This window comes from Strigops habroptila, chromosome 8 (assembly GCF_004027225.2).
Source record: "Strigops habroptila isolate Jane chromosome 8, bStrHab1.2.pri, whole genome shotgun sequence".
NCBI lineage: Eukaryota > Metazoa > Chordata > Aves > Psittaciformes > Psittacidae > Strigops > Strigops habroptila.
In genome coordinates this window covers 25,786,556-25,918,260 of record NC_044284.2, presented here as the reverse complement: position 1 = coordinate 25,918,260, position 131,705 = coordinate 25,786,556, and the positions used below count along the sequence as shown (strand labels likewise).

Sequence of the window (131,705 nt, the reverse complement as noted above, 5' to 3'; positions counted from 1 at the left end):
AAAGCAGCTCAGGGGAGACCTTATCACCATGTTCCAGTATTGAAAGGGTGGCTACGAGGAAGACAGAGACTCCCTTTTTACAAGGAGTCACATAGAAAAGATGAGGGGTAATGGGCACAAGTTAATCCTGGGAAGATTCCAGTTGGACTCAAGAGGAAAATTTTTTAACAATGAGAACAATCAGCCATTGGAATAATGTCCCCAGGGACATGGTGGAGTCCCCATCACTAGACACATCTAAGATTTGGCTGGACAGGGTGCTGGGACATGTAGTCTAGGTCATGCGTTGCCTAGGAGGATTGGACCAGATGATCCTTACGGTCCATTCCAACCTGAATTCTATGATTCTATGACTTACTGACATCCACTTGGGTTCACGGCAAAGCAATAAAAATAAACCAGGAAAAGATGTGAGAATCGGGAGTTTTCAGTATAACCCTGTTTCAATGGAATTCGTTTCACATTCTACCCTTCCCTCCTTTTCATCGCTGATTATTTTACATACAGCCCCTTCAACGCAGGCCAAAAAATCGAGTCACTGTTGAGACTCAGGCTTTCTTGCATCCCACCAGCAGTACATCAGCAGTGCTTCAGCAGCCATCTGCTCCATCCCCACACTCACCAGCACACTTGGGTCTCTCCATCTGAACCTGACACAGACTTTTGATGCTGTGGATGAGAGGCCATGAGCACAGTTGGGCTGCTCACCTCCCAGAGCCGATTTCCTGTATGCCCAAAGCATTTCCGATGTATGCAAAGCATTTTCCGTACGCCAAACCAATTCCAACATGCCCACAGCATTCCTTACAAGCCTTATACAGAAAGGTAGCACCCTCCAAAGAAAATAATTTAGCGACAGCCACTAAAAACTGTAAAGAGGCCACCATGAAAAATGAGGCGACCTTTCACCAGCCTTGCTAACCTGATTTAATTTATGCACAGCTCGCTCTTTGCTGCAAAGGTTCAGTCTCGGGGGCGGCATCAATAATGTTTTTCGGAGCAGTGCTGCGCAGCTGAGCAGTGGGGGAGGAGGTCTTGCTATTGGAGAAGATAGTGAATTTTATTGGAAAAGAAAGAAAAATGGGGGTGTGGGTTGACAAGAAGCTCAACATGACCTGGCAGAGTGCGCTTGCAGCCCAGAAAGCCAACTGTGTGCTGGGCTGCATCACCAGCGGCAGGACCGGCAGGTCGGGGGAGGTTATTCTCCCCCTCTACTCCACTCTCATGAGACCTCACCTGGAGTACCGCTATCAGCTCTGGGGCACCCAACAATGACATGGACCTGTAGGAGTGAGTCCAGAGGAGGCCATGAAAATTCGCAGAGGGCTGAAGCACTCACTCTCCTTTGGAGACACGCTGAAAGAGCTGGGGTTGTTCATCCTGGAGAAGAGAAAGCTCTGGGGAGACCTTAGAGCAGCCTCCCAGTGCCTAAAGGGGCCAACAAGAAAAATGGAGAGGGACTTTTTAGAAGGGCATGCAGGGACAGGACAAGGGGGAACGGCTTTAAACTGACAGAGGGGAGACTGAGATTAGACATAAGGAAGAAACTCTTCTCTGTGAGGGTGGTGAGGCTCTGGCACAGGTTGCCCAGAGAAGCTGTGGCTGCCCCATCCCTGGCAGTGTTCAAGGCCAGGTTGGACAGGGCTTGGAGCAACCTGGTCTAGTGGAAGGTGTCCCTTCCCCTGCCAGACGGTTGGAACCAGATGATGTTTAAGGTCCTTTCCAAACCAAACCGTTCTGTGGTTCTATGAAAACTGCATGAGTAAGAGCCGGGGGGTGCGGGGTGCGGGCAAGGGAGGGCACCAGGCACCCGGTGCTCTCCGTCGCCCCCGTCCCTGGAGCACGGTCCCACGCGAGGCTGCGCCTCCCCCCTCCCGCCCTCGCGTGTGTTGCCGTCGTGACCCGCTCCACCTTGCGTGCCGGCCTCCGTGCTGCGCTGCATCGTTAATCCCCGGGTTGGCAGCAACCGGAGCCGCATGCCCCAGCTTCCCCCGCTCCTCCATTTAACCTTTTCGTGATCCCACGCGTGTGAAGGGCCGCTCGCCCCCCGCGGAGGCATTTAATTAAGAGCGACATTAACAGCGAGACGGGGAAGGCAGAGGCTTTGATCGGCGGGAGAGCGGGGCGGGGGGGCGCCCGGCCGCGCCTTGCCGGCATATGTTCCCCCTGCGTGATGGCGGCGGCGCGGGGGGGCGGCGGGCCGGGCGCCCAGCGCCTCTCACGCGATGGCCGCCTATCGTGCCGGGGAAGGGTGTCGTGCGGCGCGGCGGTGAGATCAGCGCGGATCACCGCGGCGGGGGCGGGGGGAGGCGGCAGTCACGCAGCGGCAGGGAGAGGCAGGAGGGCGGGGGAGCGGTGACTGCTCGGTGACTGCTCCCTCCCTGCCCCCGGCGGCGCCCGCTAGGGGATCCGGTCTGGCGCGGGGCACTGAGGAGACCATGTCCAGGGGGGCTACGGGGAGCCTGTCCTGGGGGGACTTTTATTTGTCCTTTTTATGCAAGCATAAAAACCATGGGGATTGGAACTAGATGAGCTTTGAAGTCCCTTCCAACCCAAACCGTTCTGCGATTCTGTGACTGAGGAGAGCCTGTGCTGGGGGTGCTGAGGGGTGCCTGTGCCCTGGGGGGAAGCATGGCGCGGGAGAGGTTGCTCCGACCACATTCTGCTCCGAAGCAGCTATTTCCCCCCCCTGCCGGAAGCCCACGCAGGCTCCCCACTCTTTCATGGCCCCTATGCCTCAGTGCCTGCAATCGGGGTGACTCAGGACTCCAGTGCGCCGAGGGGGGATCTGCCTGCCCCTGCCCGGGGGGCAGGGAGGCCGGCGGGGGTCCAGCCGTGCCTCACGGTGCGGCGTGGCGGCAGGCCTGCGTGCGTGCTAGCCTCAGTGACCGGCTCTGCTGGAGATCAGGTTCCAGGCGGCGTGAGCAGCTCCAAGGACAAATGAACAGGCAAGGAATGAGTGCGTGACACGCAGCAGTCATGAGCCAGCTATTTCCATTGTTTTCTGGCAGGCTTTGTACCTTCTCAAACACACGTGGGAAGCCTCCTGCTGCTTAGAAATCCCAACCCGGGGGAGCGAAGTCCATGCCCAGTGGGCAGCTATGGAAAAAGGCTAATAAACACGAACACTCTCTTCACACAAAGCAGGAGCACCCGGGGGGTGTGTGTGAGGGTGAATAGGTGTGCCTGCACCTGCAGTCTTCCCTGGGTAAAAGAAATCTTGGTCTAGGCTGTCCTTCTATTTGTTCAGTACAAAGACCATCGCAGGGAAGTGGTTTTGCAGCGTTGTCTGTAAACAACTCCTCTGGGAGGCTGCTGGCGGTTCCAGTTGTTTTGCTAGGGAGGAGCAGAGCTCAAACGCTTATCGCTCAGACTTGCGGTGCCATAGGTACGTGGGGGGTTGCGGAGGAGCAGGAGGAGTCCCTGTGCTGGGGCCTGCAGGAGAGGCTGACACGAGGAGGAGAGATGGCAGGAGACGTGCAGAGGGAGGGGTCAAGGGAAGGACAGGGCTTGCATGGCGTACAGCAGCGAGGTTATTTCTGGTGCTGCATGCACATCGTGTTTGTTCCCGTTTTCAGGCTGTATTGTTTGCTAGATTTGTTTGGTTTGCTCTGCTCCCCCGTCTTTGCAAATGTCACAAGGACGAGATCATGGTGGGAGAGCAGCCTCCGTGTAAGGATGCTTGGAGGAGGAATCTGAACATGAGGGTGACTTGGGAGTCAAGGTCAGGCAGGTCATTCTGTGCAAAGGGACAGCAGTAGAAACTCTCCAAGGCAGTGTGAAAATGGTAAAATCAGGAAAAGCATCAAGGAGCAGGGTACTGGTGGTACATGCAGAAAGGTGGAGGTAAAGTGATGGTACTGAACTCTGAAGGCACCATGACACTGGCTGAAATAGAATGAAACAGCAGTGTGCTAATGGCAGTGGAGCACGCGAGGCAGAGATCTGATCCTGAGGGAGGAGATCCCAGTACTCACTCTGGACACTGCCAAATTAAAGTCAAGCTTTTGGCTGCAAGAGCACATGAGGTGAATCAGAGGAGGAATCTGTATGATTAAGCAGCAGCTGAGTGCCAGAAGTGAAAAGCTGTCAAGCATAATATCAGAAGTGTATGTGAGGAAGACAGCGTATTTATTTGCCATGGTAGAAAAGGATCTGAAAGGGAATACAAGAACCTTGTACTGAATCTGAGTTGGCAGCAAGAGAACTTGGGAAGGGTGCCAGGAAAAGTGTCACAGATACAAGGCTTCTGAAGTGAGAAAGGAACACAGAGCACACAGGCAGCTTCAGCAGTCAGGCGGTTAGGAATGGGCATGAAGGGCAGGAGGGCACGGACAGCCAGCTAGCAGGAAGTTATTTGGGGAGGGAATGACCAAAAAAAAGCCCTGGGAGGTTGGTGCAGAAGGTTCAAAGTTTTGTTCTTTATCTTTAAGGCATTCAAGGGCCTGGGCTCAGCATATCTAAAAGATCACCGAAAGCTCCGAGACAATGATAATGGTGGCACTTCTGATGGCTCCTTGGGCAAAACAGAACTTTTACTGTAAGGGTGAGGTTCATCTGTGCTGGCCAGACTCAGCAGTTTCCCAGGGGCCTGCTAGGAAACATCCACAGGAGCTCAGAAACACCATCAATCTTTCCCTTTCCCCGTTTCCCATCCAGGAGCAGAGTGATATGCTTTTTCCTAGTTTAAAGACACAAATCTGTAGGGAGGAAAACATTTATACTGTTGGCTTTAAAAAAAAAAACCCAAACCCAACAAACCTGAAAATCTTGCTGAAATAGATAGTGCACACAAAGCCCTCCCCACTGAGAGGGTGAGAATGGATGAAACGAGATGGATGTTACTTATGGTCTTAGCTACCGGAAGAAATATCAGGCAATGATGAAGGAACTATGGAGACATTGTGAAACAGGAAAAGATAAAGAGAAAAAACAAATTAAGGAAGCCTGCATGTTTAGAGGACAGAGCATACCAAAGAGGATGGTGAGGCTGACTTGAATCAAGGAGGCAAGATCAGTACATATACATCATTCGGAGATCCAGCATGCAAAAGCAATGCATTGGTCTCCCAGCCAAAGGGAATGGGATTATCCATATGTAAAAGGAACATGGAGAGTCTGGGTTTGAAAGCCCTGAAGTTGTTAGAACTACTGCTGACATAGTTCTGGAGCTTTACTTGGTCTCCACTCCACCACAACATAAATAAATAGCATGTATAACAGCATATAATACTTTGCAGTAGATTGGGCTACTCCTTCCTCCACTTCACTTTACTACCTCATGATTTGCAATTGCAGTAATGTCCTGGCACATCCCGATAGGAAAATGCAAATGTTGCATTTCTGTGGCATGGCCTGACAGTTTAGATTTATCTCCCACAAACAGATAACACTATGCGTATGTTGGTGGAATGTGGTTGCTACAAACTTGTTAAAATACAGACATATCCTTATACCTTGGCATGTGAAACTCGGATGAAAATGAGTTTTTTATTGCTCCATTGCTGTTACGACCAGCTGCACTGCCTTCAGCAAATGCACTAAGCAAGAGAGGGCTCAGCAGTCATGGGTTGTGGCCACTGAGTAACCAGAATTGGCGTTGCTGCTCTGATGCTGGCTAAGTGTCAGCTCATGAGAGCTCATGTGGTTAAATGAATTGCAGCAGGCTTCACCACCATCATGCAAGAGAGGCCTGGAACAGAAACCAGTGGAAGAAGTTACAAGGTGGTCGCTTCAGGTCTCTTGTCACATAAGAGTGTGATAACCTGCTCAGCACCCCAGTTCATTGCATTGATTTAGCTTTCATTCCGGTGAATTGCGCATCAGGAAGTCATGGTTTACATGATCTGTTTGCTACTTGTAATTACCCTAAATGGTTAAGAAAGGACATTTTAGACAAAATACTTGCTTTAAAAGCTCTAGGTTTCTTTGCCATTCATCCTGAGAAAAACTATTGACAAATTTGGCCCATTTGTCAGCAGAAGGCCCAGAACTGCTGAGATATTTGAGGGCACGAGGGAAGTCTACACTATGTTACCAGAGGTGCACACACAAAGGAGTGTTCATAGTCCCTGCTAAAAGCACACGTAGTGCCAGCCAAGCTTGGGCTGCAGCCTTTCACTGGCAGCGTGTTCCTTGTGAGGCTCCAGGAGAGGTTCAGCACATGGAGTGACCTTAGTTCTGCTGTCTGATTTCTGCACTGCTTCACCCTGAGGTAAGGTTCATGACAGGTTAATGTCCAGCTGTTTACCAGAGCTTGGTGCCTGCGGTGTGTTTGAGCTGCCTAGCAGCTTGTCTCTAGGGAGAAGTGGGAGGTCAGCAGTTCAGAGGCAGAGACGTGTCCTGATGTGCAAAGTACTGCTGAGGACTGAGTCCAGCCTGTCTTCCTCGGCTGACAGCAGTAGGCCTAATCAGGAGAGGTGGTGAACTTGACCCATACTGAAAAGAGATGATTGTGAAATTGGAAGGCATTTCCCTGTCACTATGGAGTCACTAAGGGAACAGCTATATTTTCTTCCTGTTTACGTAAGATTTCACCAGTAGCTTTGCACCCATCTCTAGTGAAACTGCAGCAACAATTTTGAAGCCATGTTGACAAGCCATGGTGATAAAATTTGCTGGAGCTTTTTTATGGTCTGAAATAAAGAGGCTCCCCAGCAGGCCTGGGGCTGGCTGTGCTGAGCCTGGGCTCACTGCAGGATCCTGTGGTGCCAGAGGCTGCTTTGGGCTGGGCTGAGAAAAGACTTAGCCATGGCCTCCTCTTTGCTGAAAGCCCACTGAGGCCGCAGCCACAGAGCTACAAGTGAGGGCACACCGGAAGGTTGCCCAGGTATGTCATGGGGATGAAATTGCTCGCCAGAGAATCTGGAACAGCAGAGTACAACCTTCATTTCATCAGTACATGTGCAAGACTGAACCTTGCTGGGAAGTCAGGCTTGAACTGGGGTTTCATCGGAGTGACTAAGAGGGTGCTGCCACACTCGCTGGGTCCATCCTGAAGTACAGTAGCTCATGGCTTAAAACCAAACGTATTCACATTTCACTCAGTAGTATGCACACCCACATCACACCACACAGGGGACATACATAATTCTCCAATTATTTGTAATACTGCAAATAAAATTAAAGTGAATTTATTCCCAGTGGTTGTGGCAAGAGCTTTAGTGATCCTCCATTTCACTGCAGAAACAATTTCATTGCAGAAGAGTTTTCATTTCGAGTTGTGATGGTGAAAAGTGACAGAGTCCCCAGCTGCACCAGTAAGAGCAGCAGGCTCCAAGCATGGGGCTGTCACACAGGATTAGTCATGTCCTTAGCCACAGGAAAGCCGAGAAGAACAAATCTTGTATCCTACGGTTAGCAGGTTCCTTTCACAGTCAGTGTTTTTCTGCCCTGCAGAATACAAGATTACACAAAAATGTAAGCTTCCTGACCTTTACCTGATGGGCTTTCTTTCCAAATGTGGGAGAAAATGCTGAATTTTTGTTCGGCAAGGTGTGCAGAAAGCCTCTAGCCAAACCAAGCAGCTACTGGCTAAGGGGTGAAGTCACTTCCCGCTTCCCCCATTAGGGTCTGAGGTGCCTGGCAGCCTGGCGGGCCGGGCTGGGAACAGGTCACCAGGATAGAATCCGTCCCACTGTCCTCACACTCTTCTCGCTATCCCTTAGCAGGAGGGCACCACGCTGAACAGCAGAACCCCCCTTTCTAGGGTCCAAGTCGGATAGGAATCAAAGACTGTGATTTAGGAGTTCTGCAGTGTTTTACTTGCCGAGCCGTACTTTACAAGCTGAGTGCTTGCAGAATAAAAGCACTCCCATGCTGCTGTTTGCTCTTTGTGCAATATCCCTTTGAGTACACTTTACAGTATCTTAGTTGATACTATAGTAGATACTCAGCATAGTAACTTTAAGTACAACAATGACACAGTCACATAAACGGAGGATCAGCACTTCCTACTGGAGGTACAAGTCACATTCCCCACCCCAAGATTAAAGGCACATTAAATATTTATATAGCTGTCACGCCTAGAGGCCCTGTCAGGATTAAGGTCCACAGTACTTGTGCTCTAAAAACTGAGGATAAGAACCAGTCCCTGCGCCAAAAGAATGCAGCCCCAGCTCAGGCTTACCTGCTGCCTGGGTGGTGGTTTGCCTGAACTGTCGTCCCTGTTTCACCTTGTGCTTGTGGAAAGTCCAGTTATCAGTGGTACTAAAGGGGTGGAGGTTTTGTTTTAATGCTGAGTTCTGGCTCCCATTTATTTTACAGATGAGGACCCTTCACCAAAAATGCCTGACTTCTGTAAGATGCACCATTCCTGAAGTGGGAAGGATGGGAGCTGGGAAAAAAAAAAAGCACACAGCACAGAGGATGCTTTCTGCATTGAGAAGTACCTCTTCTCATGGAACAACCTTTTCGTCATTATAAGAAGAGGATTTATGGTAGGTAAAAGCACAGTCCTTGACCGTGGGAGGTCTGCATTCAATTTCTGTTCCTCAGACATCCTAGGCAAGTGACTGCTGCTTTCTTGTGCAACTCTTCAGCTATCAAATATTGCTGCTTCTCCCAGGCATGTTGCAGGCATTAGCAGAGCCAGGCCTGCCTCAGGCGGGCAGCCTGTGTGTGGCAGTGGGATGGGCAGGCTTGCTCACTGCTGGTCACGAAGTTAACCGCTGGTTTCACAATTGGAAGAGGCCTCAGCAGCAGCAGGGCAGGAAGCAGAACCGGTGGCTGGAAGTGACTAAGCTCGGGACTGGGGGTGGGGTGAGAGAAGCAGTTGCTGATCAGGAGAGCCTGGCACTGCCTGAACAGGAAATCCTGGAAGCGTGTGACCTTGAAGGGAAATGCAGGGGTGGGATTTGGACCTCTCACCGTCTGGGACAGCAGTGGCATCAACAGGACGTGTCTCCTAATACAAGCCTGCCTGTGGGAATACAGCCTTGCAAGTAAATACAGTCTAGTACTCAGCAATCCAGGAATGAGTATAACGTGCCCCTAACCATAATCTTTATCCACATCTGGAAGGTTATCAAATGTCTTCCTCTAGCAACTCAAAGCTCTTGCTCCCCGTGGTGCCTGATGTGCCTGAAGTGGTCAGCTTTAGCCCAACAAAGCAAGTGAGGCCAAGCTCACCATTACCTCCAGCCTGACTTGTTGCTCGTAGCACGCCAAGGGAAAATCCTTATGTAAGGCACTGAGCATAGCTCGAAGGTACAGAGCCAAGTGCAGCACATCACTGCAGGCCAAACTGCAGAGGAGTAAACCAAGCACAATACCTGGTGCTATTGCTGCATTTGTGCCTTTCTTTCTGTTGCTGCTTCCCATGACCTGCTTATTTATGTGCACATTCCTGTACATTATCATGCTGCAGCACAGTGCAGTAAGGAGTGCTTCGTCATTTGTGCCAGCGTATTGGCTGGGACTTCATTAGCCTCCAGGGATCTGCATGTGAGATGAATTTAGGTCTCTAATAATCTGTTCATAGGCTGCTGCCTCACACTCTGCGTGCATTTTCAGTGGTACGCAAATCACCTGGCTTGATTTGCTTTGATTAACAGGTTACCCCAGAGATCCCAGCATGGTGAGCTCTTCCTCCTGAGCACAGAGCAGAGGGCTGCTTTGATCAGCTCTGCTGAACTTTGTCCCCCTAAGAATGGTGTTCATCCCAGTGAGATAATGGCAGCCCTTTTGACCGCTGGTCCAGTAACTGGCTGTCACAGTCCTTGCTGGACCACATCTGCATGAGCTATGTTTTTGAGAGGCAGTCTGAGGGCACTGTGCCAGGGAGCTGGTATGATGCACCAAGAACCTTTCCCTGGCTGAAAGCAAGCTGTACAGAGTGATGCCATGCCATGCATGCTGCTGCTCTGCATTCCCAGCACTGCCTGTGTTCCCTGCTAACCATGAATGTCAAAGTGCCTGGAGCTGCCATTTTATTTATTTAAGGATGGCAATGACTAGCATTTAGGTGTTGCCTTTCAGAGCTCTTAAAAATAGAAGTTAAAAAATGGCTTCATGTAATCCTTACCACCTTCCTGGATCAGAGGAAGAGACCAGCCACATTAGCAATTAGAGTGTTTTGGAAGTTAACTCCGGTCCAGAGAGAAGCATAATTACAAGTTTTTTACCTTTTTCCTTCACAGGCTGCACAGAAGGTGGATCAACAGAACGATTCCCATTTCACAGCAAAACAGAGATGGGTTGCTCAGACGGTGGCAGACCTGGAAGAGGATCTGGATCTCTGGAGCCTTCAGTTCATTTCAGCCTACTTGGTTACAGGTTCCTTGCCTTGCAATAAATATATGATCAATAAAAGATAATTCTGTCAAGGTGTTAAAGGCAATTAGACATACAAGATTCATCTTGTATGTTTTCAAAGATTTAAAGCTCCCTGTAGAATGACTGTCTTCTGCCAGTTGTTCTTTATAGGAATCAGAAAATATTCCTGTGATTTCTTCAAAACCAGCATTTCCCAACTGTATGTATCATCAGTGAATCAAATAGAGACAAATCTTGTCTCTCATTTCCAGTTAAGCCTGTCATGTTATATGGCACTACATAATATATCAAGAAACAAATGCAGCTGATCTGGCATGTCATTGCTGCAAAAGGAAATGAAACAAATGCAGATTTATGAAAGAAGGCCCATTTTTGGCACCAGTCATGGACTTCCTGGCTGACTGCTAATACCAAAGTGCAGATTGTCTATTTTATGTTAGCAAGGGGAAATCCCAGTAATTCATACCACAGCATTAAAACACAGGAATCTAAAAATAGCATGAAAGAGCTGGACTGGAAACAACAATAAAAATGAAAACTAAAACCTTGTCTTTTTGCTTGCTTACTTTTTTGAAAGTAAGAATGTTAAATTCAACCCCAAGAGCTAATTTCAAAATGATAAGGCCTGAAAGGCAAGATGAGAATATAGAATAGCCAGATGGCCCATGTGGGACGGCTGCAGGAGCCTCTTCTCCCTGCTTGGCATGGTTTCTGCTGCGGTCCTGTCCTTGATAAATGGCAAGGTAGATGAGGTCAATGAGGCTGCTCTCCACTGATTTGGGAAGTGAGGACAAGCAGGGAGAGGACTGATGGGCCACAGACAGTTTGAGGATAAAGATGACAGCCCCAGGACCCTTTCTCCCTGGGTTTTCTCATGGATCTCCCTGTCCTCCCACTCAGTTTCCTCCAGAGATCTAACTCTCCCCTCCCTCTATACCCAAACGTATTCCGAAGCTTCACTGTCTCCCACCATTTTTGGCATCCCTATGCTCAGCCCTTACTTTGCACTAGCTGACACACTAATTGGAGCTTTTACCAAGCTAAATCACTGTACTACAGATGAGAATGCAAGTAAGCCCCAGCCAGGGCATGGCACAATTTAAGGTAACTGGGTTTCAAAAGCGAATTAGAGATACCAGTGCAGTTCCTCCAGAGCCAGTGTTTAGTTTGTGCGCTATTTGGAGGAAGCACAATGAGCTGGGTCTTGTCCTGTGTTGGGCCTAGGTCAGTGAGACCTGTCTGGTGCAGAGCAGAGATGCTGGCAGAGAGAAGTGGACTCTCAGGGTGAAAAGTCAGGATAAAATCACGGCATTTCAGAGATACGTAATCCAGGCTTTGTGGCTTTCAGAATTCAGGTTCTTATTTGTTTCCTCCTCATTGGAGAACATATAAATCCTCACACAGAAACATCGCAAAGGACAAATCATCAATTTAAGAATGAAAAAATATTCCACAGAGTAGCAGAAGAGAACAGAAATACTTTCAAAGATGACTGCAGGAAAAGACAGAGAGTAGCGGGATAGTTCTGAGACTTTCCAGGCCTCTGAGAACTCCCTGCAAATGCAGCTTTCTTTCATTTAAAAAAAGTAATGAGTTGAATTTAGCAGGGTTATATACTGCCTCATGTTCCCCTTCTGCAACTGGGTGTTCTGCAAGGGGACAGTGGGAAGGCATCACATAGCAGAAGATAACACATTACGTGCTGGCGAACAGCAATGGGAGGCAGAGTTTGTGGTGGGATTCCAGCTGGATGAAATGATTGCTACTGCACAGGGATATTTTTCTATTTAAATCTTGCATTTGCTTAATATTTTCAAAACTTACTTGTTTAAAAAGGAGGGTGACTTCCCAACCTCCATGTGCTTTATTGCAGTTTCATCATTCCTTTTCAACTGTGTTCATTTTTCCCACGATCCCGATAATTAATCCACATTGATACACATCGAATTCAGATGCTTCACTTTTTGACTTGCAAATTCATAGTGTTTGTTCCAATACAACCCAGGTCCCTCACTCCAGGGTGCTGGGGTGTATGGTAAGACAGGGCTGAGGAACAGCTTCACTGCTGAACCTGCCTCCTCTTACAGTTACATTCCCTCAAATCCACAGGGAGAAAAAGAAACAGGGAAGAATCTTTCCATGCTGAGGGCCCTTCAGATACCACTGGGAGACCACACATAAAAACACATCTAATGTTATCCCTCTATTAACGTGGGAAAAATCAAGCATCTCTTGGCCAGAGAAATGATGTCAGGGGCTGCAGGTTTCTCATAGTTGTCTTAAATATGCAGCGTCTTTAAAAATACCAGCTCAGTTTGCTCGAGGGTGGTTGGAACTCACAGCATTATCCCAGGAGATGAGCAATCCTTGCAGCATTATTGTCCCAAGGACATCCTCTGGGCGTTCTCCTGTGCGTGACTCCCTTTACAAACGCCTCTTCTTTGACAGGTTGAGAAATAAAAGTTTATGAGAATTTCTAGTGTTTTTCCCTTGGAAACAGTTTCTCAGGGAATTATACTGAGTGTAAGAGGTCAGGACCATGCAGTGGGATATTTATACAGCTGGATGATCAGATTGCCTTTGTATAGTTTTTCCAGAGGTCTAGTTATATATGGACCTACAAATTCATTCTCAAACCTGACTCATTAAAATTCATTAAGTAAGCACTTTGGTATGGCAATATCCGGATTACTTTTCCATATTTTTAGCATTCTTGCTAATCCATAAAATTTAGCAACTCAGAACGAAAGCTGCAGAAAGAGCGAGCTAATGAGGTCCTCCTGTAAGGGTCTGTTCTCTGCTGGGTGTGTGTAGACAACTCCCATTAATGTTAATTGGCCTTATAGAGGCACAGCAAAACCAAAACATATACTGGAAGACAGAAGAAACTACATAATTTGTCCAGACACGTACTGATCCCCTGTTCCACAGTTGGGGTTGGTGACAGCCTTATTTAATACAATAGCTATAGATATTTTTGCTTTATCTGCCCTCGAAAGCCACGAGATAGGTTACAGATGAAAAGATGGCCAAATAAATTCAGTCACAATTTAATATAAGAAGAAAAATAAAACCCAAACCCACTACTAGCACTCTGTATCAGGGGAGTGCTTAGCATCTTCTTAACTTTCAGCATGTATCAGAACTGTGAATAAGATTTAAATACATTTCTGACTCAGACCTACACGACTGATGAAATCAGAAACAAATCTCAGCCGCTGATGCAGAATGCTGGACGGCATTGGAGTCCTGCGCTCTTTGTACCCGCTGGGTTGCATGCAGGCCAAGATGGACAGCTACAGCCAGGCTGCTCCAGGGCAAGAGAGGAGGGAGCACAGTGTCAAAAGCTATGAGAAAGGTTCATCGTGGATATGGCACTACCCCGTCACTGCCCCCATGGCCTTGTGCTGCCAGTGTGGCTAATCTGTGCAATCTGTTGCCGTGACCCAGCTAATCCTCCTTCTGTGCTCACACATCCATTGAGGCTCTTCCCTCTGCACTGGCTGCCCTCAGTTGGACTCTGAGCCTCTTAGGGAAATGATGATCGTAGCGGTTTGCTCACTGCCTTCCGCTGCAGGCTTGCTGTCCTCTGGCTGTCACCATAATACCACTCTCTTCAGTTGCGATTCTGAAAATCGCAAGACAACCTTCCTAGGCTTTCCTGTCCTCCCTCCTCAAGAACTGCTGCCGTGCTGTTATTATAGTCCCTTCACCATAAATGTGACAGCAGTGACTTGGTGTGCATGGCTGTAGGACAGAACAGCAGCTGAGACCTTACTGCTGGATGAACATGGAGCCTTCACAGGACCTTGCAGACTCCCCATCCCTCTACTCAAAAGGGCCAGATCCCAGAAAGTTGTTGATTTTCACCTTTTACCTCAGCACTGGAGGAGATCTAACTAGGGCCTCCAGATCCAGCCAGAACAGCGTCAGTGCTGCTAGGAGGTGATTGGAGCTGAACCAAGCTGTAGCTTTCATTAGCTGGCATCTGTCCATGTGGGAAGCAGCTGGAAGAGACAATGTTCTGCTCTGTGCTGTCAGAGGAGCATGAGAAATCATAGAATCATGGAATAGTTTGGGTTGGAAGGGACCTTACAGACCATCTAGTTCCAACCCCCCCGCCACAGGCAGGGACACCTTCCACTAGACCAGGTTGCTCCAAGCCCCATCCAACCTGGCCAGGGAAAGGATTAACACTTCTACATCTGGAAGGGACAAGACAACACAGTGTTTCATCAGAAACGTCATGTGCAAGCAGTGCCATTTAATAGAACAGGATTCAGATGCTACCTATTGAACGGAAAGTGGACGGGCTATAATCCAGCACTCTGTGTGAAGTTGGACTCAGCATGTGCTGTGAACTCTCCCAGTTAGAGCACACAGGTGCAGCACAGTGAGGTCCACCCACATTGGAGCTACCTGCTAAAGCAGTTCATGCTCAAGCAGACCAGTACTCATGATACATGCAAAACTTGAGCCATTAAAAGCTATTTACATGAAATCCACATCAAAATTTCATTCTTAGATAAGGCACATTTAAAATCAATCAACTGGGTTTTTTTTGGTGGTGTGGGGGGTGTGTTACTATTGAAACTACACAGCAACAAGAGGCAATTCCCTGCAACTAATGTATTATTTTCCTCTGCCCTCTAATCCCACCAGCTCCTACTGAAGGATGTCAGCAGTGAACATGGCGCTGAATTACCCTGCATCACAATCATAAAGGAAATCGTTAAAATTCACTGTCGTTAAAAGGTCAAGTAGTGTGGAGGTGTCCTGACCAGCTAAGCAAGGCGTTCTGAGCGCTGGAGAGGAGCTGGGGCTGGCCCGGGAGCTGTCATGCCACCAGCCTCCCGCACACACATCTTGCTGACCCAGCCAATTGCATCACTCAGTCTCCTGAGGCAGAATCTGCATTTTTCCATACGAGTCCATATGGTACATTAAATTGAATAATGAATTCGTATTTCCGGAGGAGAGTTCTCCAGCTAAGTGATGATTCTGGGAATTTTGGAGGAGAACACCAGCTGGGGCTAGGGAAGAAAGCCTGTGACAAGCAGAGGGAAAGACCAAAGGCTTTAGTTCTCACCCCTGCTAGAAGGGTGCCAGGCTCATATATATACATCTGTGTTCCTGGGTGTTTTCCAGCTGCTTTTTGGAGAATGCTAGGCAGGAAATTGATGCCACAGGGCAAATATTCATTCTTCCTGACTTCCCTCCCAAAGCAAGCACAGATCTGCCCTGGCTAGACTCACTTCCTGCAGAGCACCATGGCTTCCCCCAGCCACATCCACAACAGCACATTAGAGCATGGCAGAAATTTCTAAAATGTATGCAAGTGTGGAAAAACAAATAAACAAAAGCCTGCCAGATGTTTGCAACACAAACCTGAGGAACACAGGGCTCACAGGAGAACCTGATGCTCGTGTTGGATTTCCAAGCCAGCCTAGAGAAGCTGCCAAGCTTGTAGCTGAAGCAGGAGTGGGGTATTTTGATGCTCCATCTCTTGGAGTCAGGTAGATGTACTACTGTGCTTTCTGTATTTGTGTCCTGGAGTTGCCCATTGCAGGCAGAGGTTGGAGGTGATGATAATTTCAGTTGTTGGAGGCATCAGGGTCTTTTGTAGCTGCAGCTGTGCTCCTCTGTGCCTCACCACACTCCCTGCCCCTCGGCTGAGATCACACAGCAAGCTCAGGCTGAATCTTGTGCTCCTGGGCTGTGGGGCTCGCCAGCTCTGCAAGGGAGGTTGGCTTTGCTGGCCCCTGCTCGTACCTTATTACTGTTCTCCCCAGGGTTTGCTTGTAATCCTGTCCAAGTCCATTGCCCTGCTTAGGCTCTGGCCAGCAGGCAACCTCTCCTGTGAAGCGGAGTTAATGGGTAAGAACAACCTATTGCACATTTAGTCATGCTTACTTCAGCTGTTACTGCACTTTTGAAGTGTTATCAGTGGAAAAGCATTTATTGAGGGCTCTCGCAGCTTTTGGTACAGCCCCTCGTGAGAAGCTCTTAGCAAAGCAAGCAGGCTGTAGGGGAGAGGTAAAGTCTGGCTGCCAAATAAGTGCTGCATGCGTGAGAGAGAGGGAAAGAAAAAGAGAAACAGCTATGTACCACCCTGGAAAGAGCAGCCAGCCTGACGACAGAATTTCCTCACATTTCTGTGTGGCTCAACCTAGGAGATGAAGTGACGAGCAAGGCAACAAATTCTGCCTTTACTGCAAGCAATTCAGCAAGAGCTTGGCAGGATTGCAGCAGGGTAGCTCACTGAGCAATACGCCAGCGCGTGAAGTGCAGGGAAGACACAGGCAAGACCCTGCATATCAGAAGAAACAATCTGAACAACTCACACGCCGAGTGCTCATGTGGTAACAACCTCCACAAGCAGAAATAGGGACATCTGGGGAGGGCAGATGAACTCCACGTGGTGTCAAGTGAGCCTGAAGTGAGAGCCGTGGCTCTGGCTCTTGCAGCCCCTTGCTGCCGCCAGCGATTATTTGCATTCTGGCTCCTGGTGAGAAGGCTTGTGGGCACATTCCTCCTTGAGGTAGCTCCATTCAACGCACACACAAGATGGACGCACTGGATGTTAAAGCAGAATTAGCAGCAAGTCCGTAACAGCACTGGGATTATAGCAAACCCTTGCCTGGACACAGCCAGCAAGCTTTACTTTTCCCTCAGGACAGATTTTTAGCACCAGCTCAAGAGAAAGGTTTGAGCATCTGTTCCTCAGAAGCAGGGGAGGCAAATAGGAGGACGGGAGCATTAAGGAGCAATTTTGGTGCTTCTGTTTTCAGTTAGAACTGTTGCTGGTTCTTCATTCTCCCTTGGTGAGCATCTGCCCCATCAAACCATCTCCCCACACTGCTCTTGGCAGGCAGCTTCTCCCTGTGAGATGTGGAGGTGCCCAAGTCCCTGGGCTGGGGCGGCCACCACCACGTGCAACCCACACCCCAGTGTCACCAGCAGCCTGGGCAGGGAGCACCGGACCACGTGCCATCTGACAGTGGTGTGCAGGTAGCTTCAGCCTCTTCTCCCAGGGCAGGCAAAACCAAAAGATGTTCAAACGAGGGCAGTGACAGCAGTGAGGGGTTTGGGAGGCTGTGTGTGCAAGGGGAAAAGAGGGCAATCTCCTTTACGCACACAATGAGGTGGCCAGGCTCACCTAAGACAGCCCCAGCACCTAGGGTGCAGCAGCGCTACATTGGTACAGGTTTTATTTATGTAAAGCCACTGTGACAGCTGAGGAGAGTTTCCACTGGCTGTATCTCAGGCCTAGATTCATCTCCCTTTTATTAAAAAGAGGCACATAAATCACTGGTGAGCTCTGGCAGGACAGCAGCCCCTTGCAGACCCCTGCTCTGCTGAGCATGGGGAAAGGACATGGCCATGTCCCCATGGCTTATGAAAGAGCAATATCAACCACCTGCCTTTGGATGTCTTTTCCTTTCAATCAGCTATCCGGGTGCTGGCAGAGGACCTGACAACACTGCTAATTAACACCTGCCCCCATGCAACACTCCGTGTCCCAGCACGCACATCCTGCATGCTCCAGAAATTTTATCAAGTTCCATATGTATTGCTTGGCCTTGGCAATAGAACAAGAAATCTCTAATACTTCTAAAGATTTCACAAGTGAAGCAGTAAATGAAACCTGGCCCCAGCAGCTCGTTCACAAGGAAGTCCCATACGAGAGCGGGGCGATAGGAAAAATCTGCCCTCTGGAGCACCTCCAGCACAGAGGTCAGGCGTGGCGGTGAGCGACCAAGGGAGGTTAAGTGGAGTTCACTCCATGGCTCGCTGCGTATTTGGCTGTCTCAGCATTTTAGGGCTTATGCGGAAGATCTGAGGTGATGAAAAGCGAGCAGCAACATTCGGTAGGTGCAGCTGGTCACCACTGGGGAAGCACATTGCCAACAGTGCCACTCTTCTGACTGTTGCAAGCATTGAATGCCTTGTCATGGCCAACTGATGCTAGGAACCAGCCAGCAAGCCAGGCTAGGACGCACGGTGTGATTTAATGGAAGACAATATTAATCATTTAAGTGGTATGCTCCTTGCAATAATTACTCAGTTTTGTGCATTGTACAGGCTCCAGAATGTTGTAAAAAAATGTAGATGCCTGTAAACACTTCTGCGGTTTTATCAAACATTTCTAAAATCTGCTTCACATGCGTAATGCTCTAGAAAATGTGCAGGAATGAGAGAAAAAGCACCTGAAATGCCTCCATTAGCAGGAGCCTTCTGACTTCAGCAGATCACAGCTAGAGATTATCTTGGAAAGGCGTCAGTTGACGTGTTGGCCTCATCATTACATCTGAGTGAAAATTAAAGCTATTTGGTCTGACTATGCAAACACTAGGTTCGTGGGAAATAAACAGGAATTCAATTCCATAGTGGTATTTACTGCAAAATTTCCTTACCCAGTCTTTCATGCAACCTGGCATGACAGGTGTTTTGTAATGATTTTCTCCATAAAAACCTGTCCTGGTGGGCAACAGTATGAACTCTTGCATAAAATCAGTTGTTTAGGACTTTTCTGAAGAAGATTCTGGTTCTTGCACATCTGTACATGGTTTGTCTTGGCATCCAAACCAAAAGTAATCCTATAAGCCTATAGTACTGAAACATCATTGCATTTAAATATCAGGCTTTATGTTTGCCATGAAGGGAAGAACATAAAATGCCTCACAAACCTAGGCCTGATCCACACCATTATCACAGCTGTTTAAATTTTTACCCTGCATCCCAGCTCCTAAAACACAACAATGTAAGGTAACCCAGCCTGTCCCCATACAAAGTAGTTCTAGAACTGAAAATCCCAAATCTGTTGAATGCTTTAGGTTTTGAGGCTATATCTGGGTTTCTAAGGGTATGTGGTCCCTTAGAGATACCCTTTCTTAGTGCCGATAAAATTGCTGCTGCTGCTTCTTTATGGCTATGAGAGGATCAGTTGTAACCAAAGCTGTGGCTAACAAGCACTGAAGAATGGTATTGTGCAACAGTCTGTCCAAGAGCTCTTCCCCTGTTTATTGCAAAGCCTCGTTCCCAGCGGCCAGCTATTCATATGGGTGAGCACACAAGGTCTATGAAGGGTTGCAATTATCTGTGCTAATTTTACAGTGACTTTAGCTTTCTGAAGTTTTTTTTGGCGGGTGTGAATCCATCTTGCTATCAATCAGTAGTGTCCGTACATCCTATTTTCTGACATGAGGCTGATACCATGCTCTCCTATTTAGTTACCACAAGCCCACTCTTCTAGGCTGCTTTCCTGTGAAATTTTACTACACATACAAGTTCAAGCAAGTGGACAGCAGCTCCAGACTCCCTGAAGCACTGGAGTTCAGGGAGGGTTTTTTATCATTTGAATCAAGGCAACTAAATATTGTCCAACAGGAAATATATTTCTGGTGCTTCTTGGGCATCTGTGCAGCCGGACAGTACGACTACTCCTTCTGAAAGGAAAGAGGCAAGAATTTCACCGATGGGCAACGAGCTGGCTTTCAAATGAAACGGGTGATGAGTATCTGTAAGCCTTGTTCCAGGCACATCCGACCTGCCCGGTCAGAGCCAAAGCAATTGTAACTGGGAGACTCCCCCTCCACAGTGCCCACATGGGCAAAGCTATGCTGGGAGGGATGCAGTGTCTGCAAAAGCTGGGCATTGGGAATATGAAGAACAATTTTTGGAGCAAAAAGAGCTGATGATAAAAGACATTTGCAGAGCACATCCCAGCTGCCCAGGAGAGCCCTGGGGAACCTATGTCCTACCCTGCATGCTGAGCTCGCTTTGCTCTCAGCTCCTTTTACAGCTGTCTCTTCGCTCGCTCTGGCTCTTCCTGGCAGGAACAAGGAGGACCAGTAAAGCCGCATCAAGAGAAGCCCCGTGTGCCGGGTAGTGCAGCCAAAGCCACACAGTCCCAGGAACTCAGGCTTCTCAGAGAGGAAAAACCACGCGTCAGCAGCAACACACCCATCATGCAGGGAACAGCCAGCACCCTGCGGAGCCGTGCTTGTCGGGTAAAACCTCCCAGCCCAGCTTCGACATGGGCATTTCCGCAGAGAGCTCAGGCTCTGCTGAAGCAGCCAGACCCTTTGCACAGGTGACAAATGGACTGCTTGTCTGTCCTGGAGAGAGAGCCATTGCTCTTGTTCTCCTGGCCCTTGCCACCACAGGGCATGTCAGCTCTGCTGCTCTCTGGCAAAGGGCATCAGGAGACGCGCTCCCTGTTCTCTGGCCTGAGTTCACGTTTCTTACCTCTCCAGTCATGAGAACTGGTGCTTAAGATTGTTTCTGCGCTTCGGAATGGCTGCTGAGCCTAATCACAGCTCTGGTAACGAGTCGTGGGGAGCCACAAGGGATCCTGTAAACCTACCACATGGTTTTCAAGGTTTTGTGTGGCTGCTCAGCTGCAGCATTTAGGACTCTCTAAGCTCCCACCTTGCCCAGCCCAGCCTCAAAATGCACAGTGGCTTTGGAGCAGACCGTATAGCATTGCTGGATTGTAATGTTTTTATCAAAGCCAGTTTAGGCCCTGTTAGCTTTAAATATTGCATATCAATATCCACCCCACCTAATCCAAAACCATCGATCAGTCGCACATACCACAACACTCTGATTTCACTGCAGCTACTCACAGGAACACAGCAAGCAAAATCTGGCCCTGTCACTCCTAGTTCAAAATCTCCCCTTTTTTTCCTGCACGTTTTCCTTTGAATGAGGAGAGTTGCGCTTAGGAGGGTGCTGCAGATCCCCTGGGCCACTCAACCCTTTTGATTAAGCTGATCCACAGGCAAGTCACTGTGAAAAGTTTGTGCATGACTGAATTAGTGGCTGGTAGGGGAGAGGAAGGAACTGTCACAGGTTCTGGGTATTCGGGATCTGAAAAATCCAGAATCAGTTTTTTCAATCGAATATGACTTTCAGCCTTTTATTTCCCATAGCTGAGATACTGCAAAAGTTGGGAAACTGTGAAGGCAGAGGAGAGAGGTGGAAACATGCGAAGAGCATATAGACCAGCATATCTGACATGGAACAAAGAGGGAAAATCCCTGCAGAGAGGGTTTGACAAGATTCTGGAGGAAATCGATGGAGCCTGCCTGCTGGCATGCGGCTTCCCATGGCTTTCCGTGTGGAAACTCCAGAAAAGACTGTATCATTCGAAAACAGAACAGCACAGGAGAATCGAGGTGTCCAGAGTCAAAGCCTGCTGTACTTTGGCCACCTACATGGATAGGAGATACTAGAAGGCCGGTGGGACCCTTCCCTACCCTGCTGTCTGTCATCAGCAAAGGCACGCAGCCCGCATGGCTGCTGTGAAGGCCAGGGAGGGTGAGCCATAAAAGGCTACGGAAGACACAGAGATCCTTCCCTAGACACAATCTGTTTCAAGGTGGTTTTGTGCTCTTCTGCCCTGCTCTGAACATCTCCTGGTGAGGGCAGAGAACAGCATCATCCGGACAGCTGCCACGATCCAGCTCAGCTGTTTGTATGAGGCATTGGGTGCTGAGACCAGGGATTGCTTTCATGGAGTACTTTGGACGTACAAACCAAGATGAGAACAAGATGTCTGTACACAGTGCGAGGGCAGGTTTTGCTGCTTTAACACCCAGTTGTAAAGAAATGCATTAGAATATTTACCAAAAAATGGCAGGTGTGGGAGCTGTAATTTAAGGGGACTGGCAGCAGAACTACTTCATATACATTTATTTCAATTTGAGAACTGTTTTGACAGCTCTTTGGTAATACCCCATTTGGGTTTTGCTCTGTGAGCAGTGTTCGACAGGAGCTATTTATAGATTAAACAAGGCACCGGGTGCAATCTGTAGGAGAGCAATTATGGCACAGGGTGCTTCGCTGGAGCTCTCATCCAGCTGCACTGGGGTAAATCAGTGCCAGTCTATGGGAGAGCTGATTTGGAGATGGGGTGTGAATGCAGACCTGGATTGGTGGTGGCGGGGAAGGGCTGCCGGGTGTCTGTGTCCTGGATGGGAGGTGTGGGCTGTGGGTCCCCTCCTTACCTGCCAAACTGACTGCCTGCTCAAGCGGCTGCCCAGCTGTATGAGTAAGGGCCCAGAAGCAGGGCCCTTGCTACCAAGCACCATCCAGCTTTCGCAGAGCTGCCCATGGAAGGAGGCAAGCCTCAGGGTCCAGTTTGGTGCCATTTGTGCACACTGCACCAGACCCTGGGTGGGGTGGGGACAGATGGAGGGGGACACAGGGAGGGTGTGCATGTGGCTAGCAGCACCCTCAGCACATCATCTCCAGCCTGTTCTTGGATATTCAGGTTTAACTGGAGAGTGATGGATTGGATGCAAACTGCCCAGTGCTCAAGGACACATGCATGAACAGGGCAAAGGGCTGGGTGAGACATGCTGTCCTTCCCTGCCACACTCTGCTGCCCTCAGTGACACCACAGGGGCAAACAACAAAAAGGCGAAGCCACAAGGTCTTTAGCAGAGCCTGTATGGGCCAAACAAGTGGTTTTCACATGCTCTCCAAGCTTAACAAGAAAACAACCCCCAAACCTCACAACCCAAGTAGCTCCAGCTTATTTAAATGGGGATGTCACTCTTCCTTATTACTGATCTTCACTAAAGCGGGTTTTAATAATCTGTTGGTGTTTAATTAATAAGGATGCTTATTAAATTTAAATTCAGTATGCATTTCAAGCGCAGCTCTGGATGAGCGCATGCGCTCCTGAGGTGCGGTGCCTGCGTGTGTGAGCCCACCTCAGCCCCGAGCACCAGCAGAGATCAGCACATGGGGTGCTGAGGAGCCTGCTGCTCCCTGAGGAAGTGGTTCCTGTGCAATCAACTCAATAATGGCAGCTCTTGCAAAAGAGAAAAACACCACACCCCAAAAAGGCAAACCAAAAAAAGCAAATATCAGCTTTGTTTTGCATAAGCATTGCTGAAGGACGTGTGCAATAACCCTGCTGTGCGCTCAGCCCTGCGGGATCCTGCTCCAGGGCACTGGCTGTGACCAAAGGCACAGCCTGGTTTGGGGCAAGCTCAAGGAAGGCAGGAGGAGTGACGGGAGGTTGGGGAGCACAGCCTGGGGGAACCCCCAGCGCCCCAGGGTTGTTTAGGCTGTGGCAGATAAGCCAGAGGCATGGCATGACAGCACCAAGTATGTAAGAAGCTGCAAAGGGAAGAGTACAAACTGCCTGTGACCGCTGTGGGAAGGACGTGTAATAACAGCTTTACCTTTCAGCAAAGGAAGGTTAGGCTCATTGTCAGGCATTCAGGAGGCGTCTGCATTTCCCAGCTCTGAAGGATTTCAGAAACATGTAGGACTGACTTTAATCAGGGTATATCCAAAAGTGAATCCTGCCTCAGGACAGGCAAGAGGTCTTTTTATGATATATGAAGCATTCTCTTACTTCTGAGCAGGAAGAGCTGTGACCCAGACAGTACACTACCAAGTGATCTAGGTGAAGGCTTGGTACATGCCTGAAGCCATCTTCTGGATAAGGAAGGAGAGAGAATAATCATAACTTAATGAGACTGCTCAAGGCTGTGCTCGACAGGCACTGGGTATCAGCTGAGCAGCGCTCCCGGTCATCAAACCAGCATCGCAGCTGACCCCAGCACTACTGCAAGCAATTGCCCCTGCAAGTGTTCACGGTTAAAGAGTGCCCAGCCCAGCCCAGCCCTTTCCTCATTTTACTGCTCTGCTGAGCAAGAGACACCTTTCTTAGCAGAGCACCAATGAAATTCTGTGGTTTTGTGCATCGTTAATAACTGGAACCCTGTCAGCTCTTTACTGCTATGCAAGGAGGAATAAACATCAGCTCATCCTTAGCAATGCTCTTGTTTTTGTTCCCTAGCAAGGATCCTGTTATTACGATGAGGTGTATTTGCAGAACAGAAATACTCCAACAAAGCACCCTATATTTTTCTAAAAAGTAATTTCCAGTTTCACTCTGTGGAAAAGTATTGGCAGGAACCACTCTGGGCAGCGGCTTCACTGTTTCCATTTCCTCTTGCAGAAGGCCTGGCCTTCCAGAAAAGAGAAAATAAAAAAGGCAGGAACAGAGATATCTGCATCTCCTGTGCCAGCCAGATAAGAGAGCTCCTTTCTGTCTGCACAGTGTCCTCCCCTCCCAGGGCAGTTGAACCCAAGCACAGGTCTATAGCCTCTGCCAGGTCAGGAGCAACCAGCACAGTCAATGTGTAGAGGTTCCCAGCTTTGCCCAAACACAGTGGGGCAGCCGGAGCCACCTCCCCGCTGCAGCCCTTGGTGGGAACCAGGGAATTGAACTGTTCCTTCATTCCACTGCTTTTGCCAACCTGGTGTTTGTTTTAATGTGGTTTTAGATGCATCTCAGCATATCCCTTTTGACACGTAAAGGTGGGCTGATCTTTTGCACCAAGCTGGTGTTGTAAAAGCAGCAGAGGATGTGCAGAATTAACTCACAATCACCAAGTCTTGCCCAGTCTTTCCAAACACGCAGTTCTCCCTTCATTGGGGCACCATGAAAGCCAGCGGTCACATCACAAACTGTGTGTGAACAGTTCCAACAGCTGCATCTGTGCTCAGGGGCTGACAGTGCATTTGCGTCCTCCAGTAAGTTAAGTGATGTCCTTGCAAGAGCATTAAGGGCATCCAGGCCCCATGAGACCCCTGCATGCCAAACTGCGGCTACCCACCCCCCCTGACATTGGCCTGCTGGCAGGCAGCAGAGGGGAGAAACCCCAAAGCAGAGGAGTACATGTAAAGCAGCACCTGATTACACAGAGGCATCCGCTTGTGATAAAGCACATGTAACCATGCCTGGGGGATGATTTCTGCAGGTTTTGCATACTCTTGTTTTTCTGACTGTCAGCGATTTCCTGCCATTGGCACCTCCATTTCCATTTCTTTGTTTCTCGCTTTCTATTTGTGTTTTTTTATTGCTGGACGTTTCCTCGAGTGCTTCTTGTGATCCCTTCCCCTGTTTCTGTTCCCATTCCTTTCACCCTCCCTTCCTTCTTCTCCTCCTCCTCACGAGAAACCAATTCTCACTTTTCTTAAATGACTTCCTCCTCTCCTTCTTATTCATCTCCTCCTTTGCTTTGCTCCCTGTTAGCACTGGCTCTGTGTTGGGCTCTGTTGGCTGCACCTTTTTATTTTCATTCACTAAGATTTATTCACCCAGGTAATGCCAAGAGGGCATTTCTGTGCAAGCAGAGACAGCATCTTCCCCTCTCATATCCAGAGGGCCCTGGGTATGTTTTCCATTCAGACCTGCCTTGCTCTCTCGTAAGCCCCTCACCTCATCTGGGACCAGGATGCAGTTACTGAAGAGGCCCTGTATTTAACTGCATGGTGGAAGGAGCCCAAAGGGCATGTCTGCACCGCAGTCATGAGCTGAGCCTGCTTTGGTACCCCATGTCTGCTTGGGCAGACGAAAATGGCTTTCCCATCCATGCACCTGGGCAGCAGCAGGGGAACCCAGTCAAGGGTCCCTCAAGAAGCCACCACAGCACAGAGATACAGCTAGGCACGGCTCCGAGATGCTGCACGTGGATAACAGAAGTGAAAATGGTTCGGAAACTCCCTACCGTTGACTGGGATGGTCAAAAAGAGAAGTTCACTCCCAAAACTGATCCATGATCTGGTCTCAGAGCAGGCCAACAGGTCCATCCCCTGTCTGTGTGGACAAGGCATCATCTCCACTAATATGAACCCTTATCCCACCATGAGCGCACCCAAGAGTGGCTGGAGACCCAGGCACCTGTGATATTTGGTTGTATGATTGATTCCTCTTCAAAACACTGCTGGGGGAGGGACTGCAGATTCATTCTGGATGAGGTTTGGTAACAATTTGGTCAGCTACAGAGGTATGAGGGTTGCACAAAGTCTGACATACAAAGCAAAACCCGAGTGTGTATCAATGCATGAGAATGTGTCCCCTGTGGAAGGGGGAGAGGGGGAAAAGTGCAGATGATGATTTATAATAGTCTAATTACACTTGAAACAGCTTGTACCCAGCTAGTTAGAGGAAAGGGAGCCCAAAGGAAATAGAGGAAAGAACAACCCTTAGGTCAAACTGACATTAGTTGTCCAGTCTGTGGGAAAATAGTCTCATAAAAACAGATTTTGTAGCCATAAGACAAGAAAAAAACAAACTGGAGTAGGTGTTTTCAGTTGCCATGATGTTAGTGTGGGGATGACACCATGTCCTGCCAGCGATGGAGAACCCCAGCAGCAGTGAGAGATGCTCTCGACTTCTGTAACCCAGTTCCCAGTTATCGCCACTGTGCGAGAAGCACAGATTTCCACGTGGGAAAAAAATTAATCTTCAACCTCAAGTTGTGTGTGCTTCCAAGGGGTTTGGTACCAGGAAGCAAGAAGACCCATCGTGAGGCCTCATGACTCAAAGCCTGGTTATCAGTAGCTCATCACAAGAGGTCCCATGCCTCAAGAGTGTTGAATTCCCCGCCAGCAGAAGGAAACCCTGGGGCAGATCATGACCACCCTGCTGTGACAGAGGGCAAAATACTCTTCCAGCCTTGTCTTGCTTTGCCTTTTCCAGCAAAGTGGAGAGGAAAGAGTTGTTTTCCAGGAGTGAGAAAAGAAAGGCTTTAGCAAGCCATCAGAGAGCTGCAGGAGTCCTGTGGAAATCCCTGGGAGAGCCATCCAGCATGAGTTCCTGCAGCCTGCTGCCAGGACGTGCCTCACTGCATTGATTTATGGTCTTGCTTATCATGGAACAGGTTGCCCAGAGCAGCTGTGGCTGCCCCATCCCTGGCAGTGTTCAAGGCCAGGTTGGACGGGGCTTGGAGCAACCTGGTCTACTGGAAGGTGTCCCTGCCCGTGGCAGGGGGTTGGAACTGGGTGAGCTTTAAGGTCCCTTCCAACCTAAACCATTCTATGATTTTATGATCCAAACCCCCCTGCACTGAGTTTGCAAGTTACATAAACTGGTTGCAACACACGGACACTGGAAGCTTGTAACCATGGGGCATAATCCTGGATACGAGAGGATTTTTCTTTACCCCACGACAAGGACATTGGGGGTGGTGGAGCAGGTTGCCCAGGAAGCTGTGCAGCCTCCACCCTGCCAGGTTTTCAGGAGCAGCCTCGATGATGCCCTGAACTACCTAGTCTGACCTCGGAGCTGACCCAGCTTTGAGCAGGAGGTTGGTTTAGACACCTCCCAAGGTTCCTTCCTACTTGAGGGATACATCCTGAGGAACCTTCCCCCTACGATCACCCACTGCTACATTTCTTCAAGCTACTACCCCAAACACCTCCTACAGAGCCATCCCACCAGCTACTATGCTGAGGTTCAAGGTTGGCACAGCAGCCTCAAACACCTGTAAAGAGGGGACAGGGAGCATCTCCCGCTCCAAGATTACTCTTCTTTGAAGAAATCTAGAAGCTTGACAGCCCCAAACATCACCTGGACAAGATACAGGCCAAACAGGCACACAGTTGGTGTCTCTGCCAGAGTGTTTTGTGGTGTGGTGAGCCCAACCAGACTCAAGCCTCCATTAAGAGTGTGGTTGCCTCCAGTGAGCAGCATACACAGGGAGAGTGGATGGGAATCACAGCGGTCTGGCAGTTCCCACACAACCTCATGGGCAGCTGGCACTTAAACATCTTGAGGAGCAGCCTCCTCCTGACCTTCTGCCCAGCTTCCAAGTCAGCACATGCTCGAGCTGTTCCTTCCTCCCGGACACCGAGGTGCCTTTATCCTGCTGTCCAGAACTGTCTGCTTCATGCCAGAGCCCTCTGCCATCGCTCGCCATGCCCAGGTACCACCAGCGACCGAAGCAGATGTGACCCCACCTCTCACTGTCACCCAAGTCAGCATTTGAGCTGCTGCCCCCAGCACATGTGTAGATTAGTGGAGGCCCCCCAGATGCCCAGGGCACACACCACATCTTACAGCCCATGCTGGTTTCCCATGGGTCTGGAAATGGCGAGCACAGCACAGCCAGCCCAGGAGGTCCCTCTTGGCACGTGCAACCACCAGTGCCACTCCCACACCAGCCACAAGTCGCGCTGATTGGCATTTCATAATGACATGGCTTTGCCCAAAGCATGTGTCATCCCTACAATTTCAATAATGACACAGCGAGATCTTTATCACAAATACTCGTTTTTCACCTAGTTTCATCCTCGAATTCCTGACGAGTGACACCACCAAAAAGAGGGCAAGGAAACACTATTATTTATTCATACGAAGGCAAACCCAGGTCCTGTTGGGCAACCACAGCACAGTCCTGCACAGGGTGCTGCGGATCCATGGACAGGGACACGTCCTGCCCCAGAAACCTTGGGTGTGGATACAGGCAAAAGCCAAGTTAAACAACAGACAGTAAGGGGGAAGTGGGAGGGGTGGGAAATCTGATGACAGGCATTTAAACAGAGCAGCTGTGATGGCTGTGAGGGTTTCACTGCAGTTATGTTTATGTATAGTTTTCATAAACATACACACACACACAGAGGAAGAGTTGTAGCAGCCCCCCTAAGTGAGCAGCAACATTCCCATTAGCAAGGTTGGGATGAGGCCTGTTCTCTCCTGATGCTCCCCTTCAGAGCTCTGGAACAGGATTTAGAGCTAGCCAGTTTCTCAGAGTGCTCTGCTGAGACACCCCTTGAGCAACCGGTGTTGTAGAGGGAGCTGCGATGATGCACGTAGGAGGCAATTAACAGCCAGGTCAGTGATTAGGGGCACGCTCTGTTCCTGCTGGGCTCTGCTGCGACACCCTCACGGCGCTGTCACTCCTACCCAGGTCCTGTCCCACAGGGAGGCTGGAAGCTAAGGGTGATCCGCCACTAGCCCTGAATGGACACTGATGTTCACCTTGCCATGCATTGGCACCACATGGTGACACTGCACGCCCTTGCTTATCCTGCACCGCTGCAGACCAGCTGTTCAGAGTTTTGGCCAGCACATCCCCACTGCTGGCCAGGCTCCCAGCGGCAGCAGCAACACAAGCTACGGGGCCAGACTTACATGGGCACAAAAGGGGAAATGGAGTCCTGTGCCCTCCACACAGGACCACGTTGCTACACGCCACGTGCTGAGGAGCTAATTTGCTAAGCTTTTGCAGGAACAGGTTGGCATGGAAGCAACATAAATATTTTCAATGTATTGTCAGCAGCGTGTCCTTATCTTCAAACCCCGCAGCTTTTCAATGTGCTCACAAGAAAAGTCTAAAAAGGTGAAGGTTCAGGAAAACCATGCCAGGAGCATCAGTGGGCAGAGAGAATGGGGCTGCGGGAGCACCTACCAACTGGAGCAAACGACTGTCAGCAAACCAGAAGTGTGGAAGGGAAGGACCCAAAAGACCGAAAATCTATTAAAACATCTAAGGAAAAATACATCCTATTTCCCTGGCAATGGCACGAGAATGGAGGGAAGCCTCCAAACCCCAACATGAGGATTTGTAGCCCCTAACACACCCTCCCCAACAGATGCGTGTCCCAGCTCTCAGCAGTGGTCCCACATCTCACATTGATCCCGTTCATCTGAGTCTCAAACTGACAAGAGACCTTTGATGGGAGAACTACTGAACACAAAAGCCACACGAGAACATCAACCCTTATCCAAAGCCTTTACCTCTTAAGTAAATCTTAAACCACAGCTCTGAATCAACTTCAGATCCCAACATAGACAGTTCTAAAATACACATACATGGATACAGCTCCGAGTGTAACGTAACCAGACATCTCAATCAGCTCGTGCTGCAAGAGCAGCTCCTGGCCCCAGTCATCCCCAAGATGCTGCCCGTGCTCCCAGGGATGGCAGGGACAGGCACCAAGCATCACCCTTGGTGCAGGCAGCAGCTGCCCTCGCTGCAAGGCACAGCAGCAGTACCATAAGCTGTTGCTTCAGGCACTGCAGGAAAGCCTGCAGTGAACCATCAGAAAGAAGGGAAGGCAAGCCAGAAGATTTAGCAGCTTTCAGAAGGGAGACAGCCTTGGCTTTACTTCAGCAGCAGCCACAATCCGTTCCTCCACACACCACCTTACCTTTGCAAAGCCATCTCTTGGGGAGACAAGCTACATCCAGGACCAACTCCTCTGTGTTGCACATCCCATTGGCAGCTCCCATCCCACCATGCCACTATCTCCTCCTCCAGGACAAACCCCCTCAAATTTGAGCCCTCCCCTGCACTGCCAAGAGCCTCGGAAGAGACTGGGAGTTAATGGGAACCAGCTGCTTGGATCTGCCCCCTCTTCTCACCTACCAGCTGGTTTGATCTACTACAGGTAACAATGAGCAATCCAGTGGGACAGAAACAAGCAGGAGTGCCGGTGGGAGTGAATAATTCTCTCCTGTGGCAAAACACATTTTTACCAGGCCTCAGAGAGAAAGTGGATTCCAAGCAGGTCATCACAGAAGCGCAGCTCTGGGCTCAGCTGAAGGTTTGCTGCTGAGCAGCACGAAGTCCGAAGCTTCGTTCCTCTGCCAGAGCCTCACCAGACCTGCTTCTCAGGCTGGCAGAGCTACAGCACCCACCCGAGCTTCCTCAGCATCCAGTGAGTGCTCCTAGACCACACTTGCCCTAATATGCCTTGTGGAGCTTTTGTAATGAGATAGTAACTTTGTGAAGATCCTAATGAGGACAGGGCATCTCAGGTATGTCTGTCTCAGGTTGCTTGAGGTGAAAAATTACAAGGCATCAGAGTTAATCTCACTGAGCTATAAACTATGTCACTTGGCATATAACTTAAAATTTCATAATGCTAGCCCGCCTGTTACGGCTATATCAAGGTATCAGGGACCTGAGTGTGCCTGTGACGAGCTTCTAAAGACTTTGGTGGAACAATCTGAGGCGACAGCCTGTAGATGAGCCAGCTTCCACAGCAGCCCAGGGGCTGGTGAGCATGCGGCATGTGCTCCGTGGTGCTTCAGAGGTGACTCAGAGAAAACCAACTGAGCTGAGAGCACAGCATGTGCCTAGGTTTGGAAAGGAGGTAGTTATTATTTACTTAGCTTTTCCTGACTTTTAAGTCACAGTTCTGACATGATTTCTGGTCCCACTTTAGACTGTTCCACAGCTAGAGAAGACCCCTCGTGTGGTGGTTTCAGCTGTCCCTCTGAAGTGTGCAGTGTGGCCGGTGGGCCCCTCCAGACCGCCACCAGTGCCAGTGCTGGTTTGCTGCGCTGCAAGCCCATGGCATCTCTACTGGGGTTGTTCCCGCCAGCTGCCAGGTCATTCCATACAACATCACCTGGGTCTGAGCTCCTGCTCTGAAATGCCACGACACACTGTCCCCTTTTCACCCTGCGAGATACCAGTATGTTAAAACTTGCCCCAGCGCGTGTTCACGCACGCGCTGGTTGCAAGAGCTCGTCTTCCCAAGCAACATGGGAGCTGGGAATGAGTGACCCGCCTGTTCCACCACTCACCACAGCTGGCTTGGGCCAGCTGCAAACATCAGTCACTAGTTTCTCTGTGTTTTCCATCCCACTGAAGAGCGCTGAGCTGAGAGTAGCTGCCTGGAAAACACAAAACATACCCTGATTAAATGAGGATTATGTGCTGACAATTATTTTAATGCAGCAGTCATTCTTAAATTCATTTAATATCAGCCTCATTAAGTGACCTTAACACAAATTTCCATCCTTGATCCCATTTAAAACCTCATCAAAACTAGACTTTGTTTGGGGTCTCTTTCCCAAGAAACCCATTCCCCAGAGCTACCCTCTGTGAACTGGGGATGTCTGACAGCAATGGGGACCGGCAGCACGTGCCCGGTTATGTGTGGGTTCAACAGTGCAGACCTGCTGGCTTTTGGCAGCTGCCCAGGCGCCCTTCCCCTCCCCGTGATAAACCGTGCATCCCAGCAGCTGCCAGGAAGCCGTCGGGCTCCAAACTCTCCTCATGGACAGCATGCCATTTATCGGAGGGCTGATTTTAGAGAATGATGCATTTATTTGTGCTGTCCTGTTTAATAATCCAAAGTATGAGCAGGATATTACTTTTGTAATCTCTCCCAATCTTTCTGAAATACAGTAATAAAAAATAGCAGTTGGGAGAATCTCTTGTTTAATATACTTGGGATGAAAATTATCTGGTTCTGATATCGTAAAATGGCCATCCTTAAGATTTTGAGATCAGGGCACATGCTAGGATAGCTGCTCTAATATGCACATAACACAACTGAAATTGTGTACACACACACACACACACACACAGTTTTTAACATGAATATTTACTAACATAAATAAACAGTGTTTTATAACAAAAGGCACAGATTTTCAACTATAAACAATGGAAAAATATTTACAATTCGCACATACATAATCAAACAGCAAGTGCACAATTGGTCACTTCTGATCTCCTTTTCCGTATTTTGAGATTTAGTTCCTTCCAAGCAAGTAATTTAATCAGTTCTGCAATGTCCACATTTTTTTCCCCGACAAAAACTGCTACCAATGCCAGATAAGAGAGTTTATTAAAACGAGTACTTCAGCAGCACAAGTTTTCAAATGGAGACAGTGTTGCTAACTTCTTCATATTGGATAATAAAATAAGGGTAGCTCTGATCATCATTAAAAATGACAAAAATCTGAGGCTCAAAGAAATTGTCCACACAAGAGTCATAGAGGTCACTGGTAATGCTGCCGGGGTTCACTGGTGGAGGTCTCCTCATGGTGTGATTACCCACCGTGTACCTTCCCGTCAGTACTTTCGCCAAGAACATGTAATGAACTCCTCTGGGTGACCTTTTGGAAAAGTTATGGGAGTAGCTTGCCTTTCTGGCAAAGTAACTGCCTTGTCCAAACATGGTGGCATGCTTCCCGCAGACGCGCGGGTCGAAGTTGTGCTTGCAGATTCCATCCACCACATCCTGGGAGGTGCCATGGAACAAATGCCTTTCGTTCATTATCCTGTCAAGCCCAGTCATTTTTTTTGACATATATTCCTTTTTCCTGGAATAGAAAATGGAAAGTGAAGATTAGTATTCACTGCAGATCTGCAAGGGAAAAGCAGTTTCCACTCCAGCTCTTGAAGTATCAGTATTATCCTCTGCAATAGTAGAGCTGCAAGAGGAGATATGAAAACATCTCCGTATGGCTAGCAGAGCAGGTCTTCCACTTTCAAATAAAGCTTTTGTGTGAAATAGGTATATTTTAAAGGACCTGAGCTGATACTGCAGGAGCCAGAGGTCTCCCACCTGCACAGCAGCAAAGGCTTGAGAAAGCTTGAGAAGTGCCTCCTTATCTTTGCCTGTATTTCACCTCAGATGCAGAAGGAAATCTTCCTCCAAGTGAAAACAAGGGCTGTGCAAGAATTAAATCCCACTACAGCTTCAGAAGAGGCCACAGTGAGGAATTACTGAGAGACAGGCTGGGTGAAGATGCTCTAGAGCAGCAGGAACACTGTAAGAGTCAGTCCTTGCTCACCCAGCCCGGCCCTCAACTTCTCCTGAGATTCTGCCTTCCTTGAGAAGTGACAGAGAATACCTAAATCTAATTTCCCATCGGTTATGAAGTGGTCAATAGATGGTAACTTTCAGACACAGTATCTTTGGTTTGAATGGAACTGACAGACATAGGATTTCATCTTTCAAGGCCACTGCAAGGCCCTGTGTCACCATGATCTGGGGAGCCATGACACTAATGGATATCTTCAATGTAGAGATGATTTGATGAAGACAATGCCTCTTGGCTTGAAAATGAACCTACAGATTTTTCAGCTAGATATCCTAGACTTATTTTGAAGTTTCTGTGAAGATACATTTTACAGAGGTTATCAGTAGATAGTATATTAAACCTCTTATGCAGGAAACCTCAGGATATTTTTCAGTATTTTTCAGATAAAGTTGTTCAACTGAAGATGCTCCTTTTCTTCAGCAAATCTGGAGTTTATGTATTCTACTTAGTGATCAATGTCTATTTTTCAGCCCAAATTACATATTTTAAGGTATTTTTCCACTACGGTAAAAGAATGGTATTTGCATTATCTTACCTTTTATATTTTTCCCAAAGAAACTGATTCTGCACTCTCAGTATTTTCAAAATTTTATATTTGGTCTCTGGCACAGTCTTGTGAAATAGGTTATAAATGGTTCTATAGCTCTTATCTTCCTTCAGAACAGGCACTTGGATGAAGTCCTGAGATGGATCCATACTAATCCAGGTTTCAGGATAGAAGTTTGGAGAGGTAACAGCAGTTGGAGACAAGACATGTGACAAAGCTGGTTCAGCTGATGGAGAGGGTACTGGAGAGTTGCCACTCAACGTCCTAGTTGGGGAAGGAGAAAAGGTTTGTGGTTAAAACATCACAGAGGAGCTGCTAATCACATTATTTCATCACCAACATATTTTAAGCAATTGTTGCTTGTCAGTTCTGTAACAATTTACACATTTTAACCGCAGACTCATAGAATAGTTGGGCTGGAAGGGACCAAGTTTATTTATTTAATGCTTGCTGTTTTAAACATGCCAGCTATTTCTGCTATTTTAATAACTCCTCTATCCACACAAACAACAAAATCTTGACTTTCAGGGATGCTCTTCTATGTAGGGAAATCTTACTGCTTGGTGGTGTTTAAAAGCCTACTATCATCATTATTTACGTTCTGGGATGGGGTTACAAACTATAGACAGGCAGAACACTACCAAATACGATTATTCTGTATGTTAGCTATAAAGTATTCATTATTTTAATATAGCAAATAGGACTTACAGAATAAGAAAAGATTAATAATGTGGCAACATTTAACCTAATTCCCTCAAAATACAATACAAGGAGTAGAAACATACATTTTCTTGTACAGTATGAATAATGAATAACCCCAACTAAAATCATTTTGTAGGCAAAACTTGCCGATTATGTAGGAGATGCTATGTTTTCAGTACTACCCAGTATCATGCTGAGGAAGGCTCTCATTTTCATTTGTGCAGGCCAGATGTAGATTTGCATTTGCAGTTGCTTATTTTCATGCAACAGACCAGCCCCTGCTCTCGGGAATGCTGCCAGGTAAGAAGTCAGGAAGTGGTGAAGGAGAAAAGCAGCAGCACGGATGCCAGAAAAAGAACAGACACTAGTAAAATCCACTTAAGGACATCAACTGTGGTAGGGCAAGACTTTGTTCTTAACAAATATGTGCACCTCTGTGGAGCTTTCTCATACTCTTGAAGCTGCTAAATTTAGATAAAGAGTGTGATATTTGTGGCTTATGTTCACCTGACTATAATCTGAACAAACAAGCCTTACTCATCTGAATAATCCTTACTTATTGGAGTTCTCCCACTTGCGTCAATGCAAATACTTTGAACATGTAAAGCTTGCATGTTCAGACTCTGGTTTTCACACTTCAAGTGCACAGCTCTTCAGCTCCTGCAAGCTGGTGAGGATCCCTTTCAGTTGCAAGAATATATGCAACTATCCAAATTTCACCAGATGAGTATTTTATCAAAGTATTTTAATAGGTAAAGTTTCCATGACCCCAGGCCCAACCCACAATGAACGCAAATGGGTATGGTGCACTTGGAAGAAGGCAGCTCTTGTTAGGACAGCCTATGAAGTCACAGGTACCCACCATCTGACTGGAAAGACACAAGGTATATCTTGTCTGTAAATCCCACAGATGACCTTAAATTAGAATTCATTAAATTAAAGTTTAATGAACAATAAAGTTCATGAAATTTCTAGGTCACTTGTGTTCTGATAACATAACACTACCAAAACATAAGATGAAACGTGCTCTGACTAGGAGGAAATGGGGAAAGTGAATCCTTTGCATATTCGTCTCAGGGAAGCTGAGGTTTGACAACATCCAAGGACAAATCCTGCCTTCCTGCATATATGCAACTGGATTTTGCACACAGGAACAATAGGCAAACTCAATTCCCTGTGCCATCTTTGTAAAAAGAAAGTTTCCTGGAGAACAAACAAACTCTCAAAGCTTTGCTAAAGTCAAAGCCATTTTCTCCAGAGTTATTCTTCAGGAATCAATCTTCTTTTGTTCAGGCATGATGCTGCCTGAAAAGCCACAGAACCGTGACTTCTGCACCCAGCCAACCTGTTCTCGAGGTACCCCGAAACACAATCACAGAGCAGTTTCTGATTGTCCCTGCTCATTAGCCTGCTTTTCTCTGCAGAGCCAACACAATTATAAGAATTCGACTGCTATTAACATCTTACCTACAGAAATGTCAATTAAGGTTGCCTTTCAGAACATTTAAAGCTAGTGCTATATGAGCATTAAAGAACTGTATGTGATTTTTTTGTAGGACCCATAAACAATTTAATGTGATTTTCTGATTGCAGGTTGAGCTCTTCGAATCCAGAAAAAATGTTTGGAGAAAAAAAGTCTATTTTTAAATTGATACATTTGATTTGGATCACACAGACAGTAAACTGTAATAGCACTCACACTTTTCAAAGCAGACATACTTTTTAAGGAAGTGTTCATGTGGCTTTCACCTGCTGTTCAAAGCTAAAAAGATTTGCATGGATTTGACTTGACTCAGAATTCTTCTGTTTATTAATAGTTTAACAGAAACTCAAAAGATGGATTTTTCTAAGAATGATTATTAAGAAAGAAGTCTGCAATATTACAGTGTGCATTTAATTTCTTTTTCTTTTTTTCCTCCTAAAGTCAGTGGGTAAAAAAATATTACTGTAGAACCTCATTCACTCACACATGGACTGGAAGACCAGTCACAGAAAACAGTAGATTATGGATTAATGAGTAAGATATCAAGCACAACAAAAATACTGCAATCTTTGGTGGACTTTGTTAATTTCTTCTGACTAGTGTAAACTATTTATAAACATTTATCACACAAGGGAAGCCATTAAAAAGTCAATGTTTGTCCACCAGTACCACCCAATTCACACAGTTTATATTCAATAATTCTTTCCCAATTTTGTAACAGATTTAAGCAGGTTGGAGGGGAGGGAAATAAAAAAAATCTTTGTGGTAAGTGGAGGCAAATACTGACTTCTTACGGATAGCTCTCATAAATAGTTAAAATACTCTTCTGTTCCTTGCTAAGAATTGGTAGATTTTCAATGAAGCATTACAAGGTCTTTAAATAAAGAAAATAAAAATGAGGTTTACTGCAGAACAACAGAAATTTCAGGGCTTATTTTATAGATTGGGTAGCTGGCATGAATAGTTATAGTCAAGCCCTTGTGAGTGTAAAACACTCAAGGGTCCACTAAGATTTTTTATAATTTTATAAATATTTTTTTTTATAATTCTAGCATATCCCAAAATTATAAAGTTACACTGTAGTAAAATAGTCACTGCTAGCAAAACATCAGGAGAATACCTGAAATCCTTATTTTTCATTATGATGATAATCTGAATTGCTGTAACTGGAAAGTCCACACAGTCTTTTTACCTGCATCCTCCCAGTATCTTTTTAATTATTTTGGGTTTCCTTCCTGTAAAACTGTATCTAAAAATGTTTCTAACAACAACCACATGTTTTGAGGCTCTGACCAAATTCTCTTCACCTCGCAATCAGATGCAGTAACGACTCTGGATGCTAATGAGCATTCTAGCCCTACTGCAGCAGTTAAAGCATCTTTGATTGGCCCAGCATGCTAAACTGCCATTCAGATTAATGAGTTCCATCCCTTTGCTAACAGGGCAATATGTTGCTAACTACTGAACTCCGACAATAATGTTTCCAACTGTGATGGTGAGATCACAAAAATGGCATTTTTATGAGTTGTAATCAAAAATGACTACAGTGCAACACTTCCCTCATTCTGCCTTTCATGGGCGAGTACGTTAACCCCCAGTTGAGATGACAATAAAAACAAGGCATGTTTTAATTGTGCTTGAAATTTATAAAATGCTTTTGAATGCTCATCTTTATGGGACCTATAACTGTTAGTTCACTATAGCCAGCGAGATGCCGAAAGCTGGACAGTCCTTTGGCAAAGTTTAAGTACATCTGTGCTTCTGATGTTCTGAGATCCACAAGGTACATTATAACCTTTAAATAACAAATACAGCCTAGCAGTAAGGAGTTCCTTGGGTAGTATTTATCTTGAGAAGCGGCAAGTGAGAGCTGCTAATATGACTGAGAATTTTTATTATTGCTTCTGATTTTTCTACCCAATGATGCCTATTTCCTCATCACGTCTTAAGGAATACAGTTCTCATGGACAGACCAACATGGAGAACAAATGCAAAGTTTCCATTTTGCTGGGATACGTACTGTAAAAACGGCATCAGCACAATGCATGAGCGAAGAAGGGGTCTCCTCTTGATTTCTCTTCTGAAACATGCATTTTGCTGGAATCCATCTTTGATGTTTAAGATATACTGATTATGCCAAGTAACAAACCGAACCTCTTTCAGACCACGGCAGCTGGCTTCTTCTATCAATCTTACAACAGGCTGTTTAAAAAAAATTAAGAAAACAAAAACATACACATGATAAATTACATGTTCAAAATGTAATATTCTTGCCAGAGACCTCAACGAATCCCTCTGTCTACTCCCTTCATCTCTCCTCTCTCTCCCCTTGTGCTCTGAGGCACAAGTACATTCAGACTGCTAAAAAATGTTCTATTACCTGTTTGCAAGATGTGCCAATAAGGCAGGTTTCACAACTTTTCTATGTAGTTGGTACTGGTGCTGTCGTATTTTTACATGTCAAATGTTATTCCCAATATCTAATCTGAAACTCCCTTGCCACAAACTACCTACTTTTTGTCTTTGCCCATTGAGTGCGAAAAGCAGAAGTCTGCTGTAGAATGGTCTTTTATATACTAATATATTCTCTTTCTTCTTTCTTTCTTTTCTATGCTGGAGAAACCCAGTTAACTTCTCCTCACAGGTCAAACATCCTAAACTTCTTGTTATTTTTGGTGCTTTCTTCCAGGCTCTCTCCAGTGTTTTTTTTCATTTGCAAAGCCCTAAATTGCATATAGTGCTCTGCCTCAAGCTTATAAAGTCAGCATGATGCATGAAACAGGTGAATGTGATCTAGTTTACACTGCCAAAATTATGAGACACTGATAAGGTTTTATTCAAAATATTATGCACAACTCTGGCCAGCCAAAGATGAGCTCTTAACTACAACAAGTATTTAAAAGTCTTACTGGAGATCTTACTTGAATGAAGTGAATAGAAGTATTCTGGGCTTGGTTTGATTAGGTTTTGGCTAGCACAATACTGTTTGACAGTGGATGTGATTTCTGTGTCCATAATTGGGGTTAATGAGTTGGAAGAGAGAGGGCCTACTTACAACCTGATATGGAAAAACTGTGGCTGTTAAAATCCAATGGGCAATGGTGACACTAGAATGAGTGCCCATAAACCATCAGCGAATAGATTCCAACTAGACATGTATGAAAAGGTCCCTAAGGAGCAGGGGCATTTGTGGCCCATCCAGCTGCAGCAGTGTACAGCGCAGCCAATGAGACAGCAGGGGGCTGGATCCAGTGATTCTGGAGGCCCATGTCCTGCATTGCAGTATCTTTGGGGACAGGTAAATAAATTAAAAACTGCATAGCTAAACGACAGTAGAGTTAAAAAGGCTGCAGAGAGCCGTCCCCCCGTCTTAAAACCAGATTTCTAGGGATTAGAAAGGACATTCTTGGTACTGACATGTCCAGTTTGCTCTCAAATTTGGCAATTTGGTCAGCCTCTGTGTCTCCGATGTTTTCAGGGATAATTCAAGCTGCAGTCCAGCAGAGCAGAATTCTCCTTTTATTGCTTTTTCAGTTCAATACTGACCTTCTTGATTTTGTTCCTCAACAATAGCTCTTAGGTAACTTTCCTGAATGTTTGAAGAGGAAACAGACTAAAAATGTACATATATAGTGTATACTGTACATAAGAGTTTTGGTTACAACCCAAAAGCAGGATTCTCAAATATGTTAAATACCTCAGAGTATTCTCTCCAGCCAAAGTGGTCCCTGCAGAAGTATTTCCAGACTGTGTAGTAGTTGGAGCTGGAGCTGGGGCAGGAAGGTGTGGACAGCCGCCGCATTTGATCAAACTCAACAGTTTCGTATAATTTCATAGCATTCAAATCCACCCAAAACTCATGTCCCCTGGAAAGAACAAGAAAAACAGAATTCTCACTTTCTGTAATCCATTAAAAAGATATTTCAGAGGTAGTAAAAGAGCCAGTCAGAACTATAATTGGCACAGCCCTCTTCAGAGATGCCCTGGATCTGGCTGTGCTCGGGTCACATGAGGCTGTGAACATGAGGATGTCCCACAAGCTTGAAGTGGGCACAACACAGAGACAAGCTAATTAAGGACATTGAAGAGCTGTGAGGGCAAAGTAACTCTTCAAATGTCTCCAGGGGCAATGGTAGAAAAACCATGGCTTTCAGCACAGGAAGACATAAAACCAAACCCAGCAGTCTTCCTAGACCAGTGGTATTTATTCAGTATGCATGAACAGTACAAAAATCAATATACATATCCTTGACATTTTGAGCATAGCTAAGTAAATACATCACACAACCGTATTTGACGAAGCAGCCACAAACTATTCAAAAGGTTATTCTTGTGAAAGTTAGTGCTTCAGGGAAGAAAAGAAAATGTAAATGGCTCCAGATGAGGAGCATCTGCTGCCAATCCACCAGAGAGTTTTAGTATCTTTCATCACGTGCCGCAGAAGAGAACTACCATAATATGAAAAGGAAACATGATTTCACAATTATGGAGCCTACACTGAGGAATACTGGCTTTTTTTTTTTTTTTTTTTTGTAGCTATATTGCAGCTATGAAAATCAACAGCAGTGTGCAACTTCACTGACTGGCGCTTCCAAAAGGACCTAACAACTACAAGGATGCTACAAATTAAAAACCAGAGTATACCCATAAAGGGTAAAATTTTAGATAAACTAAAGGCAAAAATATAAAGGGCACTTCCTCTGCAGTTCAGAGTCATGTTTACCAGTGAGTGCAGAATGCCTCAGCAAACAGTTTCTAAAGCTGTTTCGTTAGTGTTAAGAGAAAGACATCAAATAAAAGAACATTCTCAAGTAAAACATGGAGTTCTAAAGCCCTGCTGATCGTTAGACAATCATTAGTTTATTAGCCATCAAGAACTGAAGAAATTCATAGAAATTGGAAGAAATGACACTAATATTCATTCCCTACAGAAATCGGGGTTTTTTTGAACTTGGATTAACGTATTTCCAAAATAATGCTGTTTACATAATTAGTTTTCTACTTTTATAATCTCTTTACAAGTTGTCATCTTACTGGTATTCATTAACAGTTACTAATCTTTGGCAACTGGAAATGCAGCTTTTGGGACTATATAAAATATTTTCTTTGAATTCTTAATAGTAAACATAAACCAAGCTGATACTTGAAATCTACAGTTTATTTTTAAAACATTGGCACATTAATACCTTAGAGATCAAAGTACTGTGTATGAAATTTGCCACATCAAGTGACAGCTATTCTCAACATCTACAGGATTTGATGAAAGCAGATTTGCTTGAGAATGGCTGCAATTTTGCTAGCTATTTCACACTCTTACTGGTACAGTTGCTGAAGAGTTTTATTACGCTACTTCCACAGAAAACTACTGAAGAGTTCCCACTTTAAAAAATTATGATCAGCTGGAAGGATCCTTCAGTCCTCAACAGGAGGTACAGGTGCATAGCTGTTCTTGGTGTTTATCATCATTAATTAATTGCATTTGGGTCTGTGAAGTGCTAAGCACAGTTTGAAGTATTAAGCGCTTTCCTGACACAGACAAAAGGACAACGTGTCTCTTCCTATGAGCTCACAATCAGGCAATCTGATCCACTGCTGTTTGGGTAAATTTAGATTGCTCTGTTTTCAATAAGCATTCATGTAAGACTTAAAGATATAGAATAGTCCCAAAAGTCAAATCAGATGTCTTAAAAATGCAAGTCCATGAGCTACCTTTAAAATTCTTTGGACACAGAAGTCATTCTTTTTGCAGCTCCCCCAGCACCCCAGATCAAGGCCCCCCAGCACAGGTTTTGTCTGACTCATTTCAGTGACGATTCACCCTGCGGTTGGCTGTCCCCTCCACAGCAGACCTGCCTGCAGGAGCAATGGCTCCAGCCAGCCTTCTTCCCCTTTACACTGAGAACTTACTACCTAAAAGGAACACCTTCCTGGGTCCCTGTACGTGATTCTCTAAAAACTGTCACAGCACCACACTAATTAAGATGAAAATTTTGTCAAGATGACACTATCACACCAAATCCGTTCAAGATTTAACAGTGTGTTCCCTACTTGCGTCAATGACATACAAAATCATTACACTTAGACTATGGGTACAGGAGGAAACCAGCTATTCTGCATAGGTGTATTCTAATAACCTTCCCATCCAAGCTGCATCCCACTGCAAGACGTTTGATACACTAATTAAAACTGACGTTCCACAGCCCACTGCATCAGAAGCTACTGCACGGGCACCCACACGACTCAAGAAAATGCATATAACAACAGCATGACAAGACAAACGTCGGATACAAATGATACAGCACAGATGTAGTCAGAAGGAAAAGTAGCATGAAGCAAAATAAATGACCAGTACAAAGGGACTGAAAGTAAACACAGGGCTTTAAAAAAAAACCAAACCCCCACACATTTTCTGGAGTGAAAAAATCTAGTAACAGATCACCCCACCTTCCTCGCATGCAGTCATTTTGTTCCACAACAGCTACAATCTACTTTATTTGAAAACGCTGTGTGAAATCATGAGGAAATCATCTCTCTGAAATATCAAGTGGTGTTATTATTTATAGTATTTGCAGGCAGCACCACAAGCATGATTTTTTGATTGAATTTCATCATGAATATATTTTTAATGCTCCTTTAGGGCCATTTGCTTTTTCTTCTCAAAACATTGTCTTACAGTTCTGAATGCCAGTGCCTAATAAAGCTGCCATTTTTGAGAAAAGCACGTTTAGCAATTGATATTATTTATATTATCTTTTCAGAGTGAGGACTTTGACTCACTGTTTTGGGGTTATGTTGCACCGACAAATCCAAGCCCTGAATCAAGACCCGCAGATACTGTGCTGCACATTGTATGAAACAAATACCCACAAAGCTATTTCTCAGGACAGAACCTCACAATTTGAGCGTTCATTCTCACTTCCATCTCTTTTCAGGTCAAATACCATAACACAGTTCTCCCTGCTCCAGAGATCTGTGACCTCCAAGAAAGTGCAACAAAATAGAAAATCTTTTCTTTGTGAGTAAATTATCTTCTTTTAAAGGTGGTAAACCCCAGAGGATTATTTAATTTTATTATAACTCTGCATGTTGCATGTGGTAGTGTGAAAATTGGTAATGAAAAAATGTTTGCAGTAGTTCCATGCCAATGCAGTGCAAAGCAAAGAGAATCTGAAAATCAACCTACGCTATAACCGTGATAAAGATTATCCACTAGCATGCTGAACTCTTTTAAAAGTAATAACATACTGGTTAATATCCTAAAAAGTTAAAGGTTAAATTTTGAAGACTGGAAAGCAAATTCCACAGGCACTTGAAACATGGCTGGCTTCCAGTAACATGACTTGGATATTTCTAATATGGGTTTAACTGTGCTAAAATATGGTCTCCAACAGACACACAACTCTGCAGCAAAGCAAGGAGAATCAAAGTAACGCAATGGGAGGGACCCCGTATAAGGAAAAACTCTTTCTGAGATGAACACAGTATGAGTCTGCTTTTCCACATGCTTTTAATGTAGAGCAAGCAGATCTTCAGGATGACCTCTTAAAATTCTGGATTCAGAGTGCATATGCAAAAAAGGGCATTTGCATGCAGACATGTTCTAACTGTGGAGCAGGTAGGGAACTGATATGGCCTTCTTCTAATAGTGCTGTAACAACATGAAAACTTAACATACAATTTCAGTACAACAAATTGCAATTTTTTTCCTACAACAAACAAAATCTGTGCACAGCTAGTGTGCACCTACGTATCTGGTAAGACTCTGTTCAAGATTTATAAGGCTGGCAGCTAAGAACAGCTTACCGTGAAAATAGTTTCTCTGAAGGCTAAATATTTTTCTGCAAAAGCTGTACAGAATGTGCCAAATTATTTCTGAGTACTGAAAAATGTAATGATTGTAATGTCTGCTGTTTGGAATTTTTTACATTTTTGTAGCTCAATGGTTCTACCTCTTCTTTATCAGATTCCCCTCCCTTGTAAGCAAACTGAGGAAGACAGGATGGTCATCGCTCTGTGATTTATGCTGACAATTCACTGAAAGAACAACCCAGGCACCAAGACCTGAAACAGGTGATTACTGCCCCTTCAAACATTCTTCTTGAAAGCCACATTAAATACCACACATTAAATGTTCTTGTCTTCCCATTCTTAAATAGAACTGCTCAGTCTGTCTGTGAAGGTCACAGCGTTTCTCAGCGACCCACCTTTTGGAGAGTGCCTGTGACACAGAGAGCAGAGCATAGCTTCCAAAGCTCCCACACACCTAGTGCTGGCTTTCAGCTTGGTTAATACAAATCCATTGCTCTTCAATTAAAGATGGGGACACTGTCTCTGTGCAGTTGCTATCTGGGTTTACTCAAAGTTTCTCTCAGAACAAGAGCTGCAGATCAGAACCCAAAAAATCAATCTCTACTTCTTGAAGAAAAAAATGTGGTCAAGGTATTTCTTGGTATAGTATCCTCTATCCATCCCCTTTAGCTGTCAACAGGGAAAGGTTCAGCTGTTTAACGATGAATAGTAGAATTTTCCTGAAACTCAAACTTCTGTTGAATTAGGGATGCTTTAAAAATGGTATTTCTATTTTTCAAGTTGGTAGCGTGTTTAGAACACTACTTCCCATTAACAGAAGATTAAGTGTCCAAAATATCTACACAACAGGTTTTTATTTCTTTCCCTGAATAGAATCATAGAATCACAGAATGGTTTGGGTTGGAAGGGACCTTAAGGATCATCCAGTTCCAACCCCCTGCCATGGGCAGGGACACCTTCCACTAGACCAGGTTGCTCCAAGCCCTGTCCAACCTGGCCTTGAACACTGCCAGGGATGGGGCAGCCACAGCTTCTCTGGGCAACCTGTGCCAGGGCCTCACCACCCTCACAGGGAAGAACTTCTTCCTAATGGTATTTTAACTAAAAACGTTCAAACTCCACATTTTCTACCTAACAGTAAATTATTTGGAATAACACTCCATTATTTTATACAGCTGAAAATTTTAGACAAATGCATTTAAGTGACTGCATCTGAAAAACACACTATGTACCCAAAAACCTACTTCATTCTCCCTCCCCCCCCCATTATAACACCGTGAATAAGGAAAGATACTCTTTCACAAAAACCCTTGATTCACATAAAATATATATTACTCCAATGCTCATTTACATTCTTTAACAGTGTATTTCTCTATTCAGAATTATTAACTTTTTAAAATTGTAACATTCACTAGCTTTTAAGCTCTGAAATCCTAAAGCAAAGTTGTTTAATAATAGCTCTTCAGTTAAAGCACTTCCTCTGTATATGAAAAAGCCTATTACCATCTTACATAATGCAAAGCCGTAACAAAAAATTGTGATTGCAGCAAGTGGTTGTGTGATTACATTCCTGGCTTCAGCTTTAAGACACCAGTGATGAAAGCAAATGTGACAACTGTACCTCTCAGCTGTCTGAGACCTTAATATAAGTGAAAGACCCCAAATTTAGAGTTCAAGAACAGTAAGAATGTAAGATGCTCAACGTTATGTCTGATATGTTCTTTAGCATAACATAATTTTATCTTCACACAGTATAATGATTTACTACTTCTGAGATACAGTGTACACTGTCTAAAGCAAAGGGTATCCTCTATAATGTATAGACTATTGATAACATATAGATTAGGAGAGGGGAAAACCAACAACAAACCAGGCACACATCACCTTGTTTTGTGCCCTGAAGGGAGCATGAAAGAACACGCAGCACATCACACACACGTGATTGCACAACTATCTGCACCTTCGGGAGATGCTCCCATGCAATGGCGATGAAATATTCAGGTACTGTGATGATGACAGTGGCAGAACAAATATACATGAACCCAACAATTAAACCCCTTTCTTGTGCGCAGAGGTGAAACAGACCCCTCCCAACACTTCCTCTCCACCATCTCCAAAAGATGAGCTCCATGAAAGGGGGACATCGCTTTTTATGCTTTCCTTGGGCAGTTTACGTTAAGGAAAAGGAGAGTTTTGTAGCTAACATGATAAAAGAAAAAAAAAAACCCTAGTGTTTTTTACTAGTGGACTTTGAAGTCTCTATCTGAAATATCAGTCTAGAGAAGGTGGGAAGGAGATTAGAAAGGCTGAATGTTTGTCAGACATTTGGGAAAGCAGGAAATGTATTTCAAATACCTTGGTGGGGCAACGTGTTACTCCCAGTGCCTCTTTGCATAATGCAACAGCCTTCTGTACAGCTTGAAACCAGTAATAAAAATAATGCTGTTTTTTTCTACAGAAAAAAAAAGAAATATTAAGCCCCTCTGCAAACACCACAATTTTGCCTCATCTCGCTTCTGAGGTAGAAAATCACTATCCCCATTTTGACCAGGGAAAGACAGATACACAGAGAGACTAAAATAGCTTCCCCCAAGTCCCACAGAGAATCTGCAACAGAGGTGGGAACAAAGATTTCTTAAGAACTTCACTGACTAACCAAATAAAGGTCTATAAAATATCTGCACTGAAAGAATAAACATATTGAAAACTCTTAAGAACACGTCACACAAACCCAAATCTGGTGTTGTACAACAGTGCAGATAAAAATAAAATTCCACATGTGTTTTCAAAGCAGAACCTGGTTCCGCAACATTTTCTCTGTACCTTAACTATAACGAGTAACACAAAGACATAATCTCTTCAGGACACTGAACTGAGTAGGTACATCGACTAGAAAGTTACAACATAGAACTCTTTTTTCTGATGAATGTAGCCTGTTAAAATAAGGATATTTGGGCTTGCTCTTCCTTGCATCCTTCTGAGGAACTTCAGCCTAATGTGTGCATCGTCTGTGCTCTTTCCATTCAATGTGACACATGTTCACTAGATGTTATGTACGAATAGATGACAAGGAGAAATATTTTTGTAAGTGCTATGAAAATGCATGTGGTTTCAAACTCTTCTCCTAAGTTCAGTTACATGTCATGAGTCTTACCACAAACAGGGTTCAGAAAAAACAGAAACCTAGTGATCAACAAAGGTCTGTACAGGAAATGAAACTCAGTTCCCATCAGAACAGCTGTGACACGAAGCAAGACTGAGAGTTAAACACCACTCAGATGATGAAACTGTTGATTTTCTCTCTATGACTAAACCAGTTCCTCTATGCAATAGCAACAAGCTGAAAACCACTCAGGGGAACAAACTAACTTAAAAGATTTAAACAGGTACAAAAACCTTCTGTACATACGTTGGAAAGACAAATTGAACTCAGTTGCTGTAGTAGATATGTCTGGCATCTACACTTTCTGGTGACCCAAAATTAGCAATGTTTAATCTTATTTGTAGCAAACAGTTGTGTGAAGTTGCAGGCTGTAGTCCAGTTTTGGGTGAGGGATCTTCAAGTATATTGTCTTTATGAGGTCTTTCTTTTTAAGCAAAGTACTGAAATAGGAACATCAGGTCTTAGACAACAGCAGCCAAAATTTGCTCCCATCAAAACCAATACTGATTCCATAGGAAGTAACAGTAAGCAAGAGCTCAGGTAACACTCATGAAGGGACATTCATAAAATAGCTCTTCACAATGTAGGAATAAAAATGCAGCCAAATCCTAGTTATTGCCATAGGGAGCATGAAAGGAAACTAGGAACCTTCCCTCACAGAAGCAATACTTTACATGAGGGCAAGAACAGAAACAAGCTAGTAAACATGATCCTGCGGTCTTGATCTTATCAGTATCTCATCATTCTTAAACTGAACAGAGGGGCAGCAGGTGACAGGGCAGGAAATTAGTTTCATATTCTACTTAATTTACTCCCTCATCATGTCACACAGCTTCTCTCTGTTGTGACCGTAAGCCATGCAGGTGATGTTCAACAAGACAGACTCAGAAAAGAGAAAGGTGCTACAGAAAGATCTACCTTTACACTTAAAAGACTCCATCATCAGAGAAAAGAAAAAAAATCTACCAATATAGTAGTAGCTTTACTGCTTTTCCTATATTTTTTTAAAAGCTGGAAAGGCAGACTTTCCCTGCCTTACTATTGGTGACTGGGGGTGCCTGAAAATCTTCTGTAATTTTCACAGTGAGAGGGTCTCGCCTGACTTGCGTGTTTGTAAATCTGAAACTTCTACTGGCATATTGGTCCAGATATATATACAGCTTAAATGAAAGCCTAGCTCCAGATCTTTCCTGGTGGGGGGAAGGGACAGGGAGGGCGAGGAATCAAGCTCTCACACACCAAGATACCATCTCTAGATCGGGAAGACATTGAGGCATGACTGCTGGAAGATAACACTGTGCTAAGAAGTATGTTTGTCCTGCTAAGAAACTCATTATTGGCCACTTTTGAGCAGGAGGTACTGGGTTAAAGTGGTCCTTTGGTGTCAAGTGCTGCTAAGTTCTAAAAATCTGTAGCAAAGAGGATGTCAAACACATTCAAATCTTCCAACTATTACTGCATGCACCATATTTCATAATTCAAATCCAAGTGACATCTTCCATTTGCAGTAGAGGATAAACATGGATGTCTTTGAGAGAGATTGCTGGTTTCAAAGGTCTCCTACCTACACCTGATGAGGATACATTTTGCAGTTTTGTTAACTTAAATTTCTATATCAGTCGATGTTTTAGAGACAGCACAAGCACAGCTCTGAGTGGCAATAGAGCTGATAGAAGAAAGGGTTTTCAGCTCACGGGAAAGACATTCGCTTTCACGAAGCTGTAATATGAACACTTTCTACAGCACTTAGATGGAACCTCATTTTCAAAGCCCCATTTTTCACAAATGTTCTGCACAGACAGGTCTGGGTATTTTTTGGTCATGTTTTGTTTGTGGATTGTTTTCTTCTTGTTGGGGGGCAATCTGCGTGGTTTGTTTCTTTTTTATTTTTTTAGAATTCTATCCAATCTCAGGGCTTAAAATACCTATGAAATTTACAATAAATAATGAAACTGCATCAGTTTCATCAATGCATTACAAAAGATGATCATACACAAGTCTAACATTGACTAGTGATCAAGTCTAGTTGTTTTGGTTTTGAATATTCCATCTTACATTCCATGTCAACATCCTCCACATCCAGCTTCCTAAAACTGGACTCCTATATACATTTGACTACAAGTATCAAATTTTGCAATTACTACTCAGCTCACATCCCTACTGATTTCAGCAAATACACGTACCAACCAGGAAGGAACTTCACGATCACTGCTCCTACTAAGCAAATAGCTTTAACAGACTCTTTCTGTTCCTCATCCTTACCGAATGGACAGGCAGACAATGTGACAACCGTGTGCCTGCTGGATTACCTGTAAGCAACTCTTCTGAGCAATCTGTTTCATCAAGTGTAAATCTTTGTTTCAGAAAGGACTGTTTTATTACTATAAGTACACAGGGAACAGACTGACCTCAACCTGAAGCCAGGTGACAGCTGTTTCCAAAACTGTAATCTGTTTATTGACATGAAACAAGAAAAGGGATACAGGAGCAACTGCTGATTCCCACGGCAGCTCAACATAACGCTTCTAACTTCCCTACATTTGTATAGCTAGAAGCCAATTAGTTTTATTTCATATGTAAATGATATTATAAAGTGGAGCCAAGAGGAATTCATTGAACCATACTATTAAAAAGCACAAGGCAAACACTTCTAAAATCACTTTACATGCTTTTTTTATTTAGAGTCTTTGTCTTGCATTTAATTCCTTGCTAGAAGCAAAGAAGCTCAAAACCATTCAGCTGTGTATATTCAAGAAACACCACACACAAAATCAGCAGACACAGTGAATTTCAGCTGTTTTCTCATCTCCGGTGTTACCAATAACACACAAGTTATCTTGTACACTGTGGCAACTGCGCAGATCAGAAAGATAACTTCCTAGATTTAACTACTCAATCGGTCAGATAACCTGCAGAAGTCCCTGAATAGTTGAAATGCTTCCACTATGCTTTTTACAATTTTAAAATCATAGAAGCATATTTGAACCACATCAGAGAATCGAGCTATTCCATGAACACAAGAATGAAGGAATACTACTTCCCTGTACATTTATTTTTGTCCTTACTGTTCCTTTCCAAGTCCCATTGATAACCCTACTGGGGAACACACAATATTTTCTCTGACTTCATCCAAGAACCATGCATGTACATTGAGTAATTAGTCAACTGCTCCCAGGCAGAATATGCACCACCTGCTTTTCCCTGACTGGAGCCATTTCATTTTGGCCTTTCTCTTCCAGTAGCTAGAAGGAGCCATTTCATAAAACTTACAGAAATAATAATAATAATAATAATAACAACAACCACCAACAACAAAGAAATCAAAGCAACTATGAGAAACTGTTGTCTCATTGAGTTGGGATACGCTGGCCTACGCGTAGCCGAACAGACGCTGCAGTTCCCATGGCACACAGGGATGTCTCTTTGCCAAGAGAAGGGGTGGAATTTTCAGCCAAAGCAGGGGAACTGATGGGTCAGGAACTGCAGAGATGTTTTAAACAAATCCTTGTATAATCAGTAATGATGTTGCTTATTTTGAAAAGCAACACATGCATGAACAGATAGGTGCGTGTGGGGAAAACCTGCTTAGTTCTGCAGCCAAGTATTTCCCCTTACTAAAGAGCATCTTAAAATATCCCAGCCTGTGTACTCTCATGCTGCAAAGCAGTACTTGGCATTGTTCTCTCCAATACTTAACTGCAAGCTGGAACTTTTCCAGGGCCTCTCCTCACGTGTATGAGGAAAACTGAGAGCTTCTAAGTACTTTAACCTGTTTAAATTCACAACCCCCACTTGTTTAGATAGTTTGGTATTTGGCTCTAAGTACTTGATAGACTTCAGAAAGCAAAAATATAAACAATTTATGATAAAGCTTTATATTCAGTTTGAAGCCAAACTGCAACAAGGATCTCAGGCAGTCATATTACAAAGTAAGTAGACACGATTTACTACTTCTTGTACTTTAAGATCATGTTCCTTAGGTGAAAGGCAACAACTTAATGTTTTAATGTTGTTTTCTTACATTACTCACCTCAATAACATTAAGATGAAGAAAGATTTTTATAAATAGCTACTTGAAGAACATCATATTTGAATTTAGAGCTTATTCTCTAATTGAGCCAATAAGCCCAACACTTTCTTGAACAGCCCAACTTTCTTGGAGCAGCACACAATGGCAATGCTATGCATGCAGTCTGTAAGCATTACTTACTGTGCCATACAAACTATGTTTAAAGCAAACGAGAATAAACAACTACCACCCACTGGTTGTCAGGCTGGCTTCCGCACGGCCTTTCTTGGACATGCAAACTGCTGAACAGACATTTCCTTGTTGTATGCAATCTGTATAGATAGGCCTGTAAAGCTTGTCTGACCACAAGAGATTAATAGCTTTAGCCAAATAATGCGGTAACCATGTGAACGATGAGCTGTTCTAGCATGTTTGCAGCCTCTCAGCAAGGTTCAACACGCTTCTATCTGCATCTTGTTGCCAGGAAACACAACATCGCCCAGGAACATAAGGGAAGCCAGGTTGCAGTGACCACCCGTGAACTCCAGGAAGTCACACCAAGTCCAAGCAGTCCACACATAAAGGTTTAGCAGGTTCTTCTGACACAAGATGATGTTGCGTTAGAAGAAACTGGCAGGGATACATAGTAAAATATTTGCCCCCCACTTCAAAATGTAGCTTAAAACCATGTTAAAACTAGGTTTTAAGGCCCATTATATTCAGTGTTTGAAATCAGAAGCTCTAGTCTTAAGAGGAAGTTTCACTCCTTATTTCTCACCGATACTTACCACCAAACATGAAGCTCTTCCAAGGGATGAAATACATGGAAGAGCTACAGAAACTGTCAATTTATCATTCCATGGTAAGTAGATATCATAAATTTACAACAGGTACCCAACCTTGCACTGGGGCATGATTTTGCAGCAGTGACTGGAGCAAAGACCTTCACAACATCTTTTAAGAGAAGGAAGAGTACAGGCTATAAAATTAGCAGCTCAAAGCAGAAAATTAAAAAATACTGATGTTTAAAGTAATTATTAGTCTCGGTAGACTGTTTTTACTTGAAAAAAATGGTTAGACAGACACTAACTGGGTAGCCAGTTCAACTCAACAAGATGAAGTCTAGTTTGTATTCAAAGAATCTGCATTCACTTTGACAGCGGAGTTTCACACCAACTGCAGCACACCTGGGTTTTCTGAGATCATTCTGTTTCTCTGACTTCATGCACAGCAACAGAATGTCATGTGTCTGGCAACACACCCACTAAGTTTATTCCCAAATGGGTCGGTCAGACAGAAACTGTGTGTACCAAGAGACCGAAATACCCACCAGACTGGAAACCTGCAAAGTAAGTGTAAAGGCAGAAAACGCTGTTCAGCCAATTTTACAGGCCGGAGATGATTAAGCAATTATGAAGCTTTTTTTTTTTTTAATTAATCTTTCTTAACACCGTCATTTAGAACACGTAGCTCATGTGTAGCGATGGATTCTGTGATACAGGCTTCAAAAAGAAAACTTTTTGCTCATTTGCAGAGAACTCAAATTTAAATTATTTGTACGGGCTTATCTTATTTCTGCATTTGCTGTTTTGTTTTCAGAAATGATTTTAAATACTTGGAAAAAATGAAAGTTTCTCTGTTTTAAAATACAGCAAATTTTATCTGCTATGCAGTTACAAGTTTGTCTGGTTTTGGGGGGGGGTGTTTGGGTTTTTGTGGGTTTGTTTTTTTTTTTTTATTAAAGAGGCCAACATTTCTTCAAGACAATTCTGTTCTTATTTACTACTTCACTTTCATTTTCAGTGAACGTGGTATTGCCTTCAGGAAAAAGGATGAATCCATAGGCTAATGGAGCCCGAGTTTTAGTGCCTAATCCAACATCCAGTTAGGTGAAAGTAATGACTCACATTTATTTTAAGCATTAGACTGAGTCTCTGGTGCCTAATGAGAAATCTCAGCCTAGTAGATGAAAATTTAAACACTTAGGAAGAAGTGCTGTACTTCCTCAGGAAGTGGAAGGAAGTAGAGGCAGTGAGAACAAATCAACAAGGACTCAGATGGCAAATGCAATTTGAAGTTTTTACTACACAACTACAGAAGCATCACTTTGAACTGCCTATGGCTGGAATGAGTTGCACCAGGTTTATAAGTTATGGCAGGGCAGACAAGATATGCCTCCTCCGGGGTGGGGGGGGGGGGTGCGGGGTGGGGGTGAGGGAAGCAGTCCACTTTCACACGAACATGGACTATATAGATCTGATGAACTTGTAAGCATCAGCACTCCCACTACTCAAAATGGAATGTGCATTACAAAAGTTGAAGTTTTGGGTTAGATTTCTGGATGCAGGATTAAGCCTAAATTGATAACATAACCATGGAAACTTAAAAGCTGTTTTCTAATTTCAGAAAATGAGTAGATAAACACTACTATGTATAGAGGAAACAATAACTTCTAATAAATGGTTTAACAATTTTAGATGACAAAAAAGATCAGCTTTTCTGAAGGTATTGCTCAGGTTGTTCACAGTGAATTAGCAGAAACATCACCACATATTACCAACGATATGAAATTTCCAGTCAAATGACTTAACAGAGCACCTGTCTGATTTTAGTTGCTTAGAATGTAATAATGAAACCTATGCTTGGAGTGCACACAGCCAATCTATATTCACAGTGACAGAAAACAATTGCTGTATCATTCCTGTTTCAATCGCTGCAAAGGTTCATTCACGCTGCCACTTTTCCTAATACAGAGAAACCACTCTTTAGGAACGTTAAGAACAAGTACGATATTACACAACAGTCTCCATCAACTCCATTTATACAGAGCTGGAATTTCCTTATTTCACACACTTCAAGTCTTCCAGCTTCAAAGAATACTTTCCAGATGCTAAACAGTAATTTTAATAGGCGTGCAAGACTCTTCTGTTGTGGCAAACTTGTTAGTTATTATTCAGGTAACATCATCACAGGGCTTATAAAACACTTGTAGACAAAACATCAGGAAAAAAAGAATGCACATTCTGTTATACTTCTGCACCACAGCTCGGTTAAGCACCCTCGCTAGTAAGGGAGTAAATTTAGTTACCTACCGATACTTCACTTTGATCCTGTCATTGTCAGGGTTGCAGTAGAGCCTTTCCAGATGCTCCTGGGAATCATTGGTCACACTTTGCCAACTCTGGGTTGCTGTCCTCCTCACTTGCCAATGGTACGGCAAGACTGTGTGATGTTTGGGACAATCATTGCCATAAACACAAGTGCCCTGGAGAAAATCCACGCAAATTTCTATTCCATCTTCCTGATGGGTGTGATATTGCAGCTGGTTCAAAAGCTCAAATACCAGATCAAGAGAAGCTTCTTCACTTTTGTCCTGGAATATCCCAGCACTGAATTTATTGCTTAGATTCAAATTGTATTGCATTGGACAGCTAGTCTCTTGGAATAAGCCAGATGAGCAGCTTTCCAGAATCTTGTCTGGGAACAAAGGACAAGCTGCACCATCACTAGCAGCTGGGTGCAAAGGATGGTCCTGGAATGATTCATTACTATTATCAGCAGCAGTTCCAGGAGTAGTTTCTGGTGAGAGGTCTTGCTCTCCCGATTGGACATCCTGCTCAGGATGCCCAGAAGGACGAGCTACTGGCAACTGACTCTGCACATTTGGAGCTGTTGGCATCAGCACAGTCACATTATTATCAGACTGGGGACAAGAACTACCGAGGTCCAGAGTCTTTTTCACAGCAGGCTCACATAAATCACTATGACCACCACTTTGGCCTCGGGGCACAAAGACCCTATCCAAGGTCCCAGCTCCCAGCAAACTGGTAAAGATTGGCCGCAAAGCCCGGAGAGTTTCTGTGTCCAGTCTCTTCTGCACTTGCTGCTTCTTCTTGAAGCAAGGCTTCACTGGTGGTATTTTTTCTGACAGTCTTATCTGAGGAGGAAAGTCCTCTGAAGGAGGGCACTTCATTCCTGGGCAGTGAGCCTGCTGCACAACACACGATGGCTTTGGTTCCGTGTCCATCAGACACGGACTTTGCTCTCTCCAAATCACTTTCAAATGTCCCAGAGCCTTGCAAGAATCAATCTAGGGCAGAAAGGAAAACAAGACAGTTAATCTCTCTAATTGCTCATGGTTGACACGAACAAGATCACCCCTGGAGAGGATTTCAAGCCAGCAACAGCAAACTCCTCCCCTCTCTGTGACTGTGGGTAGCCCCTAGGCACGTAAAGCATGAAACCAGCTAAACTCAGGCTAATTAATCCCAAACACACACTCATCGTCTTCTCTCACATGAAGTCTCAGAGACACTCAGGCACGCACACAGAGTCCCTGGGGGGAAGGAGGGGAAGCAGGAAAGGGGAATCGGCTTATGCCCTCCTCCTCATGATGATGTTTAATAATAAACAGCGCTTTAGTTCATTATATTCTCAAAAGTGAACATTGCATTGTTAATTTTTATGCTTCCCTCACACACAGACCTGGGAATAGAGGCATTAGCAGACATACAGCCCTGAATGTTCCCATCACACTTTAAACATTCACACACCATTTCTTCTCCCACCAGATAAGCAGGCGGATGTACACATTCCCATTCCATTCACATATATCTTCCCTCATACAACCTCACGCATCCACCCAGCAGCAGCAGCAAACTGCTGGCTTCACTTAAAGAACAGCAAACTTCATACCAGCGCCAGTAGGGGCCAGGATTTAATCCTTGTTTTTTTAGACACAGGAATTCAAGTGCTTACACCCTGTTCCTCCTGCTATGCATCTGACACTGACAGTCTCATACACGTCCAGACACTCCCACGTCATCCCACAGCCGCTCTCACATGCCCACACTCTCTCGCACTGACTCAGATGCACAGGCTGCACTCCGTCACCCTGCTGTGACACACCGAGCTCATTTGCCTCTTGCTAGGCTGGTCAACAAGAATTAAAATTGGGCAGTGAAGAAAACAAAAGGGTGCTAGTTTGCTAGTTACTCAGGAACAGAGGAAAAAAATTATTTCTAAGATGAAAAACTCTTTTTTTTTTTCTGAAGTACAAATAAATAGTATGTCTCATACGTCACCAGAAAGCAAGCTCTATGGCTTTTAATCAGGAATCTTGTAATATTTGATTACATTTAATTAAACCCTCTTCAATCTCCTCACACGTAGCCCCAAAGCTTAGAGTGGAGCACATTAAGGATTACTTCCTGGATAAATGCATTCCAAACAAAGTAATTCTCATTTCAAAACAAAATCCCAGAAAAGGGATAAAATTTAGCAATAATTTCTTACTACTGACAATTTGCTCTGCAAAATTTCTCATTGAGTCTTCCTTATTTTGGAACATGCGTTTAGAAGGCTTCTGCATTAATCTGGGAAACAGCACATCAGGACTGCCAGGAAAAAGGAAAAAAAGTTGTACTTTTACAGTTTCCCATTTTTAGATTAAATTTAAAGCAACCACTAGATTTGTTTGCCAGTTAAAATAAAGTTCAAATTTACTGGTACGTGTTATTTTTCCACAGACAAACCAGGCGTTTCTCCTTCTAAACCACCAAGAGTACCTTAAACTTTCAAATAACTTCCAAGATTTAAAAATCCTCAACTCTGAAACGAATGAGATACTTCACTTCATCGCACCCAGGTTTAACAGCCCTGGTGAGGCGACATGCAAGAGGCTCTCCCAGGGTCCGAGGAGTCCTGCTGGGCCAAGTTGCTAAGTAACTTCTGGTCACTTTCAGCAGTATCTTTAATGTTAACTCAATATTGTTATCACTCACTTGATTATCGCTTAAGTTTTGCTGTGATTTTTAAAGAACTGCCTTATTACTGTGTACAGCTGAATCCCCCAGTAACTCTAAAAATAGAAAACGGTGAGAATCAGAGTATCAGATTTTGTTGGCATTTCTATTTTTTAACACCCCAAATCACTCGGTATTGTTTAGAAACAACGTTAACAGTCACCAAGAGCAATGCTGATTTGCACAATAGATTTCAACAGAGGAGAATCTGCTGCGAGATTTCAGTCCCCAAGTACTCGCCATCTCATGCGAACCACACCTCCTTTCCCTCTGCTTGCAGAAAGCAAGTCTAGTGGTCCTAACATAAATTTTTTAAAATAAGGAATATAAGCAACAGCCCAGACACAAAACCTAACAAGAGCAAAGAGCAAGCAAACCCTGACGGACAGACCGCCCCACAACTTTCTGCAGGGTTGAAGCCACTGCGAGCGGCAGGTCCCCCCGCAGCAACCTACCGGCTTTTGCTCTCTCCGAGCGAGAGTCCTGCGATTCTGGCCCAATTTAAGGATAGCTTCGAAACGAGATTAGTCTTCTGGTGGAGGAAAAGAAAATAACAGACGAACCGACTGCGACAGCCGGGTGTTCGCACGCCAGTATTTCCACCTTAAACACGCAGAAACGCCTGTGTCCCAGCTCTCAACTCCCAGGCTGTTTCTCGAGTTGCTCTCGGGGTTACCAAGAGACGGCGGCGCAGGGAGGAAAGGAAGAGGGGAGGGAGGGAGCAGCCGGAGCCGAGCCCCAGCGCTGCGGGGAACGGCAGCCCGGGTTCACGGACGCCCTGCCCGCCCAGCGGTAGGTGTCCCACGGCTCACACCGGCCCGCCCGGCAGCTCCCTCTACTCCTCACATATTCTCCTCGCTGTTTTAAATATCACTTCCCGAGAGCGCTCTGCAGGCGGCTGCGCGGCTGCTCCCCGCCGCCTGTGCCGGGAAGGCGGCCCGCCCCCTCCGCCGCTCCGCCCCGCCCCAGCCACCTCCCCCGGCGCCGGCGCCAGCGGCGGGCCGGCTGAGGAACGCATCGTTCCAGGGTCGCGGCCGCCGTTCGTGTCCTTCCGTGTCTTAAGCCTCGTGTGGAACCCGCAGCCAACCAGCGACACCAGAGAAAACGGCGCGGCGACCGGGTCGTTCCCAGCAATAAAGGTGTAATAAATCCCTCTGCATTTGATTTATCACGCATTAAGCACATGGTCTCACTTCTGCAAACCTTGAGAGCCCCAGTGCCTTACCGAAGAGGATTTCCTCAGGCAAAAAACAAGCAGCGATAGGCCAACGAGTGCGCCCAGGCATGCGTGCGTGTGCGCTTGCACGCGAGCAGGGACCTGCTTCCGAGAACTTGTGAGTTTAACACCATGTCAGCCCTTACAGCTTGGAAGTCATGCAGCACGCTGGAATAAAGCGCTCACGAAAGCCAAAGTCGGTACTCTCAACTTCCAAACGTTACTGAATTTCACAGTGTTAAGTTATTCACTGAACACTAACTAATGACTAAGCAGCAAAGCAGAAGCCCATCCCGCTTTAAAGTCACCGTGACTCATTTTCTGTACCAACATAGAGTGAGCTTAGTGCCCTCCTTGCATGGGGCTGCCAGGATTTGGGCCTGCACTTCACTGCCTGTGACACGGTCTGAAAAAGCATGCAGTGCACCAAGTACAAGGAGTTACAGTACGTTACTATTTATTTACATGCCGTATTTTCGAGGTGAAATTTGTTAAAAGCATAGTTAACTTTCTTTTGTCCAAAAGCCATTAGCATGCTGTCATCTTTTGGCTGCACGCTGTGCGTGTGTGAGAGCACGATGGGCTCGTTCAGCTGCTGGTGCAATGGCCTGGCATGCTTCCTTGGTGAATCATGCTCTTGTAGTGCCGTAGGAAACTTCCAACAGGACATGGCCATCAACTCACACAGGCTCCACACACCCCCCCCCCCCCCCCCCGAATTAAGCACATCTGCATCGCTAATGTGGCCAGGTAAAATAACTTATAAAGAGGTAGATAACTTCAGAAGGTGAAATTCATGTTGATGGAACACCTATTATATTATTTGTGTTATTGTTTTCTTTTTAAATAAAACTGGTCTTTCATTCCTTGCGCTCAGGGATTTTATGAAATTACGTATATAGAAAATCCATGCACCTGGAAAGATACTGTCATTTTAAGGTGGCACAAGCGCTACAGTGTGCTTTGAAAATGCTGCACAGCTGTGTTTATAATGCAGGGAGAATATGTCATTTCCACAAACCTATTACAAAAATTGAGCTTCATGCAGTTGGAGCTGACTTCTTTTAGAATGACACAAGAGAGGCAAAGTAAAGGAGGCATCGCTATCTATAGGCACTGAAAACAAATTATCATCTGTAAATTAATTGAACTCTTGATCGTCTGAAACATCAGACAGGCACAACCTCAGTCTGTGTGGACATGACAAAACAAGAGCTTTACCAAGTACGGTGACTGGCCATGTGTCATACCCTCATTTAGCAAGAAAGAACTGCATACACACTTGCATTTATCTTCTATTACCAGAACAGAAATTATGTGTTTGGAAGAGCTTATTTCATGCATGAGATATAAATAAGTAGCACATATGGCTGAACTGCACACAAAGGTACGCACAACTCCCACTGCAGTGAGATTGTAGGGACATAACTGAGGGAAGACAGAGGCCTGGAATAACCATCTTTCTCAAAACAAATGTATAATTAAAGGAAATACATCACAGCACACCAGCACATTGTACATCCATTTCTGAGGCTACCCCACACAAATATATAAAGCAATTATGACCACCATGAAAGTATGATCTCATTTTTAAATGCACAGTTAGATCTTAAGCAAGAGAAAGAAAGCTTTAATTATTTCTTTCAAATGGTAAACTGCATCAGAGCGAATGCAGCCATTTACAGTTCTGACTTACAAATAATGGAATAATCAGTATGCACAGTTCACTTATTTGCTGATGAAAGAAGGGAAATGTCTTTGACTTAAATGTTCATGCTAAAAAAGAACAACAAATCAAACACAAAAAACAGTGTTCTTGGGCTCCAATGCATTTTTTTTCTAGCGACAGAAACATGACCTCCTTTCTACCTCAATACTTGCACAATTAACACTTTTAACTTAAGCTACATCCCATCACAGGAAGGTTAACTGTCTTTTTCTGATGTTTCATATGCAGCAAAGTCAGCAAATGCTGGTGGGAACTGGAAGGACACTCTGGACCAAGGCAGCACACAAAAGGTGTACTGCACCTTCTCAGTTTCTCTGAAGCCATTGTGTCCCAGGTCTGTCTTGCACACTCTTGCTCTCAGCATTTTCAGCGAGAAGGAAAAGGGAGAGGAACAGTCACTGCCACATGCTCTCATTTTAGCTCAATGTATTTCTGCCAGCCAACCCAGCAGAAAAGCAGGTGGTCTTCACTGATTTCAAGGGATTAAAAAATTTCCTCTTATGAGGAATCTCAGTGCTACTGTTCCCAATGTGCTTATACTCTGTATGTCTAAAACAGTCTACTTCACTGTATGCAGCAAATCAAGAAGAGAATGAAGTTGACTTCAGTAGTACAAGTTTTCTCCAAGAACTTGTCTACCATTTCTCCAATTTAATCAGTCACTACATAACATTTTACTTTTTCCTTTTTTTTTTTTTTAATCGCTTTCTAGCACTGGAGTTTACTCACAAGTAAAGAAATCAGTACTGATTATTACTACATAAAATACTGAAATCTACAGTTCAAGCTTTTTTTTCTTAATATCATTATTATGTAATACAATTATACCAAGATCGTCTTACTCTTAATTGTCTGCTTTAACAATTAAACAAAAATACAAAATGAGACATTGCCAAGGTTAAGTAACAAGTCACTGGCAACGGGAAGAGGACACAGGTCCCTTGACTCACACAACAGCATTTCACAGGTTGGATCAATTATTTAGCACACCAAAGTCCAAGAGAACATACAAATGTCTATGACTCCTTCTTTGCTATGTAGCAGCAGACATGGATGCCAAAAACTAGAAAAAGGAATGACAGTTGTTATTCTTAAACTAGTGAACCATTACTTGCAGTGGGAAACAAACTACAAAGTTATGCCAGCTCTATTTTAGCAAAAATACAAAACTTCTGACTTTGATTTAACAGTGAAAAAACAATCAATCCATTGATGTTTTACAGTACTGAACAAAGGATGTGCATTTTTTATAGAAATCAATATGAAAGGAATTTATCCATGTAGCTAAATTTACTGTAATGCTTTGAAATTAACCAAAGAGTTCTTTTCTGTACCAATGCTTGATGATAAATGCTGATCACTTTCAAGTAACATTTCAAGCCCTGCCCTTGTTCTGACAGGGACATATGCCAGCAAGTCAGGTTAGGTAAGTACCAAGGGAAAAGAAAGGTCAATGGTGTAGACATTTTTGAGAAGTTCACAGATGGGAAAAGAGAATCTCTGATCAGCTCACCCTGTTATCAGGATGTGCTGATTCTTCTATACTTACTAGACTTTTGCAATAGTCCATTTTTCATAATATATGTCAACCTATTTTTTTTCTCTGACAAGTTGCATAACTAGAATTTTTATTTTCTGTGCATGTTTCTGTCCTCCCTCTTAATACTAAGGCTTACAATTTAATTTTTTTTTAGTTTTTTTCGTTTTGTTTTTTTTTTTAATGAAAGTGCTTGCTGTGTTTATATGAAGGTAAAAAAGTGCAAGCCAGTTTTCACTGATGAAGAGAGAGGAGGGCAGCAAAGGTTTATTCAGCACCTGTACTGGGGTGGCCTTTGCTGGAGTGACACCTAGTGGGATACATCTCTCTTCGTCTGTCCTGACGATCAGGAGGGCAGAAATTTCAAGGTCCAAACATGCTGAGATGAAGCTTGCTTATCATTAATGTTTCCCTCCACTGGAAATGCTCAACATTGACCGAACTTTGGCCAGGCTGGTGCATACAGCTTGAGGACAGGAGGAAGACCCCTGGGGACAGGTAAACACTTGATGCCTAGTCTAGAGAAGAAACTGGGATCATACTTTGGTGGGGGGCACAGAAGGGGCATCTGTGTTGTGTATCTGTGTCTGACTTCCACACACTGTCAGAATGAAGAATTGCTTCTGCAAATGCCATTATATTTAGAGCAATATGATCTACAGTAACTACAGGAATTACTGTTCCTCCTTGTGCCCTATTGCTATCAGATATAGCCAGAAGTCTTAGATAACTAAGCAGTGTTGCATATCTGACTGGTAGATGCATTTGGCTCTTTGGAGGGCAGCAATGACCCATACCTACAGTGTTTTTAAGAAAAAATATAAACAAAGATTATTTTTCTGGTACTATCCACAAGCAAGTTAAAGAAAAAAAAAACAACTCAACCATCATCTGCTTACACATGATAATCTAGACTGGTGTAAATAGAAGGAGGTTACAGTCTTTAAAATAGAAATCTTGCTAGATAAATGACATATTCACTGTGTGGCGGTAACTTTTTAGTAAAACCTCACATTCTTCTCTTTTACACTGCTCAAAAGTATCAAAGCTAGAACAGTTGCAATCCATCAATATTAGTAAATGAAACCTTTTGAGTCCAGACCTAACTTTTACATTTGCAGCTAGCAGTAACAAAAAATAGTAATTTCCTTGGTCTCAAATTCATCTTGTTTTAATATCTTGTACTAGTAATTACAAGCTTTAAAAGCAGACTTGAAAGTTCGGCAAGAACAGCATTTCTCAGAAAAAAGCGCATATATGACACATATGAATAGCACCATTCTTCTAGTTATTTTGCTGACCATCAGATAATCTTATCTCTGTAGGTGATTTATGATACATGTATTTTGACAGGGAATGCATCATGCAAAAAGCAGACCCTTTGCCTGGAAAATTTGTTAATCATTTCTGCAGAGATATCTTACTATTCTAGGGCTGCAGTCTTAGGGAAACGGACCTAGAACTTTGGCCTACACATGCAGCAGCACACTTCAATGCTTTTAGCGTATCAGTACAGTAACATTATACAACTTAAGATTAAGTGTTTACTAAGAGTTCCCATCTATCTTATGAAACAGGAAATAATTTTATCACAAAATCAAAACAGAAAAAACCCTGTATCAGTCATACTCAAGTCAGCAGTCTCTCAAGAAGTAATCTTTATACATGGAGCTTCCTTCTGCAGTTGTACTATCCGGTGTTGTAGCAGTCTGAGGGAAAAGTTAATGATGCTTCAAAACTAACTAAACAAAATCCAAAAACTTCATTCTTAAGATGCATGTAGTGTGCATTTGCAGGGCATTAAGCATAACTTAGAAACAGGTAACAAATTTCAGTACACTAGAAACCCTCAAATGTTTAAATATCATTTTGTGACTAGAGTCTGAAGACAGCTTTTCATCCGTATGAACAGGACTTCTGGACACAGTGTCTCTTGTTCAAAAGTAAACTTACTGACTTGCTTACCCACAAATTATTATGTATTTAATCATGTATCTGTTACACACCAGTGAGATCCTCTGGGACATTCAACAGATTAAAGCATCCATCCCATTTTGAAGTTGATTTAGATCCATGAGTTAATACATAAAATGATTGATAGAAAATAATGCCCACAATGGAGACACACTCGTTTGATTTATATGGGATTTTGTTGAACGGGTGCACCCTCTTGTGGAAGTCTCTTAAATCAGTACAAGCCATGTACTGATTTAACTGCCAAGTTAAGACCAAGGCAGCACTTCATGCAAATGTACCTAATATGAGAAATACAAACTAGTTCATATAATACCATGTAACTTTTGAGATTTTTTTTGAAGGTTAATTCTAAACCGCTGATGATTCTGGCATACATGGATCCTGCCCCACGGTAGGTAGTAATGTATAGATGGTAGTGCTTTGTTCCTTCTCCTTTAGGCTGACTCCCATTTAAACGAATAGGAAGGGAATGTTCCTTTATAATGCAGTGTTGGCCAACTCAAATTTAAACAGTTCTAAAATTAACAGTTCTGTCTAACAGACAGGTAGTATACTATTCTATATGCAAATAATGCCCATTCTTAAACCAAAAATCCCAACAAATTATAAAGGTATGCCTTGAAGGTAGCAGCATTTTACATTTGAAAAAACAGCTAAGAGCTGCTCACTTTAGCAAAACTTAATTAGAGCTTTAGTTACCCAGTGAAATACCGATTCCACAAAGGCCTGCAACACCCTTGAAAAGTTCAAGGTGTGAATGAAGATCTCTGCAGACATCCCTTGAAAAGGTCAATTCTTACAATATAAAAGGGAGCGGTATTATAAATTTGACTGCCCTTTCTCCCAAGCCCTGCATGATTCACACAGCGAGGAGGAAAATTCACATATTAGGTTAAAAATAAAATGAATGGAAGAAATTAACATCAAATTCAACAAAACATTTTTTTTTTCCCTAACGTTCAGGAGATGAAGAACAAAAATCTGAAGCTCCAGAAATATTGTTAATGTTCAAATCCTCAAACTTAATTGTGCTTTCTGAAAACAGCAATAATAATGGAAAATATTCACAAACATATCACGTGCATCCAATGGGCTAGGCATAGTTCCAGCTCAGCTGTAGCAACACAATTCTAACCCTGAGTAATGATACAAACCCAACTGGAAGAAAATGGGGCGAGTCCTTCATTTTGCCTAATGCATATGTAAGTAACCAACAAGAAGAGAGACACACATTGCTTTAGGGATCCTGCATGTCCTCCTTCAGTACGGCACGGCACACAGTTTGTCCTAGTGTTGACTCCCAAAGCCTCCCTGCTGTGGATACTGTGAGCAGCTGGATGGATACAGTCTGCAGAACACATAAATAAAACCACAGTGTTAGACAGCATCATGCAGAAAACAGCAAAATGATTGCTATATTCAGCAGATGTTCTTTGTCTGAAACAGCCTTAAGTGACTATGAGCTGGAGAGATGCTCCGCTCTACATTTTGCAGTAAGAATATGCTTTTGAACGATTATTTCTTTATGGAAGAATTACTGTGTGGGAGTACGCTATAAATTCTTTATTTCTAGAGTTCAGGAATCTGTGGGTTGCTGAAATCAGGATTCCAGAAGGGTACAGCATACTGCCTTGCTATATTAATTCTGTTTGTGAAGATTTTTTTCTTTTACACTTCCTAAGAGTTTTTAAATTTAGAAAAAACGTAACTTGGAAGAATTTCCTCTAACATATAGGTCCAGGTTGAGTTTACCAATGATTGGCTAGCTAGAAAAAACAAAACTAATTCTGTTTTCTGTGGATAGATTAATCTCCAATCTATACCAATAGATTGATATTAATGAACCTGAATAATTCTATCCAGAGCCAGCTCAAATCTGCACCACACTCAAGCTCACTAGAGGCACGTAGCTATACTGCTGCAAAGAGCAGTTCTATACAGCTGTGACACAGAAGTTTTGAACTGCTTTCCCATGAGCTTTACATTACGCTCAGTAGACCCAACCTGGAGAAGAACTAGACCACTGCAGACACCTGAGTGGCTGTCTGTCATGGTTTAAGCCCTGTCATCAGCCTAGCTCCTGTGCTATTCATTATGTCTAGCTCCACACCAGGCTTCCTGAATCCAAAACAGCTACTGCTGCAGAGCATGCCTACACATACCTGGACCTTGCTTACTTGCAACAGATTATCCTGTGAGAGCTTTCTGTCCCAGCCAGGAAGTCATGCCCTAGCATGTGCTTGCACTGCTACATTCACCCTGACTCCTACAGAATCCTGAGTATAAGTATTAATCAGATTTCATATATCCATTTTATTCACTATAGCTGGGCTCAACCATTACCTAAAGCCTAAAGCTGGCTGGATATGATTTCTATATACTTCGTTCTGTACAGACTATTAGAGTGAAATGGGCATTACCATGATGAGTTCACATGTTCGCGATGGTTAGTCCGTGTTACATATGGTTACAAATAGTCATTCAGAAGATGAAGGAGTCAGAAATACCCCCTTTTATTCATTCATCCAAACATTCTTCACATGATACTTCAGTTTCTAGTTCATCCTTCTTACTTTACATATTAGCATTTTAGGAACCATCAGCACAGGGATGGCCAACTCTTCTGACTACACATTAGAGGCTAAAATTTTCTATGGCTAAGATCCAGAACATGTCTGCTGAACTCGAGGGTGCAGGAATCGGAAACCCCAGAGCTAACTCACAGGTGTAAACTGACGCCAACCACCATGAGATCCTCCTACACTGCTAAAGGATGGAGCAGTAGTGGGTGGGTGCCTGCATGATACATTTTAGACTCAGAAATCCCATCTGCCTGACTTGCTCCCACTAACAGGGATTCAGACTGTAGAATTGGACTGGCATAATCCCACTGCAGATCACCTTATTATTCCTGGTGTGGGAACTACACGTGAACTGCTTATAGTCTGCATGCTATTAAAGAGACAGGCTGACTATCCCACATTTAAACAATTGTTTGGTTGCCTGGCATCCTTTATACCTAAATACATAATCACAGGCAGCAACTAAATATACGGTTCCAGACTTTGCTATGTAGCCAGTAACAAACCTTGGCCGTACACCAGTGCTTCAACCGTCTCAGGTCACGCCCTTCCCTCATTTTGCCATTCTGCTGCCTACCAATTGTCTTCCACACACACAAAACACATAGGTCTGCTTATAGTAAAGGCTTATTAATTCAACTTCCTCAGCCTCTGCTAGTACAGCAGAATTAATGACACAGCTCCCTTACTTTCACCCTGTATTTCTCCACCACATCATAAAAGGAAAGCATAAAGCACCTCCACATTAGGTGGCACACCCAGAGCTGCATGTCTAGAAGAGTTCTCCTGAGCAGGTGACAGAGTTCCCCAATGGCCTCCATAGAAGAAATGGCTTGTCTGCCACCCTTGGATCACATTTGGCTGTAAAGCGTACATGTGCAGAGTCAGTCTGCACAAACCCCCACAGGACCCAAACCAGGAGATTTTAGGCTTGACCAGAATAAAAAGTGATATGCAAAAGGATGACGTAGACTACCGTAATTCTTTATTTCCTGCTTTTAGAAGCTTTTATTTGTATTATCTGCAAGATATGCCTGAAGATCTCAAAGCAACATGGGAACCAGACCTCAATGTTTGAGAAACAGATGCTCCAAATCTTGAATATTAGGTTTACTCTTATTTGTAGAGTTTAGCTATTTTCCAAATATTGCATTTGATATTGCTTTTCAAAAGTGTGGTCAGTTCCATGCTGCTTCTGGGATAAATGCTCAGCAAGGCAGCCCCCTGAGAATCTACTAATAGACAATATTTAGTTCGCTTGGTCTACATGCAGAAGAACCTACCAACCAAAATGTTAAAAATGCCAAAGGAGGAAACTAGAGCAGATGAGACCATTTCAAAACACCAAAAATGGGTCACATATGCTACACTGAGCTCCCTTCAGATACAGCAAGTCTCACAGAAATCCAGCAATTTCCAGCTTTTAGAAATTAAAGGTGAGCATAGCAATCCATTATTTCAGTGCAGCATCCTCAGAAAGTGAAACAGAACAGCTCATGAAGCCACAGCACTGGATAATGTACTCTACTTTGTTCATTTGATCATTGCAACACCGTCCCATTTCCTAACACAGAGAAGGACAACTGTCCTGGTTTCAGCTGTAAGAGTTATTTTTCTCCTTCCTAGTAACTGGTGCGGTGCAGTGCTGTGTTTCAGCTTTAGTCTGAGAACAATGCTGAAGACACACTGATGTTTTAGTTGTCGCTAAATAGCGCTTACTCTAACTCAAAGACTTTTCAGTCTCTTATGTTCTCCAGTCAGGAGGGGCACAAAGAGCTGGGGGGAAGCAGAGACAGGACACCTGACCCAGACTAGCCAAAGGGGTATTCCATACCACAGCACGTCATGCCCAGTATATAAACTGGGGAGAGCTACCCAGAAGGGCAGATCACTGCTCAGGTTGGGCTGGGTGAGCGAGTGGTGAGCAACTGTATTGTGCATCACATGTGTTTATTGTTTTTTTCCTTTCCCCTTTCAGTTTTATATTCTTTCCCCTTGTTATTTCCCTTACCATTATTATTATTAGTAGTAGTAGTTTTATATTATACTTTAGTTACTGGACTGTTCTTACTCAACCCATGGGGTTTACATTCTTCCAGTTCTCCTCCCCATCCCGCCCGGAGGAGGAAGGGGAATGACTGCATGGTGCTGAGTTACTGGCTGGGCTTAAACCACAACAGCAACTCAGACATTCTCTTCCCCTTACAGAGTCATAGATTCTTTGCAAACCCACACCCAGATAAGAAAGCTATCCTCGCAAAACGGTGTCTGGAAGCAAAATTGTATTAAGCCAGTGCCATTCCTTACCAGCCCCAGACTGCCCCTCAAGCTGTGACAGCTGCGCTCTTTTAGGGCTACATTCTAAATCACATAGAGGAACTGGTTTGGCTGAAAAAGAATACAGCCAGATTGTGTCTCCACTTTTAAACCTCAGACACCACAGAATGCTTAAAAAAAAAAAAAAAAAAAGCACAGCACACAGAATTGGAAAGCTTCTCATCCAACTAGTTCACACAAAGAGCCAGAGCTGCTCAGTTTGAGTGTCACGCATGTTTATTCAAAGAAGGTTTTTCTTTTGTATTTCAATAATCCCCAATCTGTTGATCCAAAACTCAGAACACTAATCCCTTACCACATGATAAATTTCAATACATCCAAGTAAACACAGGGATTTCAGAATATTAGAAGAGTTCAATTTTGAACAAAGAGGGGGTTTTCAATCTTAACTATAGTGAAGCTTTTGCTCTGCTCTAATTTCATTCCTGGACATAGTTTAGTCCATTGGCTCTAGAACGAATGCCATTGAGAAAGTTAATCTGAATTTAGATTCAGATGTGAATGTGAAAACCTAGCAGTTTTCAAAACTATGGAATTTCTTTCCTAACTAACAAGCGTGTGTGTTAGAGGAAATGTTAGAGGCAACACAGAAGAAAATCTGTCCAGATTTCTTATAGCGCGAATGAGAACACACAATTTCCCCCAAGAATTGTAATAGACAGCTTCAAGATTAAGTCTTAGTCACAAAATTTTTAGGCTGTATCTACATTACTAGGACGAGTTTTCAATTTCAGTGAATTACTTAGGTTAAAGCAACAAAGTAGACAGAGGTCTTCCACTTATGTGAAGTGAAATGGTTCAGCTAGAACAATTAAATAAGGATAAAAGGAAGTGATCACCCCCAGGGGACTTGACAGTGAAATGGTTACCAAAAGTAAATGATATTGTTTTGTGCTTAACAATACCCCTTTCAGAAAAGCAAACAAAACCACAATGGTTGGTAAGTAGGCAGCAAAATTAATGGCTGCAAGGGTCAGCCAAGTCAATGCTTTAGCTTTAGATGTAGGTTTACAATGTAGTTGCATAAAAAGGTATTTTCATATGAGTGGGATCATTCCTCTGGCTGTTGTATGATTTAAACTAAAATGCATACAGTACTATGGCATGTAGATAATGAACTGAAAAAGAAGCAAGAGACTGCACAGATGCTTCAACTCCATAGTAAAACATCACATCCAGGGTAAACATTGACATGAGGCTGAAGGCACAATATCCTCTTCAGACTAACTTAAAAAGAGGAGAACATTCACACCCCCAAGTACAACAGAGTATACACCACTGGCACTATTGAAAAAAACATGTGCAAGCATGTGGAGACAACACCAGAGAAGTGAGACTCTTATTTCCGGAAAGACAGCTGAACTTACTGCTGCCTTACTGTCCTGGGTTCAGCCACAACACTTACTTTCACTTACTTTCTATAACCGTCTGAAATAAACAATTTTAAAGTATCATGTATCTGTTAAGTGTAACTCTGAAGATTTACTCTGACAAACTAATGTTATAAAAGCAAAGTACAGAGAGGGTGTGTCGAAGTCCACGTTGAGAACATTTGTTTTGTTACAGAGGTAATTCCACACAGCACATCATGTTCTTTGTTACTTTTACAAACATAAACTGTACAACAACACAGAGATGAGCTATAATCACTACTGCACTGACATGTATTTTAATCACAAATATTATTTTCTGTGGGACTCAGTATTCTTCCCAGTCAGTATCTCTTCTTGATAACAACTAACAACTGTTACTGTTGGAATATGATAGCGATCACTACACTGAAAAAGACACATTTCTGTCTGAGAGTTTTTAAGAATTCTTTTGTTAAACAAGATGTCAGCTAACTAACAAGTGAACAATTCACTTAGCCATAAGAAATACTGGGACATCCTAATATCAACTCTTGGTGACAGCAAAAATGGTCCTATTTGGTCTGTTCACACATAATGTATTGATGTCAGGAGAGTTTTTTCTACAGGTTTTGCAAGCTAAAAACCAGTTATCAAGTCTCTTTGAACTAGATTAGAAGGACTATATAAACCATCAAGCTGTAAGTGCCTGTAATCTTTACAGCAGAGCTATGCTAAGAAAGAACCACAACTCAAAATGATACAGAATTTTCAATGCTGTGGAGAAGTCTTACTTGCAGAAACAATTTCTGTGGGTGGGTTCCCAAGGGTTTAGGTAGGCGTAGCTGGGCAAGCCTGAGCAGAGTCTGACAGAAAGGTCACTTTATGCAACGTGAAGAAATGCAGCAAATGTAGCTTGAAAGAACTGCTACACAAGATTCTGTAATATAGTTATTTGATGGAACATATCAATAAAAAGAGGGGGAGAAAGAAATAAAGAGATGTTCAGAAAGTTTCTAAGCAATGACCAATAATAACCAAGATGCTCAAGACTATTGCTAGATGAGTACAGCTACACAACCTCAGGCATCCACTGCCGAAACGCCCAACTCCTCCCACCTCACACGCAGTCCAGACACCAGTTTCATCCCAGGTATTCCCACACTGACCCACTGGAGACACGCATGAGAAAAGGAACCATTATCTGATCAGAACAACTCTGTATCATGCTATTGCTTTTGCTACTGGAGCAATAAAGGCTCATAGCTCATCTGCCCTAGGGCACCTATTCCTGGTGCTGTTGTGGTAATGGAAAGAGCCACCACAACAGCTTTCTTCTTGTGCCCTTGACCCACCTGAGGTTGCTTCTTGTCCGGACTGTCTTGCAGAAACTTCCCCTTCTGCACACTGGGGATTCTTTTAGGATTTTGACACCTAGAGGAAGAGATGGCACAAATTAACCAACTGAAAAAAACCCCTAGTAATAAGTTATGGACTCACGGGGCGGGGACGGGACTGTCTTTTTTTTTTTTTTTTTTTTGTAAGATAGTCATATTTATGAAAACCATTCTTAGACGTTGGGACATTAAGGCTCATATTGGCACAAAAAATGACAAATAAAACTCTGCTAAAGAGCAGACTTATTTACTGTTAATCACCTGCCTAGGAGAGTCTACGTTCCAATCCAATGCTTTGGAGTCTATACGTCACACTAATAAGTGGCAACAATAAAACAGACAAAACAAATCCTGCTGGGAAATGTCACTGCCCTCATTTTAAGATTTGGTCCAGCTTAGAGATTTAGAGAAAAAGTGAGAGCAGTAAAGATAATCCATATATTTACAGAGTATTTATTACTGCTTCTGTGTTTTAGAAAAAAATTTGGTAAGAAACACACTTCGTAAGTTACAAAGATAATGGCATTAGTATTTCTATTATCAGAACTTTTGCTTTTGGGTCATTGAGCCGTTGTTCCTCTGATTTTGATGCCTTATGTTCCCAGCAGTTTCTGAATGAGGATTCAGATAGGACAATGCAAATTTAGGCACTTAAACAAAAACCTGAATTATTCTGACAGGAATTGGTTGTCCAATTTACTGTTAGGGAAGCCACAAGGACATACATAGAGTGAGTATGAAGCTCCAGTGACAGGTTTGTTGTATGCAGAGTTCTGCTTAAAGATACAGTTTGCCAGCGCCAGGATTTTTTAAAAAAGCAAAGTGTCCATTTGTTTTTTTCAATAAAATCTTTCATCATTCCACTGCCTAAAACAATGTCATACTTCATCTTAATGGAGAGGCAGATGGTCACCAGGCAGATTTTGTTCCAAACCAAGAACAGAAAGTTAGACTTCATTACATTCCACAACAGAAAACAAATTCACCCAGATAAGCGGAAGGAAGAAATCTGTGCAAGAACAGAGTCAATGATTACATCTGAATCTTGAAACAATCTTCATCTTTCCCACAGTTTCCAACTACTTTATATGACTCTTAACAATGTTCTTTAATAAGAAAACTCATATGATTGGTAACATTGAGCAGTGATGTTACCTACCATGTGTTTAGTTTTAATGTGTTTTACAAAGAAACCAAGACTGGTTTCCACTCTTTCTGGAGCATCATCCTCAGCACAGATTTCAGAATGCCATCTAATGGGCAAACAGCATTCCCCACCAGTGGAAGCCAGGAACTGCTGAAGCCATTTCAGAACAGATTACTATAACCCAGACATGCAGGGCATAAGGAACAGAGGCATGAGAAGGAAAAGTATCCATGTGTTTCACATAACAGATACTCATAAAAAACAAACCAGTGAAAGTCATGGACATTTGCAAATCCAGCAAAGCACACACGTTATATCTGCTGATACTCAGAAATTCTGCAGTTCATCTGATCAGTTAATGTGCCGCTAACCCAGCTTGGGAATATAGAGCTATTTCCAAGCCAAGAAGGAAGGTCTTGCAGCAGAAGGGTACCTCCCATAGTTGTCTGTAGATAATACATTAGCAATACCATTCTGCTAGCACACAACATTCAGTTCACTTTGAATCCTGAAAATCCACTCCCAGTTTGGCCTTGGAGATTTGTTCAGAGGTTAAAAGGCAGAGTCGTACTGCATTTAAGTGTTTTATAGAACTCCATCATAATGAATTATGATTTTTCATTATATAAATTTCACTTCATTTCCAGCTGGCATTTCCTCATTGTGTGCACCTCATATCTTTTCTTGCAAGCAAACATTAGCAACTGGGGGGAAATAAGTGGAAGAATTTCTTTAATTTTAAAGATACATGCTTTGGTAAATAAAGCCTTCTCACAAACGCTCCGAATATTAAGGGAAAAGTGCTATTCCAGGAGACAAGGAGTACTACAGTCACCCCAGGCCATCAGAGCCACATCCCAAAAGCTGTATCACATTGGCAAGCCCTTTCAAGCAAGGCTTTGTATCACATCGGCCAGCCCTTCACAGCAAGGCGCTGCTATTAATCCCTGAAATTCCTGTGGGTTCCCACAGGCTTTTATCACTGACTGTAGATGGACCGTTTAGAACAGACCCCCTTCTGTGGCTTCCCAAACTGGTGTGTGCGAGGGAGATTAGGGAACACTTCAAGGAGTTAAAACGACAAAGAAATGCTTTGCGTAAGTACGACTAGACTTGAATGTGTTGAAAAAGAACCAGATAAACACACGCCAACAACGGCACCAATTCTGTGGGAGCTGAAGTTGAGTTTTTTACGAATAACAACATAAAGGGGACGCGCCGATTCCTGGCAGGGCTTTCGCTCCTTCCCTGGGGCAAACCGCTACAGCTACAGCCGCAGCCCCGCAGGGAGCACGTCCTCCGGCGTCCCCGGTACTCACTTGCCTCAACCGCCGAGACCCGCGCTCCCACAGGCCGGCGGCCTCCCTCGCGCTGCGCCGTGCCGCGGGGCGGGCCGGCCTCCCGGGGAGCCCCGCCGCGGGGAGCGGGCGGGCGCCGCATCGGGGCTGGCAGCGTCGGGACCCGCCACGCACGCAGCGGGCGGGCGAGTAACCATCATAACGGCCTTAACGGCCGCGGCAGCCCCACGCCCGAAAGGGGCGGTGCCCGCCCAGCCCACGCCTCCCGCCCGCGCCCCCAGCCCCGGAAGTGCTGTGGGACGGGCCCGCCCCCGCCCCGCTGGCGGCCTGACCCGGACGCGATCGCCGAGCGCTGACTGTGCCGGAGCCGCGGCCTGCCATGGCTCCCAAGGGCGGCCCTGGCGGGCGGCAGCAGTCTGAGGAGGACCTGCTCCTGCAGGACTTCAGCCGCAACCTCTCCGCTAAGTCCTCCGCGCTCTTCTTCGGCAACGCCTTCATCGTGTCCGCCATCCCCATCTGTGAGTGGCGGGGGGGCCATGACGGGGTGGGGGGTGGGGGGCGGCGGGCCCGGAGCGGGAGCAGGGCTCCCCCGCAGCCTGCCTCGGGTTCCCGGCCCGCCGCCGGCTGCGGGCTGGGGTCTCCGGGCTGCTGAGACTCGCCGCTTTGAGCCGGCCCATCTAGCATTATCTTGGGTGTCTCCGTGCTGTGTTAGATCCAGTTTGGAAGCCGGTCCCGTTTGGAACAGCGGGCAGGGTGGTGGTTCTGTGGCGGGTAAAGATGGACGAGCTGCCAGTCGAACACTGACGTGTCAGTCTGGCTGTGCTGGGCTGCTTCTCCGCCGCGTTTCATGTGGTCTCATAAGGCCCCTTCCAGCCACAAGCAAAGTAGATTTATTTGTTCTGAAGTATTTCTAATGCAGTGCGAAAGCCCCCCGGGTGATTTTGCAAAGCTAGTGCCGAATTACAGAGCTCATAACCTGTGTAGGACTCGTGACATTTCTCTTGGAGAGGCAAACCACTCAGAATATCTTTTCTTCTGTTTTTTTAAGGGCTTTATTGGAGGATATGGCATATGGATCTTGTTCAGTCTGCAGTCCTGTATAGTGTAATGACCCTCATCAGTACCTATCTGGTAGCTTTTGCATACAAGAATGTCAAGTTTGTTCTCAAACACAAGTAAGTTTGGTGGCTATTTGAAGTAGAATTTATTATTAACTAATTTAACAAAACCAGCATTTGCAACATTTTCTTTCATGAGTCAGAATATCTGAAATGTTACTCTAGAAACTATTTTACACAGAAGTCTCTCCTAATTGGTCTCTGTTATCTCTCTCATAATTGTGAAATAGACTAGTCTTCTCAGTTAAGAGTACAATGAAACAGCAAAGCTACCTTCCTTCTCAGGAAAAACTGATCAGTGTCTTGGCTAAGTTTTATTCTTCACTGTAAATACAACTTCCTGTAATCCCAGAGTTGTTTTATTGGGATTTTTGTTGGTTGGGTTTGTATTTTATTCCAACTTTAACATAAATTATGTTGCTTACAGAGTGGCACAGAAAAGAGAAGATGCCGTTTCCAAAGAAGTTACTCGCAAGCTGTCTGAGGCGGACAATAGGAAGATGTCTCGTAAGGAGAAGGATGAAAGGTAATCCTCTTTGTTCTGAATAAACCAGAGTAATCCTGTTTGTTCCTCTCCCTTGTTGTAATACTGCCTACAGTCTTTAAGGCAACGAGAGGTATTGGGCCATGGGTTTTTTTTTTCCTGTATTCTGATAAGTAGAAGCTGTACTGTCAGCTCTTTGTTCATCTGTAAAGCCTTTTCAAGGCGAGTTACCAATGAAAGGTCTCACACATTGAAACCTTTATCATTAAGGTCCTATAGGGCAACCTCTCAGTTCTTGAGCTGCAAAGCAAAACACCTTATTGTACATGCCTTCTGATAACTCTCTGAAGAGTAAGCATTACCACTGTCTTCAGAAATAAGAAAAGCTCCTTTTCTTGAGAACGGGCTGGTGTGATGTGTTTTGCACAGTGGCATGCAAGTTCCTTCAGACTAACGCTTCCATATACTGCTAGACTGCACCACTAATCACTGGTTGTATTTGTTACTCTCATGGTTATAACTGGCATGTGTTGGTGTGTGAATTCCCAGTTGAATAGTTCATACCAATGGAAATACACACACATGCCTGATGAGTGCATCGGGAAGCACGTGCTATTAGCATAGATGCCCATTAGAACTGTACAAGATGTGAGGTAATGAACTATCAGGTCTTTGGAGCAAAAAGCCTTATCTTCCCTACTCATTGCCAGGCACGTTGGTAGCATCTTAACAGGTACAGGCTCACAAGAAATATTATTTATGAAGGGCTAGGTTTGATGTCCCTGATTGATGGGAAAACAAGCGTAAGTCATTCGAGTGTACAAGTGCGTGCTATATGCAGGGTTTTGTCTCATGAGTTGACTGGTATTTCTTGCTGTGCTCTGTCTTCAAGAAGCTGGCTATGACAAAAGCAGCAGCATGTGGTTTACTTTCCTCTGGGTGTTAATTGCTTCATAATGGCGGGTGTGCCAGGATATGCATTGATTTAAATATGCTTGAAATAATGTCTCTATTTCTTCCTAGAATTCTGTGGAAGAAAAATGAAGTTGCGGACTACGAAGCAACAACTTTTTCCATCTTTTACAACAATACTCTCTTTCTGGTCTTGGTCATCATTGCTTCATTTTTTGTGCTGAAGAACTTCAACCCCACTGTGTATCCTTTATTACTGTACTTCAAACAACTGGAGTCCTACTCATATTTGTTGTCATTATCAGCTACATTTGTGATGTGGGTTGTGAGATTGCTCTGTTGATACGTGCAGTTCATTTCAATTGCTTGTTTTTCATAAAGCTTCTAAATGTTCTGTATGAAATAAGTGGTATCTTTACAAGTATATATCCTTAACCTTTTCTCTACAGAAACTATATTCTTTCTATAAGTGCTTCTTCTGGACTGATTGCTCTGCTCTCTACAGGATCCAAGTAGTGAAAAAAAGCTACAGCAATTTACTTCTGTGAGAGGGTTCAACTGCCATACAAAAGTTTAAGGGTGGAATAGGAATACATTTTTTTAATAGTGTGACTGCTTGAGGGCATGGGGGGGAGAGTTTGAATCCAAAATGATTATATTTACTCTTGGTATCTTTACATGGTATTATTCAATAACCAAATGAATTTAGTTTTTTTTTTACTTAATGAAAGGAAGTGGTGTGCAAGCAGTTACCGCAGTGAACCTTTCTGAAGCACTGCATAGGCGTGAAGGTACTATAGAGTGTTAAAGTACGCTGTAGCAGGCTGCTACACAGCAGCACAAACAGTTGTACTTCAAACCTGTAACGCAATTCCCTGTAAGCTTGGTGAGTGGTGTAAGAGCCAAACTCACTGATCATAAAAAGTGACAATCCACCATTTATCATTGTAACTTGAAAAGTTTTAATAAAGGCTTTTTTTGTCATTTAATTCCTTGTATTTTTTTTTTTTTTAATGGATATTTTCAGGGGCAAGCAGTGTGTGTAGGTTTGTCAGCTCTTTCTGCTTCCAGGAAAGAGGAGTCTTCTACAAGTTAGCATATGTACTGCATTCACTGGAAATACTCCTCATTTTTGAGTAACTTGGAGTCAGAACAAACCCTAAACCTTCTAGAAGAATGTTTTTGAAGTGGGTTTTTCTTTTTATCTTTAAAATAGTAAATAAATTGAAAAACCTGCCAGTTTTCCTGGCACAGCTTAACAAAAATGCTTTAGCTGGCTTTTTACAATGGGTTTGTTAGACAATCCTCTTCCTTTTTTTCATGCTATTAGTGAAGCAGCTGTAAGTTAAATGCTAAACTCTACTCCTATTAATGGAATTCTATTGTAGAAGTTACATATATTGCCATTAGAGACTTGGAATCCTAAACAGGGAAGAAAGCAAGCTTATAATCAGGTTTAATGTAACAATTACTTTGCTAATCTTTACTTCAGTAAGATTTGTACTTACGTGAAACAGAGTAAAATGAAGATTCTGAAGTGCAGGAGACGGTGTATCTGGCTTGCCTTAGAGTATGGTGGGTTTGTAGTGTCACTATTTCTGACAAATGCAACCAGGACAGTCTCACAAAACTGTTGCCAGATGATCCAGTACGTGCTGACAATTCCAGTACTTCTCAGCATCATTTCAGGGGCAGGGTTAGATGGGGGGTCTTCAATCTTAACTTTCCCCTGCTTTTACTTTTCTTCCCAGTAAAGACAGTACTATTCATGCGTTCACATGAAAATTCCAGTGGCTTTGGTGCACGTTAGAGATGCCATTTAAATTACTTTTCTGGCTGGTCATTTAACACTCTTCAAATGAATTGGACTGTTTTCCCTGAAAATATGTGGATTTTTCTTTACCATTCCTGCCTGCTTATTTGCAACTGAAAGGAGATTTTCCATATCACTGGAGCCTGCCTTGCTTTTACTTTCCTTGTCCTGTCACTTATCATAAAGGATATAATTTATATGTATTTTAGTCTTATGTGTTTAGCACATATAAAACAAATTTCAGCATTGACAGCCTGAAACAAATGCAGGTATGTAGGTTGGTTGGGTGGTTTTCTACAACAAGCCTGGTCTTTTCTGTGGACTTCACAGAAAAGTTTTGGGGTTTTTTGGTTACGTGGATTTTTGTTTGCGTTTAGGGTTTTTTGGGGTGGTGACAGTGATGGCTTTTTCCTCTTGCAGTCCCCGCTAGCAGCTGCACCTAGGTTCTTCAGTATAATGCTGAATGTTAGCCTAAAGGCAGGCCGTTGCTTGGCATCCCATTGCCCTCAGAGCATTGGGCAAGCTGACTTAAGCTTTTGCTCTAAGTAAGGGACAACAGCATCTCCTTTTCAATTAAAAAAAAAAAGCTTGGAATTAGTATTTTTAATATGTTCTTGGATTCCCATGTATCTGAGAAGAGGAAGAGAGAACATTAAATGGTACCTTGAGAAGTAAGAAAGGGAACTAGTCTGCTACTGGCAAAATAATTATACTGTAAGTATAATGAAGCTGTTAACTATATAATGGTCAAAGCCTTTGTTCTGCCCATGAAGCAGATTTAAAAATATTTTAATAGCTAATTTTCACAGCTAATACTGCAGCATTAGGGGATATGGCTCAGGGCAGTGAAAGTAAATCATACTCGAGGGGTGAGAAGTCGTTTGGTAGGAGCCTTCACCTCAGTCAGTGTTATTTTGGAGAGGCTGGTGACTGAACCATAGTGGGCTTTCGGTGAACTGTTAGGAGGGTGTTCACATTGTGCTTATTTCAGGCTAAAATGTTACAACTGTTACCTGCCTTAGGAGACTTAACTTCTGTAAGTACCTTCTCCGAGGTGCATGGCCAGCCCAGCCCTTCACTCCTCAGCTATACCCATTTCTCTGGCCAAAGGTCGTTGTTCCTTGCCTGACCTGGGTAGAGCTGAATATCAGCATTTTCCTCTGGAACGATATGTATCCATTTTCAACATAAACCACTACTGTTTCGAAATCAGTCTCGGTATTAGTAACAGGTCTCTAAGTATAGAATTAGATGCAGAAAATGTTTTTATTGTGTCCAAGCAGAAGTCAAAGTCAGACTGCATTTCTGGATATAGAGCAGCTAAGTTCATTTACACATACCATAGCTCATTGGATTAAATACAGGAGAAGACAACTTAAGTATTAGTCTGTTCACGTGGCCCACCTGAACACTGCACACACTCTGCAGATACCCTGGAGTTCAGGGGACAAGAGTATAAGGGTCCTACAAATACTGTACATAGCTGTAACCCCTAGGAGGTATGCACCCAAAGTACACAGTTCAATACGAGTGAGAAATACTTACTGAAATAATCAGTGCATTTTACAAAGCAAACTCATGGTAAAAGATGACATGGTTCTTAAGATGGGCAAATTAAAATATAAAAGCTTTCAACTCCTGTAGAAGGATGAAATGCTCACAAAAAAACTACCTGTTTATAACATGACTTAAAAAGACTATGCATTTACTTATGCCCGATTCCAGAACAAGTTAAAGCAAATATAGCCTTCCACCAGAGTATGTACCAGATTTTTTTCTGGTATTTTTCAGCAGCTATATATTACATGTATTTATAAGTATCTATATCTATAAAAGGTCATGAATATTGAAATTTGCAATAGCTCTGTCTACAAGCAGGCAGAAGTAGAGGCAGGTTTCTACAGATGCAAACCCCAATATTTTATCATGGCTTTCTTAGTTTAAGGTTCATGTAGAATTAGAATTTTGCAAACAGACATTGTTTTTATTAACCTGGCACGCGTGTTTGGGTTTTCTAACTGTGCTCTTCTGGCTTGTACTCAAATACTTCCCAGGAGCACTCCACAGCTGAAATAATTGTAGAGTTAGGAGTTGAGCTATCTAATTTCTAACTAATTCTTACATCCTTTATTCAACTACAAATGAAATCTAAAGTATATATTCAGCATAAAAAAAGAAAACTGAAAATTTGAACTTGCCCCTTCTGTCTGCATAAAAAAAGAAAACTGAAAATTTGAACTTGCCCCTTCTGTCTGTTAACCTGAAGAAACTTTATAGTTGAGATATCCCAAATGTGGTTTTATTAAAACCTTAAGTTGTATCTGGCTTTTCTTCATTGAAAAATAGATCTGTACATCCTTCGTTAATTACCAAGTACCTGAAGGTTATAAATTATTTTTTGCTTTACAAGTGTTTTTCACAGCACAAGCGTGAGGCGCTAAGAGTAAAGTAAAAATTAATGAATTCAGTCGAAGGTAAGAAAATACAGTATTATTCTTGGTTAGAAGAGAGATCAACTGTGCTTTGAAATTTCACTGCAGATTAGTAGCAAGAGCACACATCTCGAAGGATCCAGTGACAGTAGACACTGAGCAGCAAGCTGCTGAATGATTCTCATGACTGGATATTAATTCGGGGCTGTACTTCCGTACAGAGCACTTCTAAAACCATGCAGTCCAGGTAATTCATGCATTGCATTATGATCTGTAGTCCTTCTTGCTGTAGGGCTTATTTCCCAGGATATTATCTATTTCATTTACAATATGGGATGTCATTTTTGGAAGGACCTAGGGGTAGAAGAAAACCCATGTTTAATCAAGCTTCCATTAAAGGCTTTTCCAAATTTAAATCTAGATTTTATCACATAACATTTCCTCTGGGGTTTTGTGTGACAGATATTTAAACATTCATCTAATACTGTTCTCCCTTAGAGGAAAAATGACTGTAGTGTCTTTGCCCAGTGAGAGAATCACAGAAGTGCTCCTAAACTTCATATACAGAATATTGCACAGCTGCAGCAGAAAGCAAGCTGGTAGCAGGAACATCAGAGGACGCTTTTATTGCTAAAAGCAACAGAGAATAATTAAGGTAGGTGCAAGTGACATGTGCCCTGTGGAAGACTTAGTGCAGAATATATCACAGTGTGTCCCGGTTTTTCAGATACGTTAGACCAGCTGATGCCACCTTTTTGTTGCTGGATAGGGCTATGACTACCACAAGTGGTGGTAAGTCATGGTGATGCACCACAGGTCTGCCTAATTAATGTGCATGATTAGAACTGGAAGATGCCTGAAACAAACTACAAAGTATTGAAACTACCTAATCTTGAGGTACACTGTTTACCCCACATGGAGCTGAACAGCAGCTAACCCCCTGCCTCCGCTGAGGTCGCACCACCACCTGCACTTGCCTGTATGGCTCCAAGGTTCTCTATCAGCTGCTCTGGGTTGGAAGATCCTAGAAGGACGGAGCTCACACCCTCGTTTCTCAGGCACCATGCTGGGAATAAAGTCACAAGATTGTCAGGAACATAGGCTTCACAACATGGCATTACTCCAGATGCTAATGTTTGTCAGAGCTTCTATCTCTATTTGAAAAATAATGACAATACTATTTGACTCAACCTTCACTTTACTCCTCCGGCACTACCAGGAAGACACACAGATCATACAGCAAACGACATAGCAGATCTTCCAGCAGCCCACCTGACCCTGGTCCATGGGCCAGCAGTTGTCTTAATTGTAGGGTTTGGTTTTTCCCTGTCACAAATTACAAGGATTCAGCTCTTGGCTGTTTGAACCAGGGATCATTTCTCTAACACATGTGGTATTTTTCAGCTGAACAACTGATAGCTTCCATGTGGGGAGGGACTGTTCAGAGAAACAGGCAGGTCAGGGTTGAACCCCAGAGGATGGCCCAAGGTACACTAGCCTTCTTGTCAAACAAAGCCTGGTGATGATGCTGGAAACAATCTTATTTTAAGTAATTTTTAACTTTACTGCTCAAAACTCAACCAAACAAAAAAGAATGTTATTTTTGTGTGAGGCTAATGGACAAGAGGTTACTTCAAAAGCAATATGTGGCATTTTAGTAGCCTACAGCCTGTTTTGTTTTCTTCTTTTCCTGTGTTCCTTGAAATGCATTAGCCTTTTCCCAAGGAGGTGTTGCATTGCCCATCTGGCATTTTGTTCCATAACCCCTGACAGCAAATAATGATTGAAGTGTTTTAAATAATAAACAGATCTATAGATGCAGGCAGACACAACACCATCTATTGTTCAATTTGAAAGACAACACATCTGTTTCTTTGTTACCATTTACCTAACTATCACTGATACTTAAACAAATGATGGGAGCACTAACAGAATACCAGTAGCTTTAGGACTTTATGCAAGTTTTCAACTCGTCTCTCAACAACTCATAAGGCACAAGCTTTCTGTCCATGATGCAGAGTATTTCCCTTTGCACTATGAGGATGTGAGCTAGGTCCTGCATTTATGACAACCATGAAGGTGCAAGAATAGTGTCCCCCCCATCACCTACCGACAGCCAGCTGAGGCAGCGTGCACCCGAGGCGCACGGCAATGGGTGACAGGTCTTTCAGCTTCACCTGCTGCTTTCTGCCTTCCTCGCTTATGATTTTCTCTTTCAGCCACTGGTAGCACTGGAGATCAATGACATTGCAATTGACTGTTAACTTTAATCTTCCAAAATAGAAAGTTTAAGGCAATTACAAGCAGCTCTTAAAAAGCCATATCCAACCCAGAAGGCTGAATGGCACAATGATTTGCTACCCAAAGCAATTATGACAGGGCCAGGATGTCTCCTGTGGGAGCCTGTGTCTCTATCTCTCTGTCTTTATGCAACCAACGGACTCAGCCCAGAACCTGGAGCCTCCACAGTTTTATTTTTGGACCACTGGATCCCATTGCAGAGTGGAAAAAAATGAAATATTAGTCAACTTGAGAAGATTTTTACATTCCCCGCCCCCCCCCAAAAAAATTGTGAGAGAACATCTGATCTTGTTCAAAAATCTATTACCATTCATGATTTAAAAATTGATTAAACAAAGCTGAGATTTTAGTTCTCCAATCTCCAGACTTGAAACTTGATTCTGCTTCACTCACATCAATTTAATTTGGATCCCTCTCTGCAATGCTTATCTGGCTTTTACCAAATGTTAATAATGTATTTTGTTTTGGAAAAAAATCCCAAATGCAATTAAATACCACATTTGAAAATGCTGCCTTTTGTGAACAAGTCAGTGTAGACTGTATCTTTCCTTTTAAAAGCACAAAGCTGAGCCAAAACCAGCACAGAGACGTATGTCAGACTGCTGGCACTTGTCAGGCAGCATTGGCTTTTGCCCATCAGCTGATAGAGAGGCTCAAATACCATTTTGGTTGGTTTTTTTCCCAAATCTGTGACATTTTAGTGCTCTGCCATTTTCCAAACCATTTAAACAATATGCCTGCCACAGGTATGGTATGGGAGAAGACCCTGTAACCCCCAATAAGAATGAAGGCAGGATAATGATGGGAGAAACCAAGCACTGTGGTGATACCAAAATGCTAAAACATGTCAGAGAGAGCTGCTGCTCTGCCCAGCAAAGGGCAGGATCACTGAGGACCCATAGGTTTCATGGGATGCTGGGGTCTGCCCTGCCTGTGGGGCTTCCGGGAGGGATGCTGGGGGGATGAGCTCCCAGCACTGCTCACCCACACTCGCTGCCTGGGCTGGTGCCCAGGGAACGGTGGGCAGAAAAATATTGTCCAAGTCTGGTTTGCCCTTTCCATGGGGTTAAGAGGGTCTGAAGTCACAGCAGCTGCATGAATTAACATCAGCCAGGAGCATTAAGCACAACAAAAACCTTGGGCTTGTGCCTTTTCATTGATGATGTCAGGTCAGTGTTAAGGGTCATGACAGCATCCTTCTGCAGACACACACCCCATCCCCCCGAATCTGACTCCAGTCGTGTGCTGCCCCAGAACCAGCTCGCAGCCATCAGCTCACTGCCACAGGGAACACGAGCGTCTTTATAACCCAGATTCTCCCGCACTTTGGAGTATGGTTGCCAGAGAAACCGAGCTGATCTATCAATACAGAAGCACACAGGCCAGCCTTTTCACAAGGGATCTGTTTTCCCCTTGTTATTTTCCTGCCCTCACAAAAGCAGCACATCTACTTTTCTCGAACACGCAATTAAAAAAAGTACCTTTAATGCAGCCCTTGAGCTTTCAGGGACCCCATTGCCGTATTTCCCTGAGATGATCCCACAGGCTAGTGGGGACCATGTCATTGCTCCGACCCCTGCAGAGAAAATGGAGAAGGTGATTTTAGAGGACAGGGAGAAATCAGAGTTGTATCAAAAATAGGATTTTCAGTTAAAAAAAACAAAAACCAACCAACCAAACAAAAAAAAACCCAAAGAAAGAAACCCAAACAAAAACAAACAAACAAAAAACCCCCAAAAAATAATTACTGCTTGTTTCTGCAGCCACTGGCAGTGACATTGAGTTGCCATCTTCCAGGAAGATGCTCCTGATGCTCTTAAGGGACATCAGCAGCATCTTCTTTGAAAACATTGAGTAGCTTATCCAACCAAAACCCTACTGTGAGAGCCTCCAGCTCCATCCTGGAGCTGCTGCAGCAAAGTATGTGAACTCCTGACCAGGTGTCTCCTGTGCCCACCCCACCTTACACCATTACATCCCTCCTGTGTTGGCCCTGCTTGGCAGGGGCACCACCTCCCACCCCTTCACTCTCAGACTGGTCCTCAGCACAGCCGCTCCAGACACCATGGCACGAGGTGTGCAAAAAGGCATCATTGTCTTCTGATGCATGGGAGAGGTGGCACCTGCACTGTCCACATGGGTCTCAAAGAATAAGCAACAGACATGGCAATTAGCACCTATTTCCATTGGAGGCAAAATAAGCCAGTTTTTCTTTTAGGTCACTAGATAGAAACTCATCTGTCCCCTTCCGATCCAGGGAAGGAGAGCACTGTTCCCACCTAGAGCCCCAGGCCATACTCTGTATTTCTTTCTACAGATGAAATAGCTGAAAGGCACAGCAATCTCAGACTCACCAATTTTGTGATACAATTCCGGCAGCTGAACCTCCACTTTCTCCCTTTGGAAAAGATGGTACTCAGCTTGTTCACACACGGGCGGTATCATATTAAACTGCCTGGCTACAGAATAGGCTTCCTGGAGAAAAAAAACCAGAAAAAAATTCATTAAGTAAAAGCAAATTGCAGGACATAACCTCTGAGCCAACACTCCTTGAGCGTACAGGAGACTACAAACTCAAGTTTCACTATCTCTTATCAAGGCCACGCACATCCCTGTGAGCGCTGCCATGCCGAAGCAGAAGCACAGCCCCGTCCATGGTTGCACAGCTTCCCTGCTGCTTCCCACAGCAGCAGAGCACATGCCCACCTTCTGTATCCCCCAGCCCAATGCTGTGTCAGCACCAGCTCAGCAACAAGCCAAACAGCTTCCCAGCTGAGGTGGTTGGTGCTGAGCTTCTTTATTGTATTTTGACCCCACCACAAGAAGCAGGGACCAGCAGGGTGCTCTTGGCATCTCCCAGAATCATAGAACAGTCTGGGTTAGAAGGGACCTTTAAAGGCTATTTAGTCCAATCCCCTGCAATGAACAAGAACACTTCAACTAGATCAGGTTACTCAGAGCCCCCTCCAGCCTGACATTGAATGTTTCCAGGGATGGGGCATCTGCTACTCTGGGCTTATCTCTCAAATGCTTCTAGCACAGCATTAAAGATGAGCTGTCAGGATGCTGGCTCCCCCAGGCTAGGGTTTTTCAGATAAAGCCAATTAGGAGGTCCCTATGGCCGAGCAGGGATATTGCCCATCTGCACACTGGGCATGACACGGTCAGAGCAGTGCTGCCCGTGGGGACTTCTCACTCGAATGGGGACCATTCCCACTGCAGCAGCTCTGATGGTCCTGTGGGTCACAGAGCTGCTGCTTGGAGCCACATCTTGAGCAGGGCATCAGTGGCCATGGGCACAGACGTCAAACAGGAGCTTTACCAAAAGTCTTGAAGCCAGACAAATAAAACCAAAATGAAACAAACCCCAATTAAATGAGCCAAGACACCCAAACCCCCAAACCACTAGATCAGCCCATAGTCTTCTAATTAATATTGGGCTCATTCTGGAACAAGTTTTAAAATTATTTTAGGTGAAGAGATGCTGGATGGAGTAAGACTCAAACATCCTGAGCTGAGACACACACTTGTGTGTCAGTTCCCAGCGTAGCCTTCAGCAGACTCTGTGGCCTGGATGGGGAATTACCAAGTGTCAACACTTTCCTAAAAACTGACTTTACCATGATCTCCATAGCGCTCCAGCGCGACGTTCCCCAGTACATCGCCATGCCTTGATTTATTACATGTGTCATCGCTCGGACAATTTCTAAAGGAAAGGGGAAAAAAAGTAGCATGAGAACTGCACAGAAGCCAATTTTTCAGCACCAAATCCTTCCAAAGCCACTTATAATTGCCAAGTACGCAGACAAGCCTGAGCAGCTTTGCATTAAACACTACTACTGTGTTTTCTTGCTCAAGCATGGATGAAAAAGCATTGGCAGTTCAAATGTAAATATATTTACCTTCCAGTTGTTTAAAAACTGCTTTTACCAACTATTGCCAACCACCACCTTATGATAATACTTCTTTTAAAATTTAACACAAGAGGGCAGCACAGTTGAAAAATATACTAAAAGATAAATTTATTTTAAAATTTGTTTACTAAAAGCATATATCTGGTCCTGCTTCTTTCTACTAGGAATATTAGGATGCCGGGGATAAAGTTGCAAAACTGGATATGATTCGACCCTGCTCCGCTGAGGGCACCTCTGCAAAACCTGGCACAGCTCCTTAGCGCAGCAGTCCCACGGTCTTTGGTTTTCCTTGGGAAGATGGAAGCCTGCAAGCCTACACACACCAGGACAGGATCTTTAATTTCCACCCATCAGACCTCTGCTGAGCAGCCCTGCCTTCTTTTGGGGGTTAAAAACCCATCATAAACTTTAGTTTGCAAGAAAAGGAAAAAAACTTGTCTGTCCCTCATGGTTACCCAGGAGGTGACAGCCCGTTAAGATGCCTCACTGGGCTATGAAGGAAATAGCCCATGCTTACTGTTTGCAACTCATTTTTAAGCCAAATTTCTCCCTGGGAGCAGCCTGCTGGGTATGTGGCATTGCAGGGGGCCAGGCAGTGCCCATCACATCGCTGCTGCAGAGGAGCTGGGGACTGAGCAGGGTCCTCAGGACAGGAGGGTCTGGGGAGTAACAGGGTCTGCAGCACCAGGCTCTGCAGCACCAGGGACATGGTCTTCAAAAGCAGCCAAGGGAGCATGAATAACTGCCCTGGCTGCAGTAATAAACTGGTATTTCCTACTGAGCTTCGGCACTCCCTGCCCTTTGGAGCTGAGCCACGGCTGCCAGGGCACCCTCAGTACACTGACTGCTAACATGTTGCACATCACTCAAAGGGACAAAAATGGGATAAACTCACTCCGAAAAGCAAAAGAAAACAGTACGTCATCACTGCTCCCAGTGCTGCACAAGGCACCTTGCAGTCAGCAGGCACTGCCACATCTCGGTGCACTTTTCCCTTGGGAAGCGGGAAGGAAACTACAATCTACACCTACACTGTTAATTCTGACCCATCAAACTATGGTGAAATGACTCTGCTCAGATGCAGGGCTGCACAGAGAAGCCCTATGTGTCTATTAAATCCCTTGGCACGTCTGATGTTAGTTGGACAATGACTCCAGGCGCTGCTGTCTCAAGATCAAGATGAGCTGCCTTTTACATCATGAGGGTTCTCGTCCCACTTATGGAAAGAAAAAAGGAAAAGAAAAAAAAAAAAGAAAGGAGCTTGGCAGAGGGGAGATTACACTGCCAATCTTCACGTTATTGTGAGATTTCCTCTGCAGGCAGCGACAGGCAGCTAGAGATGATGAAGTCTCCATTTATAACCTCGGAGGGCTGTACAAGAGACATCATGCCTCTTGCGCCAGGCTGCTGCCTTCCCACTGAAAAGGGAGATTTCCTCTCAAATGAAACATTGGCTTGAGGAGTTTTTTTCCCCCGATAAAGAGCAGAGTTTAAATGACAGATATTGTTTTCTCTTTTTTTCCCCCCCCCCTCTCACCTTGTTTTGGGCAAAACCTCACTTTCTCTGTTTCTAAGCATTTTATCCTCAGGCACATACTAGTCCAACAAAATGCCCCATTACCAAAGCAGCTGCCCTGCTACCTGCAGGCTATGTGTGACAGGCAGCTGTATGACAATCCTTCCTTCCTTGCTGGCTTCTCACTGGGTTTAGTTTTCTATTTTTGCTGCACTACCATTTAGAAATTTTGATAAGCATTTCATCATATGCCTCTTACACATCCCAGTCCATGGTTGTTTTCATTTCTCCCACCTCTACTCCTTTCAAGAAAAACTGAAGTTAAATCAGAAAAAGTGTATATATATATATATATCTTCTTGTTTACCAGAGACTGCTCCTCTGGGTATGGTGATGGGAATGGCTTGTGAAGAGCACATGCCCGGATCATTTGGTTTGCCAGCTGGGTGGCTCAAATGGCACCAACTAAGAAGGGGAGATTTTTTTTAAATATAAGTAAATGGTTCGAAACCCAGGAAACAGCCTCCAGCAGCATAACAGAATCTTGAGGTAGTTTAAAATTTAAAGCCTTGCTTGCCAAGGCAGGGCATGCAGTGGGCACCCATTTCCCCAGCACCCTGACAATAAGGGATATTACCAGGAGACCCCAGAGACCCTCCTTTCCTGTAGCCAGAGCTGCCCTGCTCATCTGCTGGAAAGGCCACTCAGGATGTAAAAAAAAAAAGCATCTGCTAGCACATTTGGGGGATCAAATCTCATGCCTGACTAATGAGGCATGAAGCTCACGGAAATTCAGGAGAGAAGCACAGGTCCTTCCATCACCCACCTCCCTAGGTCTCCATCTGGGGGAGATGTGCAACGGCAGAGCCACCCAGACACCAAGGGATAGCCCCACAAATGGCCAACCCAGCGTGGACAGCCCCTCGTCTTGCCTGCCCCAGCAGAGCCAAGACCAGCTCCAGGGTGAGGAGGGACACGGCTGTCCTGGCCAGGGACCTGAATCCAGGGTTATGCAAAGAGCTCTGTGAGAAGTACTTGTCTCCAGACATTCCTTGAAGCTAATATTCTATTGCTTTTACAGTGAAAAGCTTTTTTAATTTGCTCTGAGATTTTTAAGAAAGGTAAATACATTTGTGATTTTTAGATTAAGCAAGCTTTGCCTGCTGCTTTGGGGATTAGAGTCATCTACAATAAAGAAATCTGTATTATATTCTCATCTTCTTGTATTAGCTCTCTGTTACCCATGCCTCCTATGGCAGCCTGAGCTGCGCCGTGACCAGCCTGGGGGAGCAGGAAGCAATTCTGCTCTGGATGGGGTGGACCACATGAGTATTTCCAAATGGCTGATCCATTGCCTGCTGATACCCACAGACATCACAGCACACACAGGACCCTGAGCGTGAGCAGAGAAACCTCACCTGCTTGCACGCAGCAAGTGAAGAAAACAAAATGAACATGTGAAATCTGTGTTTTGATTTATTTGGTTGTACCTTACACAGCTACACAGTTTGCTCTAGCAAGACCCTCACAAATTGCCATGAGTAGCATAACCTGGGAACATTTGAAGTTTACCTACAAATCATTCTCCATCAAAAGCAGTTCTTTGGCTCATGGGAAAAGCATAGACATGTAAGGAGATGGAGCGGGGATTGTATGTCTTGTGAAGGTATCTCAGCGCTTATTGTGCATGCCAGATAGTGCAGAACCGACAGATGGTTCAACAGATGCTCTGGGATAGAAGTGGCTTAGTAGGTGAACCATAAAAAAAGCATGAAGTACATAGAAAGAATCAGCACCACACCATTCATAATAAAAATGTCCCTTTTTTCACCCTGCTCAAAGTCTCACCAAGCACCACAGTTTATACCTATTGCCGAGCTCCAGCACTGCTAGCAGTATCTGTAGCATCTTAAAAGCTGTAAACTCCTGAGACCAGCTGTGCGGGCATGGGAAATAATATTCAGCACTGCCTCATTAGATGACAACTGACTGAGCAGAGAGGTCATTTTTCCCTCCAAGATACAACGTGTCATCTTCCTTGACCTCATCAGCTACTGCAAAATCTGCAATGGTCTTAAAATCCCAAGCCAGTTTCCCAAACCCATAGCTGCTGGCATTGTTTGGCTGGGGCCACGGTACTGCCATTCATCCAAGGTTCGTGCCACAGTTAAGAAAATAGGTGTCAGACCACCGAAAGCCAAGCCAAGCACTTCAAAGGGGCCTGTCAAGCTCCAGATTTATTTGATTTACATGTACTTCTCTATGGCAGATTCCGCAGCCTACAAGTGTTTCTTCTTGCTACTTTTTATTTAGCTGTGAAGCTAATCTTTTGCCACAGTGTGAATGGGTGTGTTAACTCCAATGGGAAAAGAGAAGGAATGGGAAATGGTGCCCATTAAATAGAGCACTAACCCCAAAATATATTGAGGGAGGCTCCTGGACAACTGGGCTATATGGCCATGTACCAGACACACATACATGATTATCAGCAACTATGAAGCATAATTAAAGCACACAGATAGTCACAGATCTTGCAGGTTCCTAAATCCATTCCCTTAGTTTAGCAGCCTAAATTTAACAGGAACCGTTCCCCAGCAGGACTGAGGGGTGGGTGTCTGCAGTGCAGAGGCTGAGGCCATCACTGCCCTCCATGCCCAGGGGGACCCTGCCATGCCCCCGCAGGCCACATTCTCACACAGCACCTCAGCTGAGCCCACCAGAGACTAGACTTATGCTGCTCAGGTGCTTCGGGCAGTGAACTGTAATGCTTGCCAACTGGTTCTTGTTTCTGGCCATCACACCCCCAGTTTCAGCACTGGGAGAAGTATGTGCTATCTGGGCAGCCCAGGGGACAGGGACAAGGATGGGGATGGCAGCACTGGCATGCTCCATCTCTAGAGCTAGGCGCACCAGGGGTAAGGATATACAGGTTTCATTTGGCACAGAGACCTGCCTTAAATACCAACACAAATTCACTTTATCTAAAGGAATCAGGAAAAGGAAATAAAAAACTCAAATAATGTTAAAGCCACCACTAGGACACAAAGGAAACTTCAATTTCCTTCCAAGAGATACAAATTCATTTCATTGCAATGTAAATATGTAGGGCTCCAGGATATCATGAATGAGGTATTTCATATTTGAGCTGCTCCACCTGAATATTTAATAAAAAATTGGTTTTCACTTCCCACCATCATCAGTGTAAGCCTGTAAGCCAGGTTCAGCCACACTAAAACCTCTAATTCAAGCTTTCACTAACCTTCCATGGGGGTATTATTGTCTGGCCGGTTGGCAAAGACGACATCCACGTATTCCAGCTGCAATCTCTGGAGAGAAGCCTTTAGCCCTAGAAGCACCAAAGCAGAGACAAGAATCTGCATGGTCAGTGTGAGGCAGGAGTATGGCGGCAGAGAGCCACCAGGTACAAAACAGCACCACATTAGGACTAAAATAGGACTCATTGCATTCATATACATGCCTATTACATACGCACACACACCACCATATAGCATATAAGAAGGATGCTGCACAATGTTGTCCCATATTTATGCAGGCATATTAAGAAGAAAGCACCAGCTTGTCCACATGCAGAGTCCCACCCCTTCCGCAAGAATGTGTCTTTTTTTTTTTTTCCCCCCAACGACACTGAGATTTGGACTGGTTACCAAGGGTGCCCATGGCCAGCCCATCAGAAGGCAGCTGCCAGGGACCAATTCCAGTGCTCTGCTTCTGTTCAAAGTTAATTTAATCTAAATCATATCACAGAGCCTTTCTGTGCAAGCCCAGGGTTCATCGCCTCCATCCTGTCCCACTAAACAAAGCCCTGCCCCAGGGGACCTTCCAGAAATGCAAGCCCAGATGGGAGGTTGGTGGCACTTGGTTAGATACATTATGGTGGGCAGATAAAGAACCATGGAGGGTTTTACCCTCTCTGCGGGGTAAGCAAACTGTGCCCAGCAATGCATTGCATAGGGCAGAAATTGTTTTGCAGGGCAAGACAAGGCACTGTTTTGCAGCTACAGTCCAGGACTGCCCAGGCTTCAACGTCTTCTCTACAAGGACTGGATGGGAGATGATATCAAAAGCCTACATATGTACATATGCGTGCGTGTGTGTGTGTGTGTGTGTGTGTGTGTGTAAGGGAGAGAGAGAAGAGGATTTCTAACACTTATTTTCTATAAATCTTCCCAGGAACAAAATGTTTTTATGAGTGTTCATGAAGAATGAGCCAAAATAGAGCAGTCTTAAAATGTTCACTGAATTTTGAGATGAAAAAAGATGGCCATTTTTGCCAAATGTATTTATAGAAAATAGCTAACATTGACCTTAACATTATATGCTATGCGTTCTGTGAAGTTATTTCAACTGCTGCCAGTATTTTTCTATCATTTCATGAAGTAGCTCCACAAGAAACAGAAAATGGATGGGTTTGGACCACCTATGACATGGCTGCAACTTCCCTGAGCACCTCTGGGTCTAGGGCCAGAGTGACTGGGACACCACCTCATGGCAGGGTTATTCAAATGAAAGGTCAATAAAATGTTGCTAAAAAACTTGATTGAGAGTTATCTTAATATGGAAGTCATATCCTAATGTAGCTGAATTCTGCAAATACAAAAACTTTCCAGGACAATCTCAGATGTACGAGCTGGGTACTAAGAGGCAAAACCAAATGTGCTCTGGTGATGTTCCTCATCACTGAGAAATAGCATCTTTGAGATGGAAGATGTCCAAATCTGCACCCCACGGAGGGGGCTGCTCTGCTCACCGTGTCTGCCAGTGACCATGTTCATCCCACCTCACCCGCTCAAGAGTATGATGCAGGTGACAGTGACATCCCAGGTGAAGGGTGGATAATATAAATATAGTAATAATATTTTCCATATAATCTATGTTTTAACATACACAGAACAAATTCTGGTTGTTGAAAGTTGTGGCAAATGGGCCATTGCAGATCATGATGATGAAACATGCAAATGGCCAAACGCAAGTTACAGCTGCCATTTCTGGCAGGCAAACTGGATTTTGCGCAGTCGGATGCTACATTCTGATAAGCAAGGACCAAAGCATACCTCCTGCCTATTCTGTGGTGTGAACAGCCTGGTCCCCCCGTATCATCAAACTACAACACCACAGCACACTAGTAATGTAGATGAGCCCGAATTTTCTTTTCTGATTTGTCTTGGCAGCACACACTAGCTTAACCAGCCACCACAGTAAACAATTAGAGTTTATCTCATAAATCAGAGAGGAGACTAATTACCCGAGCATACACAGCGCAACAAAAAGAATCAGTTTTCATTGCTGCAGTCATTATGGCATGTTGGTTTAAGGAGGGTGCTGCTCCCCTAGGGCTTCAGCCCTGAGTTATCCAGGCTGGCATTGCCTAGCAAGGAGAAGCTGCTCCCTGAGGAGCAGCACAGTCTGCAGCCCTGCTCTCCCCAAGGACTTTGGTGTGGAGCATATAATTTCCTAGTAACCCAAAGAACATGTTTTGCACATCCCTCTGTGGCAGCAGACAGAAGTGGGTCAAACCACAACAAGAGGCAGGAGATGCAAATCCCTCTGCAGAGATCCGAAGCACAGGTACCAAGCCTGATGCTGCCCTTCTGCCCTGAAGGCTGCCCATTCCCTGAGGAGCCAGACACCCCCAGCAACTCCCCTTCCATGGCTTTATGCAGCTTTTCTCCTAACTCATGCTATTTTTACTCAGAAATTAGGTAGAAGACAGACCCAGACCCTTGCGCTGCTGGCTGCTTTTCTGAGTGTGGAACCTGCTTACAATCTGCATGGGGGGAAAGTTATCGGCCCCTGGGTCCTCCCTGGGGGTTTTGGGAGTCTGCCCCAGTCTCATTCAGGAACCAACCCAGGCTGGCACTGTGATGCTTAATATGATAGAAATGTGACTTTTATGGGTGCATTTGTGTCCTGCATGTAAAATCCTTTGCGAGTTATAATTGTGCCCATGGTCACTGTTCCTGGGTTCCTGACCCAACATCCAACAGCCCGCAGAAAGAGCCATATCGAGTGAAACGCACTTATCCATACCGAAACACATACATGCTCTCACTCTCTCTCCAACAATAATGCATCCAAACAAACAAAAAAGCAATTGGAAGGAAGATGAGGAGCATCTGTTAGACCCAGCAGAGACTTGGGTGAATAAATCCTGGTGGATGAGCAAGGTAGCGCACAGCACCTCTCAGTGAGATGCAGGACTGGATGCAAGGAGCCATGTGAGCGAGTGTACAAGAAGATAAAACAGCACTGAGAGCAAACTACAGCCCTCCCCAGCCGGCTGCTCGGCAGATGGGACCTGGCACCCCTCCAGAGGCTATTTCTGCAGGCTGACATCATGCCCCGCATCCTCATCCCTTCCTGCTCCACTGAGGGAGCCCACAGCCACGTCTGCAGACCACATACTGCTGCTGACTGCCTCATTCCTGCTGTGAAAGGGCTGGGGGATATCAGCAGAGCAGCTCCAGACCCACCAAGCCTTCCTGCCTCCTGTGATCTCGCAGCAGCTGGGATCAGGGCTGTTCTTGAGGACAACCGTGCAAAGCTGCCAGGAACCCGCACGAGGCAGTAAGGTTTTGCAGCGTGGCAAATCCTAATTGCACCAGATAAGCAATAAATCTACAAGCAACACACACAGCCAGCCAAGGACAACACACTTGCTTATTATAGCAAAAAACCGAAAGGTTATTGCTTCGCAGGGGTGTGATAGAGAAGGCTTTTTTTGTGCAATGTGTTTGCTCACACTTTTTGAGAAAAGCCAGAATAATCCTTTGGTGCACTTTGGGCAGCTCACAGCCAAGCCTGAGAACTGGCCTGCGCAGAGCTGGCATGGGGGAGCAGTGAGCACCAGGATCAAGTAGACGCGGCTCACAGGAGAGCAATTGCTCTGGGGTCCAGGTGATCCTGTACCAGGGCACCCAGGCACAGCCAAACCCCTGTCCCATGCAACACGTACCTTCAATTATGTGTTTTCTTGAAAGCCCTCTTTCAGTTTCAGCTCTACAAAGGAAAAAAAGGTACACAAATGTTAGAGATCTGAGGTGCTAACAATTGGGGAGTGCTAATTTTGTATTCTGGTTTAAACCTCCCAAAAATGAAGTTACAACTTATGCAACAGAGAGACCCTGAACTTTTTTTGGGTTCCCAGTCTCAAAGACAACAGCATCTTTGATATGTAATACCACTGCTAACTTAACATGGTAACAGCCCTACTATGGATATTACCAAGCTACTGGTTGACACTTATAAGCAGAGGGGTAAAGATGCTGGCAGGGCAGTGGGGGCTTCTGGGGCCAGGCAGCTGGCCAGGGGATGAGGTTGTGCCCTGGCCGACCCCAACACTGAAGCTTCATTGACATCATCTGCAATTCTAAAGCAAGGCCTCCCCTTCACCCTGCACCTCCCGGAGCTCAGAGATGCTCGGGGCACAGTACACCCAGCACGGCACCCCAGCCTCTGCTGGCAACTGCCACCTCTGCCAAGCTCCAACTCCCTAAATGACTTGGCAAAATGAGAAAGAAAACAGCAGCAACAAGCCACCCCTCCGGAGTGCCACTGATCTCCATCAGGTTGTACAGCTGTAAAAGGGAAAAGCACGAAACAGCAGCAAACACCATTATGAGTAACTGCAACACTTACTTTCCACCCCAGTACAGTTTTGTTGTTATGACCAGACTGGACCGTCTGCAAGAAGAACAGAAATACTATTATTGTTAAAAACAATTACAAGTAACCTAGCAGGATGCTGCCCATCAAGTGGGTGTCCACACATCACTAGAATCCTTTTTACAACAGGTCACTTCTACGCTCAGGTCCAGGGCAGGCAGGGAGTGACCACAGACTGGTGTCCAGAAACCAAAGCTAATGCAAGTGAAATTACCAAAAAAAAAAAAAAAAAGTACATTTTTAATTATGGAGTAAGCAATCTCCAGAGCCCTTAACCAAGGGTATCCAAGTCCAGTGCCTCTCATTATCATGCAGTATTCCCAGAGCTATTAAAACTCTGAGTGTTAAATTCTCTGAATTAATCTATAAATTCCCATGTGATATCAAACCAAAGATTCATCCTTTGCAGACTACCTTACTGTGTAACTCTACAACACACAATTTCTCCAGCTTTTGCTAGACTGTTTGGTTTTTTTTTTCCCCTTCCACAGTATCCAGAATATTTCTTAGTGACTGATCATCCCCCTAACACAGGGGATACTGATTTTGGAGAAAGCACCACTAGAGCTCATTCTTCGGTTGAAGGCTGAACATGACACACACAGGAGGTCTTGAAAGATTATGTAAATGCTCTTAAAACTACACAACATATGGTAATGTGCATCATTTAAATTAAGTACCATCTCCTACCAGGCTACCCAAGATGAAGGCCCATCACAGCTTTGCATTCTTAATACACAATCTTATATACACAGAATAAGGATGCCAATGTGCAACTGTCTGTCTTGATGCACCATGCAAGGCAGTGACGGTGGATATGCTCAGAAGTTGTCTTAACTGCACCATGCACAGAGACAGTGGTCAAGGCAGCACAGCAGGCTGATGACTGCAGCCTTGTGAAGCTGGTCTGTGCTCCCCAAAAGTCAGGAGAGCATTTTTATGTGGCACTTGAAAGGTCTGGTTGCTACAGAATTCCTGTCTGGCTGCACTGCATGTGACCATTGCACAGGCAAGCTCCTAGCACTGCCTGGAAGAAGCAGCAGCACCTGCTCTTGGGCCAACATCACCTAACATGCATCGTTTTTTAAAACCCAGAAGGATTCTCATATGGCCATCCATTTGCAGGTGTCTGGCAGTACATTACCTCCAGCCCTTCTTCTTTAGGATGTTCCCCAGGATGACCTCAGCCCTGTGCAAGAGAGAGAGTCCAGTGTGAGGGGAGACAGGAGGATGCTTAGTGCCAGGTAGACCACCATGGCTGCTGTCTACCCCAGTCCCCCAAATGTCCCCCCAGACATCAGCCCACAGCTCTGCTATGGGCTGTGCAGCCCTCCCCTCCCCAGGTTATCGTGACCCAGCAGTGGCTGGGATAGGTCCCCTCCATCACTGCCAAGATCTTGTCACCCACTCCCGCAGGTACAGACCTGCACCCCCATGCGCTACATCTGCTCAAACCTGCTCTGGGAAAGCAAAGCCGTTTTGTTTCCACACCAGGGATGTGATGTCCCAGTCCACCTTTTACACTAAATACAAAGCCGTATAAATCAGCCAAAGTCAGATAAATTATGGATGGATATTTCCCACTCCAGTTCCACAGTGACATTAAGAGCATTAGCTTGGCTGCAGCCACAGTGGTTCCTGTGCTGGGATCTGTGCCTGGGAGCTGTCACTGGCACAGACCATTTATCACCATTAAAATGCACACTGACTTCATTTATTCAGGACATTTTTCTACTTGTACCAACAGCAAGGGGCACAAGTGATACATTTCAGTCTTCAGCTGGCTACGAGAGGACTTGGTTTAATTTTCTGTTCGATTTTTTTTTTTCAATACTACTCTAAATATAAAGGTTTTTCTGCTCCCCTTCAAGGAGAAGAGGGCTTCCCAAGCACCACCAGGGCTGAACCCTTATCCATAGCAAGTGACTGACACAGGGAGGAGCAGAGCCAGGCAGAGGGACCCCAGGGAAGTGGAGCGGGATGCTGGGCACTCACTTGCCAGCCGCGTACACCTCAGCTGTGTCAAACAAGTTGACACCGCTCTCATAGGCAATGGTCATCAGCTGCTCAGCCACCTTAGGGAAAAGAGACAGAGAGGTGAGGGGTGGCAAGAGAGGCCACATCTCATCCCACATGGGAAAAAGCACTTGAAGGCACAAATGGGCTTTAGCAGAGCAGGGAGAGGTGTAGCATCCCCTGCCCAGGGGAGCAAGACCCTTTGGCAGGGCACCCAGCAGGGTGTGCGCTGGCCTGAGAAACACCAAAACATGGTGCATGGATTTACATCAACTTCCCTTTGACTCTTCCTGGGAGGAATTCATCTCTTCTCATAGGAACTTCCTAATAAGAAAGTGACCAAGAATTTTATAGGGTTAGAGAAAATATCCTGCAAATCTGTGAAGTTTAATACAGAAAGGATATTTTTTTTGATACCTGACAGGCTGTCATGTGGCTCTCCAGCAGACATTGCGGGGTATGTAAATACCTGAAGGTAATTTCACATGATCCCCATCAAGGCCCCGGGATTCCCACTGCTCCCTAGGGGGATTCTGCACCCAGAAGGGGCTGGCAGCTCGGGGCAGGGGAGCACCAAGCCAGGGCACCCATGCACAGCCAACGTCCTTAGGGTGGGCATCCCCCAAAGACAGGGCCGTGTTTCAGTCCTCGTTTTCCATGCATGAACGCTTTGCACTGACTTATTCTAATCAAGGAGGACAGGAGAGCCAGGGAACAAATTTATAATCGAAACAAGTCATCTCTCTTCAGCCTGCAATGCCAAGAAACAGGAATGAACTCAGTAATCCACTGTCAGCAGAAGAAATATCACCAAAGAACAAGCAAATTGAAAAGCAAAAAACCTTTGAGTTCAGACTCTCGGGCTGTTTTCACCCTGCTAAAGTTATTTTGGGGTTTGTCATGCACAAGAGGGAAGGCAGCCGGGAGGTTGCTCTCCTTTTGATGACTAGCATCTGCAGCAAACCTGAGATGGAAGGAAACCCACGTGCTGCCCATCATTCAGAGGATTATTAACTGAGATTAAGAGCCACCTGGTACAGGCAAGAGTGCATAGGAAACCCAAGCTCATTTTCATGTTTCATCTTTTTATGTAAAAAAATATTTCATCAGGCAGCTCCTTGTAAGCTGAGCCCCAGCCTGTATTTATGACTGTTGCTGATTACATACATGATGCAAAAATAGTTTCCAATTTCCGCTCCACGAACGGTGCCACTGCCAATGGTAAGGAGGAAACATCTCTCCAAACAGTGTGGAAAAGAAGATCACTTTCAGGGATAGATGGGCGGGTTTTATTAAAGTTGACCTCTGGAAATATCAGTTTCATTAAGGTTTTTTTGAAGCAGAAGCTCAAGCTTTGTGTTGCTTTGCTTAGTACCTCTCTGTCGTTTCCTCGTACAGAAACAGGCTCCTCTGATTTTGGTAGCCATGGTTTCATTTAAAAATATCTCATATTGGTTTTTATGTCATGCATTGTACTTAGACCAAGCATTACTTACCTCATCTGAGATTTGACCTCCAAAAGTGACCCATGTCCCTAGAAAGAACAAAATAATCTGTTACTACAGGAGGTTTTTGCAGACCAAAAATTTGTTCTACCAAAATTCAGGTTCCTTGGGATTAAAAGGGTTTAAAACCCTGTTAACTGGCTCAGAGGCTGCTGCATCCCTGAGCGAGAGGTTCTGCAGCCGGGCGGGACAGGGACAGGCATTGGAACCCCCTCTCTCCTGGGGGGACAGGCGTGTGGACCTGGGACTGGCCCATGAACCCATTCAGGGAAGCACTGGCAGGACTCTGTGCTGTCAAAATACATAGTTTTATTGAACTCTGAAGCTCTTTGCAAAACTGAGTTCATTTTCTAAAGCTTCAATTTGACAAATTGGAAAAAAATTATGATGCTGGTGAAACATGTCATTTGTGGATTGAAATTCTTCCTAAATTTGTGCTTCAGCATTTAGCATCATACAAGTCAAAATTGGGGGGGGGGGAAATACTTTTATGTACATGAAGTATTTAAAACCCAGAGTGACTTTTCCTCAGGAACTGTTCCATAAAGCCCATGCCCAACACCAGCACAGCCGGTGAGCAGTGCTTTCACTAGCTGTCTCAAAAAGTAGCTGCAGTTTAGACTCAGTTGCAGACCAGTCTATTATTAGGAAAAACTTGGGGCATTATTTCTTTATGACCACTGCTTAAAAAATAAATATTGTGTGGTGGAAACAGCATGTGGATCAACCTGGATATTCTTAAGCTACAAGTGTACTGTTTCCTGTATATACTTTATATGCGTGTGTGTATATATATGTATGTATGTATATATACATATATATCTTAGGAATACATATTTCCTAAGCCACTGGAAGAGAAGAGATGGCAGTGAGATGGGGAAGCGCCAGGTCACACATGGGACACTGCTCAGACAGCCCATACTCACCCTGGCAGACACCGCTTCTGCCCTACTTCTCTGACCTTACACAACACCCCATGGAAAGCGATGCTGAGAGACAAGAGAGGTGGCTGTGACATTACCTGTGCCTTTTGCCAGCTTGTTGGAAGGTCACTTTGATCCACAGCGCTTTTCAAGACCTACACGCCAGCTACATATAAAACTACACGTTACTCATTTAATGGATAGGTCAATGCTCATGTGGCTCACACAAAATTCCCCAGAATTTAAAATTCTGCCTTATATCATCCCTTCATAAGGAGGCCAGAGGGGTTCAGACCCAGTGCAATTTGGGCAAGATGGAGGAGACTGGGGTGCCAGTTGAGCTCTGATGTTGCTAAGAGGGAAAAAATTAAATGTTCCCTGGCTGCTTGCACTTGCGAAGATGCAATAGGTACGTAAGTGCTCCCACATCTTCATTAAAAATGTATTGGTTAGCTCATTGCTCACAGCAAGCGTGGAAGATGAACCCTGAGCAAGAGTCGGAACGCGGAAAGCGCGCCTGCTGCTAGTGCTCGAGCTGCTTTGATCACTCCCTTGTTAGAACCAAAACAAGAAGAGTTGTCACTGTTAGGAGAATCTTGCTCTCTTTCCCTCAAAAATGTTCAATTCGAATTACTTTATACATGGTTTCTTCAAGTGCAGATAAAGTTATTATTAAACATGTATGCTTACTGGGCATTTAAACTGAAACTCTTGATTTCCTGCAGAATAACCCAAATTCTGGAAAAGCAAAGATTTCATGGAACAGAAACATGTAACACAGCTAATGCTACTGAATTAAAAAGAATCAGCAAAGAGCACGTATTTTTAACTAATATTGCATCTACTTCTACTCTCTGTAAGGGCAATAATCAGGCAGCAGTAGCACGCACTGAGCCCAGAGCTGCCCTGCAGCAGGCAGGCACCCTTGCCTGCCCTGCTACATCCTGACAGCTATAGACCTCAGGAAAGGCACTTTCATCCTGGGAGTTAAATACGCTTTGGTCATGCACAATAAAGGTAAAAATGAAAATAGGTTTCAGTTTATCATTAAGCTTCTTTATGCATATGAGAAAAAAAAAAATCCAAATGAAGCCTAATTTCCATGTTAAAGCTTCAGAAGTGTTATTTTTATGGGAATACATTAAAATGCATTTCTACTGAAAAATGGGTTGAGACTGTTTATCCCAAAGTGATTTCTTTGCTTAAGTACGCATGCAGGTCCCCAGCACAGGTGAGAAGAAAGGCAACTATTTATACACCTGATGGATTGCACATCCTCTCTTGAATTTCAGTGGCTACAACCTTACAACACAAACCATGCCCCAACGAGCAACAGAGTGTGTAACGGAGAGGCAAAATGCTCAAGTGTTTGGGCACATGGAGAGCAGCCCAAGAGCTGGCAATGGCTTGTGCAAGAATAGTGAGTGCTTTATCTCTTTAAATACAAGCAGTAAATATATGCAATATGTACCTGCCCTGGATCTGCCTATCTCTCCCCGTACTCCCAAACCTAGCTCGGGGAATGCAAGAAGCCGAGAATCCTAACCCTATCCAAACATCATTGGGACCACATGGGTGGTATTCTTTTTTTCCTTGCTCACTGCAAAAGCAGCCAGGGAGGTAAGATTTTGCTCAACAAGGTGATGTCTAAAGCATCAGATGGGGTCGGGAAAGCGAGATGCTCTGGTACAATCCCAGCCAGAGCCAGCAGCAGGGAAGGCAGCACACAATTCCCCCAGGCATTTGATGTAGGGCACCTATGCCGAAACCAGCCAGGGCAGCTGCTGGGGCTGCAGCTGCTGCCCAGCTCTAATTTAAAGAAAAGTCACTGCAGAAATTGCAAGGTACACTTGGCATTTCAAACGATGACTGAGGATGACTCAGCCAATGGGAGTATGTTGGAAGAAAAATATACTAGATGTATATTTTTTAAATCATCACTTTTTCTCCTTAGTAAGTCATTGTCGTTCTCTTGTATACTCCAATTCACTCTCTATAAGCACAACCCCGCCATGACACAGCATGGCAGTGGCAGATAGACCTCCTGCTCCTGTCCCTTGCCCATCACCTTGTTCCCTTGCATTGGAAAACAATTTCCCAACAGGGTATTCTCACCTTTGACTGTGGAATTTCTGTATTAAAACTAGATTTAGCTCCATTTCCAAAGCATCCCAGAGCCTAGCAGGGTGTGATTATCAGTGGGTTATTTACCAATGCAAAATTGACCACTCAACAATCCCATTGTCCACAGATGTGTCACCTCTGCAGGGGAAAAGAAAGAAAAAGGCTTCCTGGCTGAAAGCCAAAGCTTCACCTCCTGCCAGTACAGTTTTATCCCTGGCTTGCTCCCGGCGAGGACGATGCCACATGGAGATCTGGCACATGGGTCTGGTCTGGTACTCGAGTGACAAGCAAATGCTCAGCCCTGCAAGGTTCAAGTACCTGGGTGCAAATCAGATCCCTCCACCACCATCCCAGGTCAGTGGATATTTGGTGTTGGGTTTCCAAAAGCTTTTCCCCAAAGCCAACACCAAGAGGCAATGTCAGCAGCTGACCCCTTCTGCTCACTAAACGTCTGGCTTTGCACCCAATTGCAGGCACAGGGTATCCTGCCAGTGGCTGCAGGAAGGTTTCTTGTGTGCTCTTATATATTGAATTGGATTTTGGGGTTCGGGATGGCTGGTTTTGTCCTGCTGCTCAGTTCCTTGGAGTTGGGGCTAATCACCTTGTGGGAGCGTGTCCCAGCATTTTCTAAAAATCAGCGGGCAGCCTCCACAGGCAGAATTCACTCTGAACTAACTGCGAAAAAATCATGACCTTATTTTTTCCTCTGCATCACACTCACATTTCAGAACCGGCATCACAGATAGGGCCTCACACCAGCTCGTGCATCTGCCCAGGGTTAAACTGTTAAGATTCCTCAATTAAAGCCTCACCCAGTGTTAACTTGCTCAAAAGAGGAGGTGAAAGCCCAGCTGGGCTGAGAACAGGGATCAGCACCAGGATGCTGCAGGAGCTTGGTTCCAGGGGACCTCGCCCAGCAGAGCAGTCCCAGCTCTGGTGGGAGGTTCAGTGACCCGGAGTTGTGCTCAGCCACCATCACAGCAACCCTTCCCAAATGTCTTTGCTTGCAAAACTCGCTGCTAACACATCTGACCTCGTGGACTCACTCAACACTTCTTACACTGCAAGTAGCACCCAGCAAACGAATTAATTAGAGCATGAGCTAGGAGAAGCAGGACGTAATTAAAGGGTATACATCGCCTTAGCACTGCCTGCCTGCGATTTCTGTCCTGCTTCACATTTTTCTCCACTTTTTCCTACAGGATGAAGCACACTCCCACCTTGCTGAGATTTTGGAAGGCTTTTAAGGAAGATTGTTGAGCCATCAAAACTTCAGTGAACCTTAAATTAGATTTTCATGCTGCAGAGAGTTTAGGGAAACACATTTATCTTTTAGGGAACTGCAAAAGAGAAGCTATTTAGAAAAGTCATATAAGCCGGCACTCGAAGCAGACACCTGATGGATCTGCAGTGGGAGGGAGGACGTGCTGTGCTACAGAAGAAATACCTGTACATTCAAGAGAAGGTGGCAACTGAATTTCAGGCTTTCCAGTTGTCCCCTATTCCTGCAGACACAGCAAGGGCCACAGGGCTCATTGCTTTGGGAACAGGCTGAGATGCCTGGCTCCAAATGGATGCCCAGCAGCTCTCCCCCAGCCCTGCCTGTGCCCAGAACAGCCACTTGCTCCCTCCTCAGCCCCCTTATCCTGCACAGCTGCGCTCACAAAGGCACAATATATTTAGATGCTGCTGCAGTTCCACATGCTTGAAATTAAAGAAAAGCTCTGCAAAACCTTTTTTCCTGCTGCTACTTCCTTCCCGTAGCTTTTCTCCACCACAACAACATTGGCTCTTGGTGAAACTGTAAGGATGATAAATAAAATCTCTGTGCAGATAAGACAACAACTCCTTTCAAAGCCTGGATATATTTTAACCAGAAGAGCTCTTCTTGGCGGAATAGGCCTTATTTATATGACTTGTGATACAGGGTGACTTTCACATTTCACTCTATTTTAAAATCAAATCTCAAAGGGTGTTGAAAGAAATTAACTAACGCCTCAAGCACCTGTCCTGTGAGCACAACCGGCACCAGCTGGGATGGAGCAGAGAGCTGGAAGGGGACATCCACAGGCACAGCAGGCACCAAACGCAAGCAGAGCCAGGTCCTTGCTTGCTCCTGCCTTCACCCACTTACCCCTGAGGCAGCAGCTTAGGAACCCAGCACACCCAACCACTTTCCTAAAGACATATCAGTACCTCCACCTCCCCGTGCCAGCACCTCTGACTCCCAAAGGAACAAGGACCCCCATTTAATGTGAGGCCTAGGCAGAGCAGAGCATCCATCCCTTGAGGGTCTCTGCGTATTCCCAGGGCCTTCACACTCCTGATGCCCCAGTCTTGCACCATGGGAAGCTGCTCACAGGGAGAAAAAGAGCCTCCAACAGCCTCCTCCTTTCTACAGTGTTTGGTTTGATTTTTGTTTGGTGTGTGTATATATATATATAAACACACACACACTTTAAAGCATTCTTCATGTGAGCAGTTCAATTGCCATCAAAGAAATTACTTGCATGAGTAAAACCATCAGGAGCTGTCCAGTCCATCTCACACACTCTTACTGGGCAGCTCAAGGCCATCAGCAACGTACTAAACTCTGCAGGAACTGCAGCATCAATACAGGACCCGCAGGGCCAGCATGTACCTGCCGCAGTGCTTATAGATGCCCTTTTTAATAAAATATAGATAAGATAAAATATTGATAAGATATTCTTTAGTTTCCAAACCAGTATGGAACAGAAATAACACGGTACACAAACTGGATAAAATAACAATCTGCCCACAGCCCGGGCAGACCGTCATCCACCGAGACTGTAGCTCTGATGCATAAAGCCCTTGGGGGCATTCACAGACATCTCTGTGGGCTGTCCCTCGTGGCAATCAGCTTGTATTAGAAGGATTTTATGTCACAAATGCTCACACAGTTCCACTCGAGTGCTATGGGTGGAAAGCACTGCCTCACACTGTGGCTAACGCACAGAGCTCCTAACACACGTAAGAGCTTCTGCCGTGAGCCATCTGCAAGGCTGAGCACAGGCTGGGGCTCTGGGAAAGGACACTTTTTACTGAAACACGAGAGCAGCTACCACTACAGTCCAGGGCAGTGTGTGGCTGCAGTAAGTGCAAGTGGGCATGGAGGTTACTCACCCAGTCCGAGGCATGAAACTCTCAGTCCGGATTTTCCAAGGTTTCTGGAAGGAAAAGAAAATAATTAGAAAATATCATTAAGTTCTCAAGGGACACATAACTTAACCCCATGGGATACCAGCAGCTAGACAAGATGAGTCCCTGGTTTTGTCTAAATCATCTGTTTTCTTCTGAAGAGGCAGACTCTCCATCAGCTGGGATGCTGGCCACTCAGTTTGGAGAAGTGTGGATACGCTGCTATCACCCTTGGCCTCACTAGGCTCTGGGAGAAGCTCTGAGTGCTCCTGGGGCTGGGAATATACTCAAATACATCCAGATGTATCTCACATCTGATGTTGTTTGGGTCCCTTGAATAAGGCATGCATGTTCCTTTCACTTTCATCATTGTTTGGTATTCATTGTATTAACACCAAAGTATCCACCTTATTCAGCTTCACTGGTTGGTTTTTTTTTATTCACCCTCACACTTGTCAGAACACTCGCATTCATCACAGACCCCTGGTCTGACTACAGTGGGGCTCCCAATCATCCATTCCCCATGAACAAAATAGCCCGCGATTTTCCAGCCAGAGGGGAAGCAGCGCCTTGATCCCTAACACTGTCTGCTTTTCAGCATCAGTGAGATAAAGTTATTACCCTTCTCTTCACCTCCCAGTGCCAGGCTGGAGACAAGATAATTAGACTGGAGGCCATGAAATGTGCCATACATTAAACCTCTACACTAACTTCAGCCTATCGCTGCAGTACAAAATACCCTTTTAATTATACCCTCCTGCTTTAAACTTTACATTACAGTTGGATCTGTGCAATTTTTTTGCCAGATCAAGGTATAATTTAAGGACCATCTATCTACCTTCCACTGCAGAGCACTGGAGAAAGAAAAATAAATAAATAAAACCACTGCACTTTGCTGCTCCTGATTATTTAAAGCCAAATAAAAAATAAAAAAAAAAAAAAAGAAAAAGGAAAAGCCCTGCTCACTCACAAGCAGGGCACAGTGAAAGGGGTCAGATGAAACACCCAGCATTAGCACAGGTCATGCCCTGCTGTCAGCTCTTTCCATTTTTACACGCTTCATTTTGTGACCTTTTCACATGGCACGATTTCCCATGTAGAAGAGCAACCAAAGGCATCTCAGGGGGTCAGGAGAGCCAGCCTGACTCCAGCAGGCAGCCCGTGGGGCAGGGTTCCCACCTGCAATGCCGCTGCTGTCAGAATCTAGCGCTGCTGCTGGGAACGTAAAATTTTGGGAGAGACAGGAATTTGTCCTCAAGCAGCTACTTGAAAAGCTGCAGCTGCATTTCCAGCACACGAGCCCCTGGGCTCACAGCACGGATTGGGGCAAGCACTGACCTGATTTTCCCACCCACCCCCATCTACCCCCCCTTTTTATTTTTCTTTTTTATTATTTTTTCAAGTGAAAGCACAGCTGGACCCCTGCATACCAAAACCCATCCATGCACGGAATAGCACAAGTGATACCCATCCTCCCCTCCTCAGCAGCACAAAGCATAACCCTCTGAAAGTTCAAAGGCAAATACCCAGCAGCTGCCTGCGTGCTCCAGACAGAGCTGCAACACTTCTGGCAGGAAAGAGGAGCCCAGGCTCACAGGATTGGGATTTCCACGTTACTTCTTGAGACAGCCCACCTGCTGCACAGTGCTCTTTGAAGAAATCAAGTGCTACTGTGCATTTACAGTTTACATGTATTTCTTAGAAGAGCTTTTTTTAAGTCCTCTTTCTCACCAACCTATTCCTTGCCTTTCAAAGTCTGTCTCTGTCCCTGCGTAGTTACATGGCTGACAGGGGACAGCTTGGCCATGGAGGTGTACTCCTCTCTCTACATAGATATAAATACATATATACACACATTACCCTTTATATATATGCATATACATATTCTTTTTATATACCACTTTATATAAGTGCATACATATATACACATATCCATGCATGAAACCCTATAGCATTCACATCACTCCACCCAGTAGCAGGGTCTGTCTCAGTGTCTCAGCCCACTGGCTGGCTGTCCTGTTCTCCTTCCTCAGAGGTCCCTTGTCCCCACAGGCCATAAAACCACATCAGGGCTCATCCCTCCACAAACTGGGGGCTTTGGGGGCTAAAGCACACACACACTTGAACCCAGTTTTCCTCCAGAGAGTGATAACCAGCTTTTTGCAAAGTCTGGTCCATCAACAAATCTGGACAGAAATACGGTGTTTGGATTTCCAAAGCTGTCTTTGCCATTTACCTAGCACATATGTGACCTGGGTACTTGGAAAAATTTACATCTATAGTCAAGAGCTGATACTGAAAATGCCAAGTCTTCGCAGTGCAAAATCCCTCTTGCAAAATGAGCTCAGAAGCCACTTGGCAGCTAGGGAGGAGGTTGCCTGAGCCCATGGTCCAGCTTGGAGAGCATCGCCAGGTCACAGCCCCCAGCTACTCCAATCTTTTTCAGCCCTCTGCTTGCTTGCAAGCATTTCACTCAACTGCACGCTCTAGTTAACAGGTGGGCAGTGTGAAAGCAAAGCAGACACACCAACACATGGAGCCCCAAAACCAGATAAAACGGCCCAAAACCAGATAAAACCAGCCCTCCCAGCACGGCTCACCTCCCAGTGCAGACCTCATGCTGCTTAAAAGCACGCAGCCACTCGTTTGATTACTCGTCCTATAGCAAAGTAGTAATTTGTCTGAAAAAGCAACAGTTCTTGAGACCTGGTTCTCCTCCACCCCCCTAAAAAAATAATATGAAAACCACCAAGAAAAAAATCTATATGTATATGTTTACATCTATTTTGCATCTTCTGGGTGTACATATATGTATAGACATATTGCACACATATACATATATAGACAGACACACATGCCCAGAAACTGCAAAATTGCCAAGTAAAATCAATGGTTGGTTTCTAAGTAACCGGACAGTAAAAGCCCTTTATGCTTCCATTGCACTAATTCCCTAGTCTAAGACAATTAATGAGCTCAGTCCCCAGCACTGAACCAGCAGCAGCCCATGCAAAGCACCAGGGGTGGCTGCGCTGGGAGCAGTGGCTGGGATAGCAGTCGGGATGACAAGGCCAGCAAACCCTGACTCTGATGAAGCCCAAGGTGCCCATTTGTCACTGGCTGCTCCAGCCACACACAGACTGAACATCCTCCCTGGGCAAAGCTGCTGGAGTGCCTGTGCCTACGGGTACCAGGGCAGAGCACCACCAAATGGCTTCAGTTCTCTTCCACAGGGAAGTCCTGTGCACAGAGTGCAGGGGCTCCAGAGGGACAGCATGGGATTGGGGATCAGCCAGGAAAGCGTGGCAGGATTCTGCCATTGCCCTCCCAAGTTATCATGGACGGCTTGGGTTTTTCTGGGCCAGCAGTGGAAGCTCTCAGCAATATTTTCAAGGCTAGAAATGGTCTTTTTATATTGTTATCTTTTTATACATCTGTTGCCTAGCTGACACTCATGTGCTTTACCTGTAGGATGCTGAAGTGCTGTATGGAGGCCATTGCCCCTGCAACCCAAGGTCTGCCTCACCCCCGTCCTCTCTGAAGCCGGACGCAGCTAGGTGCTCTGCACGCACCCACAGGCTTCACTGGACAGGACACGGAGGCTGGGCAAAGCCAGGTCCCACCAGCAGTGCTTGGCTGCAGGAGGGGAGGGGACAATGCTGTTTTCATGCTTCTTTTAGTTAGTAATTATCAGTCAGTGCACCAGCATTATTGCTCTGGTCAATCTCGTCTCTATTTGGCACTTGCTAACGCCAGGCAGGGAGGACATGGTGTTCCCCCATGAGCATCCATGAGCGGTGGTACCTGACATCCCACTTGTGCAGCCACAGTGCCAGCAGTTCTATTTGCTGCTGTTAAAGTCCTGAGCAGGTCATTCCATCTCTGAACCCTGACCTTGTCTGCCTGGAGCAGTCAGCCCAGCCTGCCTCTCAGATACCTGGCACTGCCATTGCTCCTGGGAGTTTATGCTGACACTATTTAACCACACTTTCAGGAGGGAAAAAAAACCAACCAAAAAACCAAGCTCTTTTCAAATTGGAAGTAGGTGCTGCTGCAGGAGAAAGTAGCCATTAAAGAGGACATCGCAGGAGCCTCCAGTCTCTCAGGATCACTTTGCCTTACCTAGAAGCAAATGATTAAAAAAAATCAGCACTTGCACGCCTTCCCCCCCCTTTCATTAGTACAGCAGCTACCTTGCTTCTCCTCTCACTGATACTCAGTTTCCCTTGCACTTTGCAGAACTGGAGCAATTGCACTGCTCCCCACAAATCACTGCCCAACTCTGCCACACACACAGAGAAGTACCAAGAGTTTTAAACCCAGGACTTCTCCCTGCCATGGCACCTTCCATACTGCTTCTAGGCAGCAATCTGAGGTTGCCCCCATTTTCTTTATCCCAAACTTGCACCACGAGCAAGACTCAAAAGGTGTTCAGCACCTTGTTCCTGAATTCTTTTAAAATCAAAGGCTAAAGCAAAATGCTGTCACACCGCTGTGCTGCCCAAACCCAGGCTATGGCAGAGCAGAGCCAAAGTACCTAAGCCTGGGCATGGAACAATCCACCTGAGGGAAGGGGATGAGGAAAGACGCGTGGAAGCTGCACAAAGAATATGGTTTTACGGCAGAGGCACAGGCCAGCCCCACTCAGGGCCCACAGCAGGAGCTGTGCAAACCCCACTGGAAGCACCGATGTCACTGAAACCTCTAATAAAGGATATTTATAGCCCCGCTCATTACATTGAAGGCAATAGGGCACTAACTTCATGAAGTGGAAGAAAGCACCACTCTGTTTGTAGGTCTAAGACAGACGTATTTTAACTTAAAACTTTCCAGTTTGCTTCTCCAGGGAACAGGCAAGCATACCATGGTGGTATTGCCCTGTCCCAGTACCTGGAACCAAACAGGGCAGGGGACAGCAAAAGACATGGGGACACAAAGCCCCGAAGAGCCCAGCCTTGCGTGCTGGTTTAACATGGTGCTTCTTTCCTGGCTTAAACCAAAGGTGACATTTTCCCTGTGCAGGTGGGAGTTTGAGCTAACACAACTGTTCCCGCAGCACCGGCAGCTTTGCCAGATTGCACTGGGCTCACAGGCGCAGGAGATGAATGCCTGATTCATTGAAAACACAGCTTGCAAGTCAGGGATGTTGTTAAAAATACACCAAGGTACCAAAACAACATGTAGGGAGGGATGACATTTTCCTTGACTAGGCTTTTCCAAACAGAGGGCGCATCCATTTCCCAAGGAAGCACGAGTTCTTGGCGGTGTTTGATGGGTAAGCACCACTTTGAGAAGCTGGCATCCATGACAGCATCTGTGTACTGGCAGCCTCCAGGAGCAGCTACTGCTGCTAAATGCCAGCTAATACCACACAAACAACCAGGCAGCATGTGAGAATGGCCCTGGTGGGGAAAAGGCTGGGAAGGAGGTGTTAGCCCAGCACCCTCTGGGGCTGGGAGTTCACAGCCAGCAGGGAATGGCACCTTCCTGCTGGAAAGGAGCAACTTGAGCAGCAGGACCCAAACAGGCAGCACAGACACAGGGCTGGTTACTAATCTCTCCACCACTTGCCAGGTCTTCACCAAGAAAATAAAGTTCTCATTTTCTCTTGCTAGTGGAGAGAGTTGCACATATACCATATCTGCTCCTGCTCCTTCCTCATCCTCCATAGACCTCACACTCAGAGGCACAGTCCCCAGCGCTGCAGGGATTTTGCCTGGAGTGAGTTTGGGGTTTCTGCCTGGCAGTCTGGCAGGCAGCACCCTAACAGAGCGGGCATCAGGACCAAGGGTGAAGGGGTTATTTCAGATGCATGGGGATCTGGAAAACCTTTGTTCAAATGCTTACGCCTCTTCCCAGACTGCAGCAAAGAGCAGAGCCTCTGCCTGGGCAGCAGTTATTAGGTCTCTATGACTCAAGGATACAAAGCACTCTCAAATTTGCTTCTGTGATTATAATTCCCATCTCCCTTGTTTCCAGAAGATGCACTGCTCCTTATCAGCAGTTCCAACCCCAGCTGTAGACCAAGCATGGTTCCCTGTGTTCCACTACAGCTGCTAATTCATAAATGGAAACTAAAAACAGAATTAAAACCCCACCATAAAACTTAGTTTTTAAACACAAAAAATTATACTCAGAAAAGATACTTTGGTTCTGGACCTGCTGTACTGCTGAATAAGCCAGAGTTAATTATTGTGCTAGAAACAAGTGGCTAAATGAGACAAGTGCTTATGGGCTGACACCAGTCAGCGCAGGGACATGGAAACCAGCCACAAGACAGAACCAGCCCTGCATATGTGTAAAGCACTGCAAAAGCCTACAGCTCCCCAAAGCTGGGGGAAAAGAGGCATTTTGCTCGTTAGCCACTTTGCTGTGGGCAAAGTTATAGGCAAAACCAAGGAAAACACTAGATAGAGTCATGTAGCAGATCTGAACGATGGGCAAGAACAGCTTGTTACGTATCTGAGGAGCCAGGGTTCAACATGCATGAGAAAAGCCAAGACAGCAACTTTAGACTTGAAGAACTCTTTGGTTCAGTACCAGGAAGTCAAAAAGCAATGCAAAGGGAAAAGAGAGGACAAATGCATTCTGCAGGAATATAGAGAGGTGATGAGAGCAACAAGAGGCACCTGGGATAAAGCCTGATGGTAAAAAGGCAGGGGAAAAAAATTAGCTTTTCAGGAGTCTCAGGAGCAAAGGAGGAGGAAATCCATTCTCAGGGAATTTTTCCTTGTAATGTGGCCACATAGGAAGATTAGATTATGTCTGAAATGTTAATTTTCATTAAAAGGGCAAGAACCCAAGCTTTAAAATTGAAATGAATGTTTGGCAATGAAAAGTGAGAATAATTTGACTGTGCATCAGCCCTAAGCTCATTTAACTCCTTCCCAGGAAGGATATTTGATGGGAATAGCATCCTAGGGCATTGCTGGCTACCAGAAAGTCTGAAATTATTCCTGTAATGACAAAGCAAGACTTACAAGTCAGCTGGAAAGTCTTTCCCTCACTGCTTTTACAAGCTTTACTCAAGCTACCCTGCAATCTTCCTAACCACCCCAGGGCATGTATGGGCATCACTTCATCAACACAAATCTGCATATAACAGCATAAGTTATATTTGTAAGTGTTAATTGTATGGAATATCTCTATTAAGAAAACCTTGGAGCTTGCTACAGGTTTGTGTTTCACAGGCTCTCCCTGCACTTGTGGAGACTGGCATACGGTGTCTCAGGCTGCAACTGAAAAGGGGCAAAAAGGACAAAGCCACAACAGCCTAATGGTGGGGTTATTCCCCTGTTTTCTGACACATAACAACTAGGCTTGTCTTGCAAAATCCGACCTACCAGAGGTTTGGGTGCAGCCTGAGGTAGATAGTGCCATTCCTTTGCTGCAGGGACAGCCCTTTCTGGCTGTTGGTAGTGGTGGCCCTGCTCAGACCCACTAGCTCCTCCTTTACAGATATGCTCCACTGTATCTTCCTATTAGGAAGTTTCTGCAGTACTTAACCAAAGCTTTTTATTTTTTCAAATCCACTACATTATGCCACTAGGAAAGCCTTTTCATTGGAAAAGCTAGGAAGCCTCTTCCAAATCTCCTCTGCTCAAGCAAGCTTTTTAATAACACTAAACCATTTCATGCTGAAAAAACCCCAGCCTTTCAATGTGATGCTGCTGTCCCAATTAATTCCCAAGGTACATGAGGGGTGGCCAATTATAATCCTATAATCGTTAAAGACTCGTCTCACCAAGCAGAGGAAAACCTTTTCAAGTAAAATTGCACATAGATGAGAAGGACACAATCCTTAACCTTAAACCAGTGATGCCTAGTCTGGCCCCTGCCTAAACTTCATTTAACATGGTACCACAGTAAGAATTGTTAAAGACCTGAAAAACTCCCCATCTTCATTTTGCCTCTTGCACTCACCCAATGCTTCCTTAATGGCTTTTATGATAATTTTTAGTTTAATTATTTCCTCAGAAGGGTAAGTGCTGACAGTGCAGTCAGAGCTGAACCAGAGCAAAATGAATATAGAATTCAGATCGATAGATAGATAGATAGATATCTGGCAGGCAGTGAGAACTGCACAGCTGTGCATCGTGCCCTCCTGCCTGCTCTTTTGAGCTGGGTTACGGACAGCATCACAAGGCTGAGCTGGCTGTCCTTGCAGAAAAGCCTCCCTGTCCACGTGGGGAAGAGGCAAGTTTTAGGAGGGCTGCAAACAGGAGGTAGGCGAGATGAGCCTGGAGCAGAGAGCTCCCAGGAGGAGCAGGCACGGAGATCCCTGGCAACACAGAAAACAAGAGGAAAGCCAGAGAGCAGTGAGGCTATGGGAGCCCTGGAGAGGACAAGGCTTGGCTCTGGCAGAAAGTATCCAGAGGAAAGATTTGGTAAAAATAAATAAATAAACCCTCCGTTTTTATGACTAACCTCTGATAACGCAACACACAATAGCACAGCCCTGCACCCTCCCAGAAAGGTACCTGGGTCTTGGCAGAGGGGAAGGTCCTCTTTTTGTGGCCAAGCACCTCAGTCTCTCCTGGGACAAGCAGTAGCTGAACCCTTCCCCGAACCAGGCCCCATGCAACCAGGCAGCTGCAGGGTGGGGCTTTAATGAAGTGCCTAACTCAGCTCCTGTGTTTGCATCGTTGCCAGGTACCTCCACATTCACTGGGGTAAAGGAAGCCCCCCAAAACCATGCATAGAAACCAGAGACTCCGATGCCCTCCCACACCACTGGCAGGGCTCTCACACCTAGCAGCAAAGCATCACCACAGGCCACAGCTGAGCCTGGTGCTGTGCAGGCAGTGGCACAGCACACCAGGACCTAGTTAGGTCTGGGGGATTTTCAGAGCTGACAGTCTCTTTAATTAAAGGAAAAGGGGGAGAAGGTGGGGGAGAAAACATGTCTACAAAGCAGCCCATGCCATATGGCAGGCATGGTATTTGTCTCCTGTGGCAAAGGGCAGAAAGCAATTGTAATTACTCACTTTTAATTAATTCTAGTGTAGAGGAATTGGTAAGAAAGCCCATCAATGGCAGCAAATGCTGCAGCACTGAAGACAGCCATAACACCAGGCTGTAGGGAACCCGCCCAGGCAATGCTGAGCACCCTTCAGTCACCACCAGCAGGTGCTTTTCCCATCCCTCCAGAGCCACATCCAGCAAGGGGGTATCTGTGATGCATGTAAAAACCACACAGACCCAGCTCCCCATGTACCCCAACAGGAGAGAGCACCTACCCCAGCACCCAGCTCTGGTGCAAAGGAAACCCATTTCCCCTCGCACTTCAAGAAGCAGAGAAGAGCAATTCCCTTCTTTAAAAGTCCTCACTGTCGATCTTCCAGCCCCACCGCAGCACAAGCATCATCATTCAGGTTCCAGAGGCTTCCCATAGCACACAGAGCAGCAGCTTGGCCCATCACAAGTCCCCACATGAGGACACAACCACCTGAGCCAGCAGCCACCCCCTCCCGTCAGGGATTTATAGTCTGAGACACCTGTACTGCTTAATCAACTCATTAACCTGCAAGTGGTTCCTCTTACAGTTAAGGGACAACGCAATTACAAAAAACACATCTTAGTTATCCATGTGGGAGATTTGTTTTGCAGCTGCCTTTTGTTGTTTGGAGTGGGGAGTGTTTGGGTTCAGTCACTTCCATTAACACACACTCAAATCAGCCTAAATCTTCATGATTCTAGGCGGGGCTGCTGCACCACCAGATGTCTGAACCTGCATCAGATTCTGCCCCCATAACCCCCTCAGTTCCCCTCTGTTTTGCAGAAGGGGACAAAAAAAACATCTGGCTCCATGTATGGGTAAACTTCAGTGTCTGACACTAGGCTGAGCTTACCTGCTGCATTGTGCTTTAGCAAAGCTAAAGCTGATCCCAGCCTGGGTCAGCTCTGAGTGCTAACAGTCTCCCCGCTGTGCATCCTGGAAATATCTCCAAAACAGCGTCATGTTTGGTGGAGGCTAAAAATGAAAAGTTTAAGGTTTTAAAGCAGTAAGTGACAGTTGGGCTGTTTGGAAGACAAAGATGCTAAACAGGTTTGCTTCAGTCTGAGGTGCACTGAGTAACCCTGCTTTAAGCTTATCTACTACCATTATAGCTATCTGTACAATGGGATCAGGATAACCATCCTATCTGCCTGTTGATCTATCTATCTATCTATCTATCTGGAATGAGAGACAGAAAGAGTGAGAGGTTTTTCTATGGAAAAACATAAGTTTTAAATTAAATCTCTGCAATAACACATACAATGACTAAAACACTTTCAACTCCACACCCACAGAAGAATCATCAAGCTTTGAAGAGCTTTACAGAAATCAGATAATGCTGTTTTTTGCTTGTTCCAACCCCAGTTTAATTGCCCTGTGTTGGTGGTTTTGCCCACAGAAACCAACCTCTACCAGAAATGCAGAACCGAGGGGACTGATCCTGCACAGTCAGTTGTATCAAAGCAGCCCCGGTGACAGGTGACCCCTGGGTGCCGTTTCACAAGCCCCAGGGGGTGCAAGGAAGGGATGGCAGGTGGGAGTCCCAGGTCCACTCTGTAAGTGCGTGCTGGCTCCTGGTGCCCACGTTGCAGTGCCTGCAGCCACGATGACAGCTCGGCACGAGGGAGGTGTGCAGGGGAGGCAAAACCCGACGCTCCCCAGGCATTTCTAAGTATTCCAGTGTGCAAAAACCATGCAGGGAGCAACAGATGGGAGGAAGGAGGTGGGAGAGGAGAGGGGGGCTTATGAACAGAGCAGAGGGAATCAGAAAGAGCACACAGCCAGCACCTGGGGGAGGCATCGGCACCTTCAGGTGCAGATACCTGTATATAGGTGTCTTCATGGACATCCTCCACCTCTGCTACAGAAAGGAGGGCTGCACGGTTCAGCCCTCCTCGCACGCCTACAACCACCTTCCTGGGTGCAGGGAGAGCCCCAAGGCAGTGATACATCCCCCCACCCATTCAAGTAAGTAAAACTAGAGAAACCATTACACCATTTTCCTGTGTATAAACTGCAGATAGTTTGGCTTATTGCTACAAAAATGTAAAAAAAAAAAAAAAGTAACTGTTCCTGAAGCTGGTGGTGGGAAAACAACGTTGCTTAGAAACATCCCCATTAATGCTCCAGAACCATTCCTTTCTGCACAGAAAATGAATAAAATATGTAATTTGTTCCCTGAAAGAGAGAGACTGTTTCAAGTAACAAGAAAACCTGATGAAAGCAGAGACCCTTTCCAATTGCCCTTTCCTGCTGCAGCACATTCAACATCCTTCATCTGTGACCTGCAGAGTGGGGAACAACAAAGTTAATACTGGGCTTCAGAGCTGTGCTTGGCCTTAGTGCTTCTGCTTGCTTCATACCCTAAGAAACCTTCACTGGTTCAGCTGCTTCCCATGATGATGAATCCTCCTTATCACACCCTGCTTCTCTCCCGACTCAAATGCCAGAGTAAGCCACCCTGCACCCCCTGAGCAAAGAGAGCTGGTGGCAATTGCAGACCCCAACCCCATCCCTGGCACCTGCATTAAAATAGGTAACAAGGGACATTGTGGCTCCCTGAATTTCCCTCCTTGTACCTAGCAAGGCGAGGTAGGACCCCCCATGCCTGCGCTGTGAGGAAGGAGCTGTCCCTCGCAGCAGGATAATGTCTGTGGGGTCCCCAGAACACGATGGGCCCTGCGCAAATCAGTGCAACATGTCAGGGAGGGGAAGGAACAGGCAGAAGAGGGACCTCCCCTCCCACCCGGACAAGCTCTCCTCTCCTCTCCACCATCACTGAGCCTCTTCCGAGCCATCCTGGTGCAAAACTGTTAGAGTTCTGGGTGATGCTTCTCTTTGGCACTCCCAGAGCTGTGATGTTGGTGAGACCAGCACCAACCACATCTGCAGGGCTTTTGCCTCTCTGAACTTCTCCCAAGACACACACACAGACAGCTTCTCAGCCTGGCGATGTCAAACCAGAGAGCAGCTGGACAAGTCACAGCTTGGGCTGAGCAAAGACACTGTATTTCTGAGTGCTCCAGGAAAACACACTATCTCCACGTCTCCTCACAAGTTTCTAGGGTGACCTGTCAATATCTGCCTAGGCTCCCAAGCTCCCTGACTCCCCAGGGGAAGATGCTCAGCTCTTCCTAACATTTCAGAGCCATGTAAATGCTATCTGTCACGATTCATCAGGCTGCAACAGCCCCCAGTGCGGCTTAGTCCTGCTGTGAACTGAGGGTGAGGCAACATGGACGTGCTAATTCTCTTCTTTACTTAACTTGGGTGCTTTCCTGCTTTTAAGGCTGGATTTCATTTTGCTCCATCAGCTCAAAAAGACCTGTAGATTTTAGACAATCAGCAGCTGCCCCTTCAGCAAGCTCTGATGGCAGGAGGTTGTCTCTAAGTCGTGTGGGTGGAAAGAGAGAAAAATAATGGTTTCTGTCTCTCATTTTGCGAACAAAACACTTCACAACACGCACAGCAGTTTCCACTAAATTACCACCCGTATTTGCAGTAATTGCAGTGATGCAAAATCACAGCTTTCCACTGTTTTATGCTCTTTAAACCCTTTCACATGTGCAGAGATAATGAGGCAAGGAAGGTCTGGGAGACACCTGCATGTCCTGGGCAAGCTTTGGTTATGGGCGGGTACAAATCACCATACTCCCTTCTAAGTAATGCTGCAAAAATCAGCGCAATGCCTCACCAGCCATGTTTGCTGCTTTCTGTTGATGCTTTCAACTGCCTGGCAAGACAGCATCAGATTCTAACTAGAAAATTATTTATTGCAGGAAGGGGTTTAAAACCTTAGTCCTTGTATAGCAAGAATGATGATTTTTAACCAGAGTCTTACCACATATTTTTTTCTTACTCTAATACAAACCGTCTTCCTCTTTGTCCCTCAGAAATATTCCCTGTTTCTAAATGGAAATTGTTTCACCCTAATATAAATTGAAAGACCACCTGAACCACTCCATACAGGCACATCAGAGCAGCATGAAAGTTCCTGATGGCATTTGTACATCCTGGCTATGGCCAAGGGCGATAGGGCGGCTTTGGGGTTTCCTCTTGGAAAACCACCTTTTGCAGTGCCAGGCAGGCCAGACACAGGTGTTTTCACCTACCGTTTGTCAGAGACACCGCTGGCTGAGACAGCCCTGCGGTGCCCAGCTGTGCCTGTGGTGTCAGGCTGTCCCCATGCCCACAGCCGCTTGCCTTTGGATGATCAGATCAAGTCACCGCATCAGAGCAAAGGCTTCATGTATGGGCTGAGGTCAAGGACATCAAATCTCAGGAAATTTTTAACTCTCTTTTCAAATTGTAACAATCATAGATGAACAGGCAAAGCTGTAGAAGCTGGACCAGACTAGATGACACAGAAGATACTTGAGCAAGCTGTAAACGCAGATTTATTTCCTTGGTTGAGCACATGCAATCTTAAACTTGCTTTAACATTCAATCTTACACTTGCAGTGTTTGACTGTGCTTATATTTGCTGCTTTGCAAACTGCTTTGTGAACTCTTCTATCTATGAAGTTATAGAAATAAAATAGAATTTGATTTATGCGTGTCCGCAGTAGCATGGTAAAGGCGTACCCTGAGGTAACACTGCTTTTCTAAGCTATTCCAGAGTAGAAGTGGATGGATGACATGGTCCCAAGTGCTCCGCTGAGCATCTTCCTTCCTATCCAGCGTTCTGCAGCAAGTGGCAGGCACTCGCTGCTCTGTGGTCCCCAATGCAGTTTGGGGGAATTGGTGACTGCCCCCACCCCCGCAGCAGTGATGTAAGTATTAGGTAAATGATACAAAATAGGAGAAAAAACCACCTGCTACTAGTGGAATAACTGCAGAGACAAAACAGGACAGTCTTGATCAGCTGAAAAACAACAGCGTTAAAGGCAGGAGATGAGTCCTGGGCAATGCAAACCCCAGCTTGGCAGCAGAAGGGGCAGCGAGCCCAGGCAACAACGGTGAGAGGGGACAAACAGGTGCTTAAACATCATGTGGCCCCTGTTTCTTGGCTCTCTTCACACTTTCCAACTCATCCCTCGTACTCGTAGGGCCACCGGGTGCGTAGGTGGTTGCTTCAGCTGAAATTCCCCAGAATGTTTTTTGGCTGCATCCTCTGAAAAGTTGCAGATGACGCATTAAAATGTAGATAAGGCAAAATAGATGGGCCGCAGCCAAGCACAGGGGCTGCCGCGCGTGGCTCTGGCAGACGAGGTGGTGTGCTCAGCCTCCCCACGCGGGATCCGTGCCATGAATGAGGCTCCCGTATGCGATGCTCCTGCCCACTCCACCCCTCCCACCCAAGCTCTGGTGAGACCGGCCAAGAGGCAATCTGCCGGGAAGCTGGATGCCGGCACCAGCACAGAGCCACTTGCCACCCCAGGCTGCAGCCGGCCCCCAGGCACACACACACTGCCCAAGCAGCCTCTCGCCCACAGCTGGAACAGAAATGGTTGCCGAGAGTTTGCTGCATGGCATCCTGAAGCTGTGTGCAGCCCACGGCTGTGCTGCCCCCACCGCGTTTCGTCAGCTGTTGGACCCGAGGATGAAAAAAAGGAAAATGAAAATTATTTGTCATTCTGCAGTGATGTTTTTAAAGTGCAGAGTTTCAAATGTCTGGGGAAATTACGTTATCCTTGTAAAATAAACAAATAAATAAATAAAGCTTGCAGTTCCTAAAGGATTTGAATGAATCAAGTTATTTCCAGAAATGAGAGGACCAGGGAGCTCTCCATCATACCTGGGCACATGTAATCCACAGATTCCCCACCACCCTTCAGTGTACCCAGCCCCACGGTGCTATGGATCTCAGAGGGTTGGACGAAGACCTGCAAACCTGGAACGTATGCCTAACCCTGTCACACCAACCGTGCCCATTCCACTTTCTACACGTAGGAAATTAGTATAAGCAAGTCATACCTGTGCGTAGGATGCTGACTATACTGTCACTAGTCAATACGTCCCATAGGGTTGTAAACAATAGATGCCATTTTCTCTTGTTTCAGTACTACTTCAGACTGAAGGAGGCAAAAAAAAAAATTATTTAAAAGCATGTTACAGTTTTTTCATTCCTCATGGCTTGACCCACCTTGGAAGGTATTAGTCACTAAGCTGAAGCAATTGAACAAGCTGAAACTGGAAAATACGTATTTTCACCACAGGCAGGAGAGGCTAATTCTGACGAAATCACAAGACTAATGAATGTGAACGAATCTGAGCAGTCCTGGACAACACCAGGTGCCCAGTGCAGCTGTAAGCAGCTCTGCCCTATCTGCAGCCGGGAGCACCCACAGCAGGGTCAGCCCAGGAAGGGAGCCTTCTGCTTTGGAGGGGCAATTTATTTGTGCGTAAATATTTAGGTAAAGGCTATTTGCATGAACTATTCCAAAAATAAGCAGCCTGATGGAGGCTACTGTGAAAAATAACTGAATTTTGTTCTGTGCAGGACTTTTTAGCCTTTCAGAGAGAAAGGACATTTTTGACAGATTTTAAGTACTTCTGAAATCAGTTGTAGCAGTTTCACAGCCTTTGCAGCTGGAGCTGTGACCAGGCAGTAGTGCCAACAGGAAAATATAGGTATGCTATTAAAGTTTTACAACTTCATAGCCAAAATATTCCTAAAGCAGCTTGTTTCCATACAAGGCACATTTTTTATGATGACTTACACAACCCTTTCACAAGCAGCGTGAACTGGCTGTACGCCAGGCAAACCTAGCAGCCTCAGCCCAGCGATCGCCTTGCTCATGCCCTTTCCGTGCAAGGAGGCCATCCTGTTTATTGAATCTGAGGTTCTCCAGATGTGTTGCTTCCAGCTGATTTTAAGCTGCCAGCAGGTCCTGCAGTAGACTCACACCACTCTTGCATGCTCTAAACAATAACTAGACATCAAACACACACCAGCTTTCCTCCTTGGAACCTGCTAGGGGCAAGGCACCAGAGCCTTATTGGGGTGCCCTGTACAAAGGGCCTCCAGGAGCATCAGGACCTTATTTTTCCAGAACCTTAGTGCTTCTCCTGCTTCTCAAGCCCTGTGTCACATTGATTGTTTCTGTTTGTTCTCCAGGAGGAGCTTTGCCAGAAAACACCTCCCGATACTCTTTAGTGCAGCGCCTGCAGAGCCTGGCCACCCCAGGCAAGGCATCTCAGAAAACAGGCTCTGCTCCGCGCTCCCACCTGCTTGCCAGGAGATTTTATGGTGCTACAAAAATAGTTTGAGAGACATTTCTAATACATTTGGATAACATGAGGATCAAGTATCAGTTTGCCGAAGGGATGGTGCTGTATCTCCCTCAGGGGACGCTGCTGTGGCAGGAACTAAGGGCATTACTGCAGGACAGCAGTGCTGTGCATCCCAGAGTGACCCCAGGACACAACAGACGGGGCACAGCCTGCCCCAAAAGGCTGTGAGCTCACCTGCACACCCAGAGCCACCACGGTCTCAGGGGCTGCTGCATTATCCTCCCTGCCTTCTCCAGAGAGGTATAGAGTGGGCACAACAGCAGAGGATGTGGACAGAGAGCAGCTTCAGCTTCTGATCAACTGCTAAAATGGGTTTGTTCAGGAGCAAAGACCTTCCAACCCCTGCAGAGGCTCCTGCAAACACAGTTTTGACTCCTGCAGTGTGATGGGAAGCATCACCTGGACCACCTCAAAGAACAGAGCTGGGATAGGAGTAGGACACACTAGCCAAATCTCTCTGTGCATTAGCAAGATCCATCCAAACCATCCACTGACTTTACATCAGGTTCAGGTATCTATCCACCACTGAGCACCACCAGGCCTTGGTTTGTTGGATATTTTCAGAGTACTGAAACACGGGGAAGTTTTGCTGGAGCAGGAGCTGTAGAAACAGCTCCATGGACCTGTCCCTCTCCCACCACAGTGCTAAGCATACGCTAAGGCCCGGGCAAAGAGGACATGTACATACACTGACTTGTAGCAGGGAAAATGTCACCCCAGCTTTAACCTCTGGCTCACACCGAGTCACATGCAGAACGTTTTCTTTTCCTTACTGAGAATTAATTTCTTAACAAACATGTTATACAGATGGTGCTTTATAATGTTAGTCTAAAATAAAAATTAAAATTGAGTTTTGCCAGAGCAGCCATGCTAAAATAATACATTTTAAATATCTTAAACTGTGCGCTTTGCAAGTAATTAAATTAGCTGTGTTTCTGCATTACATCTTCTCTTCCACCCATTTAAGCATTAGATTAATGTTGTCATGCAGATTTTAAATGGAAAATATCACACTCAGGGGAATGGTTCAGGACATGCGGAATGGAGCAGGGTGAGATTTAGCAGCCAGGAACTTGCTCCAGCCACCACCACCAGCCCGTGCTGTTGAGAGTGGACCCTGGGTCCGGTGGCAGAGGGAGCAGCAGCGCTGTGACAGCCACCCACCAGTGACAGGGACAGCGCCCGGGCTGCTACCATGCCCTGCACAGCTCGCCCACTGGCAAGCTTTGAGAGGCTGTGCAGCTCATCACCAGAATATGATTGCATTATTTAAAAGCTTCCTGAAAGTATCATCATTTTTCTTCTGCTTAACAAACCTGACATGAAAAGTGTGCTCTTTAAAATACCATTTGTCCCTGAATTCAATCTCGCTCATCACTTTCTCTTGGGATTAAAAGGGGGGGGGGGGGGGGGGGGGAAGGATCAATGGCATCCAAGCCCTAGCTTGTTGCTGTGCCCCTCTCCCTGTGCCCCTCAGTGCTATCAGCACTGCAGGACAGCCTTCCTGTCCCCAGCATGATGCAGAGGCCAGGCCGGGCAATTCATCATCCCCAGACCTTGCTCCATGGGGAGCAAAGGACACCGCACTGGGGGATATGTAGCATCTTGCATGCCATGCTGGCCAGAGAAGTGGGGACTATCATGGCATAGCTGGGCAGAGATGATGTCAAATGCTGACACTCATCCTCTGTATAAAGGTCCCCCTCCTCCAGTGCTAATGCACAAGGCAGTGCCACTCTGACTGGTTGCGTATTTCTCTCTGAACTAGACCTCACTAGAAGATATATAATTAAGATGGTGGACTGATCCTTTCAGAATGCCTACTACGTTAGGAACATTTTTATGAAGAATATTAGAATACTTGGAAATAACATTAAAAAATCAATTCTTTAATTAACTAAAGTTGATGCAGGAGATTCTTGGCTTGGTTGGGTCTCTGGGGAGAAAGAAGAGAAGGAGAAACCCTGAGCAGAAGAAATCTCTTCACTGCCCCTGGGGGACTGAAGAGCAGAGCAGAGCCTGCAGATCCTGCAGCACTGGCCATCGCTCCTCCGGCGGCAAAGCCACACAGGGAGAGCCGGGAAGCAGCCACCCTCAGCCAGGCAGGCACCACCTGGGCAGTCTGCTTTAAAAGTAAAAGGAGGCTTTGCTTTATCTCAAACCTGTAAGAGGACATATATTTTCAGGGCTTATACTCAGCCCAGATAACTGCAAAGTCTTCATTTACAGAAGACGTGAAATCCAGGGAGTGAGTACACCTTTGACAAACTCCATGCACTCCGTATTTTTAGAGTTTACACAGTAAGGAAATGTGTAGTCAAATCTAAAGCTTACTTTGTCTACGCTAGTTTTAACATTGCAGTGTGAAACAGGGCCTTTGCATCAATGTTATGAGATGAGAAAATCCAGACCACATTGAACCCACAGCCTCACTTAGCAGCTATGAACTCCTGGAGAGCCATTAGGAACCTGAGAGCAGCAGAAACCAGCACAGATTTTGTTTACTCAACTGGTTCCTTTTTTTCCTCCTTTGATTTATTCCTGCCTTCTCTGTAGCCATTGTAAGATACAGTCCTGGGGGGGAAAGCATTGTGAATTCAGTGTAAATCCATTCTGTTCATTGGATTAGTCTTAATTTACAGCAATAAAATGAAGATCAGATGATGAGCCATAAAATCAACCTGATGTGGAGAGCTACTGAAATAACATGTAATTTTATATCAAAATAATTGTGCCATTTGTATATGAGTGCTTAAAACTATTCATGATTGAAGCAAGACTTAAATAAACCACAGATTCCTAAATATATGGGGTAGCTATTACAGTTAATGTTTGTAGATTCAAGAAAAAAGAAGACACAACTCCTGAAACACTGCTAAGAAATACCCGCTTTCACTTACACCCCTTGAAAAGCACAAGAGCTTTATCTTCTAATTCCAGACTAATTTTGCAGCCCAAAGTCACCTGCGTGCACTTCCAAACTGGCAGGTTGGAAGTTTGCTTTTGACTCCTCTAAGTCGACACTTAGATGAGCTGTACAGACAGGCATGTTGCACAGGGTCTGCATACGAAGTGTGCTTTATGGTGCAATTCTAGCATTAATAATACCACGCTTCCAAATAAGAAAATTGTACTTTAATAAAAGCATTGCAATTTTTGCTTCTAGCCCACAGGTCACCCAGGGTACGTTCAACTGAGTGGAAGAAACCTCCAGCGATCACAGAGGCAAAAGTCATTTTTCTGATGGTAATCACACGGCCCTGGGTCTTTGCAGGGCTCTGTCCCCTGCAGGCAGCAGTTCCTACTCTGCAAGCGCTCAGTAGCTATGCTGGAGACCTCGCCAGGGAGGGAGAATGGCTGTGGGATGTTTCCCAGGAGCATGATTGCTCTTCCCCCCAGCCTGATGACCCTGGGAGAGAAGGTGCTCCAGAGCATCTCTCCCCTCTGGGCTGGGAACTGGAAAGGTTTGAGTTAACCATAGGATTGAGAGTTTTATACTTGTTATATACCTTAATTGTGTTTGCCAGCAGATATTTATTTAGCCACAAGAGCGGGATGATGAATTCTTTGTGCTGTAGTATTTTCATTGTGCATTTTAATGTCTGTAATTGGTGTGCGGAGCCAGTGGAGTGCTGCTCTGACCCTGAGTAAGTCAAGCCCACAGCCGCCTTTCCAGGAGGGGGAAGAGAGACGTCCCACTAGAGCCACTGGAGAAACACTCCCGCCGCTGCGATGCAATGCATTAGCAGCTCTTTGTTAATGCGCTTTGACAATAGCCCATGATTTCAGGCATATGATGAAGAAAAATGACTGCAAACTGCTGATGAAGTTTTAGCCAGCAGGATGTAATGACCTCTGCTGGAATGTGGCCAGGGCACCGCCTTGGTGCCACTGGGGACACTGGAAGGTCCCATAGCCTGCACCCTGGCAAGAAGCAACGCTCAGGCAGCCAGCCAGGAAAAAGGATTGACCAGGCCACCCTGCGCCAGGCTTGCTGCAAGCACAGGCACCCATGATTTCGAGACATACCTGTGCCTCTGAGAGGAGGGAGCAGACAGGCAGCAGCATGGTCTCTTCCAGACCCTCTGTGCCCATTCGGGTTCATGCTGATGCTTTGCCCGCCACAGCAGCAGCCAGTGCTGAGTGGTAGCTGAGCAGCAGCAGCACCAGGGAGAGCTTGGCACCCGCTGGGTGGCAGGGAAAGGTCTTTGGTTGCCAAAGCTGCTCCAGATCTTACAAAATGACATGCAGCCCTTGCACGTCCAGTGCTCAGCGACTACAAGAAACGCTATTTCCCCTGTGGCGCCTGCAGCAGCAGGGCAGATGCCCTTGCAGACATGGACAAGAGGGAACGAGGTTCCCAGGTGGCCGTCCCCACACAGGCTCCTTACATCCCTGCTAGCCACTACTAACACCCACCCTCAGAGACCTCCACAGCACAGGCAGGAGCCCCAGCATTGCAGTGGCATGAGCCTGGTGGCCATGAGTAGTTTATGAGATGGGGCTGGACATCACACGCTGGGTGGGAGGGGTGGGTTTCCCCTCCAAAGGATGATGCCCAGCCTCTCCACACCTTGCCGCAGGCTCTGTGCCGACCTCAGGGTGAGCACAGACTATTAACTCCACCAGTTTGCCTTTGCAGTTCAAGATTTTTTGTTTAAGCTCACACTGGAGTTAATGGTCAAAGCTGCTGCCATCAATTGTTTACGAACACAATTAGTTGAGCTTTGTAAATTGTGTCCCTCGTGCCCATGCGCGGGCAGAGCTCTCATAAAGGGCTATTTTTGAACTGCTGATGGCCCCAGATCAGCAGCGCAGTGGATAGAGCCAGAGCTGAGCCCTGCATGGCTGAGCTCCCTGCCACGTCCTGGGAATGGACCAGGCTCATGGGCAGTCAGGCTGCTCTGGGGTGAAGCTTTGCCCTTCTGCACACGTGATGGCAAGGCTGCCAGTTTGTGCACGGGAAGGCTGGTGGTACAAGCCTCAGTCTGAGAAGTTGTTCTCTGTGTGGTAGCCGTGGCACATCCCAAATTAGCCCCACACACCAGGATCAGGGCTGGATCCACTTTACTGACAACTTGAATTGGGCTGACAATAAATTGGGAAAAAAAAAACCAACCTACTGCAAATTAGGAAGAAGAAGAACCTAAGCTGTGACCTTCTCATGGTCCAAAGCAGGTGAAGACCCAGCCTTCCACCAGAGGGATGCAAAAATACATCCTTTGTTTTCAGCAGTGGTGCGGCAGATTGCAATTTTCTAAGTCAAGCACTGCAACTACATCATTTTCAAGGAAAGACTTGAAGTGATCCCAAATATTCTGCCCAGGCATCTGGGCAGGCTCACGAGTGGAACTGAAGTGGAGCATTAAAAAGGATAAAAGGGAACAGCTCCCCTCCCTGTTTGCCTCTTGCACGCAGGAGGCAGCTGAAGCTGCCCCAGCGGTGTCGGCAGAGGTGATATCTGGGGAGGTCCCATCCAGCTGATGCCACAATCCGACAGAGAACATGCAAAATAAGATTTAGCAAATACAAAGCCGAGGTTTGCTCACGCGAATGCCGCCGGAACGCACCTGGGTCCTAACATTTGCAGATGTTCCCTGAGGAACACGTTTATTCTGGTAAACTTTGTCTTTTACCTTTCAATTCGGTCTCTGAGCTGGAATGGGTCCAGAAACATGTCGTTTGATGACAAGCCCCCAAGCTGGCTTCTCTCCCGCCCCCACCCCTGTCACAGGCGTAGTAGCTGTCTCTCCCTTTTACATAATCCCACTGGCATCAGGAGTGCCTGGCAGCCGGGGGAGGCTGCACTGGGGTTGGGAAGCATCCCGGGAGCGGTGTAGGAGCTGTGGGATAGCCCTGCCAGGGGGGCAGCAGCATCCCTTAGGGTCTAAGGGGAAGCGGCTATTGGTATTTTTAGTGTAAAACAAGGGGCAGTTTAGCTATTGGGTCATTTTCAGCAGCACACACTGTATAGCTTAGCATCAGGGACATAATTCAAGCAGAAAAGGAACTGGGAAAGACGTCAGCTTCAAATGTAAGGGAACTTTACAAGATTATTGTTGCAGCCATTGATGAAAGCCTTTGGCTTCTCCATGTGCTGGATTTCCCTCGGACTGAGGAACCAGCCCCAGAGATGAACATGAAATATCAACCTCATCGTTGTTGGTAGGTGTCTTCCCTAACTAAAGGTTATCTCAATTCAGCAGCATCACAGATGAGCCTGGAGGTTTAGTCAGCTCTTCCTCCAAATTCCCCTGTGCTTCTTCTCCTGGGGGAGAAATCAGCTCTAGATGTGGAGAGATTTGGGAGCAGAAACAGGGATTAGTCATAAAGATAAAACATCAGTCTTGTCACCAATGAGCTGCTATTCCTGATGCAATTCCCCATGTCTCGGGCAGCCAAAGCTGGGGGAGCCGTCAGGGCTGTGCTGAACGCCAGCGGGACAATTCAGCCCTCACTTTTGAAACTTTATCTGGAAATAAGCCAGAAAGGATCTATAAAGGCCCAACTTTAGAGGCTGCAGGAGCATTTGTGTCCTGTGGGCAGCAAAAAATTTCAATTACCCAACGTGTGGGTACACTAATAGCGCTGGGAGCCTGCAGGAAATCAGCAGAGATAACTGCCGACAATTAGTACACGGTGCCTGTAAGCCTAATGAGCAGAAGCCACGACTTGGTAACAAATCATGTCTCTGAAGGACACGATCAAAGACATGTCTCCCACAGATGTGCATATGGGGGAAACTGAGGTATGGAAGTGCAATAGCTTGGACAGGGCTGTGGGAGGGGAGAGGGGGTCACAGCAAGTCCCTGGCTGTCTGTGACCACTCCACCAACCCCTACTCCACCAAGAAAGCTGATTAAAGGACAAGTTATATTGATTTTGAAAGTTGCCTCTCTTTGGGCAGGACCCGCTGCCATCCCCCAAATACTGCCCTCCCCACAGCTGGGCCAGACCACAGCACCCAGGAGCTGGGACTGCCACCCCCAGGACCCCCCCAAAGCACTGACCCTACCCCACCATGACACCCCCAGCACCCCATCCGCTGGGAGCTGGCTCCAGTATGTATTAATCAGCATTTCTGCTCTCATTGCATGCTCCTCTGGCAGCGCTGCCCGCACTGCTTCTGCTGCCAAAACCATGCTGAGGAGCAAGCGGCACAAGAGTGCAGTGCTCCTGAGAAAAGTTATCCATAGCTGAACAACAGGATCAAGCAGTCGGAAAGGCCGGGCTTCCTCTCAAACAAAGCTTCCGTGTTATTTACCAACCATTCGAGCAACTCACAGCAAATACACCGCATCTATATGGTTCCTGGAGAGTTACTATTGACATTTTCAGAACTACAGGATTGCCTAAAAACCAAGCCCTGTGCTGAGCTGCACTTAGACTTGAATTTCATGTAACAGTGTTAAAGCCAGCTTGGCTTTGCATCAGTCCCAAGGACTGTAAAATCAGTGTAAGCGCAAAACTGCATCCCCGCCTCAGGAACCATCAGGAACAGCTGGCTACACAGCCATTATTCAATGGGCTGGGAACAAGCACAGCCAAAGTTGCCCAGACCCCTGCACCCCTCGCCACCCTTCCCATGGAGACCCCCTTGTGCCGGCTGTCGGGCTGCTCTGCCTTGGGCAAGGGCTGCAGAGCATCACCAGGCTAGTCCCTTCCCCCAGTCCATGTAATGTCACCCAGGAGTGGCTGAAAGGGACATCCTGAACAGGCAAAGCCAACCGCCAAAGTCATACAAATCCTTCCCATTTTCAGCTGAAGGCGTGACAGCGAAGCTTATCAGCTGCCCACACCGAACACTTCAGACTGAAGCCACAGCCATTCATTATTTTTCCTGCCTAGGTTAGGAGGAATAAAAATCTGTAAGATGCATGAGACATTTTATCAGAATGCCTGTGGGTTTTTTTTCCTGCATTTCACCTGAAATTGGCTTTGATCTCATCTGCACTAAGCGAACCAAGTGAAAAGTCACTAAGCGATCACCATGATGAAATGGTTCCCAAGGCAGATGCTTTTTAGCTCCACACGACATACTGCAAATGAACTTTTCCTGTCCAGCCTCAAATGTGCTTTGCTAATCATTTTTTCTGCTCATTAGTACCAATATGCGTTACATTGAGCACGTAATAGAAACCATCTTAATACCACTATCGTAAATTCACAATGTTGTATATAATCTACCCAGGCAAGTGTTTTTTGTATAAAAACACAAATACATATACCTGCAAAAACATTAACACGCAAATGCTATTCAGTTAAGCACAAGTTTAAACATCTATTAATAACTTTAGTAGAGAGCTCCTATGCAAAATCGTATGCATCCAGGCAGGCAATTCTTTAGCAGCAAAGTAAAGAGCTATTATACTGCAACATAACAAAGAACGATACTGCGACCATACCTATATTTCATGCCCGTTTGCTTTGCCGTGGATTCTTTTAATGAAATGTGGTGCTGAGGGGTAAATGTCCCCAGACTGCGAGCAATAATAGCCACTGTCCGAAATTTTGCCCGGGCTGCATTCACTACGTTCGGGGTAGTGGTGTTCTGCTTGCTGATGAGTCTGTCTTCACCATTTCGACTCTTCAAGTTGTGCTCTGTGCAGGCAATGGACACTTGCATCGCGCCCTCAGTACACCTTTAGTCACTGTCCAGGTCGCAGCCAGAGCCCCCGGCGCCCTGACGCGGGCTGAAGGCTGTCCAGCAGTGCAGGGCTCGGTCCCAAACGCTGCCGAGGAAACCTGCCGACCTTGAACTCACAGAAGCAGCCGAGGCAGCGGGGGTATCCAGGAGAGCCGGGCTGTGTCCCTTCGATGCCCAGAGGAGAGAAGAACCGAACTTGACAAAGCAATTGCAAGAGCAGGTTTCAGCTCACTCTCAGATCTCCCGTTGCAATATTTGCTGCTTAGACAAAAGCATCCATCCAGTCAGGTGCTTTCAGAGACATAAAGCTGTTCCTTCATGATGAACCGTCAGCAGCAGCTGCCGCTCTGTCTTGATGCAGGCTTGCTTCTAGTTGCCGGTTTTAAACCAATGCAGGCATGCTGCAAGCGCTGGCTCCAGCACCCGCTGGACCACAAACTGCTGAGCAGGCAGCCTTGCTGGCTGAAGAACCATCGGCTCGCCAGCCAGTCTCTAAGGACCAGCAGTATCCATCCGGTTCTCCCTCGCCCAGATGCAGCAGCCCGCTACATCCCACCCATGGCAGCCCCACTGAGCGCTGGAGCTGGCAACGGTGCGGGAGGCGGAACGGCCCCGGCTCTGCAGCGGCTCCCGGGATCACCCCGTCAGGAGCCTGTGGGAAGCATGGGAACGGGCCTCCTTTGTGCTCAGGGGGAAGGCAGGCACTTCAGGCAGATGCCTCCCGAAAAAATAGCTGCCGGCATCGCTAAGCGAGGAGAGGACCTCTTATCGCGGGGAACAATTCGATGTTAAAATGGTCTAATTATGGAAAAAGAGGGGAAGTGGAGGGCGGGGAGAGAGAGAAAAATCTCTCTGCTACAGTGTGCCAGTGAGTTAACACGTTAATCCCATGTTTCTGGCACCCAGCGCCGCCGCCTGCAGACCCACGCTCACAGCAGTGCCAGGGTTAATTCCTTCTCCCCCCCGGCATCGCCAGCTGAATAAACCGCAGCGCAAAGTCTTTGAAGCAAACCATCCCTGTCCCTTGGTGCAGCCGGGGCTGCAGTCGAAGCAGGGAGCCCAGCTCCAAGAGCTCGTCAGTGCCCACTGCCGGGTGCCACCTCTCACAGGGCGCTAGCTTTGGGAGCAGAGGACAGGGGCAGCCCGGGGACCCCTGGGCTGATGAGCTGCTCACTGGAGGGCG

General features: G+C 45.3%; 3 protein-coding genes and 2 long non-coding RNA genes across 8 annotated transcripts; 2 read left to right on the top strand and 3 right to left on the bottom strand.

The window, feature by feature from the left end:
• The first annotated feature begins 2,149 nt into the window (after positions 1-2,149).
• Positions 2,150-10,819, top strand: LOC115611277. Its single transcript, XR_003992522.1, has 3 exons — positions 2,150-2,269; positions 8,266-8,438; positions 10,140-10,819. It is a non-coding gene; the product is annotated as an uncharacterized LOC115611277 (long non-coding RNA).
• LOC115611276 lies at positions 5,472-13,449 on the bottom strand. The gene is made up of 2 exons (XR_003992521.1): positions 8,129-13,449; positions 5,472-7,392 (listed from the first exon to the last, which is right to left on the bottom strand). It is a non-coding gene; the product is annotated as an uncharacterized LOC115611276 (long non-coding RNA).
• Positions 13,450-32,412: 18,963 nt separating this feature from the next.
• TIPARP (TCDD inducible poly(ADP-ribose) polymerase) lies at positions 32,413-74,015 on the bottom strand. Of its 4 annotated transcripts, none has more exons than XM_030493962.1 (7): positions 73,766-74,015; positions 71,258-71,336; positions 54,464-55,461; positions 40,088-40,256; positions 38,411-38,592; positions 34,194-34,469; positions 32,413-33,154 (listed from the first exon to the last, which is right to left on the bottom strand). In XM_030493962.1, exons 3-7 carry the CDS (start codon positions 55,396-55,398, stop codon positions 32,707-32,709), a joined length of 2,010 nt encoding a protein of 669 aa, XP_030349822.1. In that variant the 5' UTR covers positions 55,399-55,461; positions 71,258-71,336; positions 73,766-74,015; the 3' UTR covers positions 32,413-32,706. The 4 variants fall into 4 exon arrangements, with proteins under 4 accessions (XP_030349822.1, XP_030349825.1, XP_030349824.1 ...); XM_030493965.1 differs by having other exon boundaries at positions 73,770-73,864; XM_030493964.1 differs by lacking the exons at positions 71,258-71,336; positions 73,766-74,015 and adding an exon at positions 57,631-58,120.
• A 19-nt stretch (positions 74,016-74,034) lies between these two features.
• Positions 74,035-77,247, top strand: SSR3 (signal sequence receptor subunit 3). Its single transcript, XM_030493966.1, has 5 exons — positions 74,035-74,262; positions 74,793-74,919; positions 75,290-75,388; positions 76,370-76,501; positions 76,708-77,247. Exons 1-5 carry the CDS (start codon positions 74,124-74,126, stop codon positions 76,772-76,774), a joined length of 564 nt encoding a protein of 187 aa, XP_030349826.1. The 5' UTR covers positions 74,035-74,123; the 3' UTR covers positions 76,775-77,247.
• Positions 77,248-79,318: 2,071 nt separating this feature from the next.
• Positions 79,319-131,321, bottom strand: KCNAB1 (potassium voltage-gated channel subfamily A member regulatory beta subunit 1). The gene is made up of 14 exons (XM_030494143.2): positions 130,281-131,321; positions 105,630-105,673; positions 99,430-99,467; positions 97,913-97,992; positions 97,062-97,106; positions 95,891-95,935; positions 95,208-95,251; positions 91,494-91,580; positions 86,425-86,510; positions 85,159-85,279; positions 84,286-84,380; positions 82,614-82,734; positions 81,481-81,569; positions 79,319-80,857 (listed from the first exon to the last, which is right to left on the bottom strand). Exons 1-14 carry the CDS (start codon positions 130,499-130,501, stop codon positions 80,768-80,770), a joined length of 1,206 nt encoding a protein of 401 aa, XP_030350003.1. The 5' UTR covers positions 130,502-131,321; the 3' UTR covers positions 79,319-80,767.
• Between the last annotated feature and the right edge of the window lie 384 nt (positions 131,322-131,705).

Excerpts from the sequence above, each read along its gene's own strand:
- TIPARP (XM_030493962.1), bottom strand. The coding sequence starts at position 55,398 with ATGGACACGGAACCAAAGCCATCGTGTGTTGTGCAGCAGGCTCACTGC. Across the intron at positions 40,257-54,463 it reads AGGATCAAAGTGAAGTATCG|GGGACATGAGTTTTGGGTGG; the intron begins GTAGGTAACTAA and ends TGTTCTTTCCAG. Across the intron at positions 34,470-38,410 it reads GTGCTGATGCCGTTTTTACA|GACGTTGAGTGGCAACTCTC; the intron begins GTACGTATCCCA and ends TTCCCCAACTAG.
- SSR3 (XM_030493966.1), top strand. The coding sequence starts at position 74,124 with ATGGCTCCCAAGGGCGGCCCTGGCGGGCGGCAGCAGTCTGAGGAGGAC. Across the intron at positions 74,920-75,289 it reads AAGTTTGTTCTCAAACACAA|AGTGGCACAGAAAAGAGAAG; the intron begins GTAAGTTTGGTG and ends TGTTGCTTACAG. Across the intron at positions 75,389-76,369 it reads CGTAAGGAGAAGGATGAAAG|AATTCTGTGGAAGAAAAATG; the intron begins GTAATCCTCTTT and ends ATTTCTTCCTAG.
- KCNAB1 (XM_030494143.2), bottom strand. The coding sequence starts at position 130,501 with ATGCAAGTGTCCATTGCCTGCACAGAGCACAACTTGAAGAGTCGAAAT. Across the intron at positions 105,674-130,280 it reads CAAACGGGCATGAAATATAG|AAACCTTGGAAAATCCGGAC; the intron begins GTATGGTCGCAG and ends TTTTCCTTCCAG. Across the intron at positions 97,107-97,912 it reads GAGGTGTACGCGGCTGGCAA|GGCTGAGGTCATCCTGGGGA; the intron begins GTGAGTGCCCAG and ends TCTCTTGCACAG.